Source organism: Sus scrofa, chromosome 15 (assembly GCF_054392235.1).
Source record: "Sus scrofa isolate SSC_HxYL_T2T_F1_AM1 chromosome 15, Sscrofa_HxYL_maternal_Yorkshire_Landrace_v2.0, whole genome shotgun sequence".
NCBI lineage: Eukaryota > Metazoa > Chordata > Mammalia > Artiodactyla > Suidae > Sus > Sus scrofa.
This window is the reverse complement of record NC_139397.1, coordinates 149,316,521-149,441,783: the sequence shown is the minus strand read 5'-3', so window position 1 is coordinate 149,441,783 and position 125,263 is coordinate 149,316,521. Positions and strand designations below refer to the sequence as shown.

Genomic DNA, 125,263 nt, shown 5'->3' with positions numbered 1-125,263 from the left:
CAGACACATGTGGTCCCATGTGCGGGGACTCCACTGGGGGTGGCACAGTTGCACAGGCTGCACGGGCCCCTATTTCTCTGTCTTAATAGGATTTCTAGTTGGTTTAGCGCACGTAACGCTCCCTTACAGCCAGGGGCCGGGGGCAGGGAGGGCGGAGTCGGGGAGGAGGAGTGAGGGGTGGGGTGGGAGGGGGGCTGAGGGGAGGAGGGGCGGGAAGGTGGAGGACAGTGTGGCTGTGGGACAATGAAACACAGTGGAATCTACTGAGTGCCTCTGCCCGGAAGGTTCTGGTTTCCCTGTAAAAAGAGACAGACCTCCCAGCAGACCCCATGCCCCTGACCCGCTCCCATTCTTGCGGCCTGGAAAATGGACCCGGCACCCGGAGACGTGGGACAAAGCCTCAGCCGAAGGGGGGCCGTGCAGGGAGATGAAAGGCTGGTGCGTGGAGCCTGTGCATCAGCCCGGACCCGGCACGCAGCCTGGACCCCGGGTCAGGTGAGAGATGGAAGCCGTTCCTGGCCAGGTTTCGGCTGCATTCAGCCAAACACAGAGCTGGCAGATCAGCAGAACGATGGATGTCATACGTGTGATATGCAGAGACGCAGCTGCTGGAAGCACCTGGGCGGAGTGTGCCCTGGGCACCACAGGCTGTGTTTGACCAGGGCCAGTGTGCTGGGCCCTCCCACCTACGAGCCCCTCTCTGCTGCGCACTAATGCTGTGGATAGGAGAGGCTTTTCTACGGACCTTGCCTTTTTCATAGACTTTAGGCTGGCGGTTGTTCCACTTCGGGGGATTGTGAACCTGTACGAGAATTGATAAAAAAACTCTGGACATCCTCTTTAGAAGATGCACAGACCAAAGTAAATACAAAATTAGCACCCCGTTTGAGGCTTTCAGAGAGCTCCCTAAAACCCAAGGGAGCTTTCGTTCTAGGCATCAAATCCATTTTAATTATCTGCTTATCTATGCCCATTCTGCTGATTAACATCATGCAGATTAGGCCCTTGCTGGATTTTTAATTTTGCAAATTGGGCTATTCGTTCTACTCCTTGGATACTTACAGCCACTTCTAAATTACTCTCATTTCATAAATTATGATCTACAGCAAAAAAAAAAAAAATAGAATTATGAAAGTATCACTGGTACAGAGTAGGAAATCAAATGGCACAAAAAGATACACCATCGAAAGTGGATCTTTTCCCCAAATGCAGATCTGCAAGCCCCAACGACCCGTGAGCAAGCTCCCCGGGTGTCATTTCAGAAATCCCCTGAGTGCAACCCCCGTCAGGGAGATTTTATGTTTTCTTCACTATATCTTGGCTAACCTTTCACATCAATTATCACAGATCAGATCTGCTCATTCCTTTTCATGGTTGAGTAGTATTCCACTGTGTAAACGTGCTGTGATTTATTTAAACCACTCGGTACTGACAGACATTTATGTCGAGGCAAATTTTATTCTATTTTATTCATTTGTAATTTCTATTTTAATTTTTTGTCTTTTCAGGGCCGCCCCTGCCGCATATGGAGGTTCCCAGGCTACGGGTCGAATTGGAGCTGTAGCCGCTGACCTACACCACAGGCATAGCAATGCTAAATCTGAAACCCACTGAGCCAGGCCAGGGATTGAACCTGTGAGCCTCCATTTCCTTCTCTTGCTGGGGTTTTGACTCACCGGAAGACATCCACTGAGTATGGCAGGAATGGGCTGTGGTATGGACCTTGGAGCCAGGTTGCCCGGTTTTGAATCTCAGGACACATTCATAGCTGTGTGACCTTGGGAAAGTTACTTAACCTCTCTGGGCCTCAGTTTTTCATCTGTAAATGTGGGTAATAATTTGACCGATCTGCCAGGGATGTCAAGAGGCTTGGATGAGTTAAAATCTCTAAAGGGAAGTTCCCGTTGTGGCTCAGCAGCAATGAACCTACCTAGTATCCATGAGGACACAGGTTCAATCCCTGGGCTCACTCGGTGGGTTAAGGATCTGGTATCACCATGCACAGTGGGATAGGTCTTAGATGTGGCTCAGATCCTGCAATGCTATGGCTGTGGTGTAGGCCGGAGTCTAAAGCTCCGATTTGACCCCTAGGCTGGGAACTTCCATATGCCATGGATGCGGCCCTAAAAAGAAAAAAAAAAAAAAGAAAAAAAATCTTAGAATGGTGACACAGAGAAAGTGCTAGATAATTGTTGGCGGTTACCTGTCTAGGTGACCTTGGAAGAAAACGGAGGGGTCGGTGGCTTCTGCGGTGGTGGTGGAGGCCAAGGTAAGAAACCCCTGGAGGCTGTCTCAGAGGCCTCCTTACCTCTGGCGCAGAGGTGCACCTGCGCGTGCTCACACACGCATGCCCCCTTGTGTGCAACACCCACAGGACCCCTCCACACACACCGCCCAGTGCGTCCGAGGCCTGTTGAGGCAGCACTGGTGGGCAGGATGTATCTCTGCAAAGTCCTTCTGGGGACAAGCATTGACCAAATGAGAGCCGTGCACCGGCCTGCGCAGGAAGCAGCTGGAAACGCCAGCAGACGTGGACACGGGCTCCCAAATCCAGACCACCAGGCCTGGCCTGTGGGAAACGCAGTCTTCAGCGGGGTTAGGAATCACTACCCCTGATGACTAGGAGGCCCGAGGAGGCACAGGGCAAGGGGCAAGGGTGCCCATTCCTCCCAGGGCGGACAGGCCAAGGAGCCCCAGTGACATCGTTTGTATCAGAGAAAGCTCCCGGGAGATAAATCAAGATTCAGCAGGAGGTGGCTCAATGAGCAAAAGCCAGGAAGCCCAGGCGAGGACACGAGGTATTTCGAAAAAGCAAAAAGGAATCCACACCCAGCCCCTCCTACTCAGAAAGGGAAATCATTTGCATGTCTTTTCTGTCTAGTCTTTTTCCATAAAATTGAAAATCGAGCTGGTCCTCACACATCAGGGCCCTTAAGAGTCAGAAAGGAAGCTGCTAAAATGCAGATTTCCTGGGCCCCACAGCACTAACTCAAAAGGCCCAGGAAGGCCTTGGAATCCTCATTCCTAATACACTTCCTCCTGGTAAGGCCCATTCAGGTGGTCCATAGACTACACTTAAAAAATCAGGCGAGGAATTCCCGCTGTGGCTCAGTGGAAAACAATCTAACTAGCATCCAAGAGGACGTGGGTTCAATCCCTGGCCTTGCTCAGTGGGTTAAGGATCCAGCATTGCCGCGCACGCTATGGTGTAGGTTGCAGAGGCGGCTTGGATCCCAAGTTGCTGTGGCTCTGGCGTAGGCCTGCAGGTATAGCTCTGATTTGACCCCTAGCCTGGGAACCTCCCTATGCGGCCCTAAAAAGACAAAAACAAAAAGTAAGTCAGGCGAGTGGTCAAAGCCATTACATTTTAAAAAATGATCTTAAGTAGTTGAATTCTTTCATTTTCCCCGGATTACTAATACCCACTTCACTTCCTTTCAGAGCTGCAGATAGAAAATATATGGTAGTCCCGAGTAATAAGGATATTTTAACTAGAGCTCTGTTCTGATCTGATTGATCTGCAAAATATCCAAACAAGAGTAAATATTATAAACATTAGAATAATGCAAAGTAAATATTATATTTTGAAGGCATTTGGATTTCTTATTTTGTTTGTTTGGGTTTTCCCTCTTTTTTTCTCTTTGGAGAGCCTGGCCAGAGGTTTTCCAATCTTGTTGACCATTTCAAAGAACCAGTTCTTGGTTTTACTGATTTTTCTACTGTTTTTTAAAATCTCTATTTTATTTATTTCCCCTCTGATTTTTATTATTTCATTCTTTCTGCTGACTTTAAGTTTTGTTTTTTCTTCTTTTTCTAATTCTTTCAAGTGGTAGGTTAGGTTTTTTATTTGAGAGTTTTCTTGTTTTTTGAGGAAGGCCTGTATTGCTATGAACCTCCCTCTGAGAACTGCTTTTGCTGCATCCTACAGACTTCAATTGAAGTCATCTTTGAGAATAATGATACTAATAAAGCACCTTGTGTGAAGTACATGAAAACTGTGCAAAACCTCTCATTTAGGGACAGAGTGCTGTCTGATATATCAAAAGTGTCCAATAATACTTTCAGCAGAATTTTCAAATATGTTGCATGTCACAGACAGGAAATGGCATCGCTTTTACTTGGGCATGAATTTCAGCATGTGAAACCCATTTATTCTGGTTTTGATAGTTTGGGATATCCTGTGCGTGTCATTGTGACAGCAGCCATCAGGACATTTTTATGTACCTTGTGCAAACTTAATACTTGAAAAATGATTGCTGTCTCCCAGGTCCTAGGAGAAATACATAAATCTCCAAGGTCTGTGTAAATGACTTCTAACTAGGTGAAGCGCCTTGAATGCCTCTGTACACATTGCACACTTTTTCTGCCTTTAATTTCTCAACTTATCTATCACATACAAAATGTGATAATTAGACTATATAAAGGTGTTTGGCCACATGCCTTGCATAACTGGAATCTGACTATTCAGAGCGATTTTTAACACATAATTGTTTTCCTACTAAGGTCCTGGTTGCAGCAAGAATACACTTTCATACAGCACTTCCAGATACACACACAAGGTTGTGTCTGTATATTTCAATGTTACACATCATTAAGCTGACTTTGTTAGCATGGGTTTTGCTGTAAAGTCTTCATTCTGCAGATGTTGTTCTAACCAGTCTCGGGGTCAGAAAAGAAGGTGACTCAGTTCTCTGGATGGCTTCTCTTCTAAGTGAGAAGGACAGCCCTGCGGTTCCCCAGAGTTGCTAGGCAACCATTTGCCTGCTTTACCCAGGTGTCAGGTCGTGGTCCAGGGAGGTTTGTGACACCGGGACAGCTCCCTTGAGGCTGCAGATGGTTGCCGAGTGCACCCACCTCTGTTATGCTAACCTAGGTGTGATCATCCACACCTTGAGTGTGATTTTGTACTTGGAGTGTAGAGAAATACGTCGATGTGTGAAAAATAAAGCCAACGCCTTTTTTTTTTTTTTTTTTCACCCGGAAGTGTGAGCTTTAGCTGAGCTAAACATATGCAATGTTATAGTGGGAAGACCAGGGAAGTAGACGTAGAACTTTCTAGAAAAAAGTCCAAAATGGATTCCCTACAAAACTTACATTTGATTTTTAAAAATCACTACTGTTACACACCAATGTCCCAGGTGTGTACTTGGCCTCCATTCTCCTAAATGCATTCATCAGCAGCGGTCCCCAGGAAGCTGTCCATTCTAGGGTCACTGGGAAGCTGTCCCTTCTAGGGGTCATTCATCCGAGACTGTATTGAGTGTGAATCTGAGTTTCTTGAGTGTGATGTGGGCACTGTGACATCTTCCTTGCCCAGTTTACAGTTGGTGGAACAAAATAAGCAAAGGCATGGTTCTGACACAGACAGATTTGGGTTGTAGTTGTGCTCGCCGCAGAGGGCTGGTAACGTGGGTTTGCATTTTCTGGGTTAGGAAGCATGTCCTCAAGAGGAGGACAAACTGACCATCCGGAAAGAACGCTGAAGCCACGAGCCCACTGAGGAGGGTGGAGTGGGTAGAAGGAGCTGCAAGAGCAAAGAGCCGAGGAAACTGACTGCTGCATCTTACGCGTCTACTCTCCACCCAACAATCGGAGTCTGGAGGCGCATGGGGTTTGTCATCAGCCAACATCGTACTTTACCGAGAAAGGCGTGAAAACCACTCCTACGATGTCCTGACACCGTCACTCACCCAGCTAAAGAACAAGTTAATGCTACAAGGCAACAAAGGGCTCCATCTTGGGATCAGGAACAGTGCTTTGTTCTCCCCCAATTTATTTTTTCAAGAACCCCACCCCCGTGCGTTGTTTTTATTCCTGCTTGGTGGGAACAGGTGGCAGCTTATAACCCGTGTGCTGGCATCTGGGAAACATCCCTTCATCACCTCTCAACACAAGGACCACACAAGGTGGGGGTTCAACCGTCCTGTTTCCCTAGGGCCATTCTGGTGGCCATGTGGAGAAGGAGCTGAGACGAGGCTGGAGCTGCAGGGACGGGAAGGGCTGAGGGTGGCCAGGACTAGGGTGCAGCCCCGGAGAGACAGGAGTGAGGGCCGGCGACTCAGAAGCTGAACAGTCAACGGGACGGGTGTGGGTGTGGGTATGGGGGAGGGGGCGCCGTCGAGGATGTCCAGGTGTCCATGTGTCTGCTCCAATTTCTCACTGCGCTCCCCCCCCCTTTTTCTTTGCTTTTTAGGGCTGCACTTGCAGCATGTGGAAGTTCCCAGACTAGGGGTCCAATTGGAGCTACAGCTGCTGGTCTACACCACAGCCACAGCAATGGGGATCTGAGCCGCATCTGTGACCTACACCACAGCTCAGGGCAATGCCAGATCCCCGACCCACTGAGCGAGGCCAGGGATCGAACCAGCATCCTCAGGGATCCTAGCTGGACTCATTTCTGCTGCACCACGATGGGACCTCCCTCCCTGGCCTTTTTGATCTAAAATCTTTCAGTGCTGCCTTCCATCTTTCTGTTTGGAGGCAAAGTCCTAAGTCTGTTGGGAGCCAAAGCCAAACTGATCGCTCCTGACTGACTGCCCCCCACCTCCCCCAAAAATCTATGTCCTCTGCAGCTCCTGGAGTTAAGAGCCCTGAGTCTTACTCCCTAGTTTCCACAAGCAGACCCTGGGGATGCAGAGAACTGGGGCTGTAAATTTCTTTTGTCACCATTAAAAAAATTGTGGTGAGGGAGTTTCTGCTGTGTCCCAGCAGGTTAAGAAATCCAACTAGTATCCATGAGGATTGAGGGTTCGATCCCTGGCCTCACTCAGTGGATTAAGGATCCGGTGTTGTTGCGGCTGTGGTGCAGGCTGGCAGCTGCAGCTCAGAGTCAACCCATGGTCCGGGAACTTCCATGTGCTGCAGGTGCAGCCCTAAAAAAAATTTTTTTTTAAATCGTGGTGAGGTGAACATACAATTTCCCATTTTCCCTATTTTTAAGTGGTTCCTCCAAGTTCAGCAAGGCCTCTTGGGTGGAAACGACTGGCTCTTAAAAAAGGAACACTTTGTTTCTATATTCACGTAACTTAGTAAAGGTTGAAATTCTAAAAACGAACCAAAAAGGAAAAACCTTGGTTAAGTACAAGTATTTTAAATACTTCTGACTGCAGGGAAATGGTCACCAAACGGTCACGCCGAGCGCGGACACACATCACAGCAGAGATCAGTGAGGACCACGTGGAGACGCCCCCGCGCCAAACTCCCGTGGCTCTGGCTTTGGACATTTGCTTCTCAAGCAGTGGCTTGTCTCCAGTTTCTTTTTCCTCCTTTTCTTTCTTTCCTTTTTCTTTTCTCTTTTCCTTTCTTTCCTCCCTCCCTTCTTTCCCTCTCTCTTTTTGTCTTTTTAGGGCTGCACCTGCAGCACATGGAGGTTTCCAGGCTAGGGGTTGAACAGGAGCTACAGCTGTCGGCCTACCCCACAGCCAGGGCGATGCAGGATCCGAGCCACATCTGCCACCTACACCACAGCTCACGGCAACGCCGGATCCTTAACCCACTGAGCGAGGCCAGGGATCAAACCTGCGTCCTCATGGATGCTAGTCAGGTTCATTACTGCTGAGCCGTAATGGGAACTCCACACTGTTCCCGTTTCTGATGTGGCAGAGCTGGCAGAGGACAGAGCTTGGCATTGGCACCAGCTGGAACTGTCCATGGTTCCCAAGTCTCGGTTTCCTCACCCACGAAACGAAGGCAGCCCAAGGGTTTAACGGGACAAAGCTTCTTAGACGGCAGGCGCTGAGCAAGGGCTGAGCACTTAGCCTCATTCCCTCTGCCCCCAAAATACAGTCTCTTGACTATTTAGATGAGGCCGTTTGGATCATTTTATGTAAAATCCAACTTGACAACAGCAAAAACCATGGCCCAGGGAGTTCCCTGGTGGCCTAGTGGCTAAGGATCCAGTGTTATCACTGCTGCGGCCCAGGTTCCATTCCTGGCCTGGGAACTTCCACATGCCATGGATGCAACCACCACCAACACAAACACACACCCAAAACCAAAAACTCCATTGCCCAAATTGACTACGTTGTCCTTGTGCCAGGAAATGGAAGGTTGAGGCAACATCACTTGCTTGTGGGGTACACCCCACTGAGTTCCACCTCTGCCGGGATTTCCCTTCAGAACGTACTTTAAAATCTGAGCTGTGTTTGGAGTTCCCATGGTGGCTCAGCCGGTTAAGGACCCGACATTGTCTCCGTGAGGATGTGGGTTGGATCCCTGGCCTCGCTCAGTGGGTTAAAGATCCAGTGTTGCCATGAGCTGTGGCATAGGTCACAGCTGCAGCTCAGATTTGACCCCTAGCCTGGGAACTCCGGGATGCCACAGGTGCGGCTGTAAAAATGAAACATAAAAAATCTGAGCTGCATTTGATGCATCATTGCTGGATGAGCTTTGGCTTATTTTTCATATGGTTCTAAGCCCAGCACAAAAGCCCACTCTAGCCACACCAACACTCAAAGCCAAGGACATCCTGAAATGCATTTCTAGGGCAGAGGTTTAGGCACTTCCCTCAGGCAACACACACTTACGGTGCCAGGCTCTGGGGACTCAGAAGCGAGTTTAGACACGGTCACTGCCCTCAGAGCTCAGTGAGGATGAGGGAAAAGGAAGGACAGGTGTTTCAGCTCATGAAGAGCTCGGGCAAAGGCAGGGAGGGACTCTGGTCTTCCCTCGTATCCCACGGACAGGGGAGGGGAGAGCTCGGGTGGGTGGACCAGCTGGGAGCGATCTAGGGTAGCTTGGCCATCAAAGGAGCGAGAGCAAAGGGACGTGTCACGTCCTTGGGTCCGACGTGACAGCAGCAATGGTTGGGAGAACTCCAATGGGCTGCGGGAATCTGTGGCTCATTAGAGGGGAGGGTCCCAGGACCGAGCCAGGGGACCCAAGACTACCAGGAGGGCTGGGGCTGGGGAGTCACCCAGCAAGTCATTTGGCGCATGCCCCATCTGATAGGCTATTGTTCATCCAACAGGCCCCAGGCCTGGGGCGGGTAGTCAGCCTCTCGTGGTCCCTCTACCCTCTCTCTCAAGGATGCACACAGCTTCCCCCAGGGGTGGCCTGGCCTTGGGCTCGCTGGTGCCGAGGCAGCCTGGAGCTTGGATTCAAGTCACTTCTCAAGGAGGCCCTCCTGGCCCCACTCCTCCCAGCACCTGGTCTCCATCAGGGACCCGCCCCCAGTCCCTTCTCACCCTGGGCTACACCCCATACCTAGGGCACGGTGGGGGCAGGGCCTGGGGGAGTCCGGCTCTCACTAGCAACGGAGTCCTGGCGCACAGCCATGGTTCCATCCTCAGCTGTATTGCGGGTTTGGGATCTGCCCATTCCAGGTGCAAGAGACCAAGAAAATGGCAAGCCACCCACCTGCACCCTTTGGGTACGCTGGGCCACACTGATTCCCATGAGTCAGTGATGGCTGAGAGCGTGTATTTCAAGAGCAATGAAATTAACAGCTAGACAACAGATACCCGTGAAAGCAACTGTGCCACCATCATCCAGGGGCAATGGTGTGGGGGCAGGGGCACTGTTCTCCGCAAAGAGTTACGCCACGTTTTGTTTGTGTTTCCTTTAGAGGCTGCGTGGGGACAGAAGAACATACACACACTTAATTAAAATATCCAAAGAAAATTTACTGCAACTTTTGTAGAATCGAATTTTGTGCTACAAGACATGTTGCATAGGAAACAATTTAAAGCCCCTGAGGAAAAATATCCATATTTAAGGTGCGACTGGTTTGGTTTCTTCTTTGGGGGGAAAGTGAGAGATGCTCTCTGGGAAGACTGAAGGCGGAGAGTCAAGAAGCAGAAGGTCAGGTGACTTTGGGTGAGGATCGGCCGAGTGTGTGTCCAGGCTCCTGCAGAAGAAACGAGGCAGGGCTCTTTTCGTGGGTGTTTCTAGCTAGTTGGTCTTCAGTATCTGAATCAACAGCCTTCTAAGAGTGTTGCTGCCTGAGAGAGCATTTACATCAATGAGGCTAAGTAATTAACAGGCCTCCAGAAAGCGGACAGAGGGAATGACATTCAGGGATTCCAGATGGCCTAGCATCCCTCAGGTGAGCACAGCGCGTGTCCTGGCTCCTTCCTGGGGATCGACTCCTCAGATCCGCTGGAGTCTTCAGCCCCGCCCCTCACTCCCTCCTGGCGATGCAGCCAGAATTCAGCCCAGCACGCGGATCTGCAACCAGCATTGGGAACTCAGTGGGCCCCACTGTATGCGGGAAATGTTTTCAGAAAACATTCATTTTGCTTGGGTAATCGTTACAGTGTTTTTTTTAAAAGAGACTTCCCTATGCTATTTACGTCCAAGGAAAGATGGACACACCAGGAGGCCAGAGGGGTGACGTTTTAGGTGAAATGCAGTTTGGCAAACGGCAGCGGACACCCCTGGCCATGAGCATTAGGTGCACGTGGGGTGGCGTTTTCTTCATACCCGGAGGTGAGGCTTTGAGCTCCGCAGGAAGCACTCCCCCTGCCTCCAGGGAGAAGCAGGACAGTGGCTTTAGAGCTTCGGGGACCCCCTCCCTCCAAATGGTGCAGCTCTTTTGCAGGACTGACGGCCCCGGCAGGGCGGGAGAGAAGGCTGCCTGCCCGCTGCCCGCTTGTCTCAAGGGCATAAAACTGGATTTCCCTCTGGCCGCTAAAGCTCAAAAAAGCCTCCCCTGTGCTGTGGCTGATCCTTTCCTGCGACACAGGGCCGATGTACAGAAGGTAAATAAAAACACGAGGAAAGCCAGGGCCTAGGATGATCTCGGGAAGAATGGGTGAGGACCAGACTCTTGACTGAAACAGCACGGTTCCTGTTTGACTTCGTTTTCCGTACAGACCCCAGACGGCCCAACGCCTGAACGAGTGTCTTTCCGAGCTCAGTGTTGAAATGCCGAGTGTGCCTGGCAATTAGAAATGCTCCCACGACCCTTAAATACATATATACATCTGGAACATAATTTAAAAAGGTCTTTCGAGAACATAAAAACCTCAACAGCATCTGCCCCTATGAAGTGTTCTTTTTTTTTTAAATCTTTATGGTCCATTAAAAAATTAGGTATCACCTTTCTCATCGGCCCCTAGCCCCCCATACTTTAAAAAAAAAGTGATTTTAAATCTCAAGGTATAATTAACAAATAGAAAGCTATTTGATTGGCAACAACCTGCCGTAGAAATTCCCACGGCCCCTCCCCTGTGACAGAGGCGGTGAGTGGAGCGTTGCATGTGCTTGGTCCGGGGTGCGGGTCCAGCCGGGAGGGACCCTGGATCTAAGGGAGCAGCCGACCCTCCCTGTCCACCCCCAGCTCCATAGGACTGCGGGGCGTCCAGGGCAGACGGAGGGCAAGTGGCCCGCCCCTGTGAGCAGCAGGAGGTGGGGGGACCCCTTCAAATCACATAGTCGTCCTGGTCCACGGGACTGAAGGCAGCTGCTCGCAGGACGTCCAGGGAGTTCACCAGGATGAGCGTCCCTGTGAGGTGTTTCCAGCGCTTGGTGATGGGGTTTTTCATCTTGTCCAGGCCCGTGTGCAGCTCCTGGATGACGTCGCGGTAGCTGTCCCCGATCTGGTGGCTCCAGGTGAGTAGAAAGTCATACGCGGGTTTCCACATGGCCTGGATGGGAGCGTGGTCCAGGACGAAAAGAGCGAGGGGAGAGGAAAGATTAGGGGTGGTGAGACATGGCATCCCAGCTCCTCTGCTCATCACTGAAGCTCCTCTTTCCAGAATAAAATGGGAGTTCCTGTCGTGGCTCAGCAGGCTAAGGACCCGACATTCTCTCCATGAGGAGGTGGGTTCCATCCCGGGTTCAGTGGGTTAAGGATCCAGCGTGGTCACAAGCTGTGTCAGAGGCTGAAGATGCAGCTGGGATCCTGCGTTGCTGCGGCTGTGGTGTGGGCCGGCCGCTGTAGTTCTGATTCAAACCCTAGCCTAGGAACTTCCCTATGCTGCAGGTGCGCCCGTAAAAACACAGACGGAAAGAAAAAAGAAAGAGGGAAATGAGATCTTGCTGTGGCGCCGCAGGTTAAAAATCCGACTGCAGTGGCTTAGGTGGCTGTGGAGGCACAGGTTCAATGCCCAGCCTGGTGAAGTGGATTAAAGGATTTGGCATTGCCACAGCTGTGGCCCGGATTCAATCCCTGGCCGGGGAACTTAAACAAACAAACGCAAAGAGCGAAATGAATAGAAAAGAATGGAGGGATGGAGTGGCCTCTGTCCCTGGCCCGCACATCCCCGGGGGAAGAAATGTATTGCGTGGGAGCAGGTGCGTGTAGCAAGCAGGGGCCCAACAAGAGAGAGGGTTTCTCTGCCCTTCCATCCCCGGCAGCTCCTCCGGTCTATTCAGAAACTCGCCACGTCCGTAAAGGACGCTCTGATCCTCGGGTCTTCCTGCTCCCTGGGTCTCGCAAGACTGTCTTTCCAGAAGCTTAACGTGACCTCCATGAAGCAGGGAAAAGACAAAGCCTCCCTGAGCAGGAAGCCAAGCAGCTCTGCCCCAAGCTGATGACAGACCAGGTATTACTGGCCCATGTGGGCAGAGCCCCGGCCAGAACTGCGCACAAAGCGCTCCGTCCCATCTGACCGAAGGTCACTTAAGATCAGGATCAGCAAGGGACGGCAGCCCTGGGGAGGCCACTCCACATCCTGCTTGACGGCGGAGCCGCCTCGCCTCTGCCAGGGACCCCGAGAAGGATGAGACTTGCTCCCACTCACCTCGCTGTCCACGACCCCGTTCCGGTCCCGGTGGGGGGACTCGTACGCGTCCATCTGCTGCTTGGACACCTTGGCGAGCTTCTCAGCCAGCTCCCTCCAGCGCTGCGCCACCTCCACGGCCGTGGTCAGGAGCACGAAGTCCTGGATGAGTCTGACCACCAGGCCCTGGCAGTCCATCTTCAGCAAGGCCTGCGGAGGAAGGACGGGCAGGCATGAGGAGTGCGGGGGGGCAGGCTCCGGCCATGCCCGGGGACAGCTGTCTCTGCACAGGGGGCCTGAGCGCCAGCACCACCCGGGCTCACGTGGGGGGGGGAACCGCCACCTGCAGAGCGTGCTGGCCCCTGCGCGGGAATTCTTGTCCTCCTGGAACCGCACAATATGACCGTGGAAGGAGGGTCTTTGCTGACGCGATGCGCTAACATGAGGCCCTACTGGATGAGGGTCCTTAGGGACAGAACGAAGACATCTCCATAAGGAAGGCGGCATGGCCATGTCCATAGGTGGGGTGACACGGCCACATCACTGGAGCAACCAGGAGCTGGGACAACGGCCTGGACCAGGCTCTCCCTTGGAGCCTCCGGGAGGAGCCAGCCCTGCCCCCACACCTCCAGAGCCTTGACAGGAGTCACTCCTGTTGCTCTGAGCCTCCCGACTGCGGGACATTGTGGCAGCCCCAGGACGCTGACACGCAGGGTGTGTGTGTGTGGGGGGTGACAGCTGTTCGTTTGCTCCCACCCTTACGGGGGCCGCTGGAGAGCTGACGGGTGCCCTTTGCCCAGACGGCCAGCAAAGCCCAGCCTGGGGCTCAGAGCCGATGAGATGCCATCAGCAGATGGCAGGGAGCCCCAAAAGGCAGAAGTGACGTGGGCGGGGACTCTGATCGGGGCCTGGAGCTGAGACGGGGATGCTGGAGACACAGGACGGCCCGGGGCGGAGGGAGGACAACAGAGGCCAAAGGCGGACACGGCGGACACGTGCACCCTCGGATAAGGTCTCCAGGATCAAAGGGGCAGCTCCCTCGTCAAAGCTGCGACTTTTCCGGTGTGTCTCTGAGACGGGGGTCCCAACGATGGAGGGACAGGCACTTGGGAAGGAGAGAAACACCCTCGGCCTGGAACGTGCAATGAGCCCAGAACAGCAGGTGGGCACCTTGGGATTTGACTCCTGTCCATGAAAGGGGCTGGGCCAGGAGGCCAGCTTCCAGCTCAGGGCTGGAGACCCCGTGGGTGCCGTGCAGCCCCGGGCTGAAGGCTAGGTCACACTAACACTCTGCCTCAAAGAAATGAAGCCACATCAGCTGCACAAACCTGCAAGCTTACTGTCCCCATGTGTCACCCCAGGTTACACGACGGCTGCTGGGTGCTGGTGCCAGGCCGTGGGCCTGGGAAGAGCCTGGTTACAGAAGAGGCCAGGCTGGCACGGTTAGTATGCGGCTCTGGGCGGCCAGGACAGGACGGAGCCCCAGGCAGGAGGAGGGCCTCTCCTGGGCCACAGACGGCGCGGCTCACCCCCCACTGCCCCACAGAGCCTCTGCCGCCCAGCACACCCTCGGATTACAGCCTGACGGCAGCAGAAGCAGCTTCCGAGGCTCCAGAGACGGTGTCTGAGATGGCCTTGGGCCCGAGGACAGTGAGGATAAGGCCAAAGAGTTGCGGCTACCAGTCACCAGGCCCGGGCCTTCTTTCTGTCGCCCTACGCTGTCCAATGTTGTCACTTCTCAGGTCGGAAGAGAAAGTGTTAAAAACAGCCCCAAACTAACCAGCCAGCCCCTCCCCAGTGGAGCCAAACGCACAATTCACGTGCTCCCTTCAAACATTTTATGAAGATTGGGTGTGGGGGGGTGTGGGGGGGTGGCGAGCAGCCTCACATCTGTGCAGGAGCGATCTGCTGGGGCGCTACTTTAAAGAATGCAGTTATTGCAGAATGAGTATTCTCGGGAGTTCCCTGGTGGCCTAGCCGTTAAGGACTTGGTGTCACAGGTTTGATCGCTGGCTGGGGAACTTCTGCATGCTGTGGGCGTGGCCAAACAAGTAAAATAAAATAGACTGAGTATTTATTTATTTGGGGAGAACTTCACAAAAAAGAAAGGGCAGCTGATTTCGGGGGGGTGTCCCTAAATGCACGCGCCAGATGTTGCAGCATCTCAGCCTCTGCCCTTTAAAACACAAGATCACTCCGGGGCCATCCCGGGTTGGGGGTTAGCAGCTGCTACAGAGGCGGGAAGCCAGAAGGGAGCTTGAGGACTGCTTGAGACCTTTTCTGTTTTTGTTTTTAAATAAGCCGCTGTCCCTGAGGACTCCCTGTGCGGGCTCCTGCGCTTCTGGGCAGCCCCGGGAAGGGCGGGGCTCCCACACCGGCTGCGTGTCAGAGCCGGCCTGGCCTCCAGGCAGCCTTGGCCGGGGTCCCACAGCGAGAGGGGACACAAGCAGAGGCAGGTCCGGGTTTCCTGGCGCTCAGGCCAATGGCCTTTCCACCCCAGTGGGTTCCCTGTGACCCCAGGAACTGAGCAGGAAGCTTGCTTTCAGTGGCTTAGGTATTTCAGACAATGGTCTCTTTGAACTTGGAGATCTTCAGGTGACACTGTTTGAAAGAAGTTCAGTGTTGACTAGATTTGAGTGTGAAAGATAGGAAAGGGGCACTGCTAGGTGTTTGTGGGGAGGGCGTGCTGACCTGGTAGAATATTCTGGATTTACACTCTCTTGGCCTGGTGTGCTTTGAGCCAGACACACGGGGGCAGACAAGGTCCCCTCCAGCCATGCCTACTGTCCCGAGGCATCTGGCCAGCCCCCTGGTGACAGTGTTCCCACCCAGCTGCCTGACTCCGCAGGTGGCCTCCAATTCCAGGTACGTGCTTACCCGCTTCTGATTCAGGGATTCCTGGTGGGCGGCCATCAAAGCTGCTCTCGGTCCTGGGCGCACCCACAGACACAAAGCTCCTGAGAAACTCAAACCCTCTCTCCGGCCCTGAGTGGCCACAGCTGGGACCCAGCACTGACCACACTGTCATTGCCATGGGGTACTTTATGCATTTTTTCCTTGAAGGATGCCCCCCCCCCCCAATCTCTGCAATAGAACATTTCTCAGCAGTGGCGGGAGGTGCTTCTGGAAGCTTGTCCCTTTCAACTTCGGCACATACACCGGTCCCCGCAGGTAAGACCAGAAAATACCCAACGAAATAAAGCACAACACGGGTTCCAGTTGGACTCCTACCTGGAGTGACCCGTGACTTAAGTCAGCTGGCTCTGTAAGGGGTGAGATGGGACCTACTTTTGGCGTTGCGGGCAGGGGGTCTCTACCAGTGACAAGAAAACAGCACAGACAACACCTGAACCAGTGGGCATAGCTGTGTTCCAGTAAAACTTCTTGTACAAAAACAGGCGGTCCCGGGGCCACGGCGCCGATCCCTGTTTGAAGAGATTCTTAAGAAAAGACAACAAAGCCTCATTTCAGTTTTGCTGCACATTCCAGCCAGGCTTCCTTTCCAGGGATGCTCAGACACCACGAGGGCCGTCACCATGGCAACGAGTGCTCCTCCCTGTTTTAGCCTAGGGCTTTGGGACCACCTGGCAGGAAGTCCCCAGGAACCTCCCTAGATGCACAGGTGGTAGTTAACTGCTTCCTCTTGGGGCAGGGGGGAATGCACAACCTGAAAGTTGAGAGTTAAGTTTGATTTGGGGCAAGATTAGGACTTAGCCCTGGGAACCAGCATCTCAGGTAGCCCTGAGAAACTGCCATGAGGCGGTGAGGGAGGAGCTAAGACATATGGGAGTTTCTGCGACGAAGGACAGGGAGCAGGGACAAAAGAGGCCTGGGCTCCCTGAAATCCTTCTTTTGATCCTTTGCTATGCACCTCGCTATCGGGCCGTATCCAGAGTTTTCACAGCTTGTGGGACTCAGGGCTCTCACTCCCCTTGGAGATGACTGCGTTCACAGACGACCGTGGCATCCTTTGCTTTCTCCTTAACTACAGCCCGGGCAGAGGTATTTAATGCCAGCCAAAGAGGAAAAGGGGGATGCGATAAAGGTGAGGGGATGCAGCTGGGCACACACTTTACAAAGGTTTGTGGCTGGTCTCCTGAAGGTCACTACCAGTCACAAGGAGCAGACATCACCACGAAGGATTTTAGTGTTTTTCTAGATAAGAGGAGATGCAAGAATTGGGCACAGAAAATCTCCTCCTAAAATTATCGGACTTTCCGAAGACCTGTTCTTCCAGTTTCCCCAGAGCCAGAGTGTCTCACTCCTGATTTTCACCCTGAGCTCTGCGCAGGGGGTCCTACGGGGCAGAGCGGCAGCTGCAGTGGCTCGTAATTTTATCCACGTAGAGGCTGATGGCAAGGGCCAAACTTCAGATCACAGGGCTCCCCCATGGTCCTAACTTCGGCCATACGTTTTGGGGGGCACTGCCTGGCCATTTCGTCCCACGGTGCTAGGAATGCTCATTCCCAGGTGTGGCGAAGGTTTCGTTGGCCAGCCACTCAATGTGCTCTTACTGGACCAGGCCTTATTAACAGTAGCTAAAAGCCTCTGGCCACCCCCTCCAGAGACCAAGAACCACCAGCAGCACTGGTCCCGCTGGGGGGGGTGGGCACAGGTGGCTCAGCAGGCGCTGAGCCACTTGTGCCCGCTCTCCAGGGCAAAATGCAGAGTATGGCCAGCCCAGGGCAAATCCCAAGGAAGTGGGGAATAACTATGGTGTCTACACTCCCAACCGCTGGCAGAAGCTGCCTGTGGGAGACGGGCCAGACAGGGGACCTTCCGCGGCGTCCTTCAGAACCGTCAAACATCAATGCCAAGAGCAGCAGCTGGGTCTTCGCAAAGGGGAAAGTCAGTGAGCATTGCTTTCACTCTGGGGAGACCATACCTGGGATGAGCCCGGGAGGTGGTGCAGACCGAGGACCCGGGAGGGGCTGAAGGTCAGCTCTGATGTGCACGTGGCCCGGGAACAGCCCCTCTCAGCCCCTCGGAGGAGGTGCAAGCCGGGGGGCGCGGGGTGGGGATGGGGTGGCCCGAGGGGGGGTGGCCACCTTGCCAGGGCAGGACAGAGGAGAAACCAGAGCTGGCAGGACAGAGCGCCCCCTTGTGCAGGTTGGCCGGGTGAAGGGGGATGGGGGGTGGGGGTAAAAGGCCAAGGGGTCCAGTCCCAGGCTGTGAGGGTTCCCTGCCCGGCAGCCCATCCCTTTGGCCCTCACGTCTCATCTCTGACCTCGGCTGAAACCAAACTGCCCATCTTTGCCTTAACAAGAGGTGAATCCGACAGGGATGGAGCCGGCACAGGTGGCTGCAGAAGTCGCAGTAAAGGGTCACAGACAGAGAGGGAAACCCAAGGGCCACTGGGAGACCACTGTGAGTTCATACCTGCTCAAGAAAGCCGTCAGCTACAAGGCAGGCTGGCTTGACTAGTGGGGGGGGGCGAGAACGGCCTCAGGTCAGTGGGTAGGGGGTGGGGTGAGGGCTGCCTTCAGATTCAGACCGAGGGCAGGCATTTGAGGACCCTCTCCTGCTGATTTGAATACACCCCTTAACCAGGTACTAAGGAGAAGCTACTGCTCTCAGAAAGGAAGAGGCAGGCTTTTCCAACCCCACTCACCTCGGTTGATAAAACCGTAGCCCACCGGATCCTCAGGGCAGAGCCCCCCCCTGCCTGCCCGCTGGCATCTCTCGCAATCATCCGATCTTAATAATCCTATTTCTTGCCTGTCCCTTTGTCTCTCACTGAATTCCTCCTGCGTGGAGGCATGAAGACCCTGAGCCTCAGTGAGTCCAGATACCAGGTGAGTGATTCTCATTTAAAACCATGGGTTTAAGCCCCAGTCTGGATTCGAGTCCCAGCACGTGGGTTCACGTCCTAATCTGTGTTCTGGGTGGCTTCAGGCCGTGAGCGCTGTCAGTTTCAAATCCAGGGATGACTGAGTATTAGTCCCCCCTCCCCACCCCAGGCATCCAGGTGTTCAGAAAGAATGGTGACGGGGGAAGGGCGCGTGTCACGGACTGTCACCTGAGCAGCTTGGAGAGTGGGACGCAGGAACGAACGACGACTCACCTGGGCAGATCCCCAAGGAGGACACACCTGGATCCCCCTGGCTCCCCTTCCCATCCTCCAAAACACTCTGCCCCCACTCACCGCCCACAGAATAGAGCGCGAGCCTCACCCAGCTTGAGGAGCGTGTCCCCCCGGGCACCTCATCCCCTATCTGCCCAGCCTCCGGTTCTACCTCATCCCCCGCTCCCCTGCATCCCTGGCCCTTGCCCAGGCTGTGCCTTCAACCCAACAGCCCCTTCCCCTCCGTGCCCCCACCCCTCCGTGCCCCCACACCTGCGTGCCCCTCCCTGGTCCACCCACGCCAAGGAGGCCTTGTCTTCGGGGCCCCTTACAAGTGTGTCCTGCACTCCTGTGGTTGTTCATTCGTTAGGGCGGGATGCCACCCACGGTCACAGAGGGTCATTCTCCACTGTGGTTGTTCATTCGTTAGGGTCACAGAGGGTCATTCTCCACTGTGGTCATGCTGTGCGGGTGAGAAAGGGCAGCAGAGCCACAGCGGGAGGTCTTAAGGGTTACACGAGATGCCCCTGGACCAGCTGGGACATGGCAACTGTTCACGGAAACGGTGAAAAGGGGGAACGGAACCAGAGAACGGGGCGGAAGCCACGAGGCCGGGTCCGGCTCCGAGCCCCAGGCTGCACGTGCTCGCTCACGCGTTCATCACACGCCCCAGTGTTGCCTACATCCCGGCCTCCCTGTCCTCGCGGAGTTCACGCTCAGGGTAATAACACGAACCACAATCACAAGCAAACCCGACCATTTCGGATCCGAGCAAGCGCCGTGGAGACAACGATACACAACACAGAGGCTCAGGGGCAGAGGCTGGGAGGCCCACGGTGGCTTTATCCAGGGCTGCAGGAAAGCGCAGACAAGAGGATATTTGGCCTGGAACCTGAAGGAGATGAAAAGCCACCACAGGAAACTGGGGGAAGAGCATTCGGGCAGAGGGAACAGCACAGGCGAAGGCCCGAGGCGCAGGGGAACGGGGTGTGTCCAAGATACAGAGAAAAGGCCAAAGTGGCCGGCAAGCAGGAGGCAGATGTGGCCCCAGGGGCACGGGCCGGGCCGGGTCGTACAGGAAGGATGGCAACTTTGTTCTTATTTGATTCCTTCTCCTCTCCATCGCCCTGCAAAGTCACTGCCCCAGACGTTCACCACTTCTAACTCTTTCAGTCACTGCTTCCAAACCAAAGAGTCACAACTAAACAGAAAACCTCCTTCACAATGACAGGGGTGGGAAGGGGGGGGGGCTTCGAATGGGGGGCCGGGTTGAATCAGTGGTTGAGGCCGTAGGAAATCTGACTGCTTAGCAAGTCGTTAAGTCCCTAGAAATAAAACACCTGGTTCCCCGCGACAGCCCAGAGACACGGGGATCAAGCAGCCTGTGGTTTCTAGAAGCTGGGCCAACCGTTCTAACCTGCTGCCCCTGAGATGCCAAGACAGGAGAGGAGCTGGGGAGGGGGAGGGAAGGGGGGGGGTCCGCTGCAAAACCAGTTTCACCTTGTGCCACAAATCTAACCTTGTCTCAGAGCTGCGTTCCTGCCAAGGTCGAATTTCAATTTCTCTGTGGGAGTCTGAGTCCGGGTGGGGGTGGGGCTGGCAGGGGGGTGGGGGAGGGGCCGAGATGCACAAAGACCCCTGTCCTCACACACATTAACCCCGGGAAGCCACCAGAAAAACCTGGCCCCATAGCAAAGTTCCCCTAGTGAATAAAAACAGATGCAAAGAAACGAGGAGGAAACAGAAGCAGAAATCACGTCCTGCGTCATTATTCATCCGGGGCTGGAAAAAGCCCTTCGGGCTATTTGGTCCTTCACCTCTGCTCAAGCAAGGTGGGCATTTCTAGCTGTTACGAAGGAGCAATCCATAGCGTTTAGGTTCCATGAAAGCCCATCACTCCAGCACCGATGGAGAGACGCCCTCCCCGCTGGCTGGAGGCTGCCCCCTGCCCCCGGGGCCGAGGAGTGGGAGGAGTCTGCGTAGCTCGGGCTGGATGCGAGCTTCGAGAACTGACCTCACAAGGTGGGCCAGCCCTGGAGGAGGGGCCTGGAGCCCCCACTCTGGGAGAGCCCCCCCAGCACTGGCGCAGGTTCCCCTGCTGCCTCCTAAGAACTGCTACCCCATCACCACAACAACCTGCTTCCTTCCCACAGAAGCTGCCATCAGTGCCCTATCGCTGACCGCCTGGTTGCCACCTCTGGCTGCTGTCTCCTGCCTCTGGGCCACGGCAGGCTCTCATTCTGTGCCCAGCACCTGGCACTTTGTAACACTGTGGGCCTCTATCAGGGGTCTATCTTCACGGCCTGCTCCCTGCCAGGCTGCAAGGCAGTGCCCCGCAGCAGGGGCCACGCTGCCAGGGACTGTACCCCTCCATCGGGCAGCCCGGGACGTGTGCAGTGACGAGCCTCAGCTGTCCACCGCGGTCCACGCGGCATCCTCAGATGCCCGCAGACACCCCCGGCCTCTCCGTTCCAACAGGCACTCACGCGAAACGGCAGGTGTTGGGGTGAAGCTGAAGTGGCAGAAAAGCTCGGGGCTCCGGGAGTCTCACCTTACAGAGATTAGGAGGCGCAAAGGGCTGTGTGGAGTTGGCGGAACAAGGAAGAAAGCCTAGGACTGAGTCACGGAGGCGTCCCACGGAAACGCAGACTAGTGGTGAGTCCAGGGAAGGGACCCGCGTTGGCGTCTCTCCAGAAGGAAGCGGATAGAGATTATCTGGCAGAGACTCGACCAGGGATGTATTTCCAGGGGACACTGGGCTTTTCCGAGGCTACTGGACCTCAACCAGTTAGGAGTGGGTTGCCTGTGGAGCACGGGACCAGCGCCGAGCCCAGGTCCGCTGGGAGCCGTGAGAGCATCCAGCGCACGCCTTCCCCGCGGCCTGCGGGCTGGACGTGCCCAGAGGTGGGACTCTAACGACCTCCCTCCTCCTTAGGCTTCCAGCTCCCAGTTCCACTGGCAAAGTGGAGGCCGACCTCGCTGCAACCCAAGCTCGTGCCAAGAGGAGGAAGAGGGTACCGAGCGAGGGCAGAGCCTTCCACCAAGGCCTGGAGAGAAACACTCCCGGCAGGAGAAAGTCAGCGTCTGGGGAGGTGAGCGGTGTGTCACTTTCAAGTCATGGATCCTGCTGGGCATCTGATGAAAGGGTGGGTCCCCTCCCAGCAGATCTAAAATAGGGGTGATGGAGGAGCAGCCCCTGCTCCCCCAGGAACCCCCCTCTGGCCTGCTGAGAAGCTCCCAGAGTCAGCGAGAAGAGACCTGAACCCCTCCCCAACAACCCCCGCTGTGGCCCCTCTGGCTTGTGTGGGGGCCCCTGCTGCTCCCACGTAAAGGCCTGTCCCCGGGTGCAGGCTTGGGACCCTGCCCGGGAGTTTCGGAGAGCAGAGGGGGCCCAGATGCCGGCCCAGGGCCTCACAAGCCCACCCCCGCATCCACGCGTGCCAGGGAGGGGCTGGAGGCTGGAGGCAGCCCCATCCTCCAGGCGCCCACAGCCCGCTGGGCACTCACCATCATGAGCTCCTTCTGGAAGGATTTGCGCTCTTTGTTGTCGGCGTTGTTGCAGTCCTCCTTCAGCTTCTCCAGGACGGACGCCACCCGCTCGGGCTCGCTGTCCAGCTCGGCCCGGCAGAAGAAGGTGAGCGGCAGGTTCCCGTAGCCCAGGGCGTCGGCGAAGGAGCGCCAGCTGCCGATGTTCTCCATGAGCAGCGTCCGCACCGAGGCGTAGATGTAGGTGAGGAACTTGCAGGGGCGCAGGATCTGCTCCAGCAGCGCGGACGTGCTCAGCTCGGGCCCGGCCAGCGGGCTGGGGCGCGCCCTGCCCACCACCAGCACGTTCTTGGCGTGCACCAGGCCGACCTTGCCCTGGTGGTAGCCGATGTACCACTCCTTGGTCCACAGCTGGCCCTTGAGCCGGATCTTCTCCTCGCTGAGCAGGGCGATGGCGTCCCCCTTCTTGTACTCCAGCAGGTAGTGGTTCTTGCTCTGCCGCACCACCGTCTTGAGCAGCTTGCCGAACTTGAGGCTGGACACCGGGCGGTCCTGAAACGTCGGGTACTTGGTGGTGGCCGCGAACGGGGACAGGATGATCTTGCCGACCTCGTTCTTCTTGAGGAACCGCCTCTGCCCGGACGGCTTGATGGCACTTTTGGGGGGCGGCTGGGGCGTCTGGACGCAGAACTGGGTCAGGATGGCCTCCTGGTCGTCTTTCACCTGAACCCTCAAGGTGAAGTCCGAGAGCTCGCCGGGGTTCTGGCAGGTGATGGGGAAGATGAGGCGGCTGACCTTGCCCAGCTTCACCTGGAAGCCCCTCACGGCCTTGGCCTGCTCACTGGCTTTGACCTCGTAGTTGGTCATGTTGGAAAACATGCAGACCTGGAGGTCCTGGGGCCTGGACAGGACGAACTGGTGCTTGCCCCAGAGCTGCAGGGCCACCGGGGCCGGGCCAGGGGCCTGGCGGGTGACCTCGCTGACCAGGAGGGTCTTTGGGGCACAGTCATGGCCGAAGATGGTCACCACCGTCTTGAAGGATGGGTGAATGTGTTTGGGACCGTAGAGACCCACAGTGACTTTCTTGTGGATGAAGTCCCAGACCGTGGAGGGATACAGGATGTTCGGGCCGTGGGCCACAACGGCCAGGTACATGCAGGGCTCCAGGTTGTCCAGCTGGACCTGGACCGTGTCCCCGTAGCTGTACGACAGTGGGATGGGGACATACGGGCCCTCCTTTGCGTCACTCCTCAGGCACTGGAGGCCCACTGTGCTTTTGCTGAAGACGTCACTCTTCACCTCGGCTGAGACTTTCATCTCCAAGACCACATGGGTGTTTACCTCGAGGGTGCTCAGCTTCACCTCCAGCACCGGGCTGATGCTGCTGCACCTGTCGCTGTTGAGCTCCAGCGGGGGGTCCAGCAGAGCCTTCATGGAAATCTGCTGCGTCTCCCCAGGGGCCACGTGGCCTTCGGGTACGTGGATGCTGATGGCGGTGTCGGGAAGCTGCACCGAGCCCCCCGAGCTGTCCAGCTTGCACACGATGTTTGTCTCCACCGCCTGGGTCTGGCCCCACCCGGGGCTTTGGCCCAGCAGGTCCAGGTCATGGCAAGACCGGGCCAGCTTCCGATGGCTCAGCCAGGCGGCCCGAAAGTCCTCCCGGCTCTGGAACTGCTCGGGGGCCGGCGACTTCAAGCCCGAGAAAAAGCCCGAGGATGCCGGCGCGTCGGACTTGGCTTGGAGGACCGAGAGCTCCGACAGGCTGTAGGAACGCTTGCTGCGGAAGAAGGGGTTGTCCCGCTTGACCGGTGGCTCGGCGTGGAGGCGGCCGGCGGCCGGCAGCTCGTCAAAAACGTTGCCGGTGCTGCTGGTGGTGGCCGAGCCGGACTCGGTGAATGAGGACGGGCCCGCGTCGAAGAGGAGCAGGTCCACGGTGCTTTTGGGAGTCAGCGCGTCCACGCTGGGGATCACCGCCGGCACGTTCCCATTGAGAAACGGGTTGGTTTGGACCCCGTTCCAGAAGGGATTATTACTGGAGGGTTTGCTCGATCCCTTCTTGTCCTCGGCCCACCCTCCGAGCAAATCGAGCGCCTTGGCCACCTCGTCCGGGCTGTCTGGAAGATTGTCAATCATCCCGCTGTCGCTTAAGGTGGAGTTCCGGTAGTTTAGGGGCTGCACGTAGGAGGAGGGGATGTAGCCCATCTCGGTGGTGTTGTGTGCGTACCACCACTCCCCGCCCGACGTGTCCAGGACGTAGAGATGGTCGCCCTTGGAGAACTTGAGGGTGGTGAAGTTGGTGGGGCAGTAGTCCTTGATGGCAATCACCTCCTTTGCGTTTCCAAAAGGCGTGGGATTGTCTGCGAGCAAGGCACTGGGAGAAGGCACTGCGAGAAACACACAGAACAGGAGTGAGGGCGCGGCCGCGGGCGGTGGCGTGGGTGGGGCAGAGCCCTGTCCCGAGCCTGGGAGGCGAGCGGTCTGAGAAACCAACGCCCCCGTGCCCAACATGGGGACCAGGAGCCGCGCAGGCAACTGACACAAACAACGTGCCCTCTGGGGTGTGACTCGCCTGGCTGACCCCTGAATCAAGCATTGTCCTTCCAAATTCCATCGCATCCCAACGCACCGTCTAATTTGGATGGCAAGTCTCTCCAGCATCCTCAGAAACACACATCAGCATCAGGGAACTAGCAACACACCTCCGGCTCTAAGCATCTCACTGGACCAAATTTTCCTTCATGCACCTAAGTTTCTGAGGCTGATCGATAGACAAGGTGAATGTCACCGATTCAGGCAACAGTGGTGCTGCGTTAAGGGACCTTGCCACGTCACCAGGGACCCGAAAAGACCCTCAGCAGAACCCCTCTGTTTAAGAGCTGATGCCATGTTCTGCCCTCAGCACAAAATACCAAAATTCTGACAATCAGGCTCCTTTCTGAGTTTCCAAGTTGAACCTACGTTTTCATCAAGTTGTTTATATGAAATCAGATGTTTGAGGTCAGTCTCTTTCAACCTCTTTTAAGGGATCATTCTGAAGAATGGCGTGGAAATGCTCCCTCATTCCTTGAAAATCAAAGGTTTAGGTCTATTTGTAATTCACACTATTTTTAAACAACTCTTTAAGCAGGCTGAAAACTCGCCACACTTTAAACAATGACTCGGGCTAATTTATGGCACTTGGTGTTTAACTGTGTGTTACCAACACAGACAGCAACTGGACCAGCAAAAAAAAAAAAAAAAAGTCACTTAAACAAGCAAGGTGTGTTTTGAAAAATAACAATGAAAAACCTAGGTGCTTTCTCGCCCTCCCATACCTGACAAAGTACATACACACTCAGAGGCTGAAGAAACGTCTTCCTAACGGAAATAAGCCTGAATATTTCTCCCCAATCCCTATGCCAGTTGTGCCTCGTTTTGCTGAGTGGGCTGATACTCTGCCTTTCTGAAACGAGCAATGGAAAGCAAACTTTTCTTAGATGCTTATGTAAACAAGCAAAGAAAGGGCTACATTACAGTTGAAAAATACCTACCTCTTGTCTCAAATATGATGAAGGCAGCAGGCATCTTATTCTATGAAATTGCCACCCCCTCCCCCATGATCTGCCAATTTCCCCTTCCTTTAAAAGGAAACAATGAAAATGAAGGTGTATTTCCTTGGCAAAGTCTCAGGAACTACAAGTAAGAAGTTTCTACTTATTTACATTAACTCAGTTACAGAGATGTGCTGGGCAGGAAGTCGACCTAGGCCTGGAGAGCTGTCACCTGCCACCCTCTGTCGGGGGTGTCGGGGAGAGTCTGGTTCTGGGATCCCTAGACCTGGGCCTTCAATCCACACTCTTTGCAACTGTGTGAGCACCACAGCCTGAGATTCTTCATGATGGAGAAGAGCCATCTTTTGCCAATGGGTTCAGGTGAGGATTAAATGAGACGGGGCTGATAAAGTGGTTCCCAGAGTGAGGTTCAGCCAAAGAGAGGGACTCACAAAGCATCATGTTAGCACTGGGAACTATATCTGGTCCCTTATGATGGAGCAGGATAATGTGAGAAAAAAGAAGGCTTATGTGTATGTGTAACTGAGTCACCTTGCTGTACAGCAGAAAATTGACAGAAGACTGTAAACCAGCTATAATGGAAAAAATAAAAACCATTACATAGAAAAAAAAAACAAGAAAAGACAAAGTGTTATGTTTAAACAGACATCTCCACCCCCTCCTAATTCAATTTTTCTCCATAGCATTGATCAACCAATATAAAATGTACCTTACATGTTTATTTTGGTTCTGATGGGCTTACAAATTTATTCTGACTTATTTTGGGGGGGGGGGAGGGCTCCATGGCCCCACTAGGGTATAAGCCCCGCTAAGGTATTTTTTGCTCACAGTGGTGACCCTGGAACAGGGCCTGTGTCACATAAGCATTTGTGGAATGAACATTTATCTTGTAAGCTTACAACAGAGAAGCTGCATCCATGTTCTTGGGACAAGGCGCTGGCCACAGGCAGCGTCAGAGTCCCCCTGGCTGTGTCCTTCTGCTCTACAATCACACCACAGAGAACTCACTTAACACTGAAGGGGGGCAGTGAATACAAACAGCCAAATAAAAGATAATGACTCTTTTTTTTTTTTCTTTTTATGGCTGCACCTGCCATATATGGAGGTTCCCAGGCTAGGGGAGGAATCAGAGCTGCAGCGGCCAGCCTACACCACAGCCACAGCAACGCCAGTTCCTTTACCCACTGAACACGGGCCAGGATCCAACCCACATCATCACAGTGGGTTCTTAACCTGCTGAGGCACAACAGAACTCCAGGAGAATAGATAGCTAATGCTTTGAGGGGAGGTGGGAAGGGGAGGGATGGGTCAGCTGGGGTCTGGGGATAGCATAAGAGCTTCTGCCCCACTGTTTTCCAGTCACAGGCTCTCTTTTTTTTTTTTTTTTTTTGTCTTTTGTCTTTTTGTCTTTTGTTGTTGTTGTTGTTGCTATTTCTTGGGCCGCTCCCGCGGCATATGGAGGTTCCCAGGCTAGGGGTTGAATCGGAGCTGTAGCCACCGGCCTACGCCAGAGCCACAGCAAGGAAGGATCCGAGCCGCGTCTGCAACCTACACCACAGCTCACAGCAACGCCGGATCGTTAATCCACTTAGTAAGGGCAGGGACCGAACCCGCAACCTCATGGTTCCTAGTCGGATTCGTTAACCACTGCGCCACGACGGGAACTCCCAGTCACAGGCTCTTGTAATGTAAAGTGGTTTTTGTTTCCTAGACACAGCTAATGAAAATGTCCCATAGAAATGAAAACCAGATGACAATTACAGAAAGCTTGCCAGCTATTAAAATCATGTTAGAATTCCTCAAAAGTTATATCCCTATCAGGCACCCCCAGCATAGTTCCCTTATAGTAATACTTTAAAAATTAAAACCCAGCTCTATGAAGCAGACTTTGGACGTAGCCTAAGAAAATGTATCAACGCAAACGATCACTTTAGGCTCACCAGACTGAAGAACAAAAGCGCTTTTACTTAAAATGCCAAGGCACCCTCCTTAGGAGAGGAGTGGTAATTGACTGCGCCCGAGGATGAGGCTCAGCTGGGGGGCTGGCGTCCCTTCCCCGTTAGGGCCCCGTCCAAGCCGACCGTGGTGTGAACTCCCTTCCAAGACCCAGCTCTCTGTCCATCAACTGCCCCCAGCACCTGGGACAGAGCCTGTCCAATCAAATGCAGAGGAATCCCTATCAACTTCCAGCAGTGCTGCCCAGAGTCACAGCGACCTGGAATTTCACACCGAAATGTCCCCGTGTGTTAGGAGGCTCAGCCCCCTGAGTAACAGCTTCCTACCTTCCTGCCTCGGTTCTTCTACAGGAAAAAGATTCATGGGGGGGGGTTGCAGAGAAGGGTTTTTGTTTGTTTGTTTGTTTGTTTGTTTAAGGGCCAAAACCATGGCATATGGAGGTTCCCAGACTCGGGGTCGAATTGGAGCTGTAGCTACTGGCCTACACCACAGCCACACCAGATCCGAGCTGCATACGTGACCTACACCACAGCTCACAGCAATGCTGGATCCTTAACCCACGGAGCGAGGTCAGGGATCGAACCTGCAACCTCATGGATACTAGTTGGATTCATTTCCGCTGAGCCACGATGGCAACTCCAAGGGGCAGAAGGTGTTTCCAGCACCTATTTTGGCTGGACGAAGACTCCCACCTGTTCTACCATCGGGATGTGTCTGAAATGCTGCCTGGAGCACGTGCTGCGCCTGAGGAGTGGAGTCAGGGCGTCTCACCTGGGCCAACCAGCCCCTCCCTACACCCCTGGATGTCTCACCTGTCTTACTCTCTGAGCTACAATATTCTTTGAGGAATAACTCCTCCCAGGTCAGTATCAGTATCTTTTTTTTGTCAAGCCAAAGTTCCAAGCGAGGAATCGAGCCCACGCCACAGCAGTGATAACACCTTAACCCACTGAGCCACCAGGGAACTCCCAGGGTCATCATCTTAAAATGATAGCTCTCTGCCCTCGTTTCAAAATCTCAGCCCCAGAGTTCCTGTTGTGGCTCAGAAGAAATGAATCTGACTCGTATCCATGAGGATGCGGGTTCTATATCTGGCCTTGCTTAGTGGGTTAAGGATCCGGCATTGCCATGAGCGGTGGTGTAGGTTGCAGATGTGGCTCAGATCTGGCATTGCTGTAGGCTGTCAGCTGTAGCTCCGATTGGACCCCTAGCCTGAGAACTTCCATATGCTGTGGGTGCGACCCCCCCCAAAAAAAAATCTCAGCCCAATTCCGACACACAATTTCCAGCTCTAAGCATGATTAGCTAGGTTATAAAGCAAAAAAACAATGCCCATTACCAGACTATGAAAAATAAACGGCTTGACTGCTTATAGCAATGCCCAATAGGTCTGCTGCTGTTTATTCATAAAATCTCACGGTTCCCCTGTTAGCTTTTTCTTTAAAAGAACATTTAAAGCAATGCTCAGGGCTACAAGCATAAAAAGGACAGACGGGAAGAAGAACAAGTCGAGGACAAGTGGAAATGAGAAGAGGAAATCACAGACACGCATGATTTTTAGTGCATCGGGGTCCAGCACCATGGTTTTGTCTGGGAGACAGCAGATTAATTAAAAGAACTATTTTTTGAGCACTCACTCTGCACCAGGGGCTAATGATAGAAGCAAGGTAAAGCTCTTGCTGTTCAGTGGTCTGTAGGCAGCACCATGGACCATTCCACCAGAACTGGGTAACTGCTGTGGGAAAGTCACCTGAAGATGCTGCTGCTGCTGGGTGAGGTCAAGAAAGCTCATGGGAGGCGTTCCTGTCGTGGCTCAGCGGTTAACAAACCTGACCAGTATCCATGAGGACGCGGGGTCAATCCCTGGCCTTGGTCAGCGGGTTAAGGATCCGGTGTTGCCATGGCTGTGGTGTAGGCCGGGAGCTATGGCTCCGATTAGACCCCTAGCCTGGGAACTTTCATATGCTGCGGGTGCGGCCCGAAAGAACGAAAGAAAGAAAGAAAGAAAGAAAGAAAGAAAGAAAGAAAGAAAGAAAGAAAGAAAGAAAGAAAGAAAGAAAGAAAAAGAAAGAAAGAAGGAAAGAAACAGAGAAAGAAAGCAAGCAAGCTCATGGGAGACACTGGCCATGGCTAGCGGGGGCGGGGCAGGGGGGTGGATTTCTAGAAGAAAATGACCCCCCATGATCCACTTCAGGGTCCAAAAGTTGGCTTTATCATCAGGCCTGTTTTATGTGGCTGTCAGGGAGATCCAGAGGCACAGAGTGCTGGCGCTCTGGTCCACCCCTAAACCAGGGGCTGGCGAACTCTGGCCCCTCGGCCAAATCCAGCGACGGGCCTTGTAAAATTTTGCTGGAACACAGACAAGTCCGTGAGCTTACGCTCTTCCAGGGCTGCTTTCTTGGGGCAAAGGCGGAGCTGGCTGGCTGTGATTCAGGTATTCACTCTCAGACCTTTTGCAGAGACCTCATGCCCGAGACCAACCAGCTTTCATTCCCCAGGGGCTCTCGGGCCCTCCCCGACACTCCACTCTCTCCCTCCCCCTAGGTTTCTGCACCGCCAGCTCCTACCTTAGTGTCACCAAAAGTCACCAAGAGAGAAACACATTCTGCATTAAGAAGACGTTTCATTACGAAGGGGAAAATTCAAAACAACCTCCCGACACCTCCAAACAAAACAAGACAAGCGGTTGTTGCTCCTGGGCTGGATTTACAATACGGTGGCATTTAGAGAGCGAGGATTTAATGAGGTGAACGTGAACTTGGCAGCCTGTAAGTGAGAGGCCCTGGGTCTCAGAGGCCGTGCAGCCTGCCCTTCTCCCCCGGCCAGTTCTCCTTCCCGGAGAGCTCTCACCTTTGACATCGTTAAAGCTCGTTTCTGAAAACCCTTCGCTCAGGTCGATCAGGGTCCCCTCGGACTTGCACCGGGGGAGGCCACTGGAGTTGGCAGCTCGGATCCGCTGAGCTGCCATGGCGAAACCCTCTTCCTGGGAGAAATGCTAAGGTTTCATATTTCTCTCTCCCGTTATTCCAGCAGTTTCCGAAGCTCAGGCAACCATGCTGCACGATGCTGTCCGCTTTGCAATGTGCTTCTTCCTGAAACCAGGGGGGAAAAAAAAAGAATTTCCCTTGAGCCAGTGAAACATGGGTTAAATGTTAGCTTACGGTGATTGGGAACCTTCTGTCTTCCAGAGGCCATGTGCCACTTTCTCCTGGCCCGAGAGGGCAGAGTAGGGCTCACTCCCCAGATTCCATGCCCACTTCACGCCCATCCCGTTTGTCTTCTTGGGCGCACAGCCCCAGCAGTGTTTCCTGGCCTGCTGTTTGCACCCTCTCTTCCTGGGGCTCAATGGGGTCTGTGAAGTTTGCTCTAGCACCTGGCCAGCCCCTTCCCTGTCGTCCAAGAGGAGGACCAAACGGGATCTGTCCACACTGCTAGTTCCAGGGGTTGGGAGAAGGGGAACGAGATCTCCATCTGCCCAGAGAGTGGCTGGTCCCACCGCAGAGACAGCCATCCTGCGACTCCAGCCCCGGGCGAGCAGCGCTTAGCATCCATGTGGGGGGTCCAGGGGGACCGCTCCTTGCCCACGTGCTCCCAAAGTCCTCCCGGACCCCAAATAAACAAACGCAAATAAAGCACACGTGGCCATTTCTGTACATGAGGCATTCATGGGTGACTTCTGCAGACGGAATGGGGGTACAGTCCCTGAATCACTGTGCTGTGATTACTAAACCAGCAGAGGAAGTTTTTGAGGGAAGGAACAGATTCGCTTGGAAGGCCTCGGTTTGTTTTGGGGGGAGGCACTCAGGTGTTGGGGGGGTGGGGGGGAGGTTCTGGAGACGAACGAGGCAGCTGGCTCCCAGCGGACCTCTCACCAGGACCAATGGCCAGGAAAGGAGGGGCCAGGAGCCAATTTCAGAGCAGGCATCTCACACGCTCTCCAAGTGCAGCCCTAGGCAGACATCGCTCCAGAAGCCACAGCTGGCCACAGCTGGGCACACACCTGGAGTGGAGGGCCGCCCAAGGATGGGTGAATTCCACCCCCGTTCAGCCGGGTTCATGTGACCTGGTCTGATGCCCCTTGTTCCTTGATGGCTCTGTCCAAAGACAGCTGGGAATGTGCCTTCTGACCCAGGTGTGTCGCCCTTACGACTCAGAGGGACCCAGAGGCCCCGGCACCGCCCTCCTGGTGGGGATGACGTAGCCGCGCCCCAGGCTCTGCGTGTGGCAACCGAGCGGCGAGCGGACCGGGCCTGTGCCCACACTCTGATTCCCAGGGACGATCCTGAGTTAAATACTTGACACGAGACCTGTTCTTGTCTTTGCAACACGGGGCAGTGATAGCACTCCTGAGCTGATCTGTGTGAGGGGAAAAGGTAACGCAGCCGAGCCACGGGGAACAAGGGGCAGGAGCTCAGGGACCCTGGACCCCATGCCTCGGCCACCACAGCCGGGCATCAGCTGCCCCCGCCCTGGCTCTGAGTGACTGGCCGGCAGTGGCTCTGGGGCGGATTCTGGTCAACCTAAAGGCCCCACAATGCCGCACACACCTGAACACCTGCACCGGAACAGCTGGAGAAGGCCTGGGCCATGGATGGCGGGTACCCCTCTACAGTCGTTCGCTGAAGCCCTAATGCCCGGTGTGGTGACGTTTGGAGATGCGGTCTTTGGGAGGCGATGGGGTCAGTGAGGCGGAGGGCGTCCGTGCCCTTTGCAAGGGGAGACAGCTCCCTCCTCTCTCTGCTTCCGCCAGGTGAAGTCAGAGCAGAAGGCAGCCGTCTGCGGGCCAGGAACGAGGCCCTCACCCAAGATCCGAATCAGCACATGACCTTGAGCTTCCCAAACTCCAGGGCTGGGAGGAAGCGACTTTCCCTTGTGCAAGCCCCTGGGCTCTGGAGCTTTGTCCCAGCAGCCCAAGGTGATTCATATGGGGTGTGAGGGCAGGACCACAGCGGCTGCCTCTCTGGGGAAGGGGCAAAGTGGGTCCTGGGGGTGACACTTCCCTTAAAAAAAAATACCCAACCTGGACCTCCCATCGCGGCTCAGAAGTAACAAACCCGACTAGTATTCACAAGGATGGGGGTTCGATCCCTGGCCTCGCTCGTGGGTTAAGGATCCTGCGTTGCCGTGAACTGTGGTGCAGGTCAAAGACAGGGCTCGGATCCTGCATGGCTGTGGCTGTGGTGTAGGCCAGCAGCTATAGCTCTGATTTGACCCCTAGCCTGGGAACCTCCATATGCTGCAGGTGCGGCCCTAAAGATAAAATCAAAAAAAAAAGGAAAAAACACCCAAACTGAGCCCAGCACGGCCGTTCCTTCCATCCTGCCGCCATCCCAGAGTTCTTTAGTCTGTCCCAGCTCCCCACCCCCACCCGACACACACTTTCACTTGTGACTCAGGCATCAGTGCACGCACCGCCCCTCCCCCACCCCCATCGGCTATTGGAAGGACCCAGTGAAGCACCTGGATGTGTCCCCAGTCACGTGGGACCTCAGCTTGCTTCCGTTTCCTCCCCTGGAGGTTACAAGTGATGTGACCCTGTGCTCGGACGCCCCTTCCTGCCCAGCTCTTCTCCGTGGAGACCTGTGCTCGGGAACGGGACCTCCGGGAGGGGACAGCGCTGACGGGCCCTGCAAGCACCAGGGGGCTGAGGCCAGGAGGCGCTACTGAGCCTTGTCTCCTGGTTCCCACGCAGGTACCACGTCTCCTCCCGACCCAGAGTCCACCCTCCAGTTGGGGTCACAGCTCGTCCATCAGCAGTGGTGGCTGCACTGCTTTGTCTGCACAGGCTGTGTCTTGAGCTGGACCAGAGGCCCGTCCACCAAAGCCACAAGCTCTGCCCTGACCAGTGACTGAGATGCAAGGAGGTGAAAATACTTTGGATCCAAAAGATGAAGCCTCATTTCCTGGAAAGACTCAACACAGAGGATAACGTGGGATTTGTGGGTAGGAGAGGGGAGCTTTTTGATGATTTTGAGCCCATAACTTGTGTTTGATGGGTGGGCTTTTGCATTAACGACGATTCCTACCCGAGATCCCTACCCGATCATGCCTTCTGCGGAAGCAGCAGATGGACACAGCGAGAGGAGCTGGGGAGGTGAAAGCCAGGAGATGCCAGTTAGCGTGGGAAGCTGACTGCTCCCCACCCAGGCCAGGAGGCTCCAGAGACAGTGGGCACGAGGTAGAGCGCTCTGGGTCACATGCACGGAGAGGAATGCTCTTCTCGCCCCAGGTACCCCCCAACTACGTCCCGGCGAGGACACGGGAACCCCGGCAGCGATGCGCTTCAGGAAAAAGGATCTCACAAGTTTTCCGGGGCAGCTCGTCCTGATCAAGCATCACGAGATGAGAAGGAGGGAGGGGCTGCCCCTGCCCCCCCAACTCCTTTTATGGTTTTTACCAATTTCTACCCACAACCAACGAGCAGCATCGAGTAGAGGGCTTAAAAAAAAAAGACATGAGCTCACAGCCTTATTCCACAGCCCTGCTCCAGAGGACCCCTGCTATAAGAGCAAGGGTCTGCAGAGCCCCGCCAGCTGCCCAGAGGCGGTTCCAATGGGCGTGGAGGAGTCGCCAGGCAGCGCAGGGCAGGCAGGCCTGGAGCACATGGCGGGCGGGGCACTGGAGGAGCGGGACGGTGGTATCGGCCGGGTCAGAACACGCGAGTCAGAGAAGCCTTGTCTTTGCCCTGGACATTACAGGAAGCTACGAAAGGCTTCTGATTGAGAAAGATGACGGTGGCTGCTGATGACATACCTGGAAGCAGCAATGCCGTTTAGGAGAGGCTACTGAGAGCTGGTGGTGGGCTGTGATGCAGGTGGACGTGGCGAGGGTCAGGAGACATCCAGACCAGCTCACCATCCTCAAAACCTGGCCACAGATGGCCACATCCTCAACAGAGGACCTGGATGAGGTCTGGATCGGGTGGCTTTTTTTTTTTTTTCTCTTTGGCTGTGCCCGCAATATACAAAAGTTCCCAGGTCAGATTGAATCTGAGCCACGGCAGTGATAACGCCAGACCCTTAACCCGCTGAGCCACCAGGGAACTCCAGGTGGAGTAGATGTTACCCAGGGCTAGGAAAGCGGCAGCCAAAAACTTGGCAGAGGCCCCCTACAGGACACTGAGACAGCTTCCCAGGAGCAGCCAAGGAAACTGGAGATCACCGTTTAGGAGAGAATAGATTCTTGCAGGTCCAACCAGGGCCAAGAAGGTAGCGGGTCTCAGGATGAGCAGAGAACAGACCACAGAACCCCACTGGCATTTGGGGAGACTCACTTTGTGATGGATGAGGAATATAATGATGACCCTGAGCCAGTGGAGACAGAAAGCATGGTAGCAGTTACAAAAAGAGTTCTGCAGCCCTTTTAAAACACAGACACCCTCGCTGAGGCTGCCTTTCAAGGAACCGAGAAGCCACTATCGCTGTGGTCCTGACAAGGTCGCCGCTTACCAGCCATAGCCGAGGACTGAAGCCCCATCGCATCAATCAACACGCTCACTCACTCTCCTCCTGGAGCGGGGCACCTGTCTGCTGGTGCTCAGTGCCCCGTGGCAAGCCCAGAATGGCAGCTTTTCCCAGGGGCAGCGGGAGACCGCCCTGGACCCATCCTGACGTCCATCAGTACGCTCATGGTACACGCAGAGATGCCCAGCCTTCACCTTGGCGATGCTGTTCCCCAGCAGAGAAAGGCAGCCAGCCCCACTGGGCTGTGCCCGGTGGGGTCCCTCCTCCTGGCACAGCCACCTCCTCCAGGTCCTGGGGTGGAGAGGTCCCCGGAGGACGGACGCACCTACAAATGCTAGTGGCTGGGGCTTAACCCACTGTGGTTCAGTGGGCTAAGAACCCAACTAGTACCCAGGAGGATGTGGGTTCGAGCCCTCTCTGCTTCCCACCTTGCCAACCGCTTCTTTCCAAACCCACAGAGCTCACTAAGCCCTCGCTGCCTGTGCCTGTCAGTCTGATTACTCCCAGGTCCAATCCATACATGCCCTTAATTTTCTCAAAGGTTCCTCCCGCAGCTCAGAACCCTCTGGGAGTGGTTTGCTGCTTTGAAACCAGCGAAGGTCAAGGTCGACTTCCTGCCTGCTCCTCAGGGGCCTCCCCAGCTCGGCTCACCTGCACATCCAGGTCTATCGCTTACCTTGGCCCCAAGGGGCACCAGGGACCACACTTCCCCAGCCTGCCCCTTGCCGTCCACCTTCTGCCCTTGGAGCTCGCTCCCTCCCCTGTGCCTCCAGGAAAATGCCTCTCCCCACCTCCGTGGGCTCCACCCTGCTCACCCTGCACTGCACTGCACGCTCCCAGTGACTCATGTGGCGGCCTCACTCGGTAACCAATGTCCCGGAGCCTCAAATTCAAGTCTCCCAAGTTCAAGGACCACGCCCCTTGAATGAGTCCTTTTTTATTAGGAATCTAATGTTGGGGTAAATGACCTGATGCTCAGATCTGCTTTATTACAAGTTCACAGAGGTTTCTCCCTGCATCTTACGACATGCGACACCATTACTATATGTTACCATCCACGATGCCATTTTCCCTCCTTTTTCCCCCATGTCCCTAGTTTATCATTTAATTTTATTATTATTACTTTCATTAGTAGTTAGGTTTTTTTTAATACTATTTTCTTACTATGTACATGTTTCAAAATGTCTGCAGCAAAACATTTTGTAAAATTAAGAAACTAGTGTTAGGAAACCTTTATCACCCGCCTTCCCAGAAGGGGGGGCATCAGGAACCAAGGGGGGGTGTGTGAGTGTGCGTACCTCCTTTTGGGCGAGAAAAACTTTAGGGAGCCCCAAATCCAAACACCCAGATGGTCTGAGTCCCCTCGCAGCACACGTGGGCGGGGTCGCTTCCCCACTCAGCTGACAGGTGAGGCTCCCCTTGAGGACCGAGGGGCATCCTGGGCCTCCCAGATCCACACGCCTCCCCAACGTCACCACCTCGGTCCGCCGATCAGCCAGCCCCGGAGCCCTGAGTCCCTCCCCTCCTGCTCTCTGAGGAGGGCGTGCATGGCGGGTGTGCACCTGCCCCCCACCCCCGACACCCGGCCCTCCCCCCTTCCCGGGCAGCTCTGCCTCACCTCCCCGCAGCACCTCCACTCCACGTCATCGCTCAACTCAATTACAGTCATCAGGTCCTTTCCACCAGGTCTCCCGGGGCCAGCTCTTCCCCCCATCGTCCACCGCTCCATCAGTGGCACTTTGAAACAATAAGCCGGGATTCTGTTCAAAACTCTCCAGAGCTTCTTCGGTGTCTATGCTCACAACACCCTCAAAGCTGGCGTTCTGGGTCCTGCCGGCCATCTGGTCTTTCTTGAATTCCCTCTCCCCGACCCCTGGGCCTTTGCATGTGCCGTTTCTGGATCCTGGGAGGCCCCTGCCTAACAGTCGCCAGACTTGATCCTTCCGTGCACTCAAGCCTCTGCTCAAATGTCACCGAGTCAACAAGGATGGGATCTGCAGTAGCAGCACCCCCACCCACCCTCCTCCTACCTTCCTTATCAACACCAGATATATCCGGTGCTTTTCCATTTCCAGCTGGATTTCTCCAAGGGAATGTAAGCTACACGAGGCCACGGGACTCAGTCTGTTTCCTCCCCTCCACCCCCTGTGCCGTGATAGGTCTTGTACAGAGCAGGCTCTCAAATATGAACGAGTGGATAATTCTATTTAAATAAGGAGTACAGCTTTGGGGAGTTCCTGCTGTGGCTCGGTGGGTTAAGAACACGACTAGTATCCATGAGGATGTGGGTTCGAGCCCTAGCCCCGCTCCATGGGCTCAGGATCTGGTGTGGCCATGGCTGTGGCCGTGGCTGTGCAGCTCTGATTCAATCTCTAGCCTGGGAACTTCCACATGCCACGGGTGCGACTCTGAAAAAGAAAAAGAAAAAAAAAGAAAAAAGAATACAGCTTTGGAGCCCCTTTGCAGGAATCTCTGGGCATTTAAAGAGCCCAAATGCCCCACAAGTGTCAAGAGTCCCTCCAGGGGGCTCATGTGACTTGGTGACACTCAGCAGGCTCAACTGAGGAATCTTACCCTATTTTGGAAATCTAAGCTGTACATTCCCTAAACACGGATGGCTTACCTGATGGGGGTGAGGGGTACCCGGGATGTACCTGGAAGGCCTGGCCTGGAAGTCTGGCTGCCCTCCACTAGGGCCTGGACTTCACCCACAGGCCCAGGAGCCACCACCTCTCCAGGACAGTCGGCAGCTGCCTGCACCCTTGGTCAGAGTGGCCGGCACTGGAGCCCAGGACATCTCAGAGAGGAGGCTGGAGCACCCACCACGTCCCCCATCCCCGCAACCACAGAATGGACTTGGGAAGCCACCTGCTCCCCCTCTCACCCTGGCGTGGAAAAGGTCAGGTCTAAGACAAGAAGAGACGTTAAAGCTGACTAATGTGTGACTCACAGCTTTGTGTGGTTTTCTTTTCTTTAGTATAAAGACCAATTCATTTCGAGAGGAAAGAGCCTGCTCCCAGCTCCTCCCCAGTTACCAGGGGGCTGAACAGACGACACCGCTGTGCAAGCACAGAATTACTGAGAGATCCCGGTGGCAAACTCAGCCCCTCGGCTGCCCCTGTGGACTGGCCATGCCTCAGATCCCAGGATCACAGAATATTCTCGTGGGGGCTTGTGTGTCAGCACTTTGCCAGGGGAACAATAAAAAACCCGACCAGCCTAGAGAAGCAGCAGAACAGGAGCATCTGCGGAGTGGAGGTGCCCCGGTCGGGACCCCCGAGGGTGCACAGCCCGGTTCTGGGGGTGGGGGTGACCCTGGAAAGTGCAGCAGGAAGACACTGGGCCTGCACCCCGCCTGCAGGAGGCACCAGGCATCGAGACTGCCCTTGGCTTTTCCCTGGAGAATTCCGTTCGTGCCTTGGGGAAGGTGACTCAGTCTCCAACATTCGATTTTAATTTCGGGAGCAGGAGTGTCATGTTGATGCCGTCAGATTTCCTCCGGGTTACAAAGAAAGCAGGCCTTTCCACCCGCTCCCGGCACTGCAGTCACCAGTCTCCCCACCGAAGCTCCATTCTGTCTGCTCCCCCTTCACTCTCTCCCCAAGAAAAGTGTGTGCTTTGGAGAATAAAAATAATCCAGAGACACTCCCGCCCCAGCTCACTGGCCTCCTGTAAACCCCCAATGCCCTGGGCCTTGGCAGAGAAGCTGGCGCGCGCCTGGGATGGCCCAGGGACACATGTCCTCCAGGCACCGGGATGGCCCAGGGACAGCGTAGAGAAGGCGAGCTGGTGGTGACCCAGCCAGGCGAGAGTGAGCCTGCCTGCGCGCCCATAGATGTTTAGGACACCCCCTTTCCCTCCGAGGAGAACAGCTCGGGAGGGAGGCTCAGCCCGAAGCCTCCGAGCAGCGCGCCAGCTCCCTCCACCTGCTGCCCCAACAGGTCTGGGCACTAGCCCAGGAGGAAAGCCAGCACGTGACCGCTGACCCCTCTCCAGGCTCTCTTCTGGCGGGGAATGCACAGGCTCTGGTTACCAGAGGACTGGGAAACTGCATAGCGAAACTGGAACCTTCCTGCATCCCCCTAGGCCAGATGCTCCCCCCCCCCCAACCCAGAAGTCTGATCTCCAGAAGCTCTGCGTGTCCACCTGGAGCCGAGATGAAGGGGGGCGGGGCTGCCACCTTTGGGGGAAAGCACAGGAGGCAGGGCGCACGGGGGTCAGTGGCACGCTCCCCGGGGTCCCAGGTGGGTTTCTCTTTGGTTCAACAGCGACCTCCATGAAGGGCCGTCGGCAGTGCCCCCTACCTCTGCCCACCGGCCCTCTGGGTAGAGTGACGCGTTCATGGGCAGAATCAAACTCATTACTGAGCAAGGCGGGCACCCCCGCAAGCAAGGGGCCACGTCGCCCAGGTGAGAAGCCACTGAGAGATGCAACTGCTTCTAGGAAGGAGGCTCTGTGCCCCTCTGTGGCCCACGTGCACATGCTCAAGGCCTTCTCTCTTCATCCAAAGCAGGCGACTCAAGCTCAATGCCCTGCAGGCTCTACGGGGTGCAAGGGAGCGACTCTGTAGCTGTGGGGGCCCACTTCTGGGATGCCTTTGTGTGCAAAGTGTGATGGCTGGAGGGCCCTGGCCCGTTGACCAGAGAGGCTTTCACCGGCCAGTCACAAAAAAATAAAATCTGAGTCTGGAGAGTTCCTGCTGTGGCTCAGTGGGTTATGAACCTGACAAGTATTCATGAGGAGTCAGGTTGGATCCCTGGCCTTGCTCAGTGGGTTAAGGATCCAGCATTGTTGTGGCTGTGGTGTAGGCCGGCAGGTGCAGCTCCAGTTTGACCCCTAGCCTGGGAACTTCCATATGCTGCAGGTGCAGCAAGAGAGAAAGAGAGACCGAAAATCTGAGTCTGGAGAGTCACAGGGGTGTGGGGGAGGGTTGGGGAGGGAAGGGGCGGCCAAACCCCTCTCCCCCTCTGCAGGATCTGAACATCTTACCCTCCTGGCCTCTTGCCTCCTGGCTCCCAGCTGTGGGACCGTCCTTGGTGGCGGGCTGGCCCAGGACTTCCTTGGGTAAACCCAATCGCAGCCTCTTCTCCTCAGTGTGGAGACCACCCATCCCCTGGCCTGTCCTTGCAGACGCTCCTGCACGAACCCCCGCTCCGTCTCCCCAGCACCCCCTCCTCTCTAAGAGCTCTCCCAAGCACTGCTGGTCCTTTCCCTCGACTCCAAACGTCTCCCAGGCAGACCCCAAACTCTGGCCTCCCTCTTTCTCCCCACCCCGCCTACTCAAAGACCCGACAGGGTCCCCGATTTCTGCTACGTGAAAAACCTACCCATTTGGAAGGGACGCCCATCAAACGGCGCCTTTGCAGGTGGGCTTCTACCTGTTCGCTGCGCTCTCCTGGGACCCATCCATCATCTTCTCCAGGCATTGGCTGGGATGCTGCGCGCGGGTCTTTAGTTCCCTAACAATCCCTTTGTGTCCTTGAAAGCCAACCTGGGTCCTCTAGGCACCTCCAGCACCAAACGTGGTGCCTGCCGCACGCTTGTGTTTGGTGCCATGAGCTGAATGGACAAATGCTTCCTCCAGACATTCATTCAGCACCGCAGTGCCCTGGGGACCACACAACTGGAGGAGACCCTGTGTCTTCCCTCCACTGCTTATCCTTCAGCTGCGACCACAACGCGGGGGAAACTGACCCCAAGGAGGGGCAGGGGGAATGTCTCCGCCACGCCTTCTGAGCCCACGTGGACCACGAGCCCACAGACACCTCGGTTTGCCCAACACCCGCCAATGCCGTGGTGATGCCCTGCACTTATCCTCCTGTGCCACCCCCTGCTGCTGACAACCATGAGGTGTTCAAAGACGACCCACGTGTGCGTGTCACGTGGTCCCCAATCACGGGGTTTGGGAGGTCTAGTGGGGTGGGGCCGGCCTCTGCGTCACATGGGGAGGCCACCCACCTGTGTGACAGAGCTGGCAGCAGACAGGCTGGGAAGTAAAATCTTGTGATCCGCCTGGAGTAGACGTACTTTCCCATTCTGGTCCCCAGCCAGAGACTAGAAAGAAAAAGCATCCTTATCTCTGAAGATGTTGTAACAGAGATGAGAGGAGGCCCGTTCACCCGCCGGGCTCATCAGGGGGTTCCTGACCCCGCTGATATGTGCGTAAAACTGCAAAACTTGTGGCCTCCAAACATCAGCCCCTGATTTGCTGTCTCTGTTAAAAATAACACGAAAACTCAAAAGGTTTATTCCTCCTCTTTAAGCCGACCGACTTTTTAACAAGAAAGTTTATTCAACAAAGTTATAAAGGCAGCTTTCCACGGCTTTAATAAGGACACCTCTATCCTTTAAAAAGAAAACTCTTCCTCAGATAGACTGATGTACCTTTTCTAGTATAGATTAATTTAAAACGTTTTAAAGTTCATCTTAGATATCCCTCTGGGACCCGCAGGTCCAGCTGGGGCCACGCATTTTACAAAAGAGGAAACTGAGGCTTGTTTGGTTTTTAATGAACAGGGTGTTCCCAGGGGTTCATTTCTGAGCCTTGGATGTAGAAGAAGGATTCAGACAGGCCTGGGGCAGAGGGCAGGTTCTAAGGCTTTGTGCTGCCCCTGCATCTCCTGACAGTTCTCATTAATGACAGGCACATGCCACATCTGAGGCTCAAGTTCAAGATAGGAACTTAAAACTGTGACGATGGGAGAGGAGCTGCAGAAACCAGAGGGGTCATCAGAGGAGCAAGGGACAAACAAGGCCACCCAGGCAGAGAGCAGAGCCACCACCCCCTCAAAAGGGTTGGGCTGAAATCAACCAGCAAATACAGCGCCCGCCCGACACCAACCCCACAGAGCCTGTCTGGGCCCCCAGAGGGCTGCCCAGGAGAGGACAAGGGAGGACCCAGGGTCACCCCTCAGGTGACTGCCTGTTTCTGAGCCAGACCTGCCCTGGGATCGAAGGCCACCCCTTCAGTTTGATGCACCTGTTGATGGAGGATCTGGCACCCAGCACAGTAACCAACCAATGGAATTCCCGGAATGGATACATTTCTGCCAGGCCCACGAATCAATAATTGAGATGTTCAGGGCTATAAACCAATCACCAGTCTAGAAACCGCATCAATATTTACTAAAGGAAGGAGAGAGGGCAGGATTCTACTCCTTCTCCCATCCCACAGCCCCTCAAACCATCTGTCCTTAGGGGAATTCAAAGGTGGAGACAAAGTGACTTATCCACACAGCTGCCTACAGTGATGCAGACGTGGAAACAATTACTTCCACGGGGGCTTGAGAGGGTCCCACCTCCAGGATGGGTTAGGTGGCCTTGAAGATTCACCTTCTAGTCGTTAATAGGATGGAAAATCCATACAGCAAAACATTGAGAAAAAGGAAATCCACACATTTTACGAGAAAGCTCATTCCATTGCTGTTCTTAGAAACGGAAATTTGATAGAAAGAGAGTAAATTTCACACTAAATGCTAACAGCAATTATGTCCAGGAATTACGCACATGGATAATCTTGTTCTTTTGCTTCTTTTCCGTAAATTTTCCACTTTTTGTAATTAAAAAATACAGGTTTTTTTTTGTTTGTTTTTTTGTTTTTGGTGGCAGGGCACGCCTGCAGCATGCGTAAGTTCCTGGGCCAGAGATCGAACCTGTGCCACAGCAGTAACCTGAGCCACAGCAGTGATAAGGCCAAGTCCTTAATTGCCAGGCCACCAGGGAACTCTCCCCCCCAACACATTTTATAAAATAAATTTTCATTCTTATGCCCAAACACCAGGCCCTGATACCAGCAGTTCCCCTCCCAGCCTCGTGAGGCTGTGTTCTGAGCACGGCTGACACTAGGCCATCCGAGGGGCTGACCGCAAACACTTTCAAACACTTGACAGAGTGCCTCTGACACAAGGACCCCAGTGGAGGTGCAGCCGGCCTTCCCAGTTCTCTGTGACTTCATTTTGCCAATAAATGAGAACACGCATTCCTGTTCCTCCTGGCACCATGATTCTACCAACGAGGAGCCTGGCTCCCGAATGGTGATGCTGCGATTTATAAGAAAATGTACCATGAGATCCTGCCGTGTAGCATTGAAAACTGTGTCTAGATACTTACCTCGCAACAGAACAAAGGGAGGAAAACAAACGTATACATGTAAGTGTAACTTGGTCCCCATGCTGCACAGCGGAAAAAATAAATTAAAAAAAATTATATAAATGAATATTAAGAACTAAAAAAAAAGAAAGAAAAAGAAAAAGAAAATATACATATTGGTTTTGGTTCTGTCTCAGGCACAGAGCCCCTAAAACCCTAGGGATTTCCTAAGCAAAGAGAAGCGGGAAAGGTGTCTTTTGTTATGTTAATGAGGTGACAGGTGGGGGGGCCCTCCCCTCCTCCCCCAGGTAACCTGAGGATGGGAGGCTCAGTCCTGCCCTCTGACCTCATCAATCGCCAATGACCAGTGATTTAATCAGTCGTGTCTATGTAATGCACTTACGTTGTGAACAGTGGAGGTTCGGAGAAAGGGTGGCAGGAGAGGGCATGGAAGCTTCGTGCCCCTTTCCCACACCTTGCCCTGCTGGGGTTTTTGGTGGTGTTTTTTTGTTTTTTTTTTTTGGTCTTTTTAGGGCCACACCTGAGGCCTATGGAGATTCCCAGGCTAGGGGCTGAATCGGAGCTGTCGCCGCCGGCCTACACCATAGCCACAGCAAGACGGGATCCAAGCTGCATCCGCAACCTACACCACAGCTCACACCAATGCGAGAGAGGCCAGGGATCGAACCTGCATCCTCACGGATGCTTGTCGGATTCGTTTCCTCTGAGCCATGACAGGGAGCCCTGACTAAAGGCATCTTTGCGAGTACTGATTTTGTAGGCGGTGAGCCTCGAGACGGATTCAATGATTCAATAACAGAATGGTTGCAAAGGCATCACCCCAAAGGCTGCAGGAAGGAGCTGGGTGAGAGCAGACCAGCGGGGCTTGTTTTCAGGTCTGCGGGGGGAGAACCCCTGGTCTGCTCCTCCCCGCAGGCTTCCGACTTCCTGCCCCGGTTACGGATCAACATGCCTGGGTAGTAGGACCATCTTTACAGCCGGTCTTCCGAACTTTGTCTTATTCCCTTAGGATGACTTTCTAGTAGAGTACCAAGCGCTGCCGGATGCTCTTTTGGAAAGTTGTAGCCGTTTATCCTCCCCCAAAACAGTAGGGGTCCCCTTCCATCCTCCTGCCAGCAGGTCAAGAAAAGCTTTGCTTATCCGTCCGACAAGAATGGACAGACGACCGAGTTTAAATTCACATCCCTTGACCATCCGTCAGAAAATGTTCAAATGCTGGCTGCGTCGTATTTCCTGCTTCACGACTGTCACTTTGCATCCCTTTGCTTGATTAGGGTCTGAAGTTCACATCTCTTGCAAATATCTTCCCCATGTCACTTGCACGTGTTGCAATGCATGTGGCAAACTCGATAAAGGCTCCATTATCCGACCCTATCAATCTTTCCTTTGTGGTTTCGCCTGTAAGCACGGCAAAGCCTCCCCTGATAAAACATTTGATAAACATTCGCATCTATTTTCCTCTATTTAAAAAAAAAAAAAAAAAAAAAAAAAGCCTGGTGGACTGACACGAATGTACAAAGAATTGATTTTGCTGCGCAGCTAGGAACACTACTAAATTAGTTAGCACGCAGCCAAGCAATTGCTCCTTTATCAGGTCCTTAACCATTTGTCCCTCCATGATGTCATCTGAATGCATTTTAAACGGGTACAGACACCAGAATTTGAATGCGGCCTATGCTGTGTCATCAATCTGCCTATATTTACTGTTTTTATAACAACATCAGCCCTTATTTATTTAACTCCATCTGGAAGGACCAGCCTCCACGAATCGTTCTCTTTCAAAGTCCCTTCTCAGTTATTTTTACCTATTCTTTTCTTCCCTATGAAAACTTTAGAATAATTTAATAATACATCTTCCCACCTCTTCACTCCTTCAAAAAGTAACCCTACCGGGTTTTTGGCTTTGTTGGCACGGCACTGGCTAAGATCTGACATCCTTAGGCTATTCCGTCTTGTCTTCCAGAAATACAGCGGGTCTCTGCGTATTTAAAGATGGGTCAGCACAGAGCAGGGACCGGCAACCTCGTCCTGGAAAGGGGCTGAGAGTAAATAAAGCTTCGGGGACCATTCGTCCTCTGTCGAAAACCCTCAAAGGCAGGCAATTACACAAGTCCTATCCATTCTGCCTCCAAAGGGGGTGGCTCTGATGGCTTCTCTCTGCATCTGCTCCTGGCTCAGCATCTCATCCCCCTGCCTTTCTGCACCTCGAGCCCCAAACACACGCAATGAAACCATGTTCCCTTAGAGCAGCCGGGGCCCCTTAGCTAACTGGTCTCTCCAAAGGCCTTTCCCTGCACTTGCAGTAAGTCTGACCCCCTCACTGGGGCTATACAGCCCTGGTCGTCCATGACCTTGTCTCCTTCCAGTCCACCCATTTTCCGGGGCCACAGGACCCCGACTGTGGACTTCGGGCCTCGGGACCACGAGACCACAGGGTCTGCGGTGATGAATACGCCCTCCGTGGCATCTGTTCTGATGGCTCTTGGGAAGCTCTACGCCTCCCAGAGGTTCGGGCCCAGACTGGTCTTCTCAGACCCTCGCTCTCCTCTTCTAGGCCGTGTGGCCTCTGCTTCCCAGCAAACCTCGAGCCCCGCTGGAGTGCCAAACGCCAAGAAGCAAAGGGACTCCAGGCCCCAGACCGGGTCATGGCCTCTATCACTAAGCGTGGCCTTGCCTTCACGTTCAGGAACATTCTTCCCTAAGATCCCCAACCACCAGCCATCGCCCAACCGCTGCTCGCCTCACATTCCTGAAGGTGAGTCTGAGGCCGGCCCAGAATCGCACCCCTAAATCCCAGGGGCTATTGTGAAAATTCTTGCTCGGTCACCGCAAGAGCCTCGTAGAGGCACTTCTTGGCCCCAATCAAATAAGCAGGGTTTTGAAACCAGCCGCTTTCCTTAAGATTCTGGAGCCATCCCAACATGTCAACTCACTGATTAGAACACAGGAGCGGGGGTGACAAGGCAGACGGAAGCCCCCTAAGCTGTGAGGGGACCAGGGAGCCCTCCCCCCGCACAGGGCTCTACCTCAGGGTCTCCGAGGACACGATGTCAGGTGGCCCTTCTAGGGGGCCCAACCAGCCTGCACCAAACGAACAAATATTTAGTAGCACAAAAGGACACCTTATGTAGTCACAGCGCAGAGGCGAAATCCTAGATAGAAATTTCCAGCAGCTGGTAGAAGCCGAGGAAGAGAGCAGCTGAGGGCCAGAGATAAGGCTGCGAGTTGTGTGTGGTGGGGCGGGGTGGGGGGCCTCCAGGGACAGGGAGATGGAGGGGGCCGGAGAGCACAGCTCCAGATACAGGGAAGACGTGAAGGACCCCGCTGTCGGGAGGCGGGGACTGACAAGCAGGTGGGGAGCAGAGGTCTGGAGGCCAGACAGCCCGCTGATCGGCACTGAGCCTTTTAATGCGTCTTCTGGCACAAGCTGAATCTCACCTCTACGGATTCATCAAGACACAATAATTCCAGAAAAAGACCAGCGAAGAAAAGGCTGCTTTGGAAACATTTGTTATGAGCAGATGCAAGCTCAGCCTCTCCCCCTGGGCCCACCCTCTGTGCCTCGGAGATAAGCCGGTTGTTTCCTCCTGCATCACAAGGCGCTGCAGGACTGCAGGCACAGCATCCCGTCTCCAGCCCAGTGTCCAGACACGAGAGGCCCCAGAGGCCGGGCCCTGTTCGGTCTTCTAGCATAGTCCTTGGTTCTGCACCTGCTCTCTGGTCACCAGGATCCTTCTTCCCGCCTGTATCTGGAACTAAACTTAAGGTGATGGCATCCGACACACAAGGAAACATGGGGTTTTGGAGCCAGATCGGAGTGTAACCAGGGAGTAGCTTTAGCTGTGTTCTTGGACAAGTTACTTAACCTCTCTGAGCCTCTGTTTGCATCTCTTGCAGCAGGAAGAGGGTCACATCTGCCTCCCCAGGTGAGTGCATAGTAGGCACTCAGCGAGCACATAGTAGGCACCCATCATCCTCATGCTTGGAGACCAAGACGAGATGGCCCCCTGTAGTGGTGTCCCCAAATAGGGACATGCTGGGGACTCAAACTAACTCACAAATTCAGCCTGACGGGCCGCTCCCCTCGCCTGTAAGGTCCTCTCCGGCTCTTGTAAGTGAGGATTGGCCAGGGTGAGGATACGCTGGTTCCCAGGGCGGCTCTAACCATCACCACAAACCAGGTGGCATAAAACAAAGACACCATCCTCTCGAGCTCCGGACGCTGCATCTGAGACCAAAGTCTCGGGGGCCGGCTCTCCAGGGCTCTGGGAGGAGAAGCTGTCCCAGGCTCGCCCCTGGTCTGTGGCATCACGGGCAGGCCTTGCGTTCCTGGGCCTGGAGATGCTCTGAAATCTGCTTCAGTCATCACGTGGCCGTGTCCCCGTCTCTCCATATGGCTGTCCACTGAGAACACCAGTCATGGGGTTAGGGTCCCCTCATTTTTTTGTTGTTTATTTCTTATTTTTTATTTTTGGCTGCCCCTCGGCATATGGAGTTGCCGGGCCAGGGATCAGATCCGAGCTGCAGTTTCAACCTCAGCTGCAGCTGCAGGACCTCTGGATCCTTAATCCACTGGCCGGGCTGGGGATCGAACCTGCGTTCTGGCACTGCAGAGACGCCGCCCATCCCACTGCGCCACGGTGGGAACGCCGGCCCACTCATCTTAACCGAACCGATTACCTCTGCAAAGACCCTATGTCCAGATAAGGTCAGATCCTGAGGTTCCGGGTAGACGTGACCTTTTGGGGATACGACTGTGCCTTGGACATCAAGGAACCGGGAAGAGGGTGGGGGTGGGAGACCAGGTGAGAGAGAGGCCACTGGCTGGCTCCCCCCAGGGCAGCCCAGCCGGGCGGGGACCATGAGAATGGCCTGGGGCCTTGTGGGAGGGTCGTTGGCGGTTCAAGGAATGTCCGACCCCCTTGTCTGGTGAAGTGGGTCACAAGTCCACTTAGGCACAGAGCTATAAACTGATTTTGGAGCCTCCTTTATCCAAAACACACACAGAAGGGGCTAACTTAGCGAGTATCTCAGAATTTGCTCTTGGCTCCCTTTAAAAGAATTCCCCAGAGCACAATTCTGTCGCCCTTCTCACTGGAGCCAAAAGAGCCAATTCTGATGATCGGCCTATCTGGAAGATGCTGGGTCCATCACTGTGTCAGTCATCAAACTGTGCTGTATGTGGGGGCCTGAGGGACCTTCCTGCGGGGCCAGGAACATCCTTGGTCCCTGACTACTCTCGCTGTCTCCTCCCGGCCAGCCCTCAGGATACCCTGGGAGCCGCAGCGCCCTGAGCAACCTGCTAGGGATGCCCAGAGCCCTAAAACCAACAGGCTGTTCTCTGAATCAACGCCACATTTGGGGTCACCAGCCCTAGCCCCCCAGGGTCCCCTACAGCAGGACCTAACCACCTGCCTGTAACAGCTTATTTATTTGCGTGTCTCTCCAGCTAGGCTGTGAGCTCTGGGTCAGCAAGGGGTCCTTCGGTCTGTCTGGGGTGCAGCAACAACCCCTCAGTAAGAAGCAATTAGAGGAGCTCCCATCGTGGCTCAGTGGTTAACGAGTCTGACTAGCATCCATGAGGACTCACGTTCGATCCCTGGCTTCGATCAGTGGGTTAAGGATCCAGCGTTGCCATGAGCTGTGGTGTAGGTCGCAGACACACCTTGGACCCCACGTTGCTGTGGCTGTGGCATAGGCCAGCAGCTGCAGTTCCAAATAGATCCCTAGCCTGGGAACCTCCATATGCCTCAGGTGCAGCCCTAAAAAGACAAAAACCAAAAAAAAAAAAAAAAAAAAAAAAGGCATTTATAGAGTTCTCGTTGTGGCGCAACAGGTTACGAGCCTGACATAGTGTCCCTGAGGATGTGGGTTCACTCCCTGGCCTTGCTCAATGGGTTAAGGATCCAGAGTTGCCACAAGGTGTGACACAGGTTGCAGACATGGCTAGGATCCCACACGGCTGGGGCGGAGGCCTGTAGCTGCAGCCCTGATTTGACCCCTAGCCTGAGAACCCCTGTATGCCGCAGGTATGGCTGTAAAAAAGAAAAAAAAGGAAAAAAAAATAAAGAATTGTTTACACCAACCAAGGAGCTTAAGGGTTGCTCGAGTCTCCCTGGACATGAATGAAGCTGCAAGTCTGAGGCAAGGCTAAAGGTCGCAGCCCTCCTCGGGTCTGTCCAGTGCAGATTTCTGTCCCGAAAGCCGAATGGGTACCAGAAGCAGAGTCCTTAATTGAAGTCACAAACTGCAGGGGTGCTGGCCGTGTGCCACACACCACGGTGCAGCTGGGAGATGAACACACAGAAAAGCAAGACCCCTTGCTCTTGGAGGCTGCTGGAAACCACGGAGACAGCAACGTGAGCTACAGCAGACACCCAGTACAGGCAAAAGAGCCAACCACTCCACTGCTGTCCGTCCAACAGGGTCCTCCAAAAAGATACATTCACATCCTCCGTCGCAGAACCGTGCATTTGACCTTTGGAGGCTGGGCCTCTGCAGGTGTGATCAAGTTAAAATGAGGTTCTACTGCTGCAGGGTGGGACCTAAATCCAATCACTTGTGTCCCCATCAGAAGAGGGACGTTGAGATGTAGAGACAGAGGGACACAGAGAGAAGATGTGAAGAGACAGGGAAGGAAGTGATCCGGCTCAAGTCAGTGGGCGTCAAGACGGCGGGTAAAGGACCCGAGCTAGAAGGAGGCAAGGATAGAGGCTCCTCGAGCACCCAAAGGACCCAGAGCCCAGCAGATGCCTCAGTTTCAGACTTGCAGCCTCCAGACTGTGAGACAACCCATTTCTGTTGTTCTAAGCCAGGCAGTTCATGATCCTTTGTTCTGCAGCCCCAGGAAACTGCAGGCAGGCCTCCGAGATAGCGGGCTCCGTTCTTACCACGGTCACAAAGCGAATCCAAGAGGAAGAGCGTCACAGCATTTTTTTTGGGTTTTCCTGGTGCATCAGAGTTAGATGCACCCTATATGATGTCTCCGGAGGGTGCAACAGCATCATAGCTAAAAGAACGGCCCTTAATGAAAAAAATACTTCATCGCTCAACCCCGCTAACTCCCACCCCCTGAGCCTTCAAAGCATCGTCGTTTTGCCACAGTCACATCACAGATCATCCGACACAGAGCAGCAGAACAAATGCAGGCCTTATCATCGGAAATATTTAAATAAATGCTGATTTTAAAAAGGAAAACACGTCTGAAAGAGTTCAAGAGTTACTGAAATGTGACACAGAGGCAGCGCTGTGGGAAAAAGGAGGCCAACAGACTTGGTCGAGGCAGGCTCGCCCCAAACCTTCCATCGGTAAAAACCCCGGTATCTGGACGTGCAGTAAAGGCGCCCAGGAGCCCACCCGGCATTTGCTGGGCAGGGAGTGTGTGTCAGGCACTCTTCCAGGCGCTTCTGGCTGCTCGCTGGGGACCCGACACAGCCACCCCATGACGCGGAAGACGACCGCCTCATCCCACACTCGAGGACACGCGGGCGCAGGGAGACCAGGTACCTGGTCCAAGGGTCCCAGCTGCACGAGCCCAAGGCAGGTAGGAGCCCAGCCCAAGGATGGCTGGGTGCCTTTCCAGACAATTCTGAGACCACAAGCTCCTCCTCCTCTGCCCGCTGGGCAGGCAGCCCGGTCCCTGGAGACCCGAGCAGGACCCCCAAGCTGAGCAGGTGGGGAAGGGCTAACAGGACAGCCTGAACATCGGCTGTGTGTGTGTGTGCACGCACGCACGCGTATGTGTGAGTTTCATCAAAGCATAAATAGCAAACCTGGTGTGAAATCATCCTGTTTTTCAGCAGAGCTTCTGTGCCAAGTCCGTACCAGGCAGAGATGACACGCAATTCAACCAACCTGACAGGTTTCTTGCGGGGGTGGAGGGGGGGTTCACAGAGGCTCTGGGATCCGGCCCGTGGCCCTTGGATAATCAGTTATTTTCCTCCCAGTCCTGAGGGTGATGCAAGAGAGGCGGCTGCACGGGAGCGAGTGTGACCTGGAGCCAGAGGGCAGCACGGAAAAGCTTTCCTTCCGCCTCCGAGCGCCCCAGGACGATGATTTGTTACAGAGGGTCAGGAAGAGGGTCCGGGAGAAAAGAACCCCCCCCAACCCCAGTAGGAAGGGGCTCCTCCTCGAACGCCCGGCATCCTCCGCTCACACCCAGGCGTCCAGGGGATTCTTGGTGGCATCTTCTCTCTGCTGCATGCTCCCCCCGCCCTGTTCTTCCTCCTCCTCCTGGTGGGCAGGAAGGCTGTGCCCTCAGCCAAAGAGCCCTGGCTGGACCAGAGCCCCGGGTGGCACAGGCCCCCCACCAGAACCAGCCCGGCTGGCGCAGCTCCTGGCTGCTCAGTTGTCCCTCTGGGCTAAGCGCCGCCCTGAAGCAGCTCCCGCCCCCTCCCCTGCCCGCCCCGAAGCAGCTTCTGCCTCAAGGCCAAGACTGTTGCCATCAGGGGCTGGCGAAGGCCACACGGAGCCCCGGGTCCCGAGGGCACTTGCCCTCACACATCTCACGGGGAGGCTTTTGAGCACCGACCTCTCCACAGCCTCCGGGGCTGGCTTCCTCCTGGCCCTCTGCGTGGGCCTTTGAGGCAGGTGTCTCTCCAGCATCTCCCTGGGGTGCCCACCCTCTCCCTCGGAGACTGCTCCTCCTCTGCAGCCTGCCGCCGTGTCCCCAGGGTCCGTCCTTCTTGCCCTTGACACTCGGGGCGTTCTCCTGGGGGGGCCAGGCCACCCCGGGAATGGGGCAAAGGGCCACCTCGTCTCTGCTAATGCCCAAACCCTGCTCTGCCTGGCGGCCCTCTGCCCCCGTGGCAACGCCCCCATGCCCTCAGATGGTCCCCAGCCACCTCGAGGCCCTGGCACCCGGCTCACGGTCCCGCTCCCAAGCCTGCCTCTCTCTCCCACATCCCCCACCACAAAGGGCACTGCCTATTTCCATACAGCGGGCATAGACAGAGCGGCTTTCTCAGGTCCCCACTCGGCCTGCCCAGGACAGAATGGGTAGCTGGAGCCAGAGGGCTGGAGATACAGACCTGGACACAACCTTGCAACCTCAGGACACAGCCCTGGACCCCTCCCTCGCAGGGTACAGACCGGGACACAGCCTTGCAACAACCTCAGGATGCCAAGCACAGTCGCTAAAAGGGAGCCAAGTGCTTGGGTGCGAGGGGGCCCCAGGCGGGCTATCCACCCCACAGCCGACATCACTGGCTCCGTCCTCCCTGCTCCCCCACGTCCTGCCTGTGGGCAGATGTGTATTAAACTTGCAAACTCTGGACGTCAGGAAGGGTTCTGGACACACTGCTTCCTCTGACGGACGCTCCAAAGACAGGGACAGAATCAAAGCGGAGGTCCGAGGTGTGGACCCAATGAAGCCGAGAATGTCAGTGCCCAGCTGGGTCAGTGGGGTCGAAGTGTGGGTTCCCGGGCCCCGCCGGGGTGTTCTCACTGGGTAGGGACAGGCTGAGCTGTCACTCCCATCAGCCTCATCTGAGTGAGTTTAGTAAAGTGACATTGACAGCGAGGCAGGTGGCTGCAGAAACACCCTGAGGCAGGGGGGAGGGGTGGGGGGGATGCAGTTACTGGAATCTGGGGAGACAGGGACCCTAGGTCAGGGGAACCAGAGTGAATTCTAGGCCATGCTTCAGGGACGGACCACCTCTCCACGCCCCCTCCCCCCACCTTTCTATGACCAATCCTATCAGGAGGCCAGGGGGCCCCATCTGATGCAATGATTTCATATGAACCCCCGGGCCAACCCCAGGGCAGGGGTGGAAAGGGGTGGGGGTGGGGTGGGGTGAGGGGCAGCCCTGCAGCAGCACAGAGGAGGCTCAGAAGGCTGCTTTCCCACAGCAAAGCCTCCACACACTCTTTTTTTTTTTTTTTTAAATTACTTTTTTATTTTTATTGAATCTTGAATCGGAGCTGTAGCCGCGGGCCTAAACCACAGCCATGGCAACGTGGGATCTGAGCCTCTCTGTGACCCACACCACAGCTCACGGCAGCACTGGATCCTTAACCCACTGAGCAAGGCCAGGATCGAACCCGCAACCTCATGGTTCCTAGTCGGATTCGTTAACCACTGAGCCACGACGGGAACTCCCCTCCACATACTCCTGACCAAGGGATCCCACCTGGAGAAACACCTGGTCCAGACCTGCTGTCGACACCGCCCTATAAACAGCACTTCCGGGAACTGCCGTGTTAACACACAGATCAATGAATCCACATCGGACAGCACCAAGCCGGGTTCTGTGTGTCAGTGACCCGAGCCGAGCCGTGCCCTGGGTGACTTCAATGCCAGGTCAAGCCTTGCCTCTTGGGGATGTGTAAGACACGGGGACAGTCCTGGGAGGCAGAGTGGGGATGGGGAGGCAGGAAGCTGGAGTCCAAACCTAGGAGTCTTGGTGAGAGCTCGAAAACGAGAGAAGGCAGCTCTTAAAAAATTGAGCGCATCACAGTATCTGATGAATCCCAGCAGCACTATTCCCAACAGCCACAAGGCAAAGGAACCCGAGCATCCACGGATGGATGAGTGGACTAACCCAGGGTGGTCCCTCCACACGGCAAAGATCAATCCATTAAAAAGAAGGGCAGCTGGAGTTCCCACTGTGGTGCAGTGAGCTAAGGATCCCCCATTGCTGCAGCTGTGGTGTAGGTCACAGCTGCAGCTCGGATTTGATCCCTCGCCTGGGACCTTCCATATGCCGCGGGTGCAGGCAAAAAATAGAATAGAATAGAATAGAATAGAATAGAATAGAATAGAATAGAATAGAATAGAATAGAATAGAATAGAATAGAATAAAAGAATAAAAAAGGAAGGATATTCTGACACACGCTACAACATGGGTGAACTATGATAAATGGAAAAAGACAATCACGAGAAGTCACATATGGCATGGTTCTGCTTGTAAGAAATATCCAGAAGAAGCATATCCATAGAGAGAAAGCAGGTTAGTGGCTGCCAGCAGCTGGGGGGTGGCTGGGGGGAGGGAGGGATGTCCCTTGGTGCTCCCAGGTCTCCTGCTGGGTTGGGAAGACATTTTGGAACCAGAAGTAGTGGTTGCATAGCTTTGGGAATATACTAAATGCCATCAAATTGGGACCCTTTAAAATGTGCCCATCAGAAACCCACCTGAGACTAAAATATGCGAGCATGAGGAATCATCTGAAACGATACCTTTACTTAAAAAATGTACTGAGACATCATTTTGTTCTAATCAGGGATAAACGACTCACGGACTACGTGTAGACAGGACGGGTGCTGGTCTGGCCAAGGGAAGAGCCTGTAACAGCAGGACTCAAGGTGGGCGGCACCCCAGTCCCGGCCAGGAGGCAGCAGCTGGTCTGACCCGGGGCCCCCAAGCACTGTAATCCCAGAGGGGCAGGGCGCCCTGAATGGGGACATGTGTGGGGGGTTTTCAGGGCTCTAAAATCACCATCCACCCTCGTAAGCAAAACCAGAAACGAGCTGGGGCAGCCCCGTGTCGCTGAGGGCAGGGATCCTCGTGGATGCAGCGGCTCAAGGCCTCCCGGCCTGCAGTCCCGCTCCCTGCCCTGTGGTCCAGCATCATCCACACACATCCACTCCTCCAGGAAGCGAGGGCGGAAGTGGGAAGGCGCCGCCCTCCCTCACCTGCAGCCTCCATCCCCGTTCTGCAGAGGAGCAAACAGAGGCTCCACAGAGGGGATGCTGCAGGCGGAGCCACGCAGGGGGGAGGCCCTGAGATTCAAACCCAGACAGCTTCCTTTCAGAGTCCAGGCCACGCTCCACTGGAACCACATAGGTCCGGCGGGAGGGAAAGGTGCGCCCAGAAAAGGGGTGCTAAGATGAACCACGCAGCTGCTCCTCCCACTGACGACCCTCCAACTCACATCGCGCCCACCTCCCTGTACATCTGGGCTGCTCTATTTGCTCTGTCAGGGTATCATCAGCTTTTCTCACATCCAGCTGATAAACTGGCAGCCTGGCCTCTGGGGCCTGGGTTTGCAGGATCTGAACTCCAAGTTCAGCATCAGAGGGCCAGACCTCAGCCAAAAGGGATCTGGTCCTGCTGGCTCCAGCCCCACCAGGCCTCCCCAGAAGGGCAGCCAGGACAGGGCTGCTGCTGGTTCTTGATGCCCAGCCACACCCTGTCCCCGGGCCCCATCCCTCTGAAGCCCACTCATGGATAGTACCCTGAGGAATTTCTGCAGAAACTCAGCATCCCAGAGAGGGCAAACTATGTGCTAGCGACACATGCAAACCTGCCTCAGCACTGCAGGACCTGAGCCGCGTCTGCGACCTACACCACAGCTCACAGCAATGCCGGACCCTTAACCCACTGAGCGAGGCCAGGGATCGAACCTGTGTCCTCATGGATGCTAGTCGGGTTCGTTAACTGCCGAGCTATGATGCGAACACCTATACTTTTTTTTTTTTTTTTTTTTGGTAATGCTATTTTCTATCATGTTCTAACTCGAAAGACTGGACATAGTTAAAATACAGTAAAGTGCAAAAAAATTTAAGGAAAAAAAGAATTTATGTTTCAGTAGATGGAGGCCTGGTTCTCAAGTTACATTAAGTCCTTTGGAAATCTGGAGATCTCAGCCAGAAGGGGCTTCCATTCAGCACCCCCTCCCAGGACTGCTGCAGCCAGGGCACTTGTTCCACTGAAGGATGGTTCTAGAACGCTGCCCAGCCTTCCACCACCATCCCAGGTCTTTTGCTGTGGGGACCTGCATGCTGGCGTCAAGGTCAGAAGGTCTGTGAGAACTCTGTGGAATCACTGCTTCTGGAGCACCAGCTCCCTCCCTCGCCCATGAGAAGACTTAGGCTGCTGATTCCTACCTGGCTCCAGCCACCTCTGGGAGGAGAGCCAGGAGAAATCAAGAAAGCTCTGCAAGTTGACAGCGAGTAGAAAACGAGCCCACAGGAGGGCTCCCCAAACAGCGGACAATGCCATTTCCTCCCGAGGCTTCCTCTGCCTTGTGGCCTCAGACCACACACAGCACAGAAGAGAAACCCACCCTCCTCTGAGATCCATAAATTCTCTTCCGGAGCTGCTCAAGGCGCTCAAGACCTGAAGGCCCAGCAGCCTGACAGTTCAGGGGGCCCCCTCTCCATCCGCTGACCCACGGATGGTGGGCCCGCTGGTGACCGGACCGGGCCCTGGGTCCCTGTCCCCCACCTGCACAGCATCTCCGATTTTCAGGTGTGGGTCAGAGCAAGCCCCAGCTCAGCTAAAATCCAGAGGACATTTCCCTAAGCCACGGCTCTCCCGCTCTGCAAATGAGCAAATACCATGGGGACTGAACGCCCAGCAAGAGCAATGATAACCCGAGGAGGAGCAAAGAGTTGCATTACAGTTTGGGCGCAACGCTCCTGCTCAAGGGCAGACCAACTCGGGCTTTTCTCGGGCCACCTTCTCCCCAGGCGGTCTTCGGTCTTCCTCCAGGTCAGGGGCTCTGAGGACCCACATCATTTGCGGAATCTGCTAAGGCTGGGGGCTTATTCTTTAGAAAGTCGCCTACAGAGAGATGAGGCTGGGCATCCCAGCTCGTACACGGAAACAGCAAGTGTTTACTGAACGCGAAGTTCAGGGCTGCCCAGGAATGGGGTTCCTGTCCCCCAGGAGTCACGGCGGCCGGCGCACAACCCAGACACAGAATAAGGTGGATCCCACCGGGCGGACGGGCTGGGCAGCTGGCCGGTCATCCGGGAAGACACATGGTGGTGACACGGTGACCTTGCATGGCACTGGCCTGTCAGTCTCTGCTTCCTCCTCTGCTGAATGCCGAGCTCGGGGGCCTCTCGGGTCCCTTCCCACTGGGACAGAGTAGAAGGAAGGGGACCCTGCGTGTACCACTCACAGGACTCCAGGACCTGCAGCCACGTCACTGGGACAGGAGAGGCTTATCCCTCGAGCCAAGCTAGGCTGGATCCCCTGCTCGGCTGCCGCCCAGGCCAGCTGCTGACTTCCGGGCAAGAGGGCCCCAAACTGTTTACTCTCGCCAGCGGGGCGTGTGAACCCCTCTCCTGACCTCTGGGGCCCGGCAGTGGCAGCCTGAGGTCAGGAGGACAAAGCACTTGAGAAGCCATGTGACGTGCTCGGGACGGGCAGCCCCGTGGCCTCCATCAGCTGCGCATTCAGAGAAGCCACGTGGCATAAAGCCCAGGAAAGGATGCATGGGTACCATGTCCTCACTTTCCTGGGAGTATCACCGCCTGGTCCAGGCACATTCCCAAGCCTGGACATGCCATGGCCCAGTCCCCTCGCACCACGTACAGGTGAGCCAATCCACTGCCTGCCTGCTGACCCAGCCATTGAGGACTGGCTCAAAAGGGTGAGGGAGCCCAAGAGCAGGGTGCTGGGAAAGGCAAGAGCAAAAAGCAGCTCTGGCGCAGGTCCTGCACAGCACTGCTGGCCTTGGCTGGTGGCCATTCCTAGGCCAGGTGCATGCTAGTTGGGCAGCAGAGGCCAGGTGACATGGTAAGAAGCACAGGTTGGGGGAACACGCAGTTCTGTTCTTTTTGCTTTGCAGGGCTGCACCTGTGGCATATGGAGGTTCCCAGGCTAGGGGTCTAATCAGAGATACAGCTGCCAGCCTACACCACAGCCCCAGCAATGCAGGATCCGAGCTGTGTCTGCGACCCACACCATACATAGCTCACAGCAACGCCAGATCCTTAACCCATGGAGCAAGGCCAGGGATCAACCCCACATCCTCATAGATGCTAGTCAGGTTCGTTAACCACTGAGCCATGACGGGAACTCCTCCAGTTCAATTCTTGAAGAGCAGTTTCATTTCTCAAATCCTGGTTCCCAGATCCCCTGAAATCTCTGGATCTTTCCAAGAATCGTGCCATATTTTCCTCTTGAGCAAGTCTGCGTGCATATTCAATTCCTTCTAATCTTTGAGAACCTTGTGAGAGTGGCTCCATCTTTACAGATGAGAAAACCGAGGTCCAGGGAAATTCGTTTATGCAAAATGCTTGCGTGCAACTGAGATTTGTCTATGCTTAGCAAAAATCAAAGCTCTCTGCAGAAACATTTTTCTTTTCTCTTTTTTCCACTTTTTAGGGCCAAAAGTGCAGCATATGGAAGTTCCCAGGCTAGGGGTCCAATCAGGGCTGTAGTTACTGGCCTACACCACTGCCACCACAATGCCAGATCAGAGCCACATCTGTGACCTACGCCACAGCACATGGCAATGCCGGATCCCTAACCCATCGCGCGAGGCCGGGGATCGAACCTGCATCCTCATGGTTACAAGTCGGGTTCGTGACCCACGGAGCCACAGCAGCAACTCCTGCACAGACATTTTTCTGACCCAAGAATGGAATGCACTCCCTCTGTCCTTCCAAAATTGCAGTCAGTCCAGTCGGCTTTAAATAATGAGCTAACAAAAGAGGAAGCCTGGAGCCAGAGATCTGGGAACTAGGGTTTTCCGATTCGATTTCGAAGTTCTTTGTAGTCCAAGCAGGTTTCGGCAGGAGACTGGAGGCCTCTTAAAATAAACAACAGTGGAATCTTCCTGCCACTCACATCTTTTATCTCCACAGCCTCAAATATGCTAAAAATGTCGCATCTGTCCTCAGGACATGCCTGCTTTACAAAGGGTGAAAAGGCAGGCTGGTGAGGAGACGAAACACGAGGCTTTTAAGAAGAATGCAGGTGCCCCTTTTTTAGCTGAACGCTTGCGGATTTCTTACCTGCCCTCATGCCCGGGCTTCACCCCCTCCTGCAGCTCCTCACCTCACCCAGTCAACTGCAGCCTTTACTTTAAGGAGGCAGCACCCAGGGGAGGCCTACTGATGCAGTTGAACACTGCTTCGCATCCGGGCGATGCACGGCCAGGGCCAGGTCCTTCCTCTCCCCAGCAGGTCACCTGATAAGTGCAATGTCAGGTCTCCCTCCAGAGCAGCCCTGCAGGCCTGGTGTCTGCAGTTAAGGATGCTGGGCTTTGCTGCTCTGTCCCCAAAGCAGGATCTCCCTATGTACAGACTGGCACCCAATTCAAACCTCAAAAGTAAACCAATTATTGACTGCTGGGGGGTGGGGACAGGGGACAATGAGAGTAGTTACTTCATGAGAAGGAGGTATGCTTCTGGGGTGATGAAAAAGCTTTCAGACCAGGTGGAGGTAAAATGGTTAATTGAATGCTATGTGAATTTCACATCAAATAAATAAAACAAGGAGTTCCGGTTGGGGCTCAGCGGTTATGAACCCGACTAGTATCCATGAGGATGCAAGTTCAATCCCTGGCCTCGCTCAGTGGGTTAAGGATCCTGCATTGCCATGAGCTGCAGTGTGGGTCGAAGATGTGGCTTGGATCCAGGGTTGCTGTGGCTGTGGTGTAGGCTGGCAGCTACAGCTCCAATTCAACCCCTAACCTGGGAACCTCCATGGGCCGCAGGTGCAGCCCCCAAAAGACAAAAAACAAAACAAAACCCCGCACAAAATCAGAATATTTGGAGGTTCTCGGTCTGAAAAGTAACTCCTGACGAGAGAGAATTTGTCAGTGATTATCCGCGTGGTCCAGGCAGACGGTGCCCGGCCAGAGTTCCCCCTACAGAGTGTGGACAGACAAGTCTGGGCAGCCAGACGGCACCTGCCTTTTTTTTTTTTTTTTTTTTTTTTTTTTTTTTTTTTTTTGTCTTTTTGCCTTTTCTAGGGCCGCTTCCCGTGGCATATGGAGGTTTCCAGGCTAGGGGTCGAATCGGAGCTATAGTTGCCGGCCTACACCACAGCCACAGCAACGGGATCCGAGATGTGTCTGCGACCTACACCACAGCTCAGGGCAACGCCGGGTCCTTAACCTACTGAGCAAAGCCAGGGATCGAACCCGCAATCCCATGGTTTCTAGTCGGATTCGTTAACCACAGCGCCACGACGGGACCTCCTGGATGGCACCTGCCCTTATGATCACCCAGCTCCTTTCTTCACGGTATCCCTGTTTTACATAAATTTATAGTTCTAAGAGGAAAAATGTACTTCCCCCCGTTGATATTTACTTTAAAAGTTACCTACGTGGCTCATGTTTGTGGCTCAAAACTGAGTTCGACTGACCACAGCAAGACCCAGGGACACTTCTCCCCTCTGCCCATGTAACCCCCCAGGAAGGGAGGATGGCTTGGGGCCCACAGACGGGCTTAGTAATACCCCTCTGAACCTGAACTCGAACGAGGTGCTCTCTGAGCCTCGACGACTCTTGCCTGCAAAATGGGTAGACGTGTATTGTGTTCCCGGGCTGAAGGAAATACAGTATGTGGAGGGGTTGAGCCGAGGCTGGGTCGTGGGAGTCAGCCTTGGCCTCGGAGCCCGGTCTCCCCACCCAACTCCTCCATGGTTGGCACAGTCCCTGGGGGGATGTCGGGCCAAGTCCTGTCATTCGCTGGTGACACGGGTCCGTCACGCTGGTCTTAAAGCGAAGGGAACCAGAGCCCCTGCTCTCCCACCTGGCCCCTCACCTTGACAGCTGCTTCCCCGGGCACTTTCGGAAACCATTCCTGCCGGTGATAACGGTGGGATCAGAAACAGGTTAGGAAGCGGACCCCGAGGTGGTGGAACGACACGCAAATCGCAAAATCGGGCAGCAGCAAAACGCGGAACGTAGAAATGGAAACCTCAGGATGTTCTGTCTCAGGACGAACTTGGGACAAATCAGATCGTGAATACTCAGAAGCAAAAATGTTTGCACTTTGCGTTTATGTGTCTGGAGGAAAACGCCACAGAAATAGGCCAAATGTGTCAAGACCCTCTTCTGGCCACGGCCACCAGACGGTCAACTGACATGCTGGGAGACACACACCCACTCCCTAAATCCCCCATGGCCGCAGGCCACTCTCCATCCCCAAGGCAAACAAAAGCGAATGACTAGATGGAGACAAGCCACTCGTCCTGGGATGGAAGCCCCCTTCCCACCTCCTGCCTCCTCTTCCTTGAGGTCCCTGCCCTGGGACCCTGGCTCAGTGCCAGACAAAGCAAACCACCTAAGTGACCCCCAGGGAACCACGGAGGCCGAGCGGGGGCCCGGATGGACCTCCTTCAGCTTTGCTTGGCAGGGGGTCCGCAGTGGCCAAGCCAGACCCCAACTCCAAACCCAGAGATGGACCACGTGGGGTCAGACAGGGAGCCATGCTGCACCAGCACCAGTGTCCATCACGGTTATCTGCAAAGAACCAGGCTGCGTTCTTGCTGGTGGATTTCAGAAACCCCAGCACTCCTCCGATGCCAGCTCCAAAGAATGCCAGGAATGTGGATGACTTTCACCGCAACCCAAACAGATCGCAGCCTCCAGGGCACCGCCTTGCTGCTGGCGGCTTCTGGGGCAGAAGTATTTTAAGTCTCTTAAGACCGCAGTGGGGTAAGGATTGACCCTGGGACCAGAACACTCCCGAATTCCTGCCTTCACTACTGAAAGCCCCCAGGTCATAACCTGCAGCTGATCCCCAAACATTCTTTCTGTCCGAAAGCACAAACCTTACTGGAAAACAAAGAGATGTGATGGAAAAGCCGGGGAGGGAAGAAAGTTGGAACAAAATTCAATCAGCTTCCCCCAGCTGAACAAGATACACGCGGTTTAAAGAAGAACATAAAGAATAACCTGAACTAATCCAAGCTTTTCTTATTCAAACCGGACCCTGAAAGGAAGCAGCCTCTGGGCACTTCCATCTCCACGCCCCTCTTCCACCCGAGCCTGCAAAGGATCCCTTTTAATTAGACTTTTAAGTAGATCCAATCCTTTCACCCTATGAGGCAAGTGTCATGGGTTTTTTTTTGGTTGTTTTTTGGCTGCACCCTCTGCATAAAGAAGTTCCCAGGCCAGGGACTGAATCTGAACCACTGCTGTGACTTACACTACAGCTGCAGCAACACCAGATCCTTTAACCCACTGTGCTGGGCCGGGGATCGAACCTGAGCTTCCACGGTGACTGAAGCCACTGCAGTCGATTCTTAACCTACCGTGCCACAGCGGGAACTCCTCCTTGGTTGGTTTAAAACATGAAGCCTGCCCCATATTACCTGATCTAACCCAACCGATTTCACAAAAGAGGGTTTCCTACTGTTGCCAGCCCCAGGGAATAAAGATCAAGAACAGCCCAGAAAACACCCGAAAACGCTCTCCCAGGCTACTTTCTCCCCTCTTCCTCCTGAACACCTGCTAATACTTCCGTTCACATGTCCTGCCACTGAACTTCTTCCAGGACAAACCTCTCCCGGAGGCACAGGGCATCGCGTCGCATCATTGGTGGCCATTGTCTGGGAAATGCAGAGCCTCTTAGGTTTTAAGAATAACTCCTTTGTGCAAATACCACAGGACAGCCAACCTGGGCTCCGTCCCACGGCTGTCAGGACAGAGGACAAGCTGGTTTCTGGGTAGAGCGAGAACGTTCCACTGGCCACAGAAGGGGAAGTCACCGAGGTAAACAGAAACCAGGGACTGTTCTGGGAACTGGCTGGTGCCAGGCACACTGGTGACATCTGACCTTCTTGTGCCGGGGACACGGGGCGTTGCCAAGGATGTGAAGACAGGGCTGTGAGGGAGATGCCTGCAGAGCCAGGAAAGGCTGCGAAGGGTCGCGGGAAGCTCTTTCTCCCACCTGAAGGGCTCTGGGGCAGGACTCAGCCCCCCACACGGCCACTCAATCAGACGCTCCGTCTGCATCACTTACCTGCAACAGCTTGCGACGTCAGAGGACCGGTCCCAGGACCCGGGCTTCGGTCCAGAGAAGGAAGATGCTGCGAGACAAAAGGGGAAACGCGACTAAGACGCAGAGTCTCATTCAGCGGAAGACCTCATTTCCACCTGTGCCCTCCAAGACCCTCCCACACCCAGAGCACAGGATGTTCTAAACTGCATTTACCCGGGGAGGTGAGGGGGCTGCCAGGGGGTGGCCCCGGACCCCTTTCCATCCCAGCTGCTGCCAGGAGCCTGGTGGCCAGAGGGACCCGGCCTACAACCGCCTCCTGGAAAGAGGCCCTCCTCCCCCAGGTCAGGCCCCCGCCCGTGGCGGGGGAGGGGGGGGGTGAATGGATGCCCTTCACCCCTTCTCAACCCAGACAAGATGAAGGACCATGCCAGGGCTGGGAGCGCCGGGCGGTCTCCAAGGCCTTCCCTTGGCCCCCACCCCGGTCCCTTCCAAGTGTGCCGAGCCCAAGCATGTGCCCCAGTGAACCTGCACAGGGATCGGTGTCACACAGCTGGTTTCCGGGGGCCCAGCCTGCCACAGGGGCTCTTTTTGCTTTTTTTCCTCCCATGCTACGTCGTCTTCCCTCACCTGCCGCCGCTTCTCCCACAGGCGCTGATGGTGTTGGCTCAAGAGAATAATCGCATCAGCTAACCCCAGATGTGCTCCTGACACCTCGCCAGCTGCGGGGCCTCCTCCCCACGCGCTGGTCATTTGCCTGGTAACTAACAGAGTACGGAGCCCACGTCGGGGACAGATTCTTAAACAAGTGATGCACAGCGAGGCTGACGCTACCACCACGCCACGACCCCCGTGAGCACGGGCCCGAGGCTGACCTACTGGACCGAGTCACGGAGCTGCTTTGCAGGAAGCCTGCACCTGGCCAGGCTGTGAAGCAGGAGGCGGAACTGTCCTCCTGGATCCCTTCCCTAAATCAACAGCCTCCCCCGAACAGTCAGCCCTGAACAGACCCTCCCCCGCGTAAAGAGTTCACATGCAATTACAAGGAGCATCGTAAGGGGGCAAGAATTGGCCCCTGAGACACCAGGACAGCTGGCTGGTCTTGAGAACATCGCCTCCCCTGGGGGCTTCCACAGTGGGATGAATTCCAGATGTGCAGAGAGGCGCAAAGGAGGCGACGGAGGCTCAGAAGGAAAGAGAAAATCAGGGCGTGTGGCTGCTCTCGAGGTAGAGACAGACCTGAGCAGACGAGGGGACCACACAGGCGGGGAGCTCCCTGGTGGCGCTGTGGGTTAAGGACCTGGCATTGCCACTGCTGTATCATGGGCTGGATCCCTGGCCCGAGAACTTCTGCTTGCTGTGGGCGGGCCAGAAAAAAAAGACCATACAAAGGCGAAAGGAAAAACTCCAGTGAAATCAATGAACAGCCCGAAAAAGGCAACAACCGGCTAATGGGATTATTCAAATGACACACAAGAGTTAAGATCCCGAGAAGAGAAGACTCGGGGTGGGGAGAAGGTGTTCCCATAGGGCCGCTGTTGACCCGTCACGTGAATTTGGGACGTGTCTGCCACCTCGGGGTCCTCCCCAGAGCGCCCGTGGTACCACAAAGATTCTGCCTATGAGTTAAAGGGGGGACAGGGCTGGAAAGGCCTGGGGGGTGGGGGGTGGCCTCTGGGAAGTGGTTTGTGGTGTTTTCTGCTTCTTCAGCCTTCTCTAACCTTCCACTTGCTTCTACGGTGAGTACAGAATGCATTTCTTTCATTTATTTTATTTTTTTTGAGTTATCATACCAGCCTACCTAAGAGCTTGGGTGCCTCCTTTTCTTTATAAACCCCAACCCCCATATCTAGGCTGGAGGAGGGGACTTTCTCACACTCCGACCAGGTGTTCACACTGCGGGGCCTTGGACCTCCGCACAGGTCCACCTGCAGGCCCTTCAGGAAGGGCGGGAAGTGGTCGGGGGCTGGCGAGGCCATGGAGTCTCCCCAGAAAGAGCATCTCCTTGTGGCCAACGGCCTTGACCGCCCACATCCGCGTTCCTTCTCCCCTGAAGCCCATTTCCCAGACGCAAAATAACTGGTACCTTCGCAAAGGGGGAAACTGGGAGGCAGATGCACAGGGAGGACTGCACGTGAAGACGAGGGCAGGGGTCAGGGTGATGCCTCCGCTGCAGAGGGATGCCCAGGGTTGCCAGGGAGCCAGCAGAAGGACGGGAGGGGCCTGGAACAGCTCCTCCCCCAGGACTCAGAAGCGACCCACCCTTGGACTCTGCCTGAGACTTTCAGCCTCCAGAACTGTGAGATGATGCGTTTCTGCTGTTAAAGCCCCCCAGTCTGGGGTCCTTTGCTACGCACCCCAGCAAACTAACCCCACTGATCTGCAGAACGGGAGAGGGCAATCTGAGGCTTCCTGTCTCCAGAGCTGCCATGAAAGCGACAGATTCAAAAACGCTCTGTAAACTCCCATCCGCCTCAACCAAGAGCTTGGCCGGCGTTAAGGCCACATGAGCTGTGCTGTGCACGCTGCAGGGTCAGGCCCCTGGGGGTGGGTCCCGTGTGCTCCTGGTGTCACTGAGCCCAAACCTTCCTGCAGGATTCCAACAATCCCAGCACGTGCTCAGTGGCCCTGCATCCACACTGGTGCCCAGTGCAGTGTTTCACAGCATGGTGGCTCTGGGGAAACTGGGAAACTGCTAAGTCCACTCCACAGGCTGCCAGCATCATGATGAACACGTGGGGAGCCAATCGCCAAAGGTTCCTTTCAGATTCAACTGGAATCTCTCTGTGGCAGGAACGGTTCCCCCCAATCCTCACCCCAACTGCACCTGAAAAGCACCAAAGCAGTGGCACGAAGGCACAAAGCAGAGCCAAATCCTGCCTGTCGCCTGTCTCTGCCCATGAACAAAGCAGAGTTTCCTTTTTAAAAAACTATTTATTCATTGTTATTTTTTAATTTAGTTTTCTCTTTAGGGCCACACCTGCGGCATATGGAAATTCCCCAGCTAGGGGTTGAATCAGAGCTGTAGCTGCCAGCCTACACCCCAGCCCCAGCCACGTGGGATCTGAGCCGCATCCAGGACCTACACCACAGCTCGCAGAAACACCAGATCCTTAACCTACTGAGCGAGGCCAGGGATCGAACCCACATCCTCACGGATACTAGTTGGGTTTGTAACCCACTGAGCCACAACGGGAACTCCAAAGAGTATCTCAATAGCTAGAAAAAAAATCAAAGCAATATTTCAGGACATGAAGACTACAGGAAATTCAGGTTGCAGTACCAGGAAATACAGTTTTACTGAACCCAACCCACGGCCACACCTGTTCACTGACATCTAGTCTATGGTTCTTTTATGCGTCAATGACACAGAGCAGCCGCCACAGAGCCCTGATGGGCCACGAAGCCAAAATACTGTCTGGCCTTTCACAGAAAAAGTGTGCAGGCCCAAATCTACACCAGCCCTCTGGACGCCATGGGGCAGAGGGACAGGCCAAGGTACCCTCAAGTCACAGGGAGGTGGGCAGTGGGCACGGCCCATGCGGGATGCCAGAGAGCTGGCCAGGCGGCAGGTGGGTGGGATCTGAGGTGGCAAGAGGGCAGGGAAGGACAACAAAGGGGAGGTGTCACTAGAAAGGGACACAGGAATGGCCCCAAGGTAAACTTCCTCCACCGGAAACTGTTTCCTGGAGCGGGCTCCAACCTCAAGAGAGGGGGCACCGGACTGCCTGCAGCGTCACAGGGCCCACCCACCACCCCTGAGCACAAGTTAGCACGGGGCCCTTTGCGAGTGGTGCTCAAGGCAGACTCCGGGCGCGGGGGGCTCCCACGGCCTGGCCTTGGACTTCACCCTTGGCCTTTCACTGTTTACCCTACAAGGCAACCAATTCACAACACTGAGAAAACCACACTACTGGAGGCAGAACCTTTGGATGCCACGCTCTCAAAAGAAATACTAGGCGCACTGTTCACTGAACCAGCACTCAGGCGTGGGGTGGGCGATGCCGCCCAGAGGAAGTGTCTGAAATCGCGCCTGATTTACACGGCGAAATTTTCTCACACAGTTTCCAGAACTGTTCACCCACCCTCCTAACATTGCGTAATATTTCAAATGTTACAGAGCACGAAGAGGTTAAGGAATATCCTTTCCTCCCTCCTGGATGGAACCGAGACTGAATATAAAGCACAAAAGGCGGGGGACCGAGACCCCCACCAGCCGGACACCTGCCGTGGTTTCATTTTCACGTCCATCCTTTCACCCTCGTCTGCGGGTCCCCACCTGGTGCCCGACCCCGTGTCACGTTGGTGCATTAATTAGTTCGCCGTCACACCCTCCCTCCCTGGCAGAGCCGGAAGGAGGGTGGAGGCTTCGTGTGTGGCCACAGGAGGTGCTGTGGCACCTGGACCCCTACTCAGCTAATGGGGACACCCGCACTTGTGGCCAGGAAGCAGCTTTGTCCTCCTCTGGGCTTCTGCTCCCACTGGATGGAGCTGGCGGGGCCTCACGATGGACACGTTTAGGGATTTAATTATTCTATAAATCATCAGGTGCGATGAGCAGCTCCCGGGACGGGTCAACGGAATATTTCATAAAGATGCTGTCGAGGGGGCGTCCCTTAAAAGCAGGCTGGCAAACGAGAGCCCATGAAACATTGAAGGAGCAGCTAACAGAACTCCAGCAGAATTCGGGGCTCGGCCGCTCTGCCTGCCTCTGTGTCCTCACTTGGCTTTCAAAGGGGAATAAAGAGGAGGCCTGGGCTGGGGTCCGCGCCAGACACAGCTGCCAGACCCCCGCTCAGATCTGCACCCGACGGAGGAAGAACGGAAGATCCATGGACACCGGCATTTCCCATTAAAAAACCCCGAATTCCCCCAGGCTTTAATGTTTTCCACCCACTGACCAATTACTCAGGGAATTTGATGTCGGATCTGGGGCCCAGCGCGGGGTTCCCAGGGGGGCTGGAGGTTTCAATCCAATGTCTTGACAAGCAGCCCTTAAACGCTGATGAAGCAGCGCTGCCTGCACAAGTCCTGCGCGTTAGATTCGGACCGTAACCTTTTCTTAGTAAACGGGGAGCCGGCACCGCCCGGGACCGGGGGTGCGAGGTGCCACGGGGTGGGAGGCAGCCTGGACACGGAGGGCTTCTGAGATGGTCCCCAGACGCGCGGATCCAGCCCTGCCCTGCACTGGCTTGGTGACCTGCGCTGTTATGACCTGATGGCACCCTGGCCCCCGGCTTCCTCCGGTGACAGCCAGCGCTCGCCACATCCAAGAGTGAGAGAGCACTCTTTTTTTTTTTTTTCCCCTACTTCATCTTTTTTCTCCCTATCCTGTGAGAGGATACCCTTCCCTTCTCCACCAGCCCGAGGAGCATGCTGCGGGCAGGGCCCTGGCCTCTTCTTCTTTGAAACATCAAAGGCCAGATCTTTTTTGAAAAAAAAAAAAAAGAATATATTTACTTTTTTAATACAGCAGCTCCAGGTAAAGCACATCCATTGGACAATCTGATTCTGGCCTGAATGTATTTTCTTTTCTTTTTTATGAAGATAAGTTGATTTACAATGTTGTGCCAATTTGTGCCACACAGCAAAGCAACCCAATCTCTCACACACACATTATATATATGTACATTCTTTTCCTTCTTTTTTTTTCTTTTTAGGGACACACCTGAAGCATGTGGAAGTGCCCAGGCTAGGGGTCGAACTGGAGCCTACACCACAGCCACAGCAATGCCAGATCCAAGCCACATCCGTGACCTACACTGCAGCTCACAGCAATGCTGGATCCTTAACCCACTGAAGGAGGAGGCCAGGGCTCCAACCCCTGTCCACATGGATACTAGTCAGGTTCGTTACCGCTGAGCCACGATGGGAACTCCCTGTTTTCTTTTCAGGGCTGCACCTGCAGCATATGGAGGTTCCTAGGCGAGGGGTTGAATTGGAGCTGCAGCTGCCGGCCTCCACTACAGCCACAGCCAGGCCAGATCCGAGCCACGTCTGCGACCTGCAGCACAGCTCACGGCACACCGGATCCTTCACCCACTGAGCGAGGCCTGGGATGGAACCTGCGTCCTCATGGATCCTAGTTGGAGTCTTAACCCGCTGAGCCACGACGGGAACCTCTACATTCCCTTTCTTACAGTATCTTCCATCCTGGTCGATCCCAAGAGACTGGAGAGAGTTCCCCATGCTGTGCAGCAGGACCTCGTCGTTAATCCATCCCAAATGGAATAGTTTGCATCTGCTCACCCCAAACTCCCCGGCCGCCCCGCTCCCTCCCCCTTGGCAACCGCACGTCTGTTCTCTACGTCTGTGAATCTGTTTCTGTTTCGTAGAAAAGACCAGACCTTTAGCACCAAATACACAGTAGACACCTTGCAAAATGCTTATAGCATAAATTTAGGCTGAGAATTGAATGTGAATTAAATTTGAATTAAGCAGCGGTTGTCCAACACGAGCACATGCCAGACTTGCCTGGAGAGTTTGTTAAAACACAGACGGCCTGTCTCCATCCCCGAGGCCCGGGCTGGGCCTGAGACTGTGCATGTCGCACTCGCTCCCAGAGGAGGGGGCTACTGCCGGACCCCGAACCACACTCTGAAACCACCGGTATCATCAATGCCCGTACTGAGGATGTGCTTGTCCGTCTGGCCTCCAGGATGCTGGAGGTGGGCAAGGCTGGCATCACTGTGGCCCTTGTAGCGTAGCGGACGAGGGCGCTGAGATTCAACAGGGTTTCAATGACTGCCCGAGGTCACGGCTGGAGGCTGGGGTCACAACCCACTTAGCAAAGTAGCCCCCGGGGCCCTTGATGAGCAGAATAAAGGTCAAAGGCGAAGACAACAAAGGAAGACAAAGCGGGCTGCAGGCAGGATGCCCGCATGGGCAGGCGAAGAACGCCAGCCCCGTTCCAGCACGGCGCTGCTTCCTTCTTCCCTCCTTCCGAGACAGAAATGACAACCGCCCCCCAAGTCTGCTGAAGCAGGAAGAAGGGCAATATCCTGCCTGGTATTGATGACCAAAGGAGGGAGTGCCTGTGCCGGTCCTTGGAGATGCACAGAGCAAAGAGGCTCCCTACCTACATAGAGGAGGCTGAAAATACTGGGACAAGTCCCTGCCTGGAAGCTCAGACCCTGCTGGAAACAGAGCCTCGAATCCTGGCTCTCCTGGCTCTGGCCCTGCATGTGTGACCACGGGATGGGCACCTTTGCTCACCCGGCCTTGGGTGACAGCCTTGGCCCCTGCACGGTGGTATCCAGCGCTGGTCCCTTTCTGCCAGAATCCCAACAGCCAGCTCCTGCCTTGGGGCTGCCCGGCTGTTTCCTCGCCCCTCCCTGACCACAGACAGCGCGTCCCCACCTCGGACCACCCACCCTCTGACCTGCGAATTCTTCTTCCTGGGGGTCAAATCTTCACCCCGGCAACCTCCCACCTTAGCAACGGTGAAAGAGGCAGGAGAGGGCGAGATGCGGCTGGAGCAGCCCAAGTGGGCCTTTCCGGGTGACCCAAATTCCCTCCACGCCTGACTCACCCAGACTAAGGGCCCCGAGAGGCCCCTTCCCTGTTCAGCTTTGCAAAGCGGGCTTGGGGGCCGCGGTCCGCCTTGCGGTTGGACTGGGGCAATGATCGGTTTGCAAAGTCCAGCCAAACTGGTGGCGAAAGGGCGGCGTGGCTACTCTCTAAGAGCATCCAGTGATGTGTGATTTATCTGCCACGCAGCCCAGGCCACCCTCCCTCCCCCGCCCCTGCCCCCACTTGCAGACCACACGCCCTCCCCTCAAAGAGATGCAAAAACTGGGTCAGAAACAGAGTCACTGCAATAAACATCTCCTGAAGCCCTGAGACCTGGATCAGATTATAAGAAGACCATTCTGTATTTTTATTTATTTTCCCCAAACCAAGCCTCAGATTCTAAACTCTTTGTTGAGAGAAGCACGATGTTGTCCAGAGATGCCAGGTGACCCCAACCTCAGGAATAGCCTTTTTTTTTTTTTTTAACGAGACATTTTTTTTAAAAAATGCAATCTTGTAGAGTTCCCGTCATGGCTCAATAGTTAGAGAACCCGACTAGCATCCATGAGGAATAGGGTTCGATCCCTGGTCTCGCTCAGTGGGTTAAGGATCAGGCGTTGCCCTGTAGGTCGCAGATGCGGCTCAGATCTTGCGTGGTGTAGGCCGGTGGCTACAGCTCTGATTGGACCCTAGCCTGGGAACCTCCATATGCAGCGGGTGCAGCCCTAAAAAGACAAAAAGACTTAAAAAAAAAAAAAAATTGCAATCTTGAAAAAAAATTTTTTTGTCTTTTTTAGGGCTAGACCTGCAGCACATGGAAGTTCTCAGGCTAGGGGTCTAATCAGAGCTACAGCTGCTGGCCGACACCACAGTCGCAGCAATGCCAGATTCTAGCCGAACGCACAACCTATGCTGCAGCTTTTGTAATGCTGGATCCTTAACTCACTGAGTGAGGCCAGGGACCAAACCCGCATCCTCATGGATTCTAGTCAGGTTCTTAACCTGCTGAGCCACAATGGGAACTCGAAAAAAACTGTTTTAATGCCAATGTGAAGAAGCTGTGCTACCGCTGGCTGCCTGCTGGAGTGAGATGCTTGCATTGTGGACACAGGGTTGGGTGACCTTCCCCAGCCCCCGCCCACCTGCACAGCTCCATGGGGTCAAATCCCCCCTCCCCCGGCCATGCCCCAGCTCCTAACTATAGGCTGAAACAAGATCGAGCGTGGAATTGGGTGGGTCAAAACACGCCAGTCCAGGCGGTTATTAAGGGACGTGACAGGTGAGCTCTGTGTGCCGTCCCCGCCACTCCCCAACGGAGCCAACTGAACCCCGAGCATCAGCCCCCCTCTCCCCCAGGCACTGCTCCAGAGAGCTACTTATTCTTACCTTCGTCATAAGCCACCACCAATTAGGCGTGAAAGGTTAACAACTGAATGCAGTGCAAGCTCCCCGGGCTGCCGCTCCCTTGGCTTCGAGTGGCCTGAGGTCACAGTGTCCACAGATCACTCTGGCATCTCTCGAACCCTCACTTGGGCTCTGTTCCTCACAAGCTACAGAGGGACCAGCAAGATCAATAAAACACGTGCGTCCCGCGTCCTCAAACGCAAGTTAGAGGAAGTAGGTACCTCACTACAAGACAAGACTGCACACAGAAGATGCCAAGAGAGTGGCCGTGTGAGTACAGGACAAGATGAAGAGAGCCTCCTGGATGGCAAAGGGGCTCCCGGGATGCAGAGAAGGTACCACCTGGGCTGACCCGGCTCCAAACAGGTCATCAGAGAGGATGCGATACACAGGGTCACAGCACCTGCGCGGGCCCACCCCTCCCCCCACACACCTGAACTTTCTCCGACGATCCTCTGAGCACCCTCTGCCTCGCTGGTGGCCGAGAGTCATGAAGACAGACCTCGGTGGCCGGCTGAGCTCTCGCTCGACGGGGCTGAAATACCTGCCTTTCCCCTGGGCCACAGGGCACCGTCAAGTCTGGGTTTGGTTAGGACCACGCCATACTGGCTTTGGGTACAACCGCTCACCCCTCCCTGGGCTGTCAGGAGACAGAGACCTCCAGACGGGCAGGGGCGACCCCCACCACAGGCTCCCCGGCCCCCACCCAGCCTGCCCCAGCCCCCGTCCCCCAGGGACGATTCTAAAGCATGTTCTCCGGGTTCCTCGGGAGGGTCCCCACCGCAGGGGAGCCCCAGCCATCACGGTGACCGTGAACCCGGTAACTCCCTTTGCCTCACACCCCGCCTTTTCCGCGTCTCATCCTCCTGCCCCCTGACTCCTGCTTCCAGGGACCACCCCTCCCCAAGTATCAGCCCCCAAAGCCTCATCTCAGTTCTGCATTCGGGGATCTCAAATGAGAAAGATGGCCGATGCCAGGCTGGCACGAGGCCCCTGGGCCTTTTGGTCAGGACACAGGCACCGCTGGGTGACCTGAATTCGAGCCAGGGGCTATGCGGTCCTGCTGGAGACGCCCAAGTTAGAAAGCCAAGGAAGTATCTGTTGCCTTAATAAGACACACGCATGCGCAGCTAAATCTAGAGAAAAGCAAAGGGTATTTATACCCCGACTGACATTTTTACATTAAAAATACATAAATTCACCGCGGCTCACGTCCAGGCTCAGGGCCATCCGAGCTCATGGTTCCCAAGGAATTCGTGACTCTGAACTGGGCCTGGATCCCGGTTTTGGCTCTGTGGTCCCAGCCCCCACGTCAGCAGGGCGCCCAGCCCCAAACTGAGAGCACCCCGAGATCTGGCCTCCAGCCACGTACACCCAGGGCTCTGCTCAGAAGTCACCCCCTCAGACCCCCCAGACTTCCGAGTGACTTTCCCAGGGCTGCTGGAATGGACTGCCACAAACCTGGTGGCTTAACGCCCATTTCTTCTTAGGGTCTGGAAGCTGGTTTCGCTGGGCTCACGTCAGGGTGCTGCCCAGTCTGGTGCCTTCGGGAGGCTCTAAGGGGAGAATCCCTTCCCCTGGCATGTGGCCCCTCCTGCGTCTCCCAAGCCCACCCTCTAATCTTATCTCCGTCATCACAGGGGCTCCTCTGCAGTCACCTCTCTCTTAAAACGACACATTTAGGGTCCATCTGGATAATACGGGGTAACAACCTCTTCACCTCAAGATTGTTTTGTTTGTTTTTCTATTTAAGGCCGCACCCGAGGCATATGGGAGTTCCCAGGCTCCGGCTAATGGGAGCTGTAGCCACCAGCCTAGGCCACAGCAACACCAGATCTGAGCCGAGTCCGTGACCTACACCACAGCTCGTGGCAACGCTGGATCCTTAACCCACTGAGCAAGGCCAGGGATTAAACCCATGTCCTCAAGGATGCTATGTCAGGTACTTAACCCACCAAGCCACAATGGGAATTCTTAGACTCTTAAATCAATCTCACAGCAATGTCCTTCTTGCCATAGAAATGAACATTCACAGGTTTGGGGAATCAGCACGTGACTGCCCCTGGGAGCCCGTTACTCAGCCCACCACACACCGACTCAAAAACAGCACGGCTTTTCTGCCCAGCCCTCCACCTGGCTCCAGGGACCACTCCCAGGCTTCTTGGTGTATCATCTGTTCATTTCCTTTCTCTTCCACCCGAGAAAATGCTCCACGAAGGCAAAGACTTTTCAGCCGGTTCACCTGGAAGCACCCGGGACACAGTGGCCACTCAGTAAATTGTTTAAGCATCTTCTCAAGGAATCAGCATCTGTATTTTTTGTTTGTTTTTGTTTTTGTTTGTTTGTTTGTTTTTTAGGGCTGCACCTGCAGCATATAGAAGTTTCCAGGCTAGTGGTCGAATCAGAGCTGCAGCTGCCAGCCTACAGCTGACTGACAGCCACAGCAACACCAGATCTGAGCTGTATCTGTGACCTACGCCATAGCTCACCGCAACGCTGGATCCTAACCCACTGAGAGAAGCCAGGGATTGAACCCACATCCTCATGGATATTAGTCAGGCCATAACCCAGGGAGCCAGATAGGAACTCCAGCATCTGCATCTCTAACAAGCTCATGTATATGGTCCACGTGGCAAGAATCCACCTGTCTCCCTCAGTGCTGCATCCCAGCCCCTACACCTGCTGCACCAGCCCATGTTAAGATGCTCCGTTAGTGGCACCTGTTGCCAGAACATAAAAGAAAGTCCCCCAGGTACTGTGATTTGCAGCCAGTTTGGGAACGAATGAGCAACTGTCTCCCAGATGGTCCAAGCTGCATCTCTCCAGCATCCACCCTCTGGCCACCTCCTTGCCCTCGATGACTATCCTCCCCCCCCTCCCCCAAACACAAAGTGCCCTTCTCTCTCTGGCCACCAGCCCACCTTGGGGCCAGGCTTCCCTGCCTCAGCTCAAGGCTCTCCCCACCTTGTCCCCATCCCACCACCAGCCCCCTGGGTCCACCGCCAACTCCCCGCTCCCCCCCACCTCCCGCCTCATCCCATCTCCTCACTCAAGGCCCTGCCTACCCACGGCTCCCACCAAGAGACTTGGGACACCAGGTCTCAGTGACACCACCCCCCGCCCCCCGGAGGGATGTCACTTTTGGGCAATCAGTGCAGCTGAGCTCCTGATGCTGTCGTTTCCTGGGCATCAACCTCTGGGAGCCCTTCTGTCCTCTGGGGACGGTGACACACCATTTCTCTGGTGCCCTCCGGCTTCCGGCTTAGGACTCTGACGTTTAACAGAGATGCAAGCCCTGGCGCATGCTCCCCCCATCCATAAAACAGGCACAGCATGGGCCGCGCCACATGACTGCCAGCTTGACCCCAGCACGTGAGAGCTGCCAGTTGGGCAATGACACGAGGAAGCAACAAACCTAGAGAAGCCACAGGTGCCACCAGCTAGCCAGCCAGGAGCAGGCGACACCCTCTCACCTGGGAGACGACCAGGCACCATGAGAGACTGAGACCAAGGCCACAAAGTATCGCCAGGGGTGAGAGGGGTCTTAGGGGCTCCAGATAAAATCTAGGACATCCAGTTAAATCTGAATTTCAGATACATAATTTTATCACTCTAACCGTGTCCCAAATAATCAAACATCCTGGGATGTAGTGCATTTTTATTTGCTAAACCTGGGGGGGGTGGCCCCCTGGGCTGTGCCAGTCAGAAGAGGTTCCCCAAAAGAGAAGTGGGTGGTGGCCTCCCCAGGAGGAGGCAGGGAGATCTGGAGCCAAGTCCCTGAGGGCCCAGGCCAGCTCCTTCCAGAGTTCATGGACGAAGCCCCACTCCATGGGTTCAACTTCCTATTAAAGAGCTTTCTCAAAAAATAGAATCCTTCTTGCTAGCTAAGAAAAAAGGAGTTATTTTGGAGTTCCCTGGTGGCTCAAGAGGTTAAGGATCACCACTGCCGCTGCTGTGGCTCACGTTACAGCTCTGGCTGGGGCTCGATCCCTGGCCTGAGAATTTCCACATACTGCGGGTACGGCCAAAATAAGTAAATAAATTTTTTTTAAAAAGTTGTTTCCATAATATTTTTCTTTTTGCCTTTTTTTTTAGGGCCACACTTGAGGCATATGGAAATTCTCAGGCTCAGGATCGAATTGGAGCTGCATCTGTGACCTACACCACTGGATCCTTAACCCACTGAGCGAGGCCAGGGATCAAACCCGTGTCTTCATGGATACTAGTCAGGTTCTTAATCTGCTGAGCCACAACGGGAACTCCCTCCACAGTATTCTTCCGCGCCAACACAATTCTACAAGAATTCACAAACAAAGCAGCGACTCCGCCCACAAAGATCGCCATGGAAACGGATCACCTCCATCCCGAAAATCATGACTTCACCTCACATTCCACCAGACACCGACCACAGATTGTTCGCAGAAGAATCCTTGTGCAAACAAACACCAGCCAACTGCGGCTGAATGGCAGGAAGCAGAGCGGCTTTTTCTAATTTTAACTTTCTCCAGGAATGCACTCGTTCGAAACACGCCGTGCCCATGCCTCCCAGACCCCGCATTCCTTTAGTAAAGCGACCGCCACCTCCAGGGGCCACGACAAAATGTGGATTGAAAGCTGCGAGGAGGGTGGGGGGGTGCGTCCTGTGCCTGAGGTCCAGCGCTGACTCACTGATTTTCTCCAAAATGACTAAGCGGCTAAAGTGAGCGGTTGGAGCAGGAAAGCACGCCCAGAGCAGAGGGCGATGCGAGAGGGGACAGAAAGTGAGCGGACTCGCCCAGAAAGGCAGCTGCCAAGAATTAGGATAAGCGGGCGCTCATCTCCCAGCACGATGCTTTGGCTCAGGACCAGGAGGCCCCGGGGGCAGAACCGCGAACACCTTCAAAACAGTTCTGCCCAGTATCTCCCCAGGATGCAGAACGTGCCTCGATGGATTTTCAAAGCCCCTGTGAGCACGTAAGCTGGGAGGCAACATTTGCAATGTTCATAGCCAAGAAAGGCTTATTCTCCAGCAAATTCAAAGAACTCCTACAACCCGGTGAGAAAAATGGGCAAAACCATGAGAAGCATCTTCAGAAGAAAGGAGAGTCGCCGGTGAACACTAGTTTAGGGTGACTAATCGAGAAAGCACGACTCTTTGGATGGATGTGGAAAATCCCTCCACCTCCATCAGACCTCCTCCCAAGTGAAGGGACAACCTCAGGGCTGCAGGGATGGGGGGATGGGGGTGGGGGGACAGCGTGAATGACCTGGAGCACGGCTGGAGGGACGGAAGGGGAGACCCTCTGCCCCCCCCCGCCAGGGTCACCCTGCAGATGGGCATTTGGCTGCTGTGCTGCAAGCGCGGTTTCGAAGAGCAAACGGCTGAAAAGAGCTCTGTCCCCAAGAGAAGGACGAAGAAGCTGTTCGTGCCAGCACGCGAGCCAGATGGGAACACTCAGAAGAGTGTGTATCAGTCACCTCGTGCTGGGTAACAAAAGAGCACAAACAGGAATCCAGGTGTGGCTTCGCTAGGTCCCCTGCCACAGGCCAGTCAATGCCTCGGCCAGGGCTGGAGTCTCATCTGAAGGCTCGATGGGGGAAGGCTCTCCCTCTGACTCACGTGCTTACTGGCTGTTGGATTCAGGGCTTCAGATCCATGTCATGGGGGCCCCTCTACATAGCAGCTTCCTTTGTCAAAGGCAGCAAGGAAAGCTGGCATCAAGAAGGCCATTGTCATCTTTTGTAGCTTACTCATGGCAGGGATGCCCATCACTTGGGGTGAATTCTATCATTTAAAAGCAGGTCGCCAGGCCAGCCACATCTGGGGAGAGTCACACAAGGGAGTAGAGGCCTGCAGGTGGGGGTCACGGGGTGGGGGTACCTGGTTCCATTTATACAGGATATTGCTTATGGGCCTGACGCTGACCATGCTGTAAACTGGGGAGCAAGGGGGCGATGATCACAAAATTCAGGAGAGGGACGACCCTAAATGATTAGGGGACATTAGATAAGATACATTTGGGAGAGGGTGGGAGAGAGGGCCTTGGGGTGGGGGAGGGGCCTCGAGACTTCAATGTCAAGGTCAAGCTCCATGTTTTGGCTTTGGCAGAGGCTATACTGGTCTATACCAGTGTTCACCATTTCTTTGATTTTCTATTCTTCCCAAACAGTTTGGTCTTATTGGTATCTATTCAAGATTTAGGGATCACACGGCTTGGCCCCTGATGCCCCGTGGAGTAGTCAGGACAGGCACTCCAGGGCCTCGGATGAGGCCACTGCCTCCCACTCGCCTTGCCCTGCAAAGAAACAGGCCAGCTGTGACCTGGAAGCCGGGCTCCACCTGGGAATCCTCCTGCCACAAATTCGCAGTCGTCCAGCCTTCCCTCCTCCTGGGCTGGAGTATGAATCCCAGGATTGACCCCCACCTTCCCCCTGCACCTGAAGGTGCAGGTCCAGGGCTGCCCCCAGGCCTCAGAAGGCCCTGTGGGTGTTGGGATTTATCCCTCTCGCGGCAGCAGAAAACAAGATCCTTCGATCGCTGGAAGCTGGGAGTCACCCAGACCACATCCTGTTTGGCTGCAGCTTGGATCCAATCATGCCAATATCACGGAACAAAAGAACTTTCTACCCAGGCTGATGGGCGAGGCGTGCTGCTGGCAGCTGGGAAGGAGCCTAGTTGGCGTTCAGGGTGGCCTGGGTGGCGAGCACCCTGGGCCGAGGGCACGCCTGCTGGGCCCAGGGGGGTCGTGGGGCACAGGGCAGGGAGTGGATGGCGCCCGGGACCCGGCCTTCTGCCCACCCCTCTCCACCCCAGGCGCAGCGGGCTCTCACAGACTTGCTGAAGGAGTGAGTGACAAAGTGCTTCCAGATGCAGTGAGGAAATGAAGGAAATGCCAACTATAAACACGATCCGAGGGAGCAAAACCCCCCAGGACGGCGGCAACGCAGCCAACCCTGCCTGTGCAGCCCGTCTTGCACCCAAAAGCAACACGGGGAACGGCCAGACCTAAAAGCCAGGCCCTCTCTGGAAAAGTCCTCCACTCACTGCACTCACTGCACAGCCTGCTCCCACTGAAGAGCCGACAAAGACCAGAGCATGTGTTTTCTGGAACACACTTTGCGCGTGTAAGGCATCTGGAGGAGTTTCTTCCAGGAACGACGGGGATCGTGGCATTAACTCAAGAGGGCTGTGGTCTCAGGCGGGGGGAGATCTGCGGGCCTGAGGTCCAGAAGAGTGGCAAAGACAGAACCTTCTGGAAAGCCCAGAAGCAAGGAAGTGGCCTGGGCGGGGGTGGGGGGATGGTCAGAACCCCGAAGCGGCCATCCAGCTCCATGTCTATCATGCGAACCTCTGGGCCCAGGGCTCCAGGAAAGGGTGTCACCAGGAGCTCCCAGGCCCCCTGGCTCGCCCAGCACAGGGACCTGAGCTCTGGTTTGATGCTCATCCGTAGAAACACATCGGCTGGGAAACGCCACCTGTCTCACCTGAGCTGCTGCAGGTGCAGAGCTCAGCAGGGACTCTGGGCTGCCCGGGGGGGTCTGGGAGCAGGGCTCCCACCCTCTCCCACTGGCAGGTCCTTGAGCGGGGAGCAGACCTGGCCTCATCGCTAAAAAGGCTCAAAAAACGCCACTGAATTCGCAGGCTGTCCTGGAGAGTGAACAGCATCTGTCAAGCGCTTGGAACAGCACCAGGTCCACAGTCGGTGCTACCTAAGTGCACGTGGCCCACAAAGGCACACATGAGCCACCTAGCACGGGTGCCATCTCTCCCGCTCCTCCCACCTGCCACCTCGGTGTTTCTTTCCAGCCGAATCTTGCCGCTTTACTCTGTTTCAGGCTTATTTCCTGATGTGCCCCCCTGACAAAATTTCAGCCCCAGCCCCGCCCCCCACAGAGAAGCACCAGCCCCACTCCTCCCAGAGGTCACTCCCCCCCAGCCCAGACGGAGCCTCTGCCACTTAAAGGGCAGCCCCCACGCCAGCAGCCTCCTCCCCGCCACCTGGCAGGTCAGAAATGCCCCTGCCCCCCAGGCGACTCCTGGCTCCGTAAGACTGGGAAGCTCTGCACCCAGGGACAGCAGGTGCGGCTGGAGGCGGGCGCGCGTCCACACGCTGTCCTGGGGCCTCTAAGAAAGCCTTCGGCCTAAGAAGATTACAGATTCAAGTTCAGGGGCTGGTGCCTGCCTGCGTGTTTGTGGACTTTCCCAGGGCGGGGTGCAGAGCGGTGCTCGCCGCCCGCCCCCAGACTCGCCGCATGAGCAGAAACCACCTAAAGGAGCCGATGCCTCGAGGCTGCCTCGTAGTCTGTGCACACTTTCATCAGCCGTCTTCGGGGGACAATCTCAATCGCATCCCACTTTCGGTGCATCAACCTCTGAGCCGCTAACAGGATTAGCGGGGCCCTCAGCCACCCCCCTCCCCCCGCCCCTGATGCACCGCTCCCCCCTGCCCCAAGCTTATGCTCCAGACTCTGAGTTTCAGAGCAGTTTATAAACAGGCCCATTGTCCCCGCTGCCCGGCTCCCCTTCTCAAGTTCACCTGGCAAAAAGATGAGCCCTGTTCGTGTTTGGAAGCCGGCTTCCTCGCTGGCAGGGAGAGCAGTGCACCGTGAAAAGTCTCATCCCGGAGAAAACAAAGGCCACGCCGACTGCAAGAGAAAGGCCTGACCCGGAGCCGGAGCGGGCTGGGCACCGTGCTTGGCTTGGCGGAAAAGGCGGCAGCTGGCCAGGTGTGGAGGCCTGGGTTCCTCCCTGGCGGGGGCACCCAGTCTCTCTGGCCAGCACTGTGGGCACCCTCCGGACACCAGCTGTGGTCCCTGTGTGAAGCAGATGCGAGAGCAGAGGGCCAGGTCAGCCTGAGAGCCGGGCCATGGAACACGGCCTTCTCTGCCACCGTTTCTTGTCTCTTTTTGCTTTTTTTTTTAAGGCCACATGTGTGGCATATGGAGGTTCTCAGGCTAGGGGTCAAATCAGAGCTGCAGCTGCTGGCCTACACCACCGCCACAGCAACGCAGGATCTGAGCCAGGAGCCACATCAGTGACCTACATACACCACAGCTCACGGCAACGCCGCATCCCTAACCCACTGAGCGAGGCCAGGGATGGAACCCGCATCCTCATGGATCCTAGTTGGGTTGGTTACCGCTGCGCCGCGACAGGAACTCCGTTCTTTCCTAAAAAAGCTTTGTTTTAGAACAGACTTGGCTTTAGAGAGAAGCGGTCAAGATGACGTAGGGCCCTCCCATATGCCAGCCACCCCCTGACTCACACCCTGCCTCAGGATGGCGCCCCTGCCAATTGAAGGAACTGGTGCCAACCCATTATTATTAACGTTTTGATTAACGACAGTCCATTCTTTACTCGGGCTTCCTTAGTTTCTTCCGAACGTCCTTTTTCGGCTCCAGGATCCCATCCAGGTACCACATGACATTTGCTCTGGTCTCCTGAGGCTCCTCTGGCCCGTGACAGTTCCACAGACGGTCATTCTTTGTGTTCAGTGACCTCGACAGTGTTAAGCAGGACCAGGCAGGTATTTTGCAAGCGCCCCGCAGCTGGGATGTGTTTAGGGTTTGTTTGCACGGTGAGACGGGCGCCGTGGATCTGGGGGAGGAAGGCCCAAGAGGGTGAAGTGCCCTCATCGCACCGTCTCGAGGGCACGTATGTCAACAGCGCGGACCACTGCGGATGCTGACCTTGGTCAGCTGGCCTGGCCTCGGTTAACCCCCTTCTCCCGGCCCGTCCCACCCTCTCTGCCGAAAGGTCCTCTATGTCCACTGCCAGCTGGAAGGGCATAAATACGAACTCCTCTGTGTCTTACAAAACAAGAAACCAAAGCAATCAGCCCAAGGTCAAGAGAGCAGAGGGCTGCCAGGGGTGCAGGCTGCGCTGTGGAAAGACCTCTCTCAGAGCTCCCGCCGTGGTGCTGTGGGGTTAAGAATCCGGTGTTGCCACAACAGTGGCACAGGTCGAAAATGCGGCTCAGATTTGATCCCTGGCCCAGAAACTTCCATATGCTGCAGGTGCAGCCGAGAGAGAGAGAGAGACCTCTCAGACACACACACACACACACACACACACACACACACACACACACACACAGAGCCCTCTGCCCTCCTAAGGATTTAAGTTAGCGACTCAGGACGTTCAGCTGACTGTAACATCAACAGCAAGTTACAACCTCGGAGGCTGGATGAATAGAGGTGATAATCTGACCGAGATTTTGGAAAAAAGCAATTTCTAGGAGCAGAGCCCAGATCCCACTTGCTCTGCTCTGGCCTGGGCGCATACCTGGCCAGGTGGGCCCCGCCATAGGTGGATGGGGTACCTGATGAGGTCCCTGGAGATGCCTGAGGTTACCTCGAGCCTCCTTCAGAGGGCTCACTGGATGACAGCTGGGCCCCTGAGCCTAGGAGACACGGGCACATATGGAGAACACACAGTGTCCCTGCCACTAACTCAGCCTCAGACCCCTGGGCAGCTCCGGGGTCATCGATCAGTGAGGAAAGGTGAGTGACTGTGTGGGGCCTGAGAACTCTGGGCTGAGGCTATGCAGGGGCAGGTCACATCCTTTTTTAGCGCCTTTCCAAAAGACATTCAGGGAAGGGGGGGGGGGGCAAGAGGGAATGTTCCAAGTCAAACCACTTTTTTTTGGTCTTTTTAGGGCCACACCCACAGCATATGGAGGTTCCCAGGCTAGGGGTCAAATCAGAGCTGCAGCTGCCGGCCTACGCCACAGCCACAGTAATGCTGGATCGGAGACGCGTCTGGAACCTACACGGCAGGTCATGGCAATGCTGGATCCTTAACCCACTGAGGGAGGCCAGGGATTGAACCCGCATCCTCATGGATACCAGTCAGGTTCATTTCCGCTAAGTCACATCGGGAACTCCCAAGTCAAACTACTTTTGTTCAGTTTTTGACCCTCTGAGTTTGAGTGAACTGCCTGGTGCCTCGGTGTCCCCAAATGCTGAATGGAGATGCTCACAGCGCCTGCTTCGCTGGTGGGAATCTAGAATTACGTATGCGAGATGCACGGGTTGACAAAAGCTGGTCACATGAGGGAATCAGGCGCTGGGTGTGGGGCCCCAGGGACAGCCAGCTGTCTGGGTCTACGTCTGCTGGGTGGCCTTGGCATGGGACTGACCTTCCAGGGGGAAGCTTCTCCATCTGTGACGGCAGAGGGGCAGCAGCTACGGGCGGCCAGCTCAGCGTTTACAGGCTGGAAGGATTCCGTTTGGGGAAAAGAACCCAAACCCAACTCCTATCTCCCCAGGAGCTCCCCAACAAAAACTGCCAGGTGCCAGCAGGACCGTCCAGCCCAGCACCCCGCCAGTCCACAGAAACCCACTGCACCCCAGCCTCCCCCTCCTGACCCATCGGGGTGCCAGGCAGCTGGCCTGGCCTGCTCCACGCCCCCGCCCAGGCAGGGCAGAGACGTGAGCCAGGCACACGCCACACGCGCCCGTCATTGGTGTAAGTTTTACAATTATCCCCATTCCAAATTGCCATGTGTCACGGATCGCCAGGCTGAGCGGTTAAGGATGAGCTGCATCCCCCAGGGCAGCCACGGAGACTGGCTCAGAGCCACCTCACTCCTGCCCCTCCTCCCACCCGGAGGCCAGAAAGCACCCCCACACCTGCCAGTGAACAGAGGGGGGTGGGGGGGAGAGAGAAGCCGGAGCAGCTGTGTGGGCACGAATCCCTTTTTCTGACCTAAGGCGGTGGGTCCAAGCCCCGTGGGAACCGAGCTCCGGCCTCCCGGGCAGCTGAACAGCCAGCCACACATGCAGGCAGGAGCTGCGGGGCCAAGTTTCGCTCAAGATTCCAGAAGCTCCTGGGCTCCCAGTGGGCCCCTCACACTGGCTGGGGGCTGCGTGACCCACCATGCCCGCTGCACTTGAGGGGCAGCAAGATACCAAGTTCATGGGTCTCTAGATGACCTTCCCCAGGCTAGCGAGGAGCCAGCCTATGAGGTAAGTGGAAACATTTGAAGGTTCAGGTGGACTTTCCAGACCACAGCCATCCACCCAGACTCAGGAAACACTTCACGACTGGCTCACGCTCCCTGTGGGCAGTGCCCCCTAGGGCCCCCAAATCTGGGCTTCAGAAAGGGGATTTGGGAGTTCCCGTTGTGGCTCAGCTGGTTAAGAACCTGACATCGTGTCGGTAGGGAGGCAGGTTTGATCCCTGGCCTCATTCAGTGGGTTAAGGATGTGGCGTTGCTGTGGCTGTGGTGTAGGCTGGCAGCTGCAGCTCTGATTTGACCCCTAGTCTGGGAACTTCCATACACTGCAGGTGCAGCACTAAAAAGCAAAAAAAAAAAAAAAAAAAAAAAAAAAAAAAAAAAAGGGGAGGTCATATACAGTAGCCTATTTTGTTCTCCTCATGTAGTTTTCTGAGATTTGTGTCTAACAAGGCCTTGCAGCAACAAACATCCAGCTCCTCTTCCTGGGACCTGGTCCCCCACAAGGCAGGGCTAGAACAGTTTTTTAAAAAATCCCCTCACCAATCGCTTGATCAGGCAAAAAATGACCATGATTCCCAGAGCTGACAAACAGAGAAGGAAACTGTACCCAAGGCCCACGTGGGGATGCAGACACGGAAACCTGAGCCATGCAGGTCACAGAGGAATCCACAGCCCCAGAGAGAAGGGCCCCAGAGGTCAAGGGCAGCCTGCAGGGGTAAAGCTGTCAGAAGCCAGAGAGGCCCCTGCTCCGGGGACAGTGACTCACTTCTCACTTTCCAGGTGTCAGGGACACTTGGAAGTGTCACAAAAGCACATATGATTCCTACCATGAAGCAATTTAAGGACACCAACATTTTGAGAAAACCATCCCCTCAGGAAAGATACCGTTCAGGACACGGGGTCCGATGGGGTCACTCCAGGCTGGGCTCAGGTCACCCAGGAGGCTTTTTAAATGAAGGATGCAGAGGATGCAGCCCTGGGACGACTGAATCTGTGAGCAATTCGGCTTCAGGGATGAAGCAGATGAATGCAGAGACTCCATGAGGCCCCCTAAGGTTAAAGGACAAAGGACAGAAGAAGGATGTGCCCTCTGGGCTGGTCCTTGGTGCCACTGATGGCGGCTTGTGCTGACCAGCGTCACTGGAAACGGTACAGGAAAACATCAGGGTGAGAGAGAAAGAGAGTGTGTGAGTGTGTGTGTGTGTGTGTGTGCGCGCGCGCGCGCGCGCGCATGCGTGCATGCGTGCATGGGCACCATTCAGCCTGGGGGAGAGGGTCCACACGGGTCACCAAGGGGACACTGTGGCACTTCTGGGACAGCCTGCAGGTGCAGAGGAGGGAGGCTAGAGAGACAAGGCCAGCCTGCCAGACCCAGGGCCGTGCTGAGGTCAGGCTTACTTCCTCTGCGAAGCCGCGAAGGGCTCTACAGGGAACATGATCAGATGGAGTTTTCAGCTCCTGGACACGTGCAGAGGTCACGGCTGAACCACGTCCAGCAGCCAGACGCCGCCAGGCATGTCTGCCGAGGGAATCAATGAACCAATAAGCAGGAAGCACAGAATGGGGTCGGCCTCCCAGGCAGACGCAAGTCACAGAGCCACACCTGGCACAGCTGAGGCCAGCACCCAGCATCGCGTGACTGCGGAGTCCCACGGAAACTCACAGCCCACGTGATGACACACAACCTCCCTGACGCAGGAACGGACCGAGGACTGAGCTGTGGACCTCAGAAGGCTGCAGGCCTGACTCTGACCACATCCCCGTCACCCCCAGATCCAAGCATGCCACACGGAAGATCAAACAAACCACACTCAAGGCTGCAAACCCCGAACGACGAGAGACCTGGTTAGAGAACGTGGTGACGTCAGAGGCTGTCACACACGAGGAACACAGGTCCTGACACGGCTCTAGACACGCACCGAGCACTTTCCGCTGAAATGTTCTCCTGTTCTTTCTTCTTCTTTTTTTAACGGCTGCACCTGGGCATATGGAAGCTTCTGGGCCAGGGACTGGATCCAAGTTGCAGATGCAACCTACACCACAGCTGCAGCAATGCCGGATCCTTTAACCCACTGCGCCTGGCCAGGCGTGGAACCCGAGCCTCTGCAGTGACCCGAGCAGCTGCAGCTGGATTCTTAACCCACTGTGCCACAGCAGGAACTCCTGAATGTCCTCCTCTCCATTGAAGGGAACCAGAACCACGGCCCTGGGTCTACCTTCGAAACGATGCTCAACAAGAGGCCAGGAGACGCAAAGCCTTCAAGGGGGCGGGGACAGACCCAAGCGTATGAGTGATGACACCAAGCATGAAGCATCCAGAAAAGGGATGTTTTCCAGAAAGTGGTTAACGAATCCAACTAGGAACCACGAGGTTGCAGGTTCGATCCCTGGCCTTGCTCAGTGGGTTACAGACCCAGCGTGGCCGTGAGCTGTGGTGTAGGTTGCAGACGTGGCTCGGATCCCGCATTGCTGTGGCTCTGGTGTAGGCCAGCAGCCACAGCTCCGATGAGACCCCTAGCCTGGGAACCTCCATATGCCGTGGGAGCGGCTCAAGAAAAGGCAAAAAGACAAAAAAATACAAATAAATAAATAAAAATAAAATAAAAATAAAAATGAGAAATGCCTTGGAAAGAATAAGGACAGTACCTCAGGGACCCCCGGCTCCAGGCACACGGGTGACGCTCTGAAGCACCCCATCAGAAACACAGCGGCAACCCCCTCCCACCTCCACCAACGGTCCTACTGATGTTGCTACTTACAAATATTCAAGCGGCTGAAGAGGCAAGCCCTTCCAGCAGTCAGCCCTGTCATCACCAAGATGCTTGAGCCCCAGATCTCCCGGTGGACCCCAGCCCAGATGGCCCTCCCACCTTCCATTCCATCCGCTGTGGACGGGTGGCCACAGAGGACCAGGTGGCTGCTCTCACCGGGTGGAGGGAGGTGGGCTCCCCCACAGCTGGCAGGCAGGAAAATGGGGGACCTCCTGTACCGCAAAGTTCTTTTCTTCAAAAAAAATCTGGGAGCTCCCGTTGCGGCTCAGCCTTAAGTTAACAAATCCGACTGACATCCATGAGGATGCAGGTTTGATCCCTGGCCTCACTCAGTGGGTTAAGGATCCGGCATTGCCATGAACTGTGGTGTAGGGTGCAGACATGGCTCGGATCCCGTGTTGCTGTGGCTCTGGCATAAGCTGGTGGCTAAAGTTCTGATTGTACCCCTAGCCTGAGAACCTCTATATGCTGCAGGTGTGGCCCTGAAAGACAAAAAGACAAAAAAAAAACAAAAACTGGATTCAGCATGCAGCAGCCTGCTGTGGGATCTCAGTTCCCAGACCAGACACTGAACGCAGGCTGCCATGGTAAAAGAGCTGAATCCTAACCACGACACCACCAGGAAACTCCCACCGCACTAATTCTTAGTTGAACATGCAATCGCTAATTCGAAAAGCACCACAAACAGATACCGGAGGCCAAACTCCTTAGCTGTGAAGACTCATCTCTGAAATGCTCACCACGCAGGTGACGGCCAATCGCCCCGATCAGGTGTCCAGCACTGTGCCTGACGGGGTGCAGCTCCTGCCAAATGGCAGGAGGGGGTCGTGGGGGGAGAAGACTGAGGGCCCCCCTCCCTCTCCCCCCGCCCAGCACTAGGGTCTGTCCCATCCTCAAGCCTGAGCAAAAGCTACCGGCCTCCGGTTAAGCTCGGCGTTACGAGCACAGCACACGCACGCTACGTAAGATCGGCGGCCAGGGACCCACAGGAAAGGGCGGGATATGCAAACCCGATTTGGGAGCAAAGGGGACTTGCATATATTTTCTGCCACCTCTGTCATCAAGGAGGATGTTTGCTTCGTGAAGCAGAGCGTTTGTTTATGCGTCCGCGGTACTGGGATGCCCGCGCCATCTGCCATCAGTGAAAAGAACCATTTCCCAAGTTTCCGAGTATCCCTGTAATTTGAAGCAAGATAAGGCAGTGGAGGCACAGGCACCCTCAAACGCAGGATGTGAGAAAGAGTCGCTGCCACATGGAAAAAAAGACGCCAGCATGGAAGACAAGACATCGTGGGGGCGGAAGTGGAAGTGGGTGGAGGGTGGCGTGTGGTCCAGGTGAGTTACTCTGGGACAGCTCCGATCTGACAGGTGCTCTGCAATGAATGCCCTGCAGTATATCGTCGGGCTTTGTGTTCTTTTCAATGCCCTTCATCTACCCACTCTAACGGTCCATATGCCCACAGTGGGACAGGTGTTCCTGGAGCCTGGCATTCAAAGTTTGGTTAAATACCCTCCATAGTTAATATCCAGGCATAAACACCACGGAAAACAGTTTACTCCTTGGTATTTTCAGAAACTTGCTGTGTCCGTGGATGCATTAATTACCCCCCTGGCTGCAGTTTCATCATTGGCAAGACAGGAACGATGCCACCTACCCTGCTGGGTTTTGTGAGCATCTTATGGATAAGAGGACCTAGTACAGAGTCTGCCCGTGGTACTTTATCTTTCTATTATATTACATATGACATTTATCTTAGCTACCACCTCTCCGCTTTCTCCCCCAAACTTTGTGCTTGTGTGTTTTTGCTTTTTAGGGCCACACCAGCAGCACATGGAGATTCCCAGGCTAGGGGTCGAACTGGAGCTGCAGCTGCAGGCCTACACCACAGCCACAGCAACACGGGATCAGGGCCACATCTGCGACCTATGCCACAGGTTCGTTAAGACCGGATCCTCAACCCACTAGGCGAGGCCAGGGAATGGAACAAGCCCCCATCCTCATGGATACACGGTCGGGTTTGCAACCTGCTGAGCCTCAGTGGGAACTCCCATCCCCCAAACATTTTTAAATTTGCAGTTTACTGCATTTGGTTAAAGACAACGAAGGGAGTTGGGGGGTCGGGGTGGGGGGGATGACCCCCAACCTCCTGCCCATCCATTTCCACACCGTTATTTCTACACGCTCCCTTCCAGCCCTGTTTGCAAGCTCTACGGAGCTGCCTAGTTACAATTCCCAGCAGTAAACTCGGAAGGCAAAGGACAACGGCAAACAACCAGACACATTCAAAGTCACACGCGCTCATGTTTTTTTCTATAATGTCTAATTTACAGCCACCGGCTAAGCCGTAAATCGACGCTTTTCCTGCACACTTTATTCACCTGTTACTCCCAGCCTCCCAGCTCCCGGGCCCCGCGGGAGCCACCGCTACGCTCTCCATTCTCAGGCCCATCAAAGTAAGCCCGCTACTTCCCAGAATAATAATCAGACCCTCGATTTAGCAAGCAGCCAACTGCTTGACAATTTCCCTAATGACCAAAAAAAAAAAAAAAGGTCTTTATGACATCATTTTCCAGCTTTTAGTTCTGTCCCTTTTAACCTTGATAAAGCACTGGTTTCACTCTGAGCGCGTGCGGAGGACAGCTGGCTGTCCAACCGGAGTGGAAGGCTGAACTGAAGTTTCCCCAGAAGCAGACACAGGATTAGTCAGGTTAATGTGGGTTAAAGACAGAAATCCTCCAAAGGCCAGCAAAGCCGCCACTTTGCCGCGGCTCACGTGGAGCCCAGGAGGGGGCCGTCAGGAGGGGCATGAAGCCTGGGGAGTTTCGGACCCTGATGGGGAGAGCCTGGACCACGCCCGGAGCCGTGCCCCAGGGCACAGCCACACTCAGGGCCCAGCGGAGGCTCAGCTGACCAGGGCGAGGTGCTCTGAGCCAGCACACCGCATCCCTCTGATGTTGTTCTATCTGGAAAAATCTCTGCTTCTTTATCAATACCTTTTCCTTTGTGGAATGTGAGATGATGTGACTTTTTTTTTTTAACGGTAGCACCTGCGGCATATGGAAGTTCCCAGGCTAGGGGTCGACTCGGAGCTGCAGCCACAGCCACGACCACAGCCACGCCAGATCCAGTTTGTGGCAGCACTGGATCCTGAACCCACTGATTGAGGCCAGGAATCAAACCTGCATCCTCATGGAGACTATGTCAGGTTCTTAACCCACTGAGCCGCAACGGGAACTCCGAAATGCTGTGACTCTTAATAATCCGACAGTTGGCTCGGTTTTGAAGTGTCATTTTCAGTAATTAGGATAACTTTTAACACTGCACACGGCGGTGTTTAACCAATGGGGTAATTCTGCGAGGCTCTCACAACAGGTCAGGTAGGAGCGGCACCCTGTGTGGGTCAGAAAGGGGGCCCCAGGAGAGGACACCAAGGCAGCTGCAGGGATGTCAGGGCTGAGGAGGGAGGTGCAGTCTATCAGCTCTCCTCCCTGACACCGTGTAGTCAGGCTCACACCTGTAGCCATCTTCCCCACAGCCTGAGACAAAGGTTCAAAACTGACTGAACCCCAGAAGGACCTGCCCTCCCAGCCACCTGCCACCTGCCTCTCGCATCCCCGCCACATGCTCCCAGAAAGCCGGCTCCTCCTTGGGCTCTCAGTACTCACCAAACTACTTGCCATCCAAGCTCCCCTATTGGCCCCCACCCAATTCCTTCAGGCCCCCACTTAGTAGGGCTTCTTTAGGGGGCCAGTCCTGACACCCAGCACACCTGGGGAACCCTAACCTCTTCTCCTGGGTCCCCAGGGGCCGATTCCCTACACGAGGCCGTCCCTGGGGGTCTCTCCATCCCACCCCTGCCACTTGCATACAGTGCGGTGAGGGACAGATTGAGGTCAGGTTAACCACGAGCTGACAAGGAGGCATGGGGCCAGGACGATGCCCCAGAGAGTTACAACAGGACCCAGCTCTCGAGCCCGATCTAGGGGCTCTCCCCGCCGCCGCCCCCGCTGCAGGAGGTGGACTAGCACCCAGAACAATTAACCAGAGGGAAAGAGCAGTCCTCCTGCCTTCAGGGCAGCCCGCCAAGGGCAGCTTCACCCCACAACAGGTAGGCGCTGACTCACGGATGCCATGGTGCCAGACAGTGGAGGCTGGCGGCCCCTGCAGAGCCACTCTCAGGAGCTGGGCCAGCGCATATTCTGCCCATAATTCAGCACATTCCTCTCTCGCCAGAACGAAGAGGTCCTGTGATGCCGGACCACAGCTAGAAATCAAAATTACAGCCTCAGCATCCGTGGAGGGTATTAAGCACTTTCTCCTTTTCATGAACTAGTGGGTCTCAAAACTCAGGTCTATGCCAACACCCTGTGCCAGGTCAAACCCCAGCTCACTAAGAGACATGGCCCCAAGGACCACTCTTCACACCCAGGGTGACTGGGCCCTGCAGAGCTTGAAGTGACAGTTCTTTTTTTTTTTAGGGCCACACCTGCATCATATGGAGGTTCCTAGGCTAGGGATTGAATCAGAGCTGCAGCCGCTGGCCTACACCACAGCCACAGCAATGCCAGATCCGAGCCATGTCTGTGACCTATACTCATGGCAATGCCAGATCCTTAAGCCACCGAGTAAGGCTAGGGATTGAACCCGCATCCTTATGGATACTAGTCGGGTTCGTTACCACTGAGCCACCATGGGAACTCCAAAGCGACAGTTCTGGAAGCTGAGTGTTTGGAAATCAGATGCATTCCTTTCTGGGACGGAGCGGGCCCCAAAGGCGTCCAGAGAAACAGCTCTGAGATTGCAGGACACACGGTCGTCCCCATATGCTACTGTTTCTGGAACTAGCACCCTAAAATCGAGATGTGCCCTTCCAACCCCTGCCCCCAAAGCTCACAACACAGAGCACGTGAGCGTGCGGGTGATCAGAAAGCAATTCCCCAAAGGAGGCCAGCAAGCCCAGGACGGTTCTCAAGGCGGAGGAACTCTCCAGAAGATCACTCCTTTGAATGTGCTCTTCACCCAACAGTGGACAGAGCCAGAAGTTCTTTACAGATTTTAAGAATAAGAGAAAAACACTTCATTTGCAGGAGAGACGTCCACGCACTGAAAGAGGTTCAGTGCAGTGCTGTTTATTACTTCAAAGTCACTGCAAAGTTAAATGGGGAACAAATCTGGGGACTTCCTCCTGTGGTTCAGGCGGTGACGAGCCCAACTAGTATCCGTGAGGATAGGACACGGGTTCGATCCCTGGCCCCGCTCAGTGAGTTGAGGAGCCGGCATTGCCGTGAGCTGTGGTGCAGGTCGCAGACGCAGCTTGGATCCCTCGTTGCTGTGGCTGTGATTTGACCCCTAGCCTGGGACCCTCCATATGCTGTGGGCGTGGCCCAAAAAAGAAAAGAAAAAAAGAACAAATCTGACAGGAAAACTGAGGATGCAAATCTGTACCTATTAACCTGAAAATATGCCAACAATTTCCCATAAAAAAAGCATCGTAGTCATTCAACAATGAGTGACTGGCTGAAGGATTACTACGAGGCAGGCACCTCGCGAACAAAAAGTGAGTTTCCACTCCCCCAGCCCGTGTCTCCTTTGGAAGGGTCTAGATTTACATGTGAAAATGCCTGAAAGACACAAAAACGCCCAGCGCAGCTACCATGAGCAGAATCCCGCTGATGAGACCTTTTCTTCCTTCCTTTTCAGTTTCTAATATTTTTAAAATGAACACAGGATTACTTGAGTACCTGGCAGGGGAGAACTTGAGCAGACAGGGCTTTTTATGTATTTTTTATTTATTTTTTTGCTTTTTAGGGCCGCACCCGCAGCATATGGAGGTTCCCAGGCGAGGGGTCCAATTGGAGCTACAGCTGCCGGCCTACACCATAGCCACAGCAACGCGGGATCCTTAACCCACTGAGCGAGGCCAGGGATTGAACCTGCTGTGTAGATTACAGATTGTAGACAGCTTGGATCTGGTATTGCTGTGACTGTGGTGTAGGCCGGCAGCTGCAGCTCTGATTCGACCCCTAGCCTGGGAACTTCCATTTTTAGCACCTGTGGCCCTAAAAATACAATAAAAATAAATAAATAAATAAAATTTAAAAACTAAAATAAAAATAATCTAGGAGCTCCTGCTGTGGCGCAGTAGATTAAGCATCGGACTGCAGTGGCTTGGCTTGCTGCAGAGGCGCGGGTTTGATCTCCGACCCAGGGCAGTGGGTTAAAGGATCAGGCGTTGCCAGGACTGTGGCTGGGATTCAATCTCTGGCCTGGGAACTTCCAAATGCCGTGGGTGAGAAACAAACAGACAAAAAATCTACAGTGCTCGCAAGACTCAGGTAGGCCACACTCACAAAAGCCTCCCCAGGACAGGAATGGGGCTCAAAGCCCAAGGCAGGCGGTGATACAGTGAAATTCACATCTCCATGTGGAACTCTCACAGCCAGGGAGGCTGACTCTCACCATCGCCACTTTAGAGACCAGAACGCCCCGCTTCAGAGAAGGCCACACCTGCCCAAGATCCACACCACAGGTAAAGGCGAGTGGGATTTCGAAGCCCATGACGTCACCCCAAATACAACCTGTCTTCACAAAGACCACTGGCGATGCCCCTGAGAAAAGGGATGTGTCACAGTCCGGCCCCCGGCCCCCGAAAACTTATTTCAGCTGCTTCTGTTCCCTGACGATGTCTTGGGTACAAAAAGCAGTATTCAGAAGAATATCATGGAAAGTCAATTGTTTAATTCTCAAATCACCTATGATGACTTTCACTTGGGCGAAGCAGGCTGTTTCATACGCAGGCATCCAAAAAGGAAGAGCAGACTCCGACCTGGGCCTGAAATGGGACCAAAATTGTAAATCTTGGTTTCCTAATGCAGCGCCTAAAGGCAAAAGAGTCAAACCGCTGCCAAGGAGCACAAAACCAGAATAGAGCTTTCCTCGTGAAAAAGTCATAAACGCTGATGTCTGAAGCCACAAGGCAGGAAAGAAAACCCACAACTGCTCCAATAACTGGGACTAGAGGGGAGGAAAAGTGAGACCAGCCCTAGAGGCCGACCGCTGAGTGGCCGGCCCTGGGTTACACAGGCCCCGGTCCAGAGCTTTACATGAATTATTTATCTGTACTGCGCCAGCTACAACCACTATGCCCAGTTAAATTCCAACACGGAACCTCCATTTTCCATTTCTGTAAGGGACACACAACTATCGGACACTGCTTATCAAAACAATGATTCTTAGGGTCATTGAAAAATGTTTCAGTACCTGCGCATTTTTGGTTCTTTCACTTACAGAGGGTCCCTGATACATCCTGGACTTTACGATGGTGTGAAAGCAACACGCACTTGGAAGACACAATGCTTGGAATTTTGCTGTTTTCCTGGGCTACCTTAGGTGTCTGATGCTCTCCTGTCCATGCTGGGCAGGGCAGGGAGTGATGAGCAGGACCAACAACCAACACGCTACGACCAGTTTGCAGCCCAGGCCGGGACGATCGTTCAATCAATCAATGACATGAGTTACTCCACACCTTATTCTCAAATAGGCTTTGTGTCAGCTGATTCTGCCCCGCTGCTGACTAACGCAAGTGTGCTGAGCAGGTTTAAGTTAGGCAATTCTAAGCTGTGATGCTGGGTAGGTCAGGGGTACCAAAGGCATTTTATTTCCACTGCTGATGCTTTCAGCGTAGGATGGATTTATCAGGACACAACCCCGTCCTAAATGGAGGAAGAGCTGTAGTCCTCTGTATCCTAAAGCTAGAAAAATTAAAATCCTCTCCAAAAGGGCCACGGCATGAATGGTTTAAAAAAAAAGGTGGGAAAGCTAGGCTCCATGGTAGACAGCAGAGTCATGTGGGGTCTGCTCGAAAGCGTTTACAAGTCAACTGATAATTATTCATAGACATGACTTCTGTCCTCTATTGTAACTTTTCGCGAAGACATCTAACGAGAGACTCTCAGCATCCTTGCTATGTGGTTATGTGGTAAGTCTCCCCCCAGGCTGGTCCCTCCCCATTGGTAGGAGGTGCTCTCTGTGCATCAAGGATGCAGCGATAAAGATGCAACCTGTGCCCAGCAATGGCTGGCCTAGGGGACCAGACAGGTGAGAGAGCAGCAGTCAGCCCCTGACCTGATGCGTCAGGAAAGGCTTCCCTGAGGAGCTTTTTAGGAAGCTGGGTCTTAGGGACAAATGAAGCCCCCAACCAGTCCCCTCCATGGCCCCATGCTGGTCTATCCCCAGAGGCCCCTCCACCAGGGCTCCACGGCCCCCCAGCATCCCAGTCTCTCTGCCCCAACCCTGGCTCCCTCCTGCTTTGCCATCCTCAAATGACAGTCCTTTTATCACCAACATCTTCTCAGTGGCCTATGACCCTGGTCCTGGGTTTTCTAGAAGCTTCCCTGCTACCACAATCACGTGGTTCTAACAAGCCAAACCGAAGGGCCCCAGTCTTCCCGGGGTTACTTCTCTGATCATCGGTGAGCTACAGCGGCCCACTGTGTCAGGCTCCCACGCTCTTCCTCTTCCCCCAAGCTTCTCCTCGGCTTCAGGGACACTGGTCCAGCTCCTACCTTCGGATGCCTCTTTCCTCCTCCGCGGCCTTCCCACTCCACCTTCACTGGGTCCCTAGAATCGTGCTCCCCCCAATCACGATTTCAACTCCAAGGAAATGAGCCCCGAGCCAGCCCTCTCTCAAAGCAGGAGGGCAGATCCTGCGTGTGTACAGCCTGAGAGTGAGGTCTCCTTACACGCTTGTACCCCGGGGCCTGGCTGGCCTCCTCCTCATCCCAGAAGGCTCGCAAGACTGGCTCAGAAGCCCAGGCATACTCCCCTTCCCCCCTGCTTGCTGCCTCTCAAGGAAGCTCTTAGATTTTAAATAATTTTACTGCTAATTATGAGAGAGAGAGAGAGAGGAAAAAAGCCTCAGCGTCTATGTGCAACCAAGCTCAGACTCAAAAAAAAGCTCCTCCTTCCTCACTGGGACGGTACTAGGGAGCTCTGCTGGACTCCGGCTTTCTGCTTCAACACCCAAGATCAGCTCAGCAGACCCACCCAAGGAGCTTCTCTCACTCCATCCTGACTCCTTGCTCCACGAAGACGTGTCTCCATCCTGGACCAGCAGCAGCAGCCAAGGCAAAGCAACATGGCAGCCACCCTGATGGAGAGAACGGGTCACTGGAGTAAGAGTGACATTGGCAGCAGGGAAGATACGGACCCTTCCTTGAGCTGGAAGCCTCCTGCTGAAGAACCTCCCTCAGCTCTTTGTGGGAAAGGCTCAACACTCCTTGGTCCAAACACAGGGACTGTCAGGCCCAGTCCCAACGGTACCCAGCGCCGGTCTTTTTACCCAGATCCCTCACATCAGTGGAGACCAATGCTGGATACATGTCAGCGTGGTGATTCCATACTGGGGATGTTTTTAAATCCCCGTGGTGAATTGAACACAGTGAAATCTGCGTTTTGAAGCACTCTACTGTCGCTGGCCAAAGGAGGCCACTCAGTGACATCCAAAGCCTCTGTCAGGACACACAGCTCCTGGGCAGCCGTAGTCCAAGCAGAAGCCAGGCAACCCTTTCATCCATTATATATGGGGGGCTGTGCTGGTGAGCTCAGTGCAATGCAAGAAAGGCGAGCTGGAGCCGCTCTTCTTGGCTACACAGATTGTCCAATGTTTAGCAACAGTGCCACCCCCAAAGGCAGCTTGCAATCAGCCAAGGTGGGAGTACTTACACCAGGGTAATTGGCAGTCGCTACCATCAAAGCTCTTTTTTTTTTTTTTTCCTCCCGAGAACAGGTTGATCAGCCCACTTCAGGCTCAGGGACCTGAGCAGAGAAGCCAGAAAAGGAAACGTGTGTGTTTCTTTCCAGCCTGCAGAGTTAGCAGGCTTCGGTGGGGCAGGGCTTTCCTCAGCGAAGCAGACCCAGAGGAAGGGGAGAGCGAGAAGATAATTTAATACCGGTTTGGAACCACAAATGCCTTTTACAGAAAGTATTCTTTTCGATTTGTTCAGAAGAGTTGGGCTAAGAGGCATCAGCAAAGAGAGTTCCCTAAAGACGAGCTTTTATGGAGCAGATAAGAATAATCTCATTAGTTTCTCATTTATTTGACTAGGAAGTGGAAGATGGACAATTACTTGACATTTATTTAACAGCCTTCCCACAAAGAGTGTCCACCTTTGCCCAGAATACCCTCTTTTCATGATCCAAGGGCAAACTCCAAAGCAGATCCTGCCCGAGTTATCCCTCCATGAACATCCCAAATCTTCCAAATAAATCAAGCTTTACCTTGAGGATGCGGCGCAAGGGCACAGCCCCCAGGAACGAAGGTGCAAAAGGGTGGGCTTCCGTGTAGGCTGCAAAGATTTCTCAGGGTTTGTTTTGTTTTTTTTTTTTTACAGATTTCATCACCTTTTTAATCTCATCGTGTAAGGGAGGCAGGCACTCTGCTATTTTCATGCCAGTGTCTTCACACCACCAAGCGTGTGACAGCCACTTGTTTTACTTCAGCACACAGGGAGATGTGATTAAGACCGCTGGGCTGAGCAGATCCAGGTTCAAATCCTGGCTCAACCACTTCCAGGGCAAGGGGGAGGAGCTACTTAAATTCTCATAGCCTTCCCAGAAATGGAAGCCCTCAGAGATTTCGTGAGCATCTGAAGTGTGCACACCTGACTTGGGGCATCCATCATACACCCTCAGCAACTGATAGTGTTAAAACCCCCCATGCCTCCACTGAAAATAGCTGGACTCAGGACACCACTGTGCTCCCACAAGCCCATGTTTGCTTGCTGGTGGTCTGGAAAGGCACGGTGTCTACCTGGCAGGTGACAGGCGCTAAGGACAGTAAGGAATTTCACCCTTTCGAGACACACATCATGCGCCCTTATTTCTAAAATACCTACAGCCTTCCCTTGTCTTCTGAAGGCTGAACCTTAACATCCTTCCCCCTGAGACACCGGTCCTGATGGTGTCAGGTGCCATCCTGTAATACACCACTTGTCCTCAGGGTCCCTGGACAAGAAGGCTCGGGCTCCCTGGAACATCCCGAGTGAGTAGCTGGATGGTTCAATGGTGCTCAGGGGCTTGCTGAATTATTTTTGCCACTTTCCAGAACATGACGGCAGGATGTGGGACTTCTATCGTGCAAATCCCTGGGGACCAGGAGACCCAGCTCGCTGGTAGCTGAGTGTCAACATTAGATGGCCCCAGGCTGCCCTCTGGCCGGGCCAGTGCAGTCACGGTGAAGTCTATTTAGCAGCTCAGCTCAGTGACCCTTCTCAGTTCCTGGTTGTCAGGCAGGGACCTCAGGACAAAGAGGTCCTAGCGCCCATCTCCAGGGCCTTAGGAAATATCCCAGGAGCCTGACTCCAATTCTCAGAAGAAAAATCGCAACTCAGGTGTCGTATCTGCACATAAAGCTAAGGGAAACCCACCTGGCTGGCCCAGGGCAACGGGCTAAACAACAGCTTCTCCTCGGTCAGACACAAGGCAGGCACCACGCGGGTAGCTCCAGCAGGGAGGGTTGGAAGTTTGCTCCGAGCCAGGGGTAAGGTCAGCCAGGGCCCAACTCTGGCTCTTGTTTGGACCAAGGGCTCCCCTAAGAAGCCAAGAGTAGCCTCCTCCCCTGGAAGAATGTCCACATCCCCCTCCCCCCCCCGAACTGCCCCGGATGCGAGGATTTAAACGCTGGGGCCGCCTTCCAGCACCCAGGGGCGTAAACCTCAGTGACATTAGCATATCTTATTATCTCATTTGAATAAGAAAAAAAAGGCTGCAGAAGCAGCCAGCAGGAAACAATTCCAGGCTGCTGGGTGACCAGAAATCAAGTTAGCAAACAGCAGCAAAGGAGAAAACCCAGGAAGACCCCCCCCCACCTTCCTCCCTACACCAAAAAATTAAGGGGCACTATAGGAACAGGGGGACCCCTAATAGCCACTCCTCCAGCCCACTTTCCGGGTCCTTTCGGAAACCCCCAGTCTGGGCTGCCATCAGCCACTAGACCTTGAGCAGAGAATACAGGGCTGGTGGGAGCGTCCATAAAAACAATGCAACTATCAAATGACAAACGGGGACCCGGGGGACCTGCGACAGAAAAAGAATCTCTCATCTCCTCCTCCCCGTTCCTTTGCCAGGGGAACAAAAGGCACCTCGGGCTTCTGGTGTCTGAAAATAACAAATGATAGAAGTTCCTCCTAATTGTTTTAAAAGGGCCCTCACGCAGGGTGCCTGAGTCTTGGGACAACAGGAAAAAAATAATTAAAGCTCACAGAAGCTTCTCAGGCCCCGCGGATCTGAGCTGGTCATTGTTCATTTCGTAAACAAGGGCGCCATAAAACAAATGCTTAGGAAGCCCGGGTTGTTCACCGAGTCCTTGTCCCAGAACTAACTGTTCCTTCTCAGCTCAGCAGGAGGCCTGCGAACCTTGGGGAGCGTCTTAGGGCCAAAGCCCCCTTCCACGCTTCCCGTCTGCCCACGTGCAGAAAACAGGGAGGCAGGCAAATAGGGAGTTTGGGCTCTTTCCATTTTCTGAGGGGCTTGGCCTGGGCAGACTGCACTGAGCAGGGCGCCAGGAACCTTCTCCAGGCCCCCCCCGCCCCACACACACACTCCTCGAGTCTGTTTCCTGGTCAAGATGGCCAGGTGGGAAGGCGGGCTGTTCTATTTGATGACCACAGCATCGGAGACCAGCAAAAGGCTCCCTAGCCCCTCAAAGTACAGTCGCTGTCCACACAAGGATGTCAAACGCCTTGCCAACCACCCATTAATTTTTATGGTGCCCTGAGAAGCTGATTGCCAGTCATTACCTTCATTTTTACAAGGCAAGGAACCCAAACCCAGCCAACCCAGTCTGAGCCGATGGTCTAGCTCACTCCAGGCTTCTGTTTCGCTCCATCTCAGGCCAGCAGATCCCCACCCACTGGAAAGGGGACGCACAGCCTGAGAAGGGAGCCAGGCCCTGGACACCCAAACTTTGGTGCTCAGAGCTCACCACGTTTAGAAGGGCGGAAAGGGGAGAGCCGCACAAAGGGATTGCTTTCATTTAGTTAAGAGAGGCTCGGCTTGTAAACTTACAGATTAAACCGGCAAGCCCGTGAAATGTGGGTATTAAAGATTGTAAAAACTGAGGCCGGTAGGAACTGTGGGATCAATGATGGTTTATTTCACTGTTTACATTCCTGTTTTACTGTTTACATTTCTACCCGGGGCGTATATTGCTTTCGTGAGCAGAGCAAAAGTTATGCTAACTTCTTACTACTGATAAGCACACGGTACCGATCTGCTGCATGCACTAACTTGGAAAGAATAAGCACGGGTAAAATCCAGCCCGGTGTTCTTTCTAAACCTCAACGGTAAGGCTCCACCGGCCTCTGCGCACGTAGGAAGCCCGGCCGCTGTCCCGCTGCGCCCCTCTGGCGGCTCCTCTGGCCGCCCGATACCCCGAGGAAGGGCCAGCGCGGCCTGGTCACCCCCGGCCGCATGACCCGCCTCGGGCTAGGAGCCGCCGGACTCCACGGCCAGGATCCTGCGGGCCGCCAATCCGCACCGCGGAGCCGGCTTCCCGGGAAACACCACTAAGCAAGCATGCGCCTCTCCCGCCGTCCCTACCCGCCCGCGGCCGGCGCTGTCACCTCGCGGCTGCTCGGTCGCCGGACGGCCAAGCCAGAAACCGGGGTTTTCGTTTCCATCCTAAAATGAGGGATCTCCCAAGAAGTTGAAATATGCATTGTCACCAAGTTTAACCCGGGACCGCGTGCCTCGCCCTCCTCCCCGGGCCGCGCCAGAGGGAGCCCCGGCTCCTCCAGCCCTCGGAGTGCCCACGGCCCCACAAGCTGAGCGCCCCGAGGACGCGTCCGGTTGCCGAGGAGGGCCACCCCCCAGGGCCGGCCCCGGGAAGCGCTCTAGGGCCAGGGGAGGAGGATCCGCCAGGCGCACGCGAGGCTGTGAGTGCGGCTTGGCACCCGGAACCCCGGCCTGCCCGCCTGCGCCCGGGTGACCGGGCCCGCGGGAGAGCACGAGGGGCGCGCGAGGCTTCCCGAAGCCGTCCCGCGCCAGCCGCGTCCGGCACTCTGGAGCCCCGAACTGAGGCGGCTGGGAAACGATCCGCGCCCGCGAGGCGTGCAAACCCGCTGAGCCCCAGCAGGCGCGGCGAGAGTGAGGCTGGGCAGTGGGGCTGGAGCGGCCCGCAGGGGACAGCCCCGAGCGCAGCCTGCCTACCTGGCTCGCATTGCGTCCCGCTGGCTGCTGCGGCTCTCGTGGCGATCTGGGAACTCGCCCCGCAGGGAAAGCGGGCGGATCCGCGGGAACTACCGCGCGGCGCCGGCGAAGGGCCGGGACCGCCGAGAGTGCCCGGAGCACTCGGCCCCCGCCTCCGCGGGCGGAGGGTGGTCCCCGCGCCGGGGCGGGGCCGTGGGGGCGGAGGCGGGGCGTTCGAGGCCGGGCGCGGGGGGCGGGGACCAGGCAGCTGACAGCAGGGGTGGTCTCCCCACCCGGACGGGGTCCCGGGGCGGGGTCTCGGGGGCGGGGCCGCAGGGGAGGGTGGCCCTGCGCCGGAGCTGGCCTTGGGTGGCAGGGGCGGAGTCTGAACGGAGCGCTCAGAGGAGGCTGGGGGTGGGAGGAAAACCGGGACAGGGAGGCTACGGGTCAGAGCCTCGGCCTCCCGGAGGCAGGAGCGGAGTATGGGCTCGCAGAGGGCGGGGCAAGCTCGGAGGGGAGGGTTCTGCAAGGTGGCGGAGAGGCGGGGGCGGGGTGTAAATAAGTAGGGGCGCGGCTAGAGTGGGGGGGCGGGGCCTAGCCGAGGCCGTCTAGAGGAGGGGGCGGGTGGAAAACCAAGGGGTGGGGCCGAGCCGTTGTCTCCGGGAGTCTGGAGGAGGGGCGAGCGGTTGGCCACCCAGAGGCCGGGCGTGGGGTGCGGCTTGAGGGGCGGGGCTAGCACGGAGGGGCGGGGCCGAGCCGGGCGGCGGGGAAGCCGGGCGGGGGAGCGCGCGCAGGCGGGGTCTGGCGCCGAGTCTCCCGAGCCACCGCGGGGATCCGGCCTCGGCGTCTCCTCCTCTTCCTCCTCTGGGCGCCGGCCAGGGAGCGAGGTCTTGGCAGGAGGGTGTCCCTGGGATCGCGGTCCCTGGTACCGAGCAGATCTAGAGGTGGCTGTTATCACCGCGACCTTTTGGCCGCTCTCCTGAGCCCCCGGCATCCACATCTTCCCACCTCGTCTCGGGGAACCCCAAGCAGAGACCCCTGAGTGAGGTTCGGAACCCCAAGTTGGCTTCGTCCACGCCGCTAACGGTGGCTCCTGATTCTCAAAACCCGTCTTAGAATAAGCTTGTCTTCGACCGTGGTAGGAAAGCAGGTGCGAGACTGTGGGGACCAGCACAAAGTTAAAAAAGAAAGAACAAGAGAAAAGGAGCCACGCCGAAAATTACCAAGAACTTCCTGCTAAGCAGATTGCATCTAACCACTTACACTTTTCTCTGGCCGGTACGCCGCTGGGTCCCAGTACCTAGAACATGCCTGGGACATAGTAAGCGCTCAGTGAATGATCGCACCAGTTACTGTATAGCAGGCAGTTTCCATGGACTGCACATTTAATTCTTAAAAATCCCACACTTGGCTACTCACAATAGTCCATTTTACGCATGAGTAGACTGAACCTGGGCGGATTAATTTGACAGCAAGAAACTGGTAGAACCAGAATTTGACCAGAGGCCACTCCAGAAGGTTGGGCTGTAACCACGTTGGGGAACACCAGCCACCCTACTGAGGACTAGGAGCCCCCTGCAATGCAGAATCCAGGGGAGTCTTTGGCGGTAGGGAAGCTGACACTTCTTGTTCCGTGGCCAGAATTAGACACTCCTTCAGTCATTCCTCGTCACTGCCTGGCAAAGCAGCTAGTATTGCTATTATTCCCACTTCATAGGTGACTTAGAGTTTACGCACTGCACGTATTGATTACATGGAGCATGAGTCTACATTCAAACCCTCCCTGTTCTGGATTCCAAGCCTTTGCAGCTCCCTCAGTCTTGGACACCTTCCTTTACCTACAGAATCTGGTTTGCTAGCACCTTAATTTGAAATCCACCTTGAAATTTCAGGAGACAAAAGAAGACAGAGACATAATCTAGAAGGGTGGAGACTCCTCTTCTGGTTTGGGGGTCATCTGTGTGTTAGGACAATTGCATTCCTGAAAATGGATACAATTAGTTCTAAAATGTTTGCTGCATGTTTCAAAAAGAGGCCTTCACCCTGAAGGGGCAGGTAAGAAAGCCTCAGAGAGGAGGAGCTTGTCTATGGCATATGGGGGTCCCAAAGGGTCCTCAGTGGCTTAGGACCATGTTTGAGGCATGGGCCTGGGAGCCAGTCTGCTGGGCTTGGGTCCCTGGTGAGTTATGCTTCTCTGTGACTCAATTTCCCAAGTAAGTATGAAAATTCAGTGCAGCAGGTAAAGGGCTTAGCAGGGTGCCTGGCACAAAGTAACATTCGATACATTTTACCTACTATTATTACTGCTATTCCCACTGACTAATATCCTTACTGTGTAAAAATGCCTGGAAAGTATTGAACAAGACAAGCAGTAGAAAAGGGACAAGCGGGATGGAGAAGACAATTCCCAGAAGCGCCACAAATGGCCCAACGTTTGGAAAAGCTTGGCAGCCACACCCAGGAAGGGAACAAGGGCAAAACAGGGAAACAGTCAAATAAGATAGCCAGGGCCTAGGCTGGGAAGAGCTGGGGAGAGCTGAGTTCGCCGAGCAGTAAGGGAAGAAGAGGCGTTAAAAAGGCACAAAGAGCTAAGTGTGGTGGAAATGCAGGATACTGTGTGAATAAGCAGAGGGCTGGCTCCCTTCACCTTGAGTGGCGGAGAGCCTGCGCCCAGGTGTCCACAGCTGTGCCAGCAGTTCTTGGCATCAAGGTGCTCTGAGCATCTTCAAACCAGCCTGCATCCTCAGAGAGGAGCTTATGGAAGTCAAAAGACCCAGGCAGACACGCTTGTACTCTTACTCCTGGAGCTCGTGCATTTGAGCTGGGGAGGCAATATTGCATGAGGTGTCTGTGGGCTGTTCTGCCTCGTGTGTTCTGGAAGACAAGGAGGTCTCAAGATGTTGCTCCCTGGGAACTTTATACTTGCTCATTCTGCCAGTTTTTACTCCTTGCCCTTCTGAAAGCAAAAGAGAAAACATGAACTATTCATAACATTCATAGCGCTCACCTACTCAATAAGCATTTCTAGTGGGAACACGTACAGCAAAATCGATAGCTTGGGTTTTTGAGTACGAAAATAATAATACATGTTTGTTTCAGAGGATTCAAATGATTGGAGGACTGTGTAGAGTAGCAAGTAGGCATCGACTCCCAATTTCGAACCCTCTCCCAAGATCCCACGGTTAACAGAGTATTGTTGGATGTCCGTCCAGAACTGTTTCTTAAGCATTTACATATATGTTAGTGTGCATGCCTGTACATGTGTATGTGTGTGATGTGGATGTGTGTAGGTACACACACAGGAGTGTACACATGCACAAATAAAGACCGACTGAGTGTGTGGGTACTGAAACCAGGTTACCTGGGGGTGGATGCCAGCCCCACCACTTCACTGACTGATTTCTCATCTTGAGATGAGCACAATACTCTCAAGGATTAAATAAAATGATGTGTGCAGATCGCTCAGTGGAGAGCACATAGCATTTCCTCATATAAGCTATTGTCATTCACACACACACACACTTACAAGTTATTCTTTGATTCACATAAAACCCAAGAGAACGGTCCTACTTTTATATCAGCTGTACAGAAAAATACCTTTTTGCAAGCTACCGTACTTACCAGGGAGCTTACCACATGGCCCCAAGGGAAAAGGGTTGATGAGCATCCAAGAAAGTGACCTTCAGATTTCATGAAAGGATTTCACCTGCCAATTTTCTGCATGAATGTGGGCTCCTCTATAACAGCATTTACGCAGTGTCTAGGGACAAGTGCCATCTTGGGAAGTCCTCTGTGTGTAGGAGAGTAAAATGCATGAGAAGTTAGAGGGCGGCAGGTGGCTTTGGACCGTCAACATGGCAGCACTCTTATCTAAGCCAGCGGTCGTGTCAACTTAACCCACACCAACCACCCACCACCAAAGATTCATTCTAGACGCATACAGCACTCCCAGAAAGAGCAGCTCAAACAAACATGAAGACATAGCCTGCCCTGAGCTCTACCAAAGCCTGCTGATTTTGTAGCATTTTGGCCACCTATAAAATACACTTCCCATTCGGAAGTAACTACAATGAAATTGCACATGGATGCATCATGAACGTGTTTTTCTACATACAAGTGCATTCTCCACGAGAAAGTAAAAAGAAGAATGTTCCTTTGCTGAAGCGAAATCAGTAATGACCAAAATGCCCATGTCTAAGGGAAAATAGAAAAGAAAAAAAGCTACAGAAGTCAGTAAAGGGAGACAAGGAGAACATGAAGCATAAGGAATGTTTCCAGTGGAATCTATAAAATAAGAATTGTGTCATCAATGCGGCCGGATGGAATTCCGAATCTGCTGAGTATCCTCTGCAGGTTGAAGGTGAGGGAGAAGATGTTCCTAGCATGAGTCCCAAGCCTGAAGAGTGACTGCTGTGCCCTTGAGAAATATTTATTGAACCCTATGTGCCAGGCCCTGGGTTCAGAGCTGAGAATAGGAGGCTGAGCAGGTCAGAGTCAGCTCTGCTCTCCCGGTGCTGAGGGTCTGGTGGTGGTTTGAGAACGAAAGAGAGGAACAAGCTCTGAGGTAGCACCTGCTCGAAAGCAAACACCAGGGGCTGAACCAGGAGACAACAAGAGATGCCTGACTTAGGTAGGATGCTAAGGAGCGCCCTTGGGGGAGATGACTTCAGACTCAAAGAGAAAGGAGCCAGGGAAAAGCATGCCAGGCAGAGGGAACAGCATGTGCGAAGACTCTGAGTCTAGAAAGTGTTTCCTGCTCTTCTGGAACTGACATGATGCCAGTGCAGTTGGAGGGGAGAGGCTGCGGTTGGAGAGAGAGGCTGAGGTGGAGGGGGTGTGAGGTGAGCACAGAGAAGCTCACAGCTGCAGGGACCCGGACGCCTGGTGACTGTGCAAGGATGCTGAGGATACAGGGGCTGTTCAGGTGCTGCTCCATCCTCCACTGCCACTCCCTTCCCCCACCCCCCTGCAGCTCAGAAAAAGTGGCTCTTCCAAGAATTCAAGGAGACATGAGCTCTAAAGAGAGAGTCTCAGTTTCATCAGCAAATGTTGGGCAACCCATTTTCCATGCCTGGAAGCCTCTATCCTTCCCACCCTAAAATGCTGCGATGCTAAGCCCTCCCTCCATCCTGCTGACTGTCCTTCATTAATTCACACACGCAGGGCGGGAGCATGACTAGGATACCACAGGAGCAGGTGCAGAATCCAGAAGGGAGATAGACAAAAACAAAAAACAAAAACTCAGCTGAAAGTTCCGTGGCTTTCAGGAAACTTCTAGAAATACTTCTAAGGAAATACTCATTTCCTTCCATGATTATTCAGTTAATCATTTAACAAATAGGTCTAGAGGAGTTCCTGTTGTGGCTCAGGAGTTAACGAACGCTACTAGTATCCATGAGGACACAGGTTCAATCCCTGGTCTCACTCAGTGGGTTAGGGATCCTGCGTTGCTGTGGCTGTGGTGTAGGCTGGTAGCTGCAGCTCTGATTAAACCCCTAGCCTGGGAACCTCCATATGCTGCGGGTGTGGCCCTAAAAAGACAAAAAAAAAAAAAAAAAAAAAAAGGTCTAGAATGCTTACATGCTTACTGTGTGCCAGGCAGTGTGCTGGGAGCTGGGCACAGGAAGATACCTACATGGTAGATTCTTTTATCTAAGATCCATGCAGCCGTGGGAACCAGGGCTTACTCTATGGAGAGCGAAGCAGTTGGAGAGGATCGGGCTCACAGGGCAGTCACCTCACCCAGCCTGGACATGGGTCGGGGTATGCAGCCTGGGGGCTGGTTGGCAAAGGACCGTATCATTTGTCTTGGGCTTAGAAGCAGGGGGCAAGGGCAGCGAACCAGGCAGAACCCGCCAGTGTGAAGCCAGAGGCTTGAGGGGCTGTGAGAAGGCACGAGTGGCTTTTACTGTGCAGGGCTCAGAGGAGGGTGTGTGACCCCAGGGAAGATGTAGCAGGACAGATAGGCTAACTCTGCCCCTGGAGTGTCGTGGGCAGCACAGAACCCCACTTGCACAGGATTGGACCTCCCCACAGCCAACATTTCAAGGTCAAACTCTGAGAATTTCACAAAAGGGTTGCAGCCCGTTCGGAAATTTAAGAGCAAGGTGACGCTTTGGCAACCTGTGTTTAGGAAGTTAGGAAAATTGTTGAAAGGGTACCCACTGGAAGTTATAGAATTGAACTCTGAGCTACCTGGCAACCAAAGAGAAGGGAAAATACAGGAAATTATGAATAAGTGAGTTATCCATTAACAAGAATATCATCACTTCATCCGGCAAGACCAGCTTTTTTTTTTATATCTGATGTGGAGAGCCCATCTCATATATTTTTTTCTCTCTCATACTTACAAACTTTTCTTTGTTTCCAGGTTGAAAGTTTTCTTTTTTTTTAATTGTTATTTCTTCAGTACAATTTTTTTTTCTACTGTACAGCATGGTGACCCAGTTTCCACATGTGTATACATTCTTTTTTCTCCCATTATCCTGCTCCATCACAAGTGACTAGACATAGTTCCCAGTGCTACACAGCAGGATCTCATTGCTAATCCATTCCAGAAGCAATAGTCTGCATGTATTAACCCCAAGCTCCCAATCCATCCCACTCCCTCCCCCTCCCCCTTGGCAACCACAAGTCTATTCTCCAAGTCCATGAGTTTCTTTTCTGCGGAAAGGTTCATCTGTGCCATCTATTAGATTCCAGATGTAAGTGATATCATATGGTATTTGTCTTTCTTTTTCTGACAGCAAAATTTCTTGAGCTATCTCAATTTTTAAAAATCTATTTTCATCTGTTATGATTTGTGATGGTTAACTTGACAGCCCTTTCAATCTGAAAATAAATGTCTTTATTTATTTTTTTTTCTTTTTATGGCTGCACCTGCAGCACATGGAAGTTTCTAGGGCCGGGGGTCAAATTGGAGCTGCAGCTTCAACCTATGCCACAGCCACCTCAACATTGGATCTGAGCCGCACCTGTGACCTACTCGGAAGTTTAATGCCAGGTGCTTAACCCACTGACTGAGGCCAGGGTTCAAAGTCACATCCTCACTAAGACAACGTCAGGTCTTTAATCTGCTAAGCCACAGTGGGAATTCCGTGTATCTTTAAATTATGGGACATCTTCTTGGTTTTTTTCTTTAATAAACTGAGAAATAAATTGTCCTTCCATTTTCTCTTTCTGGAGCTCCTATTATTTGGAAGTTTGACCTTCTCGATGGATGCCCTGTTTTTCTTATTTTTTCCCCCGCCTATTTTTTTATCTCTTTGTCTTTTTGCCCTGTTTTTTAAAGATATCACCTCCACCTTCCTCAAATTACCAAATCATTTTCGACCAAATTATTTTTACTTCTGCTATAACAGTTCTAATATTTTTCCCACCTCCCCAAATGATAGCATCTCTGGCACGGCTCTCTACAGCTTGCTTTTTTACATAAACAGAAGATTCTACAGATGGTTTAGAAGCAGCTTACAGAGCTCTGCCTCCTTCTCTTTAAGGAGGGTAGTGTTTCTCTATATAGATGTGCCAGGATTTTCTTAACCAGTTGGGGTTGTGTTTTGAAGAAGGAGAGGCGTAAATTAATTGGAGAGGTTCTAGGCATTATAAGCAGAGGGACAAGCAGGAGGAGGCATCAGGATATAGAACAGCAGGTGATATTGCCGGGGTACCTGTGGTGTCTCAGGGGTGGGATGGAAGAGTGTGTGTGTGTGTGTGTGTGTGTGTGTGTGTGTGTGTGTGTGTGTGTGTGTGTGTGTGTTGGGGAGGAGCATCTTTAAGAATCAAATGATTCCTTCCCAAGTGATTTGGACTAAAAACTTTAGACTTCAAGCAGAGTAGGAGTAAAGTGAACTCTGTTCCCCTCAGTCAGGAACACGGAAGATGGACCAGGTAACGATCAGACTTAGGTCCCTGAACAGTAACTGGCTGTTACCTCGGGGACAAGAAGTGTTAAGAATTGGGACCAAGACGGTGGCAGTGGAGCAAAGCAGAGGGTCCCGGCAGAGAGCAGAGATGAAGTAGGAAAACTCTGCACAGTTTGGTGGCTGCATGGAGGGATGGGTGAGGAGGGATCCAGAAAGACGCCTGAGTTTAACCTGGGGGACTCAGCAGGATGGCGAATCCCAGATGAGAGGGTCTGTAGGAAATGATGTAATCGGGTTTGGACATGTTGAGTATGATATGGTATGGGACATTTGAGGAGAGCTGCCTTCATTAAGATCTGAGGTTTTTTTTTTTTTTTTTTTTTTCTTTTTAGAGCCACACCTGCAATTATGGAAGCTCCCGGGCTAGGGGTTGAATCAGAGCTGCAGCTGCTGGCCACAGCCATAGCTCTGTGGGATCTGAGCTGCCGCTGTGATCTACACCACAGCTCAAGGCAATGCTGGATCCTTAACCCACTGAGCAAGGCCAGGGATTGAATCCAAATCCTCATGGGTACTAGTCAGGTTCTTACCCACTGAGCCACAATGGGAATTCCTAGGATGTGATTCTTTTTTTTTTTTTTTTTTTTTTTTTTGTCTTTTTGCTATTTCTTGGACAGCTCCCGCCACATATGGAGGTTCCCAGGCTAGGGGTGGAATTGGAGCTGTAGCCACTGGCCTACACCAGAGCCACAGCAACGCGGGATCCGAGCCTCGTCTGCGACCTATACCACAGCTCACGGCAACGCCGGATCGTTAACCCACTGAGCAAGGGCAGGGATCGAACCCGCAACCTCATCGTTCCTAGTTGGATTCGTTAACCTCTGCGCTACGACGGGAACTCCCGAGGATGAGATTCTTAACTGAGACGTTTGGGCTGAAGTCAGTTTGGCTTCAGTGGGATCAAAGTGGTGATGGAGGCTCTGGGCTTGGACAGGTCCCTCGGAAAATACACAGACAAAGAAGACCAATGACAGCTGCCTGGAGCGCACTGGCATTCTTCCTTCGTGTGCAGGGGTCTTGTCATTTCCCCCCAGGTGCCCTGGCTCTCCGTTTCCTTCCGCTGTCCCCTTTCCCATCACATTCCCCCCTGCTGCTCTTGGAATGTGGCTAACAGACACCTGCCAGGCTATCTTTGGATTTGCTCTTCTATTTTCCACATGCGTGCTCCCCCGGGTCTTTACCTCAGTTTCTCACAATCCCACCTCTGATGAACTGTCTCCTTCCTGGGGACGTCTCCTCTGATCACCTTAATCCAACCGGTGGGGGACCCCCCCCAGTGTTCCCCTCGACCAGCTTTGCTTTGCTTTATTTTGCTGCCTGGCATTTAGGACCCTTTGACATCAGATGACATACTTATTCGCTTATTCATTTCTCACTCCCTCTGTGCTCTTCCTCCCTCCCCCACATTGGACTGCAAATGCAGAGACTTCTTTCACTGCAGCATCCACAGGCAATAGTTGGTACTCCGAAAGTTTTGTTGAGTGAATGAATGCGTATATCTAAAGAGACGTCAAGAGAAGCCTAGGAAGGGACAGACAAAGACATAGAAAGGAAGTCAGGGCAGGTGGAAGTCTCTCAAGGCGGGTAGCGAAAATATTTCTGGTATGAGAGAGGGGTGGACAGTGTCCAGGGTCAGTGAGGTGACTAAAAGAGATGAATGCAGGAAAGCATCCGTTGTCCTGGCCACGGGAAGATCATGGGTCGCTTAGTGACGCCCTGGCAGAGCGCAGTGGGGCAGAGGGCAGACTGCAGTGGATTGGGCAAGGCACAGGAGGTGAAGGCGGATGACCAGTGCTCAGGATTTTCTCAAGAAATTGGCAGGGGATGGATGAGGACAAAGAAGGTAAGAACCAGTGGGGGAGCAATTTTTTTTCAACTTGCTATAAGTTGGTTATTGAGGGGGCACCGGCCGGACACATGAGAGGGTGCAGTCTGAATGGGGGTCTGGAGAGCGGCATTTCAGAGGTGGAAGCATTTGGGGGGGGTGGCCACAAAGGTGGGGGGATGGGAAGCACCACAGCGGCTCTGCATCTCCTTTCTTCAGTAGTTACCCTTCCGAGGTCAGTTCTGGATTAAGATACTCCTCCTGTCTCATCCCTTCTGCTGCTCCTGATGTCCTTTTAAGTGGTATTCTAGCAAAACTGGCTTCTGGAAATGCCTATTTTCTGCCAAGGAGAGTGCTGATAGAAGCCAATAGAAGAATCACAGCCCATTGCCCTGGGAGGGGGGGCGTGTAGGTTGGGCCCCCCCCCCCAATGATTTATATGTTGAAACGCTAACATATGGGCGGTCATTAGGTCATGAAGGTGGAGCCACACCTGGGAGAGCCCCTCACTTTTCTGCTCACCACCCTGCGAGGACACCCTGAGAAGGTGAACACCAGGAAGAGGATTCAAACCAGCGCCTCACCCCCCGGCTCCCTGATCTCTGACTTCCAGCCTCCAGCACTGCCAGACATGACGTCTGTGGTTTAAGCCACCTCGTCTGTGGTATTTGTCCCTGCAGCCTGAGCTGATTGAAACTAAGAGAGAAAGAAAAACTGTATAAAGGACACACCCAGAGATCACGGGTAATAGCATTTCAGAGAGTGCAGCATGGAGATGGAAAAAACCAAACATTAAAGAAAGAGCGGAATAAAATACAAATCAGCCCTAAAATAGAATTTAAAATTGGGGAACTCATGGCTGGAAAGAGCACAGGGTGAGCAGAGGTAAATACGCGGAAATAAAGGTTGTAGAGCAAACCCACTGTGTTTCTCAAAGGCGATTTCAGTGTTTGCTTCCCTGCTGATGTCGATGGCGGGTTCCCTAAAGGTTAAGAATGCATTTTAAATGCATTTAAAAAAAAAACCTAGGATGTAACAATTAACAAAATTAAGAGGCGATTTGCCCTGCAAGGGACAAAGAGATCTAGTGTCACAAAAGAAAAAAGTGAAACACCAAAAACCTATCCAAACAAAGTAGACTAGAAACCAAACAATCAGAAAACAAACAAAAGAGCACAAAAGAAGGTGACAGGAACAAGACGGAATATAAATGACGACGATGAGTATAAATGGGTTATGTCTCCACGTAAAAGGGGAAAATTGAATTAAAGAACAAAAAATCTGCAACCCGTTCCTTACAAAAGTCAGGCCTAAAACATGCTGACAAAAGAAGAGACCAATAGAGGCAGACACATATCAGGTAAATGAATCATCAGGAAGCCAGGGAGGATGTGTCCGTTTCAGTCAACACATTCAAGGTGAGACTGTGTCCCCAGGACCGTGGAGGAAGTTCACTCTGATGAGCGAGGTCTCACCCCCTCTGCCTGGGGGAGGGGCTCTCCCTGCACTGGGCTCATTATCAGCCATATGCTGACCGCCTCCCCATGTCCCCCGAAAGCCCAGACCCATCCTCTCAACTCCACACAATTGTCCGCTCACCACCCTTCCCAGCAGCCACCACCCCTACCTGACTCCACACCCGCCAGGCGACCAGCTAAGCTCCCGTCTGCCCAGGGCTGAGTGGCTCTCAGGGACTTTGGGTACCAAACTGGGACAGTCCCAGGCAAACTGGGATGGTTGGTCAGCCTGAGTCCCTCCATCACAGAGAGGAGAGAGGCCCTGCTTCCTTCCTCCCAGACCCTCCCTGCAGGTTGTTTTAATTCCTGGCTTACTTCTGACTCCTAGGTCTCCAAGCAAGAGGGCAAAGCCTGTGCTTGGGTGAGTTTGTCTTTGATTTCCGTCCTCGCTGGCAGGGTCTGAAACTCTCAGTCCATCCTGGTTGAATGAGAGAATGCATGGGTGATGGCAGAATATTCAGGAACCTTCTTGTGCTTTGTTGACAGCCTCAGAACATGTAAGGCAACTTCCAAATGATTTGCTTAGTTGAATACATTTTTTTGGAAAACAGTACAAAATGAAAAAACATGACGGTGTGTGTGTGCATGTGCGTGTTCCTGTTCTGCTTGTCCATCTTCTCTTATAGAGATCCTTCTGGAACACCTCCCTCTCCTCAAGACTCATCCACTGCCTTTCACTTGTCTGCATCCCTTTGTTTTGCTTCCCCAAGGCTGAACTTTTGCAGAGAGTTTAATTTTCTAAAATTTTGGAATTTCTTCCACTGTGTTGAGGAGTTTGGATGCCCCAAATAAAGAATGAAGATAGACTCACGTTGGAGTTCCCTGGTGGCTCACTGGGTTAAGGATCTGGCATTGTCATGACTGGGGCTGGGGCATGGGTTCGATCCCTGGCCTCAGAACTTCCACATACCGCAGATGCTTCCAAAAAATTAATCCATCGATTCAATTTAATGGTTAATTAAAAATAAAATAGATTTGTTGTTGATTATGAATGCAAGATTTTCTTCTTGACTTAAGCATGGACACCGTTTACAGAAATACTTTCGATTCCCTAAATATTTATTAATGAAATGTTTGTATCAGCAAACACGCTTCCTAAATATTTACTTCTTAGCCATCCTCTTGCACAGCTCTGTTTTGGCGAGAGTGGCCCTGCCGTCAAAGACTGAAGTGATTTTGACAACAGAGGTGAAAGTTTGTTTGGCTATTGGCTTTGCTGCTATTTTCTGAGAGGATGTGGTGCTGTCAGGTTTTGTGCAGTGGTTCGAATGTTTAGAAGGACTCATCCAAAAATAGATGCATGCGGATTCTCCGACCGGGGAACTCTCCTCTGAGTCCCAAAGATGAGAGTGAAACATGAGACTCGGGACTGGGGACTCCAGTTTTCAGTGCATAGCAATACAGGCTTGGGGACACAGGCCAGGGCGGCCTCACCAGGCCCAAAGACTCACCTACCAGGCAGGCCTCAAGCTCACGTGGATGGAGCAGTTCCTGGGGTTCCTCTCTGCCCTCTGGAGCATCTTCTGTTCCTAACTGTTCGCCTCTGTCCCCGTTTTTGGCTGAGTAGCTCAGCGCTTGCTTCACGACATCTCAGATTTTATGAGACCATCTTGCATTTAAATATTTCGTCTGTTTCTTGACGACTCGCAGCAGATTTGTTCCAATTTGGGGCCTGGAAAATGTGATCCTCCATAGCTGTGGGCCTTTCAGAACTTTACTTGGTGAGAGGAGAGGTTCTTTTCTTTTCTTTTTTTTTTTTTTGTCTTTTTAGGCCCACACCCCCGGCATATGGAGGTTCCCAGGCTAGGGGTCCAATCAGAGCTGTAGCCACCAGCCTACGCCACAGCCACAGACACGCGGGATCCGAGCCACATCTTCGACCTACACCACGGCTCACGGCAATGCTGGATCCTCAACCCACCGAGTGAGGCCAGGGATCGAACCCGCAACCTCAGGGTTCCCAGTTGGATTCATTTCCACTGCGCCACGACGGGAACTCCAAAACAGGAGTAGAGCTGTTCTTACGTGTGCCTACCCCCAGCTTCCTAGGAGAGTTTGGGCTTAAATTTCATGGACTGAGTCGCTTTATTTTAGACTCAGCATCAGCTCTTTTCGGGGGGGCTGTTGGAACACACAGCCCCCCGGAATCCTATGTGCTTGGTGCACTCTGAGTAATTTGTTACAGGCAAGGTGTACAGGACTAAAGTTGGTGGCTGATGTACTTCTCAATAAATCCGAGCTGCTGCCTCCAGGACGGCCTCCTCAGTGACTGGGACACGTTCCGCTTTGTGGGAAGGCAGAAAGGGATGGGGTGGGGGTCAGCAGGGGGGGTCTGGTTCTTACCCCCGGCAAAGCCCTGGGACCGTGTCACAGGACGTGAGCATCGTCAGGGCGGTGTGACTCGGGGAGTCAAGCTTGAGGATGCTGCGCTGTGTCACTTGTTTTCCAAAACCACTTCCAGCTCTTTTCTTTCGCTCTGAGGCGAAGGAGGCAGTCCTGGGCAAGGCACTGTGTGTCTGATGAGAAGTGGGAACTTTGAAGCAGAGCTAAGGAAAGCATCTAGAGCAATTGCAATGTCCTTTATAGAACTAAAGGATGCGTGCTGATGGAGGGGTAAGGAGAAGTGACTGGGAACTGGGTACAAGACCTAAGGGGCTTTATTTTTGGCTTGAGAGTGGGTCTCTGTTGGTCTCCAACCAGCTGTCCTGCCCAACTCTGTTTTCTCCAGTCAGCATCTCACTGGACGGCATATTCCTGTTTGCGGTGAGCACGCCGTAGCTCATCCCGGGAAAAGTTTCCAGAATGGCTCTAGGAGACAACCTGGGTATTGATGATAGAAATCCACAAATTGGGGATTTCTCGTCGTGGCGCAGTGGAAACGAATCCGACCAGGAACCATGAGGTGGCGGGTTCGAACCCTGGCCTTACTCAGTGGGTGAAGGCTCCAGCGTTGCTGAGGCTGTGGTGTAGGCCGGCAGCTGTGGCTCTGATTGGACCCCTCTCTTGGGAACCTCTATATGCTGCATGTGCAGGCTTAAAAAGGAAAAAAAAAAACCCAAAACAGACTAGGGGGTGGGTGGGAGGGACAAATTAGGAGTTTGGGTTTAACAGATGTATACTACCAGATATAAAATAAACAACAAGGAGGGAGCTATACACCATATTTTTTTTCTTTTTATGACCACACCGAGCCACCAGGGAACCCCTTAATATCTTGTAATCTATACTGGAAAAGAATTTGAAATAGAATATCCATGTGTCTATATGTGTGTACATACACACACACACACACACACACACACGCGTACATAACTGAATCACTTTGTTGCACACCTGAAACAAATAGAATGTGTAAATCAACTGTACTTCCATTATTTATTTATTTATTCATTTATTTAGTCTTTTTAGGGCCGCACCCGCGGCCTATGGAGGTTCCCAGGTTAGGGGTCTAATCGGAGCCGTAGCCACCGGCCTACTTCAATTTTAAAAAAGACAGACACTGGTTCAAGTAAATGGAAATGCAGTAATTTATCAAGGCTCTAATAATGAGTGACGTCACCAAGATCTAGTGAAACTGACCACTTAATAAATTGGTCCTGATTACTCGTCCTGCTGAAAAATACACCTGTAGATGTCCATGTGTCCACACTTCAGTATTCTTCAAATAGCAATTCTCTTGAGCTGCCACGTGCTATCCCCTCAATTGCTACCTTTAGCTGCTCACTCGAATTTTAAGTAGTCGATTTTTGCAGGCTTTCTTTTCATCGGTGCAGTATTAGGGATGATTTTAGTAACCAGCATCCTTTGAAACTGCAAGCACAATGTCTGCATGGGGTAAAGTTCCAGCCAATTTTAATTCCATTTGCTTCTCTCCTCTCAGAGCAATAGACAGATTTCAAGACTGCATGTTCACAGAAAATAGTACGTGCCATCAAGACTCACCCAGACCTGGGGATCAGAAAGCATCACCACAGGACTGGAGAATGGACCACAGGATTGCCGGGTTGATGGAGTGGTGTTATTGCCGTTATTCTTGCTTTTAGCTTCGGCCACTTTGAGGACGTTGCTGAGGAATCTGGGGGGGGTCCGTGGTGGCACAGCCCCCTGGGAGGTTAAGCTCCGCCCCACTGCCCTTCGTCCTTTGGCTGGAGACCTCAGCTCCCTGTAGGCTCCCCAGCAGCCGCTCAGCTCTCTTTCTTCACTGGTTTATCTCTGAACCATGGTGAGCCACGGAGTTTCGTTGTAAGTTGCTTTGTGGCAGCGATGGGCTTTTCACTCAGCTGTGTTTCTAGGATTTGATACCAGCAGGCCAGGCAGATGCAGAAGGGCTGGTGGAGGAGCCGGTTGCCTGAGTTGGCCCTTCTGTGGCCTCACTTGCCCCCGAGGTTTATAGGTTTTCCTGCAGAAAATGTGGAGCAGTCTTTTGTGCCAGGGTGACTTCCCAGATCTGGCCTGGGACTCAAACACATTTCCCGGGGTGCCCAGCTCAGTCGTGGGGGACCAGCTGGGGAGTTCCTGAGGCCACCTGCGGATGCTGGAGATCTACACCTTGCATTTTTCTTGTCTTCTTTTTAATCCCCCCATGACAAAAATTCATACAGATGAATGCATTTTCTGGAAAAAATGAAAAGCAAATCAGAAACAAATTACAGAATGCTAGTGATTCCTCATACTCTGTTCCCTAAAATAGACTGAATATAAATCTATGCATATTGAAGTCTTGCTGTTCTAGTAACAGACTTTATAATTCAAGAGCATGTGGAGAAGCAAGTTTTAAATATGTGTTCTGGTATTTCCGGGAATTTGCCCTCTAAGATGGACTTGGAGATGGAGGCTGCTTATACCCACCATGTTCTGTGTGTGAAGGGTGCTAACACCTCATGCCCATTATCTGAAGAGTGAACACCCCACAAATGTGTTGGATGTACCATCTGAATGCATAGCCACTTGCCTTTCCCTGCAAAATGCATTGTCAAAATGATGTACTATTCACTCGGCTGCGTGTCAAGGATTTGATATCAGATGTCTGAGTCCAATTACAAGGGATTTCAAAAAGGCAGATACGGCTGGAGTTATTACATTGCCATAGAAACTGGAAATTTCTAACAGAAAGTGAAATAATTAGCCTCTCCTGAAATGTTGAAAATGCAGTGTTGTTAAGGCAAGTCTATATTTATACTTACCTTTCTCTATCTGTCATCCCCATCCCTGTAGGAAGATGTACATTTTATTAGCTTAATGATTAGGCTGAGAATTACTCTTAGGAAAGGAGCTGTCTGTGGAAGAAAATGCTGTGATAAAAGCCACTTGATGAAAATCTAAAACCTGGATGGTATTGGATGGTTAAGTACAGAGAAAAAAAGAGAGTTAATCTGCTTCATTTTAAGGTAATTTCCAAGAAAAAAAATGGATAAGAGGACGAAGGGGAGGAGGGAATGTAAGGCAGTGTTGCTGGAATCTAAGTTGTGAAAATAGGCGAGGACTTCTAAGAATTGGCACATTGGCCTTTGTGTGTGTGTGTGTGTGTGTGTGTGTGCACACACATATATGTGTGTATGTACATATATTTCTTTTTCTGGCTGCACCTGCAGAACATGGAATTTCCCAGGCGAGGGGTTGAATTGGAGCTGCAGCTGAGGTCTACGCCACAGCCATAGCAAAGCTGGATGCGAGCTGCTTCTGCCACCTATGCTGCAGCTCGCAGCAGAGTGGGATCCTTACCCCACTCAGGAGGCCAGGGATCAAACGCGCATCCTCCTGGACATCATGTGGGATTTTTAATCTGCTGAGCCACAGCGGGAAGTCTGGCCATTATATTTTTAAAAAGTAATTTAATATTATAAAATATAGCATACACACAAAAATCTTTATTGTAAGTCTTGAAATCAAGTGGTGTTAGCTCTTCAACCCCTTCCTCTTTTTCAATATTGTTTTGAATATTCTAGATCCTTTGCATTTCCAAATACGTTGTAGAATCAGCTTGCAAATCACTACCAAAATGCGCGTTGGGATTTGGGTCGGGATTGCATCACATCTATAGCTCATCTGGAGGGTAGGTGGCATTTTAACAATATCAAATTATTCAATCTATTAACTTGGTGTATCTCTTTATTTACTTTGGTTTGTTTGTTTGTTTATTTATTGATCTTTTTTAGGGCCGCACCTGCGGCACATGGAGGTTCCCAGGCTAGGGGTCGAATCAGAGCTATAGCCCCCAGCCTACACCACAGCCACAGCATCACCATATCTGAGCCGCATCTGCGACCTACACCACAGCTCATGGCAACGCCGGATCCTTAACCCAATGAGTGAGGCCAGGGATTGAACCTGCAACCTCATGGCTCCTAGTCAGATTTGTTTCCGCTTCGCCACAATGGGAACTCCTACTTTGGTCTCTTTTAATTGTTAACTGCAGCAACATTTTGCAGTTTGCAGCGCAGAGATGTTGAGCATAGTTTGTTAAATTTCTCCCTCAGTAGTTCATAGTTTTTTGATCCTGTTTTTAAGGGTGTTGTTTTTGTTTCAGATTTTATTTTCCAATGATTTTTTGCTAGCATATAAAAATGTAATTGATTTTTATCTGCATATTGTTATTTTATCCTGAGATCTTGCTAAATTCAGGTAGTAGCTTTAATAGCTTTGTTATCATCAGATCCTTTGTAATTTCTCTATGAATGATCTATAAACAAAACAGATTATTTGTTTTGGAGTTCCTGATGTGGCACAGTGGGTTAAGAATCCGACTGCAGTGATTCACATTGCAGCTGCAGCTCAGATTTGATCCCTGGCCTGGGAACTTCCATATGCCATAGGTGTGGCCATTAAAAAAAAAGGTTTACTTCTTTTCCAATTTTATGCTTTTATTTCATTTTCTTTTCTTGTTGCACTGGCTAGGAATTCAAGGACAATTTTGAACAAGACTGGTGAGAGTGGAAACACTTGCCTTGTTCTAAGTACAACTGTAGTTTTTGGTTTTGTTATATTTTTTACAGATGCCCTTTATCAGCTGGGGGAAGCGCCCTTGTATTCTCAGTCTGTTGAGAGTGTTTTTTTAAAAATTGTGAATAAAGTGTTGAGAGTGTTTTCTAAAAAATTGTTCCCGTTGTAGCTCAGTGGGTTAAGAATCAGACTAGTATCCTTGAGGATGTGGGTTCAAGTCCTGGCCTGATTCAAGAGGGTTAAGGATCCAGTGTTGCTGCAGGCTGTGGCATAGATCAAAGATGTGGCTTGGATCTGGTGGTGCTGTGGCTGTGGTGCAGGCCAGCAGCTGCAGCTCCGGTTGGACCCCTAGCCTGAGAACTTCCCAATGCCACAGGTGCGGCCACAAAAAAGAAAAAAAAAATTGTGAATGGACATTAAATTTTGTTAAACTCTTTTTATTTTTTGCATCCCTTCAAATTATCGTAAGGTTTTTTGGAGTTTCCATCATGGCACAGGGGAAACAAATCCAACTAGGAACCATGAAGTTGCAGGTTCAATCCCTGGCCTCGCTCAGTGAGTTAAGGATCCGGTGTTGCAGCGAGCTGCGGTGTAGGTCACAGACATAGCTCAGATCTGGCGTTGCTGTGGCTGTGGTGTAGGCTGGCATCTGTAGCTCCAAAGAGACCCCTACCCTGGGTACCTCCATATGCTGCGGGTGCAGCCCTAAAAAGACACACAAAAAAATTATCATAAGGTTTTTCTCCTTTATTCTGTGAATAACTTATGTTGATTGATTTAAAATGTTAAATCAACCTTTCATTCCTGGGATAAACCTGACTGATCACGATGTAGTGTCCTCGTTACTGGATTCGGTTTGCTAAAAACGGTGGTTCTATGTTCAGAAAGGATATATGTCTACAGTTTGCCTTTCTTGTGATGCCCTTGGTTTTGGTTCGAGAGTAAGACAGGCCTCACACAGCGACTTGAGGAATGTTTACTCTTTTTCTATTTTCCAAAGAAATGTGTAGCTGATTTTATTTCTTTCCTAAAGTTTTGCTAGCATTCACCAATGAAGCCATTTGTCTGGTGCTTTCTTTACAGAAATAATTTTTATTGCTTTCAACGCAATTTCTTTAATGGATGTAGAGCTATGCAAATTTTCAGTTTTTTCTTTTGTAGGTTTTGGTCATTTCCATCTTTCAAGGAATTTATCGAAGTTGTTATTTATGCATAATATTCTTTTATTATTCTTTTAATATCTCTAATATCTGTAGCAATGCCTCCTTTGTTATTTCTGATATTAGTCATTTGTATGTTTTTAGCTAAAGGTTTATCAGTTTTACGAACTCTTTTTCAAAACACCAGCTTTCGGTTTTATCAATATTCCGTCATTTGTCTGTTTGCAATTTTATTCACTTTCACTCATATTTCTTGCTTTCTTCTACTTCCTTTGGTTCTAATGCTCTTAATTTTTACCCTCAGTTGGAAGATTCGTTGTTTCTAGACTTTTTAACTTTTCTGGTAAAAGCATTTAAACTATTCATTTCTTTCTAAGCACAATTTTGACATATTGTATTCTCATTCATTTTGAAATGTTTTCTTATATCTCTTTTTTCTTAGACCCATGGGTTATTTTAAAATGTGTTATTTAATTTCCACATGTCTGGGAATTTTCCAGATTCCTCTTTCTTATGAATTTCTAATTTAATACCACCATGCTTAAAGAGCATGCTGTGTGTGATTTCAGCCCTTCTATATTTATTAAGGCTTTTTCTGAACAGCACATGGTTTTTTTCTTGGTGAATGATCTGTGTACATTTGTAAACAGTGTTTTGTAAAGAATGCAAGGAACTGCATTCATTGGGTCGAGTTTTCCAGCAACGTCAGTTATGTTAGGTTGGTCAAGTCTCTTGTATCTTTGCTGATTCGCTGTCTATTTGTTGTATAAGTATCACTTTTTAGGTTGATAGAATGGCCACAATACAATTATTTCCATCTTCCTTAACACAAATGCCTTTTCTGAATGTTTTATGGACTCACCTAATTAAAAAAGGCTGCATGTCAATGCAATTGGAAGTTTTTTCTTTTGTAGGTTTTGGTCATTTCAGGAAGTATGGAAATAAGGTACCTAAATTGAACTGTGTTAGACAACACCCCAGATGGTAAGAACCGGAAGTATCCATGGAGTATCTAGACCTCCCTAGAAAGCTCGGAGAAGGCTTGGGGCGGGGGTGGGTATCACTAGACTATTATGTAATCTGTGAAGTGTGATTTAAAGCAACTCTGTCTGGAATCCAAGAGACTGAGTCACACTAACTTATATACATTAAACCGGGTATTTTTTAACTGAGCATGTACTATGTTGCAAATATTGTCTGGATGTTGGGTCACGGTAGTAAAGAGAGTAGTCAGTCTCTTTCCTAATACAGATGACCTTTTAGAGGAGAAGACATCTACTAAGCAAATGGATAGATGTGTAGGGAATAATTAGGTGTGGATCAAGCATAGGTAATAATAAAGCTATGAAGACAGGACTTCCCTTTGTGGCGCGGCGGAAACGACTCCAACTAGTATCCATGAGGATGCAGGTTTGATCCCTGGCTTTACTCAGTGGTTTAAGGATCCGGTATTGCCGTGAGCTATGGTGTAGGTCGGCAGCTACAGCTCTGATTTCACCCCTAGCCTGGGAAGTTCCTTATGCTGGGGGTGTGGCCCTAAAAAAAAAAAAAAAAAAAAAGCCATGCAGACAAATGAAGCAGAGTATGCCTATGAAGAGGAATGAGGACGTGTACTTTTAGATGCGTAATTGTGGGAGATGTCTCTAAGGAGGTGGCATCGAGTGAAGATCTGAATGACGTGTGTAAGAGAATCATGTGGAAGTTCGAAAGCAGTGACTATTTCAGGTAGAAAGAACAGCAAGTGCAAAGGGCCTGGGGGGGAATCTTGCTTGAAGTGGAGGCAGCAGAAGATACGTCTGACACTTACAGTGTTTTATGAGGTTTGTACAGGACACCCCTTCCCACTGACTTTGATTTGGGGAAGGTCTTTGGAGGCATAGATCATCTTGGCTGCACCCAATGTGCCTTCAAACCAAGGCGAGTTGTCATTTGGTTACAGCATACCTCTAAATGCCACCAGAAGAGGAAAACTTCAGTTTCCCATGAGAAGTTGCAAGAGGAGATGAGGCTGGGGCTCTTGTGGTGGGGGGGCATGCATACCCATTATTTAAACATACATAATGATTTTAATTTTTTTCCCATTATTGCTGGTTTACAGTGTTCTGTCAATTTTCTACTGTACAGCATGGTGACCCAGTTACACATACATGCATACATTCTTTTTTCTCACATTATCATGCTCCATCATAAGTGACCAGATATAGTTCCCAGTGCTACACAGCAGGATCTCATTGCTAATCCATTCCAAAGGCAATAGTCTGCATCTATTAATCCCAAGCTCCAAATCCATCTCACTCCCTCCCCCTCCCCCTTGGCAACCACAGGTCTGTTCTCCAAGGCCATGCATTTCTCTTCTGTGGAAAGATTCATTTATGCCTTATATTAGATTCCAGCAAGTGATATCATATGGTATTTGTCTTTCTCTTTCTGACTCATTTCACTCAGTATGAGAGTCTCTAGTTCCATCCATGGTGCAGCAAATGGCATTATGTTGTTCTTTTTGATGGCTGAGTAGTATTCCATTGTGTATATATACCACATCTTCCTAATCCAATTGTCTGTCGATGGACATTTGAGTAGTTCCCATATATTGGTTATTGTGAATAGCGCAATGAACATGTGGGTGCATGTGTCTTTTTTTTTTTTTTTTGTCTTTTGTCTTTTGTTGTTGTTGTTGTTGTTGTTGCTATTTCTTGGGCCGCTCCTGCGGCATATGGAGGTTCCCAGGCTAGGGGTTGAATCGGAGCTGTAGCCACCGGCCTACGCCAGAGCCACAGCAATGTGGGATCCGAGCCGCGTCTGCAACCTACACCACAGCTCACGGCAACGCCGGGTTGTTAACCCACTGAGCAAGGGCAGGGACCGAACCCGCAACCTCATGGTTCCTAGTCGGATTTGTTAACCACTGTGCCACGACGGGAACTCCTGCATGTGTCTTTTTTAAGGAAAGTTTTATCCAGACATATGCCTAGGGGTGGGATTGCTGGGTCATATGGTAGTTCTATGCATAGTTTTCTAAGGTACCTCCATACTGTTCTCCATAGTGGTTGTACCAGCTTACATTCCCCCCAAGAGTGCAGGAGGGTTCCCGTTTCTCCACACCCCCTCCAGCATTTGTTATTTGTGGACTTAATAAGGGTGGCCATTCTGACTGGTGTAAGGTGGTATCTCGTGGTAGTTTTGGTTTGCATTTCTCTGATAATCAGGGATGTTGAGCATTGTTTCAAGTGCTTGTTGGCCATCTGAATGTCTTCTTTGGAGAAATGTCTATTCAGGTCTTTTGCCCATTTTTCCATTGGGTTGTTGGCTTTTTTGCTGTTGAGTTGTATAAGTTGCTTGTATATTTTAGAGATTAAGCCCTTGTCAGTTGCATCATTTGAAACTATTTTCTCCCATTCTGTACGTTGTCTGTTTTCTTTTTGGTTTCCTTTGCTGTGCAAAAGCTTGTCAGTTTGATTTGTTCCCATTGGTTTATTTTTGCTTTTATTTCTGTTGTTTTTGGAGACTGACCTGAGAAAACATCTGTAAGGTTGATGTCAGAGAATGTTTTGCCTGTGTTCTCTTCCAGGAGTGTGGTGGTGTCTTGTCTTACATTTACGTCTTTAAGCCATTTTGAGTTCATTTTTGTGCATGGTGTGAGGATGTGTTCTAGTTTCATTGATTTACATGCAGCTGTCCAGGTTTCCCAGAAATACTTGTTGAAAAGACTATTTTTCCCCCCATTTTATGTTCTTGTTTCCTTTGTCAAAGATTAATCTACCTTAGGTGTCTGAATTTATTTCTGGGTTCTCTATTCTGTTCCATTGGTCTGTATGAATGTTTTGGCACCAGTACCACACTGTCTTGATGACTGTGGCTTTGTAATATTACTTGAAGTCTGGAAGAGTTATGCCTCCTGCTTGGTTTTTGTTCCTCAGAATTGCTTTGGCAATTCTGGGTCTTTTGTGGTTCCATATACATTTTTGGATTGTTTGTTCTAGTTCTGTGAAAAATGTCATGTGTGATTTGATAGGGATTGCATTGAATCTGTAGATTGCTTTGGGTAGTATGGCCATTATTACAATATTTATTTTTCCAACCCATGATCATGGAATATCTTGCCATTCTTTACATCTTCTTTAATGTCCTTGATTAATGTTTTATAGTTCTCTGTATATAAGTCCTTTATCTCCTTGGTCAGGTGTATTCCCAGGTATTTGATTTTATGGGGTGCAATTTTAGAAGGTTTTGTATTTTTATATTTCTTTTCTATTATTTCATTGTTAGTATACCGAAATGCGACTGATTTCTGAATGTTAATCTTATATCCTGCTTCTTTGCTGAATTTGTTGATCAGCTCAAGTAGTTTTTGGGTTGAGTCCTTAGGGTTTTCTATATATAGTATCATGTTATCTGCATTCAGTGACAGTTTTACCTCTTCTCTTCTTATTTGGATGCCTTTTATTTCTTTTGTTTGTCTGATTGCTGTGGCTAGGACTTCCAGTACTATGTTGAATAACAGTGGTGAGAGTGGGCATCCTTGTCTTGTTCCAGATTTTAGTGGGAAAGCTTTCAGCTGTTCTCCATTGAGTATTATATTTGCTGTGGGTTTGTCATAAAAGGCTTTTATTATTTAAAGGTATGTTCCCTCTATACCCACTTTGGTAAGAGTTTTTATTGTGAATGGATGTTGGACTTTGTCAAATGCTTTTTCTGCATCTATTGGTATGATCATGTGGTTTTTGACTTTTCTTTTGTTAATGTAGTGTATAACATTGATTGATTTGCATATGTGGAACCATCCTTGTGAACCTGGGATGAATCCCAGTTGGTTGTGGTATATGATCTTTTTTATATGTTGTTGGATTCAGTTGGCTAAAATTTTATCAAGAATTTTTTGCATCTATATTCATCAAAGATATTGGCCTATAGTTTTCTTTTTTGGTAGTATCTTTGTCTGGTTTTGGAGTTAGGGTGATGGTGGCATCATAGAATGTCTTTGGTAGTGTTCCTTCTTCAACCTTTTGGAAAAGTTTAAGTAGGATGGGTACAATTTCTTCTCTGTATGTTTGGTAGAATTCTCCTGTAAAGCCATCTGGCCCTGGACTTTTATTTGTAGGGAGTGTTTTTATTACATATTCAATTTCATTTCTCATGATCAGTCTGTTCAGTTGATCTAT

At 53.2% G+C, this 125,263-nt stretch overlaps 1 protein-coding gene across 5 annotated transcripts; it reads right to left on the bottom strand.

Annotated features, from left to right (window-relative positions):
- Window positions 1-9,602: 9,602 nt before the first annotated feature.
- Window positions 9,603-100,905, bottom strand: SH3BP4 (SH3 domain binding protein 4). 5 transcript variants are annotated; one of them, XM_084998781.1, is made up of 8 exons: window positions 96,278-96,370; window positions 95,600-95,702; window positions 93,307-93,386; window positions 62,949-63,015; window positions 30,573-30,814; window positions 22,237-24,599; window positions 12,687-12,875; window positions 9,603-11,588 (listed from the first exon to the last, which is right to left on the bottom strand). In XM_084998781.1, the coding sequence occupies exons 5-8, from the start codon at window positions 30,688-30,690 to the stop codon at window positions 11,364-11,366; spliced, it is 2,895 nt and encodes a 964-aa protein (XP_084854907.1). In that variant the 5' UTR covers window positions 30,691-30,814; window positions 62,949-63,015; window positions 93,307-93,386; window positions 95,600-95,702; window positions 96,278-96,370; the 3' UTR covers window positions 9,603-11,363. The 5 variants fall into 5 exon arrangements, with proteins under 5 accessions (XP_084854907.1, XP_084854906.1, XP_020930492.2 ...); XM_084998780.1 differs by lacking the exon at window positions 95,600-95,702; XM_021074833.2 differs by lacking the exons at window positions 93,307-93,386; window positions 95,600-95,702; window positions 96,278-96,370 and adding an exon at window positions 100,763-100,905.
- Window positions 100,906-125,263: the final 24,358 nt, after the last annotated feature.

Bases quoted from the DNA above. Each gene is read 5' to 3' on its own strand.
- SH3BP4 (XM_084998779.1), bottom strand. From the start codon at position 24,873: ATGCTGGAGAGACTTGCCATCCAAATTAGACGGTGCGTTGGGATGCGA. The intron at 12,876-22,236 runs GTGAGTGCCCAG...CTTCCTCCGCAG, and splicing joins TCCAGAAGGAGCTCATGATG to GCCTTGCTGAAGATGGACTG. The intron at 11,589-12,686 runs GTGAGTGGGAGC...GCTCCCATCCAG, and splicing joins ACGGGGTCGTGGACAGCGAG to GCCATGTGGAAACCCGCGTA.